The sequence below is a fragment of the Lepidochelys kempii genome, chromosome 6, assembly GCF_965140285.1.
Source record: "Lepidochelys kempii isolate rLepKem1 chromosome 6, rLepKem1.hap1, whole genome shotgun sequence".
Taxonomy (NCBI): domain Eukaryota; kingdom Metazoa; phylum Chordata; order Testudines; family Cheloniidae; genus Lepidochelys; species Lepidochelys kempii.
The window spans coordinates 124,757,577-124,900,525 of record NC_136385.1 but is presented as its reverse complement, the minus strand read 5'-3'; the positions used below and the strand labels follow the sequence as shown (position 1 = coordinate 124,900,525).

General features: G+C 48.5%; 2 protein-coding genes across 11 annotated transcripts; one reads left to right on the top strand and one right to left on the bottom strand.

The window, feature by feature from the left end:
- The first annotated feature begins 47,690 nt into the window (after positions 1-47,690).
- FBXO34 (F-box protein 34) lies at positions 47,691-110,912 on the top strand. Of its 10 annotated transcripts, none has more exons than XM_073350043.2 (7): positions 47,692-47,891; positions 71,407-71,483; positions 72,335-72,659; positions 72,909-73,027; positions 74,239-74,445; positions 101,083-101,282; positions 108,179-110,912. In XM_073350043.2, the coding sequence occupies exons 6-7, from the start codon at positions 101,206-101,208 to the stop codon at positions 110,361-110,363; spliced, it is 2,262 nt and encodes a 753-aa protein (XP_073206144.1). In that variant the 5' UTR covers positions 47,692-47,891; positions 71,407-71,483; positions 72,335-72,659; positions 72,909-73,027; positions 74,239-74,445; positions 101,083-101,205; the 3' UTR covers positions 110,364-110,912. The 10 variants fall into 10 exon arrangements, with proteins under 10 accessions (XP_073206155.1, XP_073206144.1, XP_073206145.1 ...); XM_073350044.2 differs by having other exon boundaries at positions 72,335-72,666; XM_073350046.2 differs by lacking the exons at positions 47,692-47,891; positions 72,909-73,027 and adding exons at positions 60,213-60,478; positions 61,612-61,696.
- Positions 110,913-116,647: 5,735 nt separating this feature from the next.
- Positions 116,648-139,462, bottom strand: ATG14 (autophagy related 14). Its single transcript, XM_073350055.1, has 10 exons — positions 139,217-139,462; positions 129,704-129,766; positions 129,519-129,561; positions 129,029-129,110; positions 123,582-123,819; positions 121,344-121,573; positions 120,666-120,783; positions 119,550-119,640; positions 119,360-119,445; positions 116,648-118,157 (listed from the first exon to the last, which is right to left on the bottom strand). The coding sequence occupies exons 1-10, from the start codon at positions 139,420-139,422 to the stop codon at positions 117,851-117,853; spliced, it is 1,464 nt and encodes a 487-aa protein (XP_073206156.1). The 5' UTR covers positions 139,423-139,462; the 3' UTR covers positions 116,648-117,850.
- Positions 139,463-142,949: the final 3,487 nt, after the last annotated feature.

Sequence of the window (142,949 nt, the reverse complement as noted above, 5' to 3'; positions counted from 1 at the left end):
CTCAGTACATTCACGTATCCGGGCGGAGTTCCTCTGGGCAACGTCCACCGACTCCCTTGACACCTTCGAGGAGCGGTGGGCGCTGTCCGGGGTTCTCTGCTCGGTGACCCCGTCCGGTTCTCTCCGTCTGACCCTCTGATTGAGGGAAAGAGCGAGAGCCGCCAGTCACAGCCGTTAGTTGCTGTGAATACCATCATTATTGTTTTCTAGGAGGGGTCCTATAATACATGGGTGTACCCCCCCTCCCTCCCAACCACCCACCCCGCAGCCGTGCCCATTTTGTTGGGCACTCTCAGGAGAGGGAGGGTCGGTGACCCTGGGCGCGGCACTAGGTAACTCGAGAGGGTGGAAGACCACGAGTGTCGAGGAAGCCCCCCCGCTCTAGGCCACCAGGTAACTCAGGAGGGTGGAAGACCACGAGTGTCGAGGAAGCCCCCCCGCTCTGGGCCTGGGCTAACCTGAACACCTCTCCCTCCTGAAAGCTGTTGTGTTATACCTTTTGATTGCGTTGTTTTGTTGCTAAGTTCTTTTTTTTATCCTTTTGTATTCTCTGTAACTGTTACAAATAAATTGCCTTTCTGTTTCAAAAAAAAAAAAAACCTTCCCTGTTGGGAAACAGGACGTCCCTCGCTTGCTCCTTCGCTATCTGCTTTCTATTCTTTCCTAAAGCCCGCTGGCTTGGATTTTTCTTACTTTTTGAACCTACCTTAGTTCCCCCCCCTTCCCCCCGACCGGGCCAGATGCTTTTCTGTTTTGTTTTGATTTTTTGCCGTTTTTTTTTTTTTTTTTTTTGCTTCCGGGAGTTCTGGCTGGCCTGGCGAGAGCAGTGGCGTGCCTTTCCCTCGGTGCGGCGATGGTGGGATCTCGGGAAGGTGCGCACCCGGCTCTTCTGCCGTGACTACACCCGGGGCACCAGCCGACGGCGAAATGCGGCGATCGAGCAGTTGGAACGGGAGGTCTTAGAGCTGGAGAGGCGCCTGGCCGCCAGCCCCGAGGACCCGTCCCTCTGCGGAGCGTGCCGGGAGAAGCGGGAGGAGCTCCGGGCCCTCGAGGACCACCGGGCCCGAGGTGCCTTCGTTCGGTCCTGCATCCGCCTCCTTCGGGAGATGGACCGCGGCTCCCGCTTCTTCTATGCCCTGGAGAAAACAAGGGGGGCCAAGAAACACGTCACCTGCCTTCTTGCAGAAGACGGCACCCCCGTCACGGATCCGGAGATGTGTGGGAGGGCCCGTGACTTCTACACAAACCTTTTCTCCCCGGATCCAACCAATCCTGGCGCTTGCGAGGTGCTCTGGGAGGAACTCCCCACGGTCAGCGTGGGCGACCGAGACCAACTAGAGCTGCCTCTCACCCTGGCCGAGTTCTCGGAAGCCCTCCGTCGCATGCCCACCAATAAATCTCCAGGCATGGACGGGCTGACCGTGGAGTTTTACCGCGCGTTCTGGGACATTCTCGGCCCAGACCTAGTCACCGTCTGGGCTGAGTCCTTCCAGAGTGGGGTCCTCCCTCTGTCGTGCAGGCGAGCGGTGCTTGCTTTGCTGCCGAAGAAGGGGGACCTCCGCGATCTACGAAACTGGCGTCCCGTCTCACTCCTTAGCACGGATTACAAAATCGTAGCGAAAGCAATCTCGCTGCGGCTGGGGTCCGTGATGGCGGACGTGGTCCACCCAGACCAGACCTATACTGTCCCGGGTCGCAGCATTTTCGACAACCTCTTTCTCGTCCGAGACCTTTTGGAACTCGGGTGGAGAGATGGTCTATCGTTCGCCCTCCTGTCTCTTGATCAGGAGAAGGCGTTTGATAGAGTAGACCATGGGTACCTCCTGAGCACTCTGCAGGCGTTTGGATTTGGACCTCGGTTTGTGAGTTTTCTCCGGGTGCTGTATGCCTCCGCGGAGTGTTTGGTTAGGCTCAACTGGACCCTGACTGAACCGGTCAGCTTCGGGCGAGGAGTGCGGCAGGGGTGCCCCCTCTCGGGCCAGTTGTATGCTCTGGCGATCGAGCCTTTCCTCTGTCTCCTCCGCAGGAGGATGACAGGGTTGGTGCTGCGGGAGCCGGAGCTGCGGCTGGTCCTGTCGGCGTACGCCGATGACGTACTTCTCGTGGTCCAGGACCCGGGCGACTTGGCGCGAGTGGAGGCATGCCAAGCCATCTATTCGGCAGCCTCCTCCGCCCGAGTCAACTGGGTCAAGAGCTCTGGCTTGGCGGTGGGGGACTGGCGGCAGGTGAGCTCCCTCCCACCCGCACTTCAGACCATCCGGTGGAGTGCGGGTCCACTGCTCTATCTCGGCGTTTACCTTTCCGCCACGCATCCTTCCCCGCCGGAGAACTGGCAAAATTTAGAGGGCGGGGTGATAGAGCGGATCCGGAGATGGACGAGGCTTCTTCGATGTCTCTCCCTCCGAGGGAGAGCACTGGTGCTTAACCAACTAGTCCTGTCCACGCTCTGGTACCGGCTCAACACCCTGGCCCCGGCCCCGGGTTTCCTGACCCATCTCCGGAGATTGATTCTGGAGTTCTTTTGGTCAGGATTGCACTGGGCCCCTGTTGGAGTTCTCCACTTGCCCCTGAAGGAAGGAGGGCAGGACCTGAAGTGTCTGTACACTCAGGTCCGCGTTTTCCGCCTCCAGGCCCTGCAGAGGCTCCTTTATAGTGCAGGTAGTTCGACGTGGAGCATATTGGCGCATGCCTTTTTACGCCGCTTCCATGGGCTCCGATATGACCGACAGCTCTTTTATCTTTGTCCGAGAGGTTTTCCGCGAGACCTCTCCGGGCTGCCGGATTTCTACCAGGACCTCCTCCGGGCCTGGAAACTGTTTTCAACGACCAGGTCCGTGGCGGCCATCGTGGGGGCAGATCTCCTCACGGAGCCCCTGCTACACAACCCCCAACTTTGTGTGCAGGCGGCGGAGTCCCGCACGGTGCGCCAGAGGTTGGTCCTGGCGGGAGTTACGAGGGTCGGGGACCTCCTGGACTACGACCGGGGGGACTGGCTGGATCCCCTGACGCTCGCTCGACGCATGGGGCTCTCCAGCCTTCGCACCCCCCGGCGCGTGCTTCAGGAGGTGGAGGCCGCTCTGACCCCCGCCGCTCGGGCTTATGTTAGCCGAGCCTTGTGCGAGGGCGCACCCCGCCCATCCCTTACCCCAGGCCCGCCGGACCTTTCCATCGGGCCCCTACCCTGCCGATCCCAACACACCCCTCATCCTTTCACTGCGAGCCGGCTGCATGAACTGCAACCGGTCGGTTTTCAAGTTGCATCACGGAAATATTTATATACACTCACGCTCCATACCCTTCATGCCCGCACCCTGGTGTCCCGCCCCGATACAAAGTGGCGAGATCTCTTACCACCTTTGGAGGGTGAGCAACCTCGGTGGGCCAGCCTGTACTCCACCTTGGTCCCGAGGCCCGTCGGGGACATCAGTTGGCGGCTCCTTCACGGGGCTGTGAGCACGGGCGTGTTTTTGACACGTTTTACCTCCCTTCCGGAGACTTGCCCTTTTTGCAATGTGAGGGAAACCCTGGCGCACGTCTATTTAGAGTGTGCCAGATTGCAGCCTCTTTTTCGGCTCCTCACAAATATTCTTTTGCGCTTTTGGCTTCATTTCTCCCCCCACCTCTTTATCTATACACTCCCCATCCGTGGCCCCACCAAGTCGCGGGATCTCCTGGTTAGCCTCCTCCTAGCCTTGGCTAAAACAGCCATTTATAAGACCAGAGAGCGGAGGTTGGCTCATGAGGCGTCCTGCGATTGTGAGGCCGTTTTCCGACTCTCAGTACATTCACGTATCCGGGCGGAGTTCCTCTGGGCAGCGTCCACCGACTCCCTTGACACCTTCGAGGAGCGGTGGGCGCTGTCCGGGGTTCTTTGCTCGGTGACCCCGTCCGGTTCCCTCCGTCTGACCCTCTGATTGAGGGAAAGAGCGAGAGCCGCCAGCCACAGCCGTTAGTTGCTGTGAATACCATCATTACTGTTTTCTAGGAGGGGTCCTATAACACATGGGTGTACCCCCCTCCCTCCCAACCACCTACCCCGCAGCCGTGCCCGTCTTGTCGGGCACTCTCAGGAGAGGGAGGGTCGGTGACCCTGGGCGCGGCACTAGGTAACTCGAGAGGGTGGAAGACCACGAGTGTCGAGGAAGCCCCCCCGCTCTAGGCCACCAGGTAACTCAGGAGGGTGGAAGACCACGAGTGTCGAGGAAGCCCCCCCGCTCTGGGCCTGGGCTAACCTGAACACCTCTCCCTCCTGAAAGCTGTTGTGTTATACCTTTTGATTGCGTTGGTTTGTTGCTAAGTTTTTTTTTTATCCTTTTGTATTCTCTGTAACTGTTAGAAATAAATTTCCTTTCTGTTTCAAAAAAAAAAAAAAAAAAAAAAACCTTCCCTGTTGGGAAACAGGACGTCCCTCGCTTGCTCCTTCGCTATCTGCTTTCTATTCTTTCCTAAAGCCCGCTGGCTTGGATTTTTCTTACTTTTTGAACCTACCTTAGTTCCCCCCCCTTCCCCCCGACCGGGCCAGATGCTTTTCTGTTTTGTTTTGATTTTTTGCCGTTTTTTTTTTTTTTTTTTTGCTTCCGGGAGTTCTGGCTGGCCTGGCGAGAGCAGTGGCGTGCCTTTCCCTCGGTGCGGCGATGGTGGGATCTCGGGAAGGTGCGCACCCGGCTCTTCTGCCGTGACTACACCCGGGGCACCAGCCGACGGCGAAATGCGGCGATCGAGCAGTTGGAACGGGAGGTCTTAGAGCTGGAGAGGCGCCTGGCCGCCAGCCCCGAGGACCCGTCCCTCTGCGGAGCGTGCCGGGAGAAGCGGGAGGAGCTCCGGGCCCTCGAGGACCACCGGGCCCGAGGTGCCTTCGTTCGGTCCTGCATCTGCCTCCTTCGGGAGATGGACCGCGGCTCCCGCTTCTTCTATGCCCTGGAGAAAACAAGGGGGGCCAAGAAACACGTCACCTGCCTTCTTGCGGAAGACGGCACCCCCGTCACGGATCCGGAGATGTGTGGGAGGGCCCGTGACTTCTACACAAACCTTTTCTCCCCGGATCCAACCAATCCTGGCGCTTGCGAGGTGCTCTGGGAGGAACTCCCCACGGTCAGCGTGGGCGACCGAGACCAACTAGAGCTGCCTCTCACCCTGGCCGAGTTCTCGGAAGCCCTCCGTCGCATGCCCACCAATAAATCTCCAGGCATGGACGGGCTGACCGTGGAGTTTTACCGCGCGTTCTGGGACATTCTCGGCCCAGACCTAGTCACCGTCTGGGCTGAGTCCTTCCAGAGTGGGGTCCTCCCTCTGTCGTGCAGGCGAGCGGTGCTTGCTTTGCTGCCGAAGAAGGGGGACCTCCGCGATCTACGAAACTGGCGTCCCGTCTCACTCCTTAGCACGGATTACAAAATCGTAGCGAAAGCAATCTCGCTGCGGCTGGGGTCCGTGATGGCGGACGTGGTCCACCCAGACCAGACCTATACTGTCCCGGGTCGCAGCATTTTCGACAACCTCTTTCTCGTCCGAGACCTTTTGGAACTCGGGTGGAGAGATGGTCTATCGTTCGCCCTCCTGTCTCTTGATCAGGAGAAGGCGTTTGATAGAGTAGACCATGGGTACCTCCTGAGCACTCTGCAGGCGTTTGGATTTGGACCTCGGTTTGTGAGTTTTCTCCGGGTGCTGTATGCCTCCGCGGAGTGTTTGGTTAGGCTCAACTGGACCCTGACTGAACCGGTCAGCTTCGGGCGAGGAGTGCGGCAGGGGTGCCCCCTCTCGGGCCAGTTGTATGCTCTGGCGATCGAGCCTTTCCTCTGTCTCCTCCGCAGGAGGATGACAGGGTTGGTGCTGCGGGAGCCGGAGCTGCGGCTGGTCCTGTCGGCGTACGCCGATGACGTACTTCTCGTGGTCCAGGACCCGGGCGACTTGGCGCGAGTGGAGGCATGCCAAGCCATCTATTCGGCAGCCTCCTCCGCCCGAGTCAACTGGGTCAAGAGCTCTGGCTTGGCGGTGGGGGACTGGCGGCAGGTGAGCTCCCTCCCACCCGCACTTCAGACCATCCGGTGGAGTGCGGGTCCACTGCTCTATCTCGGCGTTTACCTTTCCGCCACGCATCCTTCCCCGCCGGAGAACTGGCAAAATTTAGAGGGCGGGGTGATAGAGCGGATCCGGAGATGGACGAGGCTTCTTCGATGTCTCTCCCTCCGAGGGAGAGCACTGGTGCTTAACCAACTAGTCCTGTCCACGCTCTGGTACCGGCTCAACACCCTGGCCCCGGCCCCGGGTTTCCTGACCCATCTCCGGAGATTGATTCTGGAGTTCTTTTGCTCAGGATTGCACTGGGCCCCTGTTGGAGTTCTCCACTTGCCCCTGAAGGAAGGAGGGCAGGACCTGAAGTGTCTGTACACTCAGGTCCGCGTTTTCCGCCTCCAGGCCCTGCAGAGGCTCCTTTATAGTGCAGGTAGTTCGACGTGGAGCATATTGGCGCATGCCTTTTTACGCCGCTTCCATGGGCTCCGATATGACCGACAGCTCTTTTATCTTTGTCCGAGAGGTTTTCCGCGAGACCTCTCCGGGCTGCCGGATTTCTACCAGGACCTCCTCCGGGCCTGGAAACTGTTTTCAACGACCAGGTCCGTGGCGGCCATCGTGGGGGCAGATCTCCTCACGGAGCCCCTGCTACACAACCCCCAACTTTGTGTGCAGGCGGCGGAGTCCCGCACGGTGCGCCAGAGGTTGGTCCTGGCGGGAGTTACGAGGGTCGGGGACCTCCTGGACTACGACCGGGGGGACTGGCTGGATCCCCTGACGCTCGCTCGACGCATGGGGCTCTCCAGCCTTCGCACCCCCCGGCGCGTGCTTCAGGAGGTGGAGGCCGCTCTGACCCCCGCCGCTCGGGCTTATGTTAGCCGAGCCTTGTGCGAGGGCGCACCCCGCCCATCCCTTACCCCAGGCCCGCCGGACCTTTCCATCGGGCCCCTACCCTGCCGATCCCAACACACCCCTCATCCTTTCACTGCGAGCCGGCTGCATGAACTGCAACCGGTCGGTTTTCAAGTTGCATCACGGAAATATTTATATACACTCACGCTCCATACCCTTCATGCCCGCACCCTGGTGTCCCGCCCCGATACAAAGTGGCGAGATCTCTTACCACCTTTGGAGGGTGAGCAACCTCGGTGGGCCAGCCTGTACTCCACCTTGGTCCCGAGGCCCGTCGGGGACATCAGTTGGCGGCTCCTTCACGGGGCTGTGAGCACGGGCGTGTTTTTGACACGTTTTACCTCCCTTCCGGAGACTTGCCCTTTTTGCAATGTGAGGGAAACCCTGGCGCACGTCTATTTAGAGTGTGCCAGATTGCAGCCTCTTTTTCGGCTCCTCACAAATATTCTTTTGCGCTTTTGGCTTCATTTCTCCCCCCACCTCTTTATCTATACACTCCCCATCCGTGGCCCCACCAAGTCGCGGGATCTCCTGGTTAGCCTCCTCCTAGCCTTGGCTAAAACAGCCATTTATAAGACCAGAGAGCGGAGGTTGGCTCATGAGGCGTCCTGCGATTGTGAGGCCGTTTTCCGACTCTCAGTACATTCACGTATCCGGGCGGAGTTCCTCTGGGCAGCGTCCACCGACTCCCTTGACACCTTCGAGGAGCGGTGGGCGCTGTCCGGGGTTCTTTGCTCGGTGACCCCGTCCGGTTCCCTCCGTCTGACCCTCTGATTGAGGGAAAGAGCGAGAGCCGCCAGCCACAGCCGTTAGTTGCTGTGAATACCATCATTACTGTTTTCTAGGAGGGGTCCTATAACACATGGGTGTACCCCCCTCCCTCCCAACCACCTACCCCGCAGCCGTGCCCGTCTTGTCGGGTACTCTCAGGAGAGGGAGGGTCGGTGACCCTGGGCGCGGCACTAGGTAACTCGAGAGGGTGGAAGACCACGAGTGTCGAGGAAGCCCCCCCGCTCTAGGCCACCAGGTAACTCAGGAGGGTGGAAGACCACGAGTGTCGAGGAAGCCCCCCCGCTCTGGGCCTGGGCTAACCTGAACACCTCTCCCTCCTGAAAGCTGTTGTGTTATACCTTTTGATTGCGTTGGTTTGTTGCTAAGTTTTTTTTTTATCCTTTTGTATTCTCTGTAACTGTTAGAAATAAATTTCCTTTCTGTTTCAAAAAAAAAAAAAAAAAAAAAAACCTTCCCTGTTGGGAAACAGGACGTCCCTCGCTTGCTCCTTCGCTATCTGCTTTCTATTCTTTCCTAAAGCCCGCTGGCTTGGATTTTTCTTACTTTTTGAACCTACCTTAGTTCCCCCCCCTTCCCCCCGACCGGGCCAGATGCTTTTCTGTTTTGTTTTGATTTTTTGCCGTTTTTTTTTTTTTTTTTTGCTTCCGGGAGTTCTGGCTGGCCTGGCGAGAGCAGTGGCGTGCCTTTCCCTCGGTGCGGCGATGGTGGGATCTCGGGAAGGTGCGCACCCGGCTCTTCTGCCGTGACTACACCCGGGGCACCAGCCGACGGCGAAATGCGGCGATCGAGCAGTTGGAACGGGAGGTCTTAGAGCTGGAGAGGCGCCTGGCCGCCAGCCCCGAGGACCCGTCCCTCTGCGGAGCGTGCCGGGAGAAGCGGGAGGAGCTCCGGGCCCTCGAGGACCACCGGGCCCGAGGTGCCTTCGTTCGGTCCTGCATCCGCCTCCTTCGGGAGATGGACCGCGGCTCCCGCTTCTTCTATGCCCTGGAGAAAACAAGGGGGGCCAAGAAACACGTCACCTGCCTTCTTGCGGAAGACGGCACCCCCGTCACGGATCCGGAGATGTGTGGGAGGGCCCGTGACTTCTACACAAACCTTTTCTCCCCGGATCCAACCAATCCTGGCGCTTGCGAGGTGCTCTGGGAGGAACTCCCCACGGTCAGCGTGGGCGACCGAGACCAACTAGAGCTGCCTCTCACCCTGGCCGAGTTCTCGGAAGCCCTCCGTCGCATGCCCACCAATAAATCTCCAGGCATGGACGGGCTGACCGTGGAGTTTTACCGCGCGTTCTGGGACATTCTCGGCCCAGACCTAGTCACCGTCTGGGCTGAGTCCTTCCAGAGTGGGGTCCTCCCTCTGTCGTGCAGGCGAGCGGTGCTTGCTTTGCTGCCGAAGAAGGGGGACCTCCGCGATCTACGAAACTGGCGTCCCGTCTCACTCCTTAGCACGGATTACAAAATCGTAGCGAAAGCAATCTCGCTGCGGCTGGGGTCCGTGATGGCGGACGTGGTCCACCCAGACCAGACCTATACTGTCCCGGGTCGCAGCATTTTCGACAACCTCTTTCTCGTCCGAGACCTTTTGGAACTCGGGTGGAGAGATGGTCTATCGTTCGCCCTCCTGTCTCTTGATCAGGAGAAGGCGTTTGATAGAGTAGACCATGGGTACCTCCTGAGCACTCTGCAGGCGTTTGGATTTGGACCTCGGTTTGTGAGTTTTCTCCGGGTGCTGTATGCCTCCGCGGAGTGTTTGGTTAGGCTCAACTGGACCCTGACTGAACCGGTCAGCTTCGGGCGAGGAGTGCGGCAGGGGTGCCCCCTCTCGGGCCAGTTGTATGCTCTGGCGATCGAGCCTTTCCTCTGTCTCCTCCGCAGGAGGATGACAGGGTTGGTGCTGCGGGAGCCGGAGCTGCGGCTGGTCCTGTCGGCGTACGCCGATGACGTACTTCTCGTGGTCCAGGACCCGGGCGACTTGGCGCGAGTGGAGGCATGCCAAGCCATCTATTCGGCAGCCTCCTCCGCCCGAGTCAACTGGGTCAAGAGCTCTGGCTTGGCGGTGGGGGACTGGCGGCAGGTGAGCTCCCTCCCACCCGCACTTCAGACCATCCGGTGGAGTGCGGGTCCACTGCTCTATCTCGGCGTTTACCTTTCCGCCACGCATCCTTCCCCGCCGGAGAACTGGCAAAATTTAGAGGGCGGGGTGATAGAGCGGATCCGGAGATGGACGAGGCTTCTTCGATGTCTCTCCCTCCGAGGGAGAGCACTGGTGCTTAACCAACTAGTCCTGTCCACGCTCTGGTACCGGCTCAACACCCTGGCCCCGGCCCCGGGTTTCCTGACCCATCTCCGGAGATTGATTCTGGAGTTCTTTTGGTCAGGATTGCACTGGGCCCCTGTTGGAGTTCTCCACTTGCCCCTGAAGGAAGGAGGGCAGGACCTGAAGTGTCTGTACACTCAGGTCCGCGTTTTCCGCCTCCAGGCCCTGCAGAGGCTCCTTTATAGTGCAGGTAGTTCGACGTGGAGCATATTGGCGCATGCCTTTTTACGCCGCTTCCATGGGCTCCGATATGACCGACAGCTCTTTTATCTTTGTCCGAGAGGTTTTCCGCGAGACCTCTCCGGGCTGCCGGATTTCTACCAGGACCTCCTCCGGGCCTGGAAACTGTTTTCAACGACCAGGTCCGTGGCGGCCATCGTGGGGGCAGATCTCCTCACGGAGCCCCTGCTACACAACCCCCAACTTTGTGTGCAGGCGGCGGAGTCCCGCACGGTGCGCCAGAGGTTGGTCCTGGCGGGAGTTACGAGGGTCGGGGACCTCCTGGACTACGACCGGGGGGACTGGCTGGATCCCCTGACGCTCGCTCGACGCATGGGGCTCTCCAGCCTTCGCACCCCCCGGCGCGTGCTTCAGGAGGTGGAGGCCGCTCTGACCCCCGCCGCTCGGGCTTATGTTAGCCGAGCCTTGTGCGAGGGCGCACCCCGCCCATCCCTTACCCCAGGCCCGCCGGACCTTTCCATCGGGCCCCTACCCTGCCGATCCCAACACACCCCTCATCCTTTCACTGCGAGCCGGCTGCATGAACTGCAACCGGTCGGTTTTCAAGTTGCATCACGGAAATATTTATATACACTCACGCTCCATACCCTTCATGCCCGCACCCTGGTGTCCCGCCCCGATACAAAGTGGCGAGATCTCTTACCACCTTTGGAGGGTGAGCAACCTCGGTGGGCCAGCCTGTACTCCACCTTGGTCCCGAGGCCCGTCGGGGACATCAGTTGGCGGCTCCTTCACGGGGCTGTGAGCACGGGCGTGTTTTTGACACGTTTTACCTCCCTTCCGGAGACTTGCCCTTTTTGCAATGTGAGGGAAACCCTGGCGCACGTCTATTTAGAGTGTGCCAGATTGCAGCCTCTTTTTCGGCTCCTCACAAATATTCTTTTGCGCTTTTGGCTTCATTTCTCCCCCCACCTCTTTATCTATACACTCCCCATCCGTGGCCCCACCAAGTCGCGGGATCTCCTGGTTAGCCTCCTCCTAGCCTTGGCTAAAACAGCCATTTATAAGACCAGAGAGCGGAGGTTGGCTCATGAGGCGTCCTGCGATTGTGAGGCCGTTTTCCGACTCTCAGTACATTCACGTATCCGGGCGGAGTTCCTCTGGGCAGCGTCCACCGACTCCCTTGACACCTTCGAGGAGCGGTGGGCGCTGTCCGGGGTTCTTTGCTCGGTGACCCCGTCCGGTTCCCTCCGTCTGACCCTCTGATTGAGGGAAAGAGCGAGAGCCGCCAGCCACAGCCGTTAGTTGCTGTGAATACCATCATTACTGTTTTCTAGGAGGGGTCCTATAACACATGGGTGTACCCCCCTCCCTCCCAACCACCTACCCCGCAGCCGTGCCCGTCTTGTCGGGTACTCTCAGGAGAGGGAGGGTCGGTGACCCTGGGCGCGGCACTAGGTAACTCGAGAGGGTGGAAGACCACGAGTGTCGAGGAAGCCCCCCCGCTCTAGGCCACCAGGTAACTCAGGAGGGTGGAAGACCACGAGTGTCGAGGAAGCCCCCCCGCTCTGGGCCTGGGCTAACCTGAACACCTCTCCCTCCTGAAAGCTGTTGTGTTATACCTTTTGATTGCGTTGGTTTGTTGCTAAGTTTTTTTTTTATCCTTTTGTATTCTCTGTAACTGTTAGAAATAAATTTCCTTTCTGTTTCAAAAAAAAAAAAAAAAAAAAAACCTTCCCTGTTGGGAAACAGGACGTCCCTCGCTTGCTCCTTCGCTATCTGCTTTCTATTCTTTCCTAAAGCCCGCTGGCTTGGATTTTTCTTACTTTTTGAACCTACCTTAGTTCCCCCCCCTTCCCCCCGACCGGGCCAGATGCTTTTCTGTTTTGTTTTGATTTTTTGCCGTTTTTTTTTTTTTTTTTTGCTTCCGGGAGTTCTGGCTGGCCTGGCGAGAGCAGTGGCGTGCCTTTCCCTCGGTGCGGCGATGGTGGGATCTCGGGAAGGTGCGCACCCGGCTCTTCTGCCGTGACTACACCCGGGGCACCAGCCGACGGCGAAATGCGGCGATCGAGCAGTTGGAACGGGAGGTCTTAGAGCTGGAGAGGCGCCTGGCCGCCAGCCCCGAGGACCCGTCCCTCTGCGGAGCGTGCCGGGAGAAGCGGGAGGAGCTCCGGGCCCTCGAGGACCACCGGGCCCGAGGTGCCTTCGTTCGGTCCTGCATCCGCCTCCTTCGGGAGATGGACCGCGGCTCCCGCTTCTTCTATGCCCTGGAGAAAACAAGGGGGGCCAAGAAACACGTCACCTGCCTTCTTGCGGAAGACGGCACCCCCGTCACGGATCCGGAGATGTGTGGGAGGGCCCGTGACTTCTACACAAACCTTTTCTCCCCGGATCCAACCAATCCTGGCGCTTGCGAGGTGCTCTGGGAGGAACTCCCCACGGTCAGCGTGGGCGACCGAGACCAACTAGAGCTGCCTCTCACCCTGGCCGAGTTCTCGGAAGCCCTCCGTCGCATGCCCACCAATAAATCTCCAGGCATGGACGGGCTGACCGTGGAGTTTTACCGCGCGTTCTGGGACATTCTCGGCCCAGACCTAGTCACCGTCTGGGCTGAGTCCTTCCAGAGTGGGGTCCTCCCTCTGTCGTGCAGGCGAGCGGTGCTTGCTTTGCTGCCGAAGAAGGGGGACCTCCGCGATCTACGAAACTGGCGTCCCGTCTCACTCCTTAGCACGGATTACAAAATCGTAGCGAAAGCAATCTCGCTGCGGCTGGGGTCCGTGATGGCGGACGTGGTCCACCCAGACCAGACCTATACTGTCCCGGGTCGCAGCATTTTCGACAACCTCTTTCTCGTCCGAGACCTTTTGGAACTCGGGTGGAGAGATGGTCTATCGTTCGCCCTCCTGTCTCTTGATCAGGAGAAGGCGTTTGATAGAGTAGACCATGGGTACCTCCTGAGCACTCTGCAGGCGTTTGGATTTGGACCTCGGTTTGTGAGTTTTCTCCGGGTGCTGTATGCCTCCGCGGAGTGTTTGGTTAGGCTCAACTGGACCCTGACTGAACCGGTCAGCTTCGGGCGAGGAGTGCGGCAGGGGTGCCCCCTCTCGGGCCAGTTGTATGCTCTGGCGATCGAGCCTTTCCTCTGTCTCCTCCGCAGGAGGATGACAGGGTTGGTGCTGCGGGAGCCGGAGCTGCGGCTGGTCCTGTCGGCGTACGCCGATGACGTACTTCTCGTGGTCCAGGACCCGGGCGACTTGGCGCGAGTGGAGGCATGCCAAGCCATCTATTCGGCAGCCTCCTCCGCCCGAGTCAACTGGGTCAAGAGCTCTGGCTTGGCGGTGGGGGACTGGCGGCAGGTGAGCTCCCTCCCACCCGCACTTCAGACCATCCGGTGGAGTGCGGGTCCACTGCTCTATCTCGGCGTTTACCTTTCCGCCACGCATCCTTCCCCGCCGGAGAACTGGCAAAATTTAGAGGGCGGGGTGATAGAGCGGATCCGGAGATGGACGAGGCTTCTTCGATGTCTCTCCCTCCGAGGGAGAGCACTGGTGCTTAACCAACTAGTCCTGTCCACGCTCTGGTACCGGCTCAACACCCTGGCCCCGGCCCCGGGTTTCCTGACCCATCTCCGGAGATTGATTCTGGAGTTCTTTTGGTCAGGATTGCACTGGGCCCCTGTTGGAGTTCTCCACTTGCCCCTGAAGGAAGGAGGGCAGGACCTGAAGTGTCTGTACACTCAGGTCCGCGTTTTCCGCCTCCAGGCCCTGCAGAGGCTCCTTTATAGTGCAGGTAGTTCGACGTGGAGCATATTGGCGCATGCCTTTTTACGCCGCTTCCATGGGCTCCGATATGACCGACAGCTCTTTTATCTTTGTCCGAGAGGTTTTCCGCGAGACCTCTCCGGGCTGCCGGATTTCTACCAGGACCTCCTCCGGGCCTGGAAACTGTTTTCAACGACCAGGTCCGTGGCGGCCATCGTGGGGGCAGATCTCCTCACGGAGCCCCTGCTACACAACCCCCAACTTTGTGTGCAGGCGGCGGAGTCCCGCACGGTGCGCCAGAGGTTGGTCCTGGCGGGAGTTACGAGGGTCGGGGACCTCCTGGACTACGACCGGGGGGACTGGCTGGATCCCCTGACGCTCGCTCGACGCATGGGGCTCTCCAGCCTTCGCACCCCCCGGCGCGTGCTTCAGGAGGTGGAGGCCGCTCTGACCCCCGCCGCTCGGGCTTATGTTAGCCGAGCCTTGTGCGAGGGCGCACCCCGCCCATCCCTTACCCCAGGCCCGCCGGACCTTTCCATCGGGCCCCTACCCTGCCGATCCCAACACACCCCTCATCCTTTCACTGCGAGCCGGCTGCATGAACTGCAACCGGTCGGTTTTCAAGTTGCATCACGGAAATATTTATATACACTCACGCTCCATACCCTTCATGCCCGCACCCTGGTGTCCCGCCCCGATACAAAGTGGCGAGATCTCTTACCACCTTTGGAGGGTGAGCAACCTCGGTGGGCCAGCCTGTACTCCACCTTGGTCCCGAGGCCCGTCGGGGACATCAGTTGGCGGCTCCTTCACGGGGCTGTGAGCACGGGCGTGTTTTTGACACGTTTTACCTCCCTTCCGGAGACTTGCCCTTTTTGCAATGTGAGGGAAACCCTGGCGCACGTCTATTTAGAGTGTGCCAGATTGCAGCCTCTTTTTCGGCTCCTCACAAATATTCTTTTGCGCTTTTGGCTTCATTTCTCCCCCCACCTCTTTATCTATACACTCCCCATCCGTGGCCCCACCAAGTCGCGGGATCTCCTGGTTAGCCTCCTCCTAGCCTTGGCTAAAACAGCCATTTATAAGACCAGAGAGCGGAGGTTGGCTCATGAGGCGTCCTGCGATTGCGAGGCCGTTTTCCGGCTCTCAGTACATTCACGTATCCGGGCGGAGTTCCTCTGGGCAACGTCCACCGACTCCCTTGACACCTTCGAGGAGCGGTGGGCGCTGTCCGGGGTTCTCTGCTCGGTGACCCCGTCCGGTTCTCTCCGTCTGACCCTCTGATTGAGGGAAAGAGCGAGAGCCGCCAGTCACAGCCGTTAGTTGCTGTGAATACCATCATTATTGTTTTCTAGGAGGGGTCCTATAATACATGGGTGTACCCCCCCTCCCTCCCAACCACCCACCCCGCAGCCGTGCCCATTTTGTTGGGCACTCTCAGGAGAGGGAGGGTCGGTGACCCTGGGCGCGGCACTAGGTAACTCGAGAGGGTGGAAGACCACGAGTGTCGAGGAAGCCCCCCCGCTCTAGGCCACCAGGTAACTCAGGAGGGTGGAAGACCACGAGTGTCGAGGAAGCCCCCCCGCTCTGGGCCTGGGCTAACCTGAACACCTCTCCCTCCTGAAAGCTGTTGTGTTATACCTTTTGATTGCGTTGTTTTGTTGCTAAGTTCTTTTTTTTATCCTTTTGTATTCTCTGTAACTGTTACAAATAAATTGCCTTTCTGTTTCAAAAAAAAAAAAAACCTTCCCTGTTGGGAAACAGGACGTCCCTCGCTTGCTCCTTCGCTATCTGCTTTCTATTCTTTCCTAAAGCCCGCTGGCTTGGATTTTTCTTACTTTTTGAACCTACCTTAGTTCCCCCCCCTTCCCCCCGACCGGGCCAGATGCTTTTCTGTTTTGTTTTGATTTTTTGCCGTTTTTTTTTTTTTTTTTTTGCTTCCGGGAGTTCTGGCTGGCCTGGCGAGAGCAGTGGCGTGCCTTTCCCTCGGTGCGGCGATGGTGGGATCTCGGGAAGGTGCGCACCCGGCTCTTCTGCCGTGACTACACCCGGGGCACCAGCCGACGGCGAAATGCGGCGATCGAGCAGTTGGAACGGGAGGTCTTAGAGCTGGAGAGGCGCCTGGCCGCCAGCCCCGAGGACCCGTCCCTCTGCGGAGCGTGCCGGGAGAAGCGGGAGGAGCTCCGGGCCCTCGAGGACCACCGGGCCCGAGGTGCCTTCGTTCGGTCCTGCATCCGCCTCCTTCGGGAGATGGACCGCGGCTCCCGCTTCTTCTATGCCCTGGAGAAAACAAGGGGGGCCAAGAAACACGTCACCTGCCTTCTTGCAGAAGACGGCACCCCCGTCACGGATCCGGAGATGTGTGGGAGGGCCCGTGACTTCTACACAAACCTTTTCTCCCCGGATCCAACCAATCCTGGCGCTTGCGAGGTGCTCTGGGAGGAACTCCCCACGGTCAGCGTGGGCGACCGAGACCAACTAGAGCTGCCTCTCACCCTGGCCGAGTTCTCGGAAGCCCTCCGTCGCATGCCCACCAATAAATCTCCAGGCATGGACGGGCTGACCGTGGAGTTTTACCGCGCGTTCTGGGACATTCTCGGCCCAGACCTAGTCACCGTCTGGGCTGAGTCCTTCCAGAGTGGGGTCCTCCCTCTGTCGTGCAGGCGAGCGGTGCTTGCTTTGCTGCCGAAGAAGGGGGACCTCCGCGATCTACGAAACTGGCGTCCCGTCTCACTCCTTAGCACGGATTACAAAATCGTAGCGAAAGCAATCTCGCTGCGGCTGGGGTCCGTGATGGCGGACGTGGTCCACCCAGACCAGACCTATACTGTCCCGGGTCGCAGCATTTTCGACAACCTCTTTCTCGTCCGAGACCTTTTGGAACTCGGGTGGAGAGATGGTCTATCGTTCGCCCTCCTGTCTCTTGATCAGGAGAAGGCGTTTGATAGAGTAGACCATGGGTACCTCCTGAGCACTCTGCAGGCGTTTGGATTTGGACCTCGGTTTGTGAGTTTTCTCCGGGTGCTGTATGCCTCCGCGGAGTGTTTGGTTAGGCTCAACTGGACCCTGACTGAACCGGTCAGCTTCGGGCGAGGAGTGCGGCAGGGGTGCCCCCTCTCGGGCCAGTTGTATGCTCTGGCGATCGAGCCTTTCCTCTGTCTCCTCCGCAGGAGGATGACAGGGTTGGTGCTGCGGGAGCCGGAGCTGCGGCTGGTCCTGTCGGCGTACGCCGATGACGTACTTCTCGTGGTCCAGGACCCGGGCGACTTGGCGCGAGTGGAGGCATGCCAAGCCATCTATTCGGCAGCCTCCTCCGCCCGAGTCAACTGGGTCAAGAGCTCTGGCTTGGCGGTGGGGGACTGGCGGCAGGTGAGCTCCCTCCCACCCGCACTTCAGACCATCCGGTGGAGTGCGGGTCCACTGCTCTATCTCGGCGTTTACCTTTCCGCCACGCATCCTTCCCCGCCGGAGAACTGGCAAAATTTAGAGGGCGGGGTGATAGAGCGGATCCGGAGATGGACGAGGCTTCTTCGATGTCTCTCCCTCCGAGGGAGAGCACTGGTGCTTAACCAACTAGTCCTGTCCACGCTCTGGTACCGGCTCAACACCCTGGCCCCGGCCCCGGGTTTCCTGACCCATCTCCGGAGATTGATTCTGGAGTTCTTTTGGTCAGGATTGCACTGGGCCCCTGTTGGAGTTCTCCACTTGCCCCTGAAGGAAGGAGGGCAGGACCTGAAGTGTCTGTACACTCAGGTCCGCGTTTTCCGCCTCCAGGCCCTGCAGAGGCTCCTTTATAGTGCAGGTAGTTCGACGTGGAGCATATTGGCGCATGCCTTTTTACGCCGCTTCCATGGGCTCCGATATGACCGACAGCTCTTTTATCTTTGTCCGAGAGGTTTTCCGCGAGACCTCTCCGGGCTGCCGGATTTCTACCAGGACCTCCTCCGGGCCTGGAAACTGTTTTCAACGACCAGGTCCGTGGCGGCCATCGTGGGGGCAGATCTCCTCACGGAGCCCCTGCTACACAACCCCCAACTTTGTGTGCAGGCGGCGGAGTCCCGCACGGTGCGCCAGAGGTTGGTCCTGGCGGGAGTTACGAGGGTCGGGGACCTCCTGGACTACGACCGGGGGGACTGGCTGGATCCCCTGACGCTCGCTCGACGCATGGGGCTCTCCAGCCTTCGCACCCCCCGGCGCGTGCTTCAGGAGGTGGAGGCCGCTCTGACCCCCGCCGCTCGGGCTTATGTTAGCCGAGCCTTGTGCGAGGGCGCACCCCGCCCATCCCTTACCCCAGGCCCGCCGGACCTTTCCATCGGGCCCCTACCCTGCCGATCCCAACACACCCCTCATCCTTTCACTGCGAGCCGGCTGCATGAACTGCAACCGGTCGGTTTTCAAGTTGCATCACGGAAATATTTATATACACTCACGCTCCATACCCTTCATGCCCGCACCCTGGTGTCCCGCCCCGATACAAAGTGGCGAGATCTCTTACCACCTTTGGAGGGTGAGCAACCTCGGTGGGCCAGCCTGTACTCCACCTTGGTCCCGAGGCCCGTCGGGGACATCAGTTGGCGGCTCCTTCACGGGGCTGTGAGCACGGGCGTGTTTTTGACACGTTTTACCTCCCTTCCGGAGACTTGCCCTTTTTGCAATGTGAGGGAAACCCTGGCGCACGTCTATTTAGAGTGTGCCAGATTGCAGCCTCTTTTTCGGCTCCTCACAAATATTCTTTTGCGCTTTTGGCTTCATTTCTCCCCCCACCTCTTTATCTATACACTCCCCATCCGTGGCCCCACCAAGTCGCGGGATCTCCTGGTTAGCCTCCTCCTAGCCTTGGCTAAAACAGCCATTTATAAGACCAGAGAGCGGAGGTTGGCTCATGAGGCGTCCTGCGATTGTGAGGCCGTTTTCCGACTCTCAGTACATTCACGTATCCGGGCGGAGTTCCTCTGGGCAGCGTCCACCGACTCCCTTGACACCTTCGAGGAGCGGTGGGCGCTGTCCGGGGTTCTTTGCTCGGTGACCCCGTCCGGTTCCCTCCGTCTGACCCTCTGATTGAGGGAAAGAGCGAGAGCCGCCAGCCACAGCCGTTAGTTGCTGTGAATACCATCATTACTGTTTTCTAGGAGGGGTCCTATAACACATGGGTGTACCCCCCTCCCTCCCAACCACCTACCCCGCAGCCGTGCCCGTCTTGTCGGGCACTCTCAGGAGAGGGAGGGTCGGTGACCCTGGGCGCGGCACTAGGTAACTCGAGAGGGTGGAAGACCACGAGTGTCGAGGAAGCCCCCCCGCTCTAGGCCACCAGGTAACTCAGGAGGGTGGAAGACCACGAGTGTCGAGGAAGCCCCCCCGCTCTGGGCCTGGGCTAACCTGAACACCTCTCCCTCCTGAAAGCTGTTGTGTTATACCTTTTGATTGCGTTGGTTTGTTGCTAAGTTTTTTTTTTATCCTTTTGTATTCTCTGTAACTGTTAGAAATAAATTTCCTTTCTGTTTCAAAAAAAAAAAAAAAAAAAAAAACCTTCCCTGTTGGGAAACAGGACGTCCCTCGCTTGCTCCTTCGCTATCTGCTTTCTATTCTTTCCTAAAGCCCGCTGGCTTGGATTTTTCTTACTTTTTGAACCTACCTTAGTTCCCCCCCCTTCCCCCCGACCGGGCCAGATGCTTTTCTGTTTTGTTTTGATTTTTTGCCGTTTTTTTTTTTTTTTTTTTGCTTCCGGGAGTTCTGGCTGGCCTGGCGAGAGCAGTGGCGTGCCTTTCCCTCGGTGCGGCGATGGTGGGATCTCGGGAAGGTGCGCACCCGGCTCTTCTGCCGTGACTACACCCGGGGCACCAGCCGACGGCGAAATGCGGCGATCGAGCAGTTGGAACGGGAGGTCTTAGAGCTGGAGAGGCGCCTGGCCGCCAGCCCCGAGGACCCGTCCCTCTGCGGAGCGTGCCGGGAGAAGCGGGAGGAGCTCCGGGCCCTCGAGGACCACCGGGCCCGAGGTGCCTTCGTTCGGTCCTGCATCCGCCTCCTTCGGGAGATGGACCGCGGCTCCCGCTTCTTCTATGCCCTGGAGAAAACAAGGGGGGCCAAGAAACACGTCACCTGCCTTCTTGCGGAAGACGGCACCCCCGTCACGGATCCGGAGATGTGTGGGAGGGCCCGTGACTTCTACACAAACCTTTTCTCCCCGGATCCAACCAATCCTGGCGCTTGCGAGGTGCTCTGGGAGGAACTCCCCACGGTCAGCGTGGGCGACCGAGACCAACTAGAGCTGCCTCTCACCCTGGCCGAGTTCTCGGAAGCCCTCCGTCGCATGCCCACCAATAAATCTCCAGGCATGGACGGGCTGACCGTGGAGTTTTACCGCGCGTTCTGGGACATTCTCGGCCCAGACCTAGTCACCGTCTGGGCTGAGTCCTTCCAGAGTGGGGTCCTCCCTCTGTCGTGCAGGCGAGCGGTGCTTGCTTTGCTGCCGAAGAAGGGGGACCTCCGCGATCTACGAAACTGGCGTCCCGTCTCACTCCTTAGCACGGATTACAAAATCGTAGCGAAAGCAATCTCGCTGCGGCTGGGGTCCGTGATGGCGGACGTGGTCCACCCAGACCAGACCTATACTGTCCCGGGTCGCAGCATTTTCGACAACCTCTTTCTCGTCCGAGACCTTTTGGAACTCGGGTGGAGAGATGGTCTATCGTTCGCCCTCCTGTCTCTTGATCAGGAGAAGGCGTTTGATAGAGTAGACCATGGGTACCTCCTGAGCACTCTGCAGGCGTTTGGATTTGGACCTCGGTTTGTGAGTTTTCTCCGGGTGCTGTATGCCTCCGCGGAGTGTTTGGTTAGGCTCAACTGGACCCTGACTGAACCGGTCAGCTTCGGGCGAGGAGTGCGGCAGGGGTGCCCCCTCTCGGGCCAGTTGTATGCTCTGGCGATCGAGCCTTTCCTCTGTCTCCTCCGCAGGAGGATGACAGGGTTGGTGCTGCGGGAGCCGGAGCTGCGGCTGGTCCTGTCGGCGTACGCCGATGACGTACTTCTCGTGGTCCAGGACCCGGGCGACTTGGCGCGAGTGGAGGCATGCCAAGCCATCTATTCGGCAGCCTCCTCCGCCCGAGTCAACTGGGTCAAGAGCTCTGGCTTGGCGGTGGGGGACTGGCGGCAGGTGAGCTCCCTCCCACCCGCACTTCAGACCATCCGGTGGAGTGCGGGTCCACTGCTCTATCTCGGCGTTTACCTTTCCGCCACGCATCCTTCCCCGCCGGAGAACTGGCAAAATTTAGAGGGCGGGGTGATAGAGCGGATCCGGAGATGGACGAGGCTTCTTCGATGTCTCTCCCTCCGAGGGAGAGCACTGGTGCTTAACCAACTAGTCCTGTCCACGCTCTGGTACCGGCTCAACACCCTGGCCCCGGCCCCGGGTTTCCTGACCCATCTCCGGAGATTGATTCTGGAGTTCTTTTGCTCAGGATTGCACTGGGCCCCTGTTGGAGTTCTCCACTTGCCCCTGAAGGAAGGAGGGCAGGACCTGAAGTGTCTGTACACTCAGGTCCGCGTTTTCCGCCTCCAGGCCCTGCAGAGGCTCCTTTATAGTGCAGGTAGTTCGACGTGGAGCATATTGGCGCATGCCTTTTTACGCCGCTTCCATGGGCTCCGATATGACCGACAGCTCTTTTATCTTTGTCCGAGAGGTTTTCCGCGAGACCTCTCCGGGCTGCCGGATTTCTACCAGGACCTCCTCCGGGCCTGGAAACTGTTTTCAACGACCAGGTCCGTGGCGGCCATCGTGGGGGCAGATCTCCTCACGGAGCCCCTGCTACACAACCCCCAACTTTGTGTGCAGGCGGCGGAGTCCCGCACGGTGCGCCAGAGGTTGGTCCTGGCGGGAGTTACGAGGGTCGGGGACCTCCTGGACTACGACCGGGGGGACTGGCTGGATCCCCTGACGCTCGCTCGACGCATGGGGCTCTCCAGCCTTCGCACCCCCCGGCGCGTGCTTCAGGAGGTGGAGGCCGCTCTGACCCCCGCCGCTCGGGCTTATGTTAGCCGAGCCTTGTGCGAGGGCGCACCCCGCCCATCCCTTACCCCAGGCCCGCCGGACCTTTCCATCGGGCCCCTACCCTGCCGATCCCAACACACCCCTCATCCTTTCACTGCGAGCCGGCTGCATGAACTGCAACCGGTCGGTTTTCAAGTTGCATCACGGAAATATTTATATACACTCACGCTCCATACCCTTCATGCCCGCACCCTGGTGTCCCGCCCCGATACAAAGTGGCGAGATCTCTTACCACCTTTGGAGGGTGAGCAACCTCGGTGGGCCAGCCTGTACTCCACCTTGGTCCCGAGGCCCGTCGGGGACATCAGTTGGCGGCTCCTTCACGGGGCTGTGAGCACGGGCGTGTTTTTGACACGTTTTACCTCCCTTCCGGAGACTTGCCCTTTTTGCAATGTGAGGGAAACCCTGGCGCACGTCTATTTAGAGTGTGCCAGATTGCAGCCTCTTTTTCGGCTCCTCACAAATATTCTTTTGCGCTTTTGGCTTCATTTCTCCCCCCACCTCTTTATCTATACACTCCCCATCCGTGGCCCCACCAAGTCGCGGGATCTCCTGGTTAGCCTCCTCCTAGCCTTGGCTAAAACAGCCATTTATAAGACCAGAGAGCGGAGGTTGGCTCATGAGGCGTCCTGCGATTGTGAGGCCGTTTTCCGACTCTCAGTACATTCACGTATCCGGGCGGAGTTCCTCTGGGCAGCGTCCACCGACTCCCTTGACACCTTCGAGGAGCGGTGGGCGCTGTCCGGGGTTCTCTGCTCGGTGACCCCGTCCGGTTCCCTCCGTCTGACCCTCTGATTGAGGGAAAGAGCGAGAGCCGCCAGCCACAGCCGTTAGTTGCTGTGAATACCATCATTACTGTTTTCTAGGAGGGGTCCTATAACACATGGGTGTACCCCCCTCCCTCCCAACCACCTACCCCGCAGCCGTGCCCGTCTTGTCGGGCACTCTCAGGAGAGGGAGGGTCGGTGACCCTGGGCGCGGCACTAGGTAACTCGAGAGGGTGGAAGACCACGAGTGTCGAGGAAGCCCCCCCGCTCTAGGCCACCAGGTAACTCAGGAGGGTGGAAGACCACGAGTGTCGAGGAAGCCCCCCCGCTCTGGGCCTGGGCTAACCTGAACACCTCTCCCTCCTGAAAGCTGTTGTGTTATACCTTTTGATTGCGTTGGTTTGTTGCTAAGTTTTTTTTTTATCCTTTTGTATTCTCTGTAACTGTTAGAAATAAATTTCCTTTCTGTTTCAAAAAAAAACCTTCCCTGTTGGGAAACAGGACGTCCCTCGCTTGCTCCTTCGCTATCTGCTTTCTATTCTTTCCTAAAGCCCGCTGGCTTGGATTTTTCTTACTTTTTGAACCTACCTTAGTTCCCCCCCCTTCCCCCCGACCGGGCCAGATGCTTTTCTGTTTTGTTTTGATTTTTTGCCGTTTTTTTTTTTTTTTTTTTGCTTCCGGGAGTTCTGGCTGGCCTGGCGAGAGCAGTGGCGTGCCTTTCCCTCGGTGCGGCGATGGTGGGATCTCGGGAAGGTGCGCACCCGGCTCTTCTGCCGTGACTACACCCGGGGCACCAGCCGACGGCGAAATGCGGCGATCGAGCAGTTGGAACGGGAGGTCTTAGAGCTGGAGAGGCGCCTGGCCGCCAGCCCCGAGGACCCGTCCCTCTGTGGAGCGTGCCGGGAGAAGCGGGAGGAGCTCCGGGCCCTCGAGGACCACCGGGCCCGAGGTGCCTTCGTTCGGTCCTGCATCCGCCTCCTTCGGGAGATGGACCGCGGCTCCCGCTTCTTCTATGCCCTGGAGAAAACAAGGGGGGCCAAGAAACACGTCACCTGCCTTCTTGCGGAAGACGGCACCCCCGTCACGGATCCGGAGATGTGTGGGAGGGCCCGTGACTTCTACACAAACCTTTTCTCCCCGGATCCAACCAATCCTGGCGCTTGCGAGGTGCTCTGGGAGGAACTCCCCACGGTCAGCGTGGGCGACCGAGACCAACTAGAGCTGCCTCTCTCCCTGGCCGAGTTCTCGGAAGCCCTCCGTCGCATGCCCACCAATAAATCTCCAGGCATGGACGGGCTGACCGTGGAGTTTTACCGCGCGTTCTGGGACATTCTCGGCCCAGACCTAGTCACCGTCTGGGCTGAGTCCTTCCAGAGTGGGGTCCTCCCTCTGTCGTGCAGGCGAGCGGTGCTTGCTTTGCTGCCGAAGAAGGGGGACCTCCGCGATCTACGAAACTGGCGTCCCGTCTCACTCCTTAGCACGGATTACAAAATCGTAGCGAAAGCAATCTCGCTGCGGCTGGGGTCCGTGATGGCGGACGTGGTCCACCCAGACCAGACCTATACTGTCCCGGGTCGCAGCATTTTCGACAACCTCTTTCTCGTCCGAGACCTTTTGGAACTCGGGTGGAGAGATGGTCTATCGTTCGCCCTCCTGTCTCTTGATCAGGAGAAGGCGTTTGATAGAGTAGACCATGGGTACCTCCTGAGCACTCTGCAGGCGTTTGGATTTGGACCTCGGTTTGTGAGTTTTCTCCGGGTGCTGTATGCCTCCGCGGAGTGTTTGGTTAGGCTCAACTGGACCCTGACTGAACCGGTCAGCTTCGGGCGAGGAGTGCGGCAGGGGTGCCCTCTCTCGGGCCAGTTGTATGCTCTGGCGATCGAGCCTTTCCTCTGTCTCCTCCGCAGGAGGATGACAGGGTTGGTGCTGCGGGAGCCGGAGCTGCGGCTGGTCCTGTCGGCGTACGCCGATGACGTACTTCTCGTGGTCCAGGACCCGGGCGACTTGGCGCGAGTGGAGGCATGCCAAGCCATCTATTCGGCAGCCTCCTCCGCCCGAGTCAACTGGGTCAAGAGCTCTGGCTTGGCGGTGGGGGACTGGCGGCAGGTGAGCTCCCTCCCACCCGCACTTCAGACCATCCGGTGGAGTGCGGGTCCACTGCTCTATCTCGGCGTTTACCTTTCCGCCACGCATCCTTCCCCGCCGGAGAACTGGCAAAATTTAGAGGGCGGGGTGATAGAGCGGATCCGGAGATGGACGAGGCTTCTTCGATGTCTCTCCCTCCGAGGGAGAGCACTGGTGCTTAACCAACTAGTCCTGTCCACGCTCTGGTACCGGCTCAACACCCTGGCCCCGGCCCCGGGTTTCCTGACCCATCTCCGGAGATTGATTCTGGAGTTCTTTTGCTCAGGATTGCACTGGGCCCCTGTTGGAGTTCTCCACTTGCCCCTGAAGGAAGGAGGGCAGGACCTGAAGTGTCTGTACACTCAGGTCCGCGTTTTCCGCCTCCAGGCCCTGCAGAGGCTCCTTTATAGTGCAGGTAGTTCGACGTGGAGCATATTGGCGCATGCCTTTTTACGCCGCTTCCATGGGCTCCGATATGACCGACAGCTCTTTTATCTTTGTCCGAGAGGTTTTCCGCAAGACCTCTCCGGGCTGCCGGATTTCTACCAGGACCTCCTCCGGGCCTGGAAACTGTTTTCAACGACCAGGTCCGTGGCGGCCATCGTGGGGGCAGATCTCCTCACGGAGCCCCTGCTACACAACCCCCAACTTTGTGTGCAGGCGGCGGAGTCCCGCACGGTGCGCCAGAGGTTGGTCCTGGCGGGAGTTACGAGGGTCGGGGACCTCCTGGACTACGACCGGGGGGACTGGCTGGATCCCCTGACGCTCGCTCGACGCATGGGGCTCTCCAGCCTTCGCACCCCCCGGCGCGTGCTTCAGGAGGTGGAGGCCGCTCTGACCCCCGCCGCTCGGGCTTATGTTAGCTGAGCCTTGTGCGAGGGCGCACCCCGCCCATCCCTTACCCCAGGCCCGCCGGACCTTTCCATCGGGCCCCTACCCTGCCGATCCCAACACACCCCTCATCCTTTCACTGCGAGCCGGCTGCATGAACTGCAACCGGTCGGTTTTCAAGTTGCATCACGGAAATATTTATATACACTCACGCTCCATACCCTTCATGCCCGCACCCTGGTGTCCCGCCCCGATACAAAGTGGCGAGATCTCTTACCACCTTTGGAGGGTGAGCAACCTCGGTGGGCCAGCCTGTACTCCACCTTGGTCCCGAGGCCCGTCGGGGACATCAGTTGGCGGCTCCTTCACGGGGCTGTGAGCACGGGCGTGTTTTTGACACGTTTTACCTCCCTTCCGGAGACTTGCCCTTTTTGCAACGTGAGGGAAACCCTGGCGCACGTCTATTTAGAGTGTGCCAGATTGCAGCCTCTTTTTCGGCTCCTCACAAATATTCTTTTGCGCTTTTGGCTTCATTTCTCCCCCCACCTCTTTATCTATACACTCCCCATCCGTGGCCCCACCAAGTCGCGGGATCTCCTGGTTAGCCTCCTCCTAGCCTTGGCTAAAACAGCCATTTATAAGACCAGAGAGCGGAGGTTGGCTCATGAGGCGTCCTGCGATTGTGAGGCCGTTTTCCGACTCTCAGTACATTCACGTATCCGGGCGGAGTTCCTCTGGGCAGCGTCCACCGACTCCCTTGACACCTTCGAGGAGCGGTGGGCGCTGTCCGGGGTTCTCTGCTCGGTGACCCCGTCCGGTTCCCTCCGTCTGACCCTCTGATTGAGGGAAAGAGCGAGAGCCGCCAGCCACAGCCGTTAGTTGCTGTGAATACCATCATTACTGTCTTCTAGGAGGGGTCCTATAATACATGGGTGTACCCCCCTCCCTCCCAACCACCCACCCCGCAGCCGTGCCCATCTTGTCGGGCACTCTCAGGAGAGGGAGGGTCGGTGACCCTGGGCGCGGCACTAGGTAACTCGAGAGGGTGGAAGACCACGAGTGTCGAGGAAGCCCCCCCGCTCTAGGCCACCAGGTAACTCAGGAGGGTGGAAGACCACGAGTGTCGAGGAAGCCCCCCCGCTCTGGGCCTGGGCTAACCTGAACACCTCTCCCTCCTGAAAGCTGTTGTGTTATACCTTTTGATTGCGTTGTTTTGTTGCTAAGTTTTTCTTTATCCTTTTGTATTCTCTGTAACTGTTACAAATAAATTTCCTTTCTGTTTCAAAAAAAAACCTTCCCTGTTGGGAAACAGGACGTCCCTCGCTTGCTCCTTTGCTATCTGCTTTCTATTCTTTCCTAAAGCCCGCTGGCTTGGATTTCTCTTACTTTTTGAACCTACCTTAGTTCCCCCCCCGCCCCCGACCGGGCCAGACGCTTTTCTGTTTTGTTTTGATTTTTTGCCGGTTTTTTTTTTTTTTTTTTTGCTACCGGGAGTTCTGGCTGGCCTGGCGAGAGCAGTGGCGTGCCTTTCCCTTGGTGCGGCGATGGTGGGATCTCGGGAAGGTGCGCGCCCGGCTCTTCTGCCGTGACTACACCCGGGGCACCAGCCGACGGAGAAATGCGGCGATCGAGCAGTTGGAACGGGAGGTCTTAGAGCTGGAGAGGCGCCTGGCCACCAGCCCCAAGGACCTGTCCCTCTGCGGAGCGTGCCGGGAGAAGCGGGAGGAGCTCCGGGCCCTCGAGGACCACCGGGCCCGAGGTGCCTTCGTTCGGTCCCGCATCCGACTCCTTCGGGAGATGGACCGCGGCTCCCGCTTCTTCTATGCCCTGGAGTAAATGAGGGGGGCCAAGAAACACGTCACCTGCCTTCTTGCGGAAGACGGCACCCCCCTCACGGATCCGGAGGAGATGTGTGGGAGGGCCCATGACTTCTACACAAGCCTTTTCTCCCCGGATCCGACCAATCCTGGCGCTTGCAGGGTGCTCTGGGAGGAACTCCCCACGGTCAGCGTGGGCGACCGAGACCAACTAGAGCTGCCTCTCACCCTGGCCTAGTTCTCGGAAGCCCTCCGTCGCATGCCCACCAATAAATCTCCAGGCATGGACGGGCTGACCGTGGAGTTTTACCGCGCGTTCTGGGACATTCTCGGCCCAGACCTAGTCACCGTCTGGGCTGAGTCCTTGCAGAGCGGGGTCCTCCCTCTGTCGTGCAGGCGAGCGGTGCTCGCTTTGCTGCCGAAGAAGGGGGACCTCCGCGATCTACGAAACTGGCGTCCCGTCTCACTCCTTAGCACGGATTACAAAATCGTAGTGAAAGCAATCTCGCTGCGGCTAGGGTCCGTGATGGCGGACGTGGTCCACCCAGACCAGACCTATACTGTCCTGGGTCGCAGCATTTTTGACAACCTCTTTCTAGTCCGAGACCTTTTGGAACTCGGGTGGAGAGATGGTCTGTCGTTCGCCCTCCTGTCTCTTGATCAGGAGAAGGCGTTCGATAGAGTAGACCATGGGTACCTCCTGAGCACTCTGCAGGCGTTTGGATTCGGACCTCAGTTTGTGAGTTTTCTCCGGGTGCTGTATGCCTCCGCGGAGTGTTTGGTTAGGCTCAACTGGACCCTGACTGAACCGGTCAGCTTCGGGCGAGGAGTGCGGCAGGGGTGCCCCCTATCGGGCCAGTTGTACGCTCTGGTGATCGACCCTTTCCTCTGTCTCCTCCGCAGGAGGATGACAGGGTTGGTGCTGCGGGAGCCGGAGCTGCTGCTGGTCCTGTCAGCGTACGCCGATGACGTACTCCTCGTGGTCCAGGACCCGGACGACTTGGCGCGAGTGGAGGCATGCCAAGCCATCTATTCGGCAGCCTCCTCCGCCCGAGTCAACTGGGTCAAGAGCTCTGGCTTGGCGGTGGGGGACTGGCGGCAGGTAAGCTCCCTCCCACCCGCACTTCAGACCATCCGGTGGAGTGCAGGTCCACTGCTCTATCTCAGCGTTTACCTTTCCGCCACGCATCCTTCCCCGCCGGAGAACTGGCAAAATTTAGAGGGCGGGGTGATAGAGCGGATCCGGAGATGGACGAGGCTACTCCGATGTCTCTCCCTCCGAGGGAGAGCACTGGTGCTTAACCAACTAGTCCTGTCCACGCTCTGGTACCAGCTCAACACCCTGGCCCCGGCCCCGGGTTTCCTGACCCACCTCCGGAGATTGATTCTAGAGTTCTGGTCAGAAATGCACTGGGTCCCTGTTGGAGTTCTTCATCTACCCCTGAAGGAAGGAGGGCAGGGCCTGAAGTGTCTGTACACTCAGGTCCGCGTTTTCCGCCTCCAGGCCCTGCAGAGGCGCTTTTATAGTGCACGTAGTTCGGCGTGGAGCATACTGGCGCACGCCTTCCTGCGCCGCTTCCAAGGGCTTCGATATGACCGGCAGCTCTTTTATCTTTCTCCGAGGGGTTTTCCGCAAGACGTCTCCGGGCTACCGGTCTTCTACCAGGACCTCCTCCGGACCTGGAAACTCTTTCTAACAACCAGGTCCGTGGCGGCCACCGTGGGAGCAGATCTACTCACGGAGTCCCTGCTACACAACCCCCAGCTCTGTGTGCAGGTGGCGGAGTCCCGCTTGGTGCGCCAGAGGTTGGTCCTGGCGGAAGTCATGAGGGTCGGAGACCTCCTGGACTACGACCAAACAGACTGGCTGGATCTCCTGACGCTCGCTCGGCGCATGGGGCTCTCCAGCCCCCGTACCCCCGGTGCGTACTTCAGGAGGTGAAGGCCGCCTTGACCCCTGCTGCTCGGGCTTATGTTAGCCGAGCCTTGTGCGAGGGCGCACCCCGCCCATCCTTTACCCCAGGCCCGCCGGACCTTTCCATCGGGCCCCCACCCCGTAGATCCCAACAAACCCCTCACCCTTTCACTGCAAGCCGGCTGCACGAACTGCAGCCGGTTAGTTTTCAAATTGCATCACGGAAATATTTATATATACTTACGCTTCACACCCTTCACGCCCACACCCTGGTGTCCCGCCCCGATACAAAGTGGCGGGACCTCCTGCTACCTTTGGAGGGTGAGCAACCTCAGTGGGCCAGCCTGTATTCCACCCTGGTCCCAAGGCCCGTCGGGGACATCAGTTGGCGGCTCCTTCACGGAGCTGTGAGCACGGGCGTGTTTCTGACATGGTTTACCCTCATTCCGGACACTTGCCCTTTCTGTAATGTGAGGGAAACCCTGGCGCACGTATATTTAGAGTGTGCCAGATTGCAGCCCCTTTTCCGGCTCCTCACAAATATTCTATTACGCTTCTGGCTTCATTTCTCCCCTCACCTTTTTATCTGGTACCGTCTTCCCATCCGTGGCCCCACAAAGTTGCGGGATCTTCTGGTCAACCTCCTCCTAGCCTTGGCTAAAACAGCCATTTATAAAACCAGAAAGAGGAGGTTGGCCCATGAAACGTCCTGCGATTGTGGGGCCTTTTTCCGATCCTCAGTACATTCACGTATCCGGGCGGAGTTCCTCTGGGTGGCGTCCACCGACTCCCTTGACGCTTTCGAGGAGCGGTGGGCACTGTCTGGGGTTCTCTGCTCGGTGACCCCATCCGGTTCCCTCCGTCTGACCCTTTGATTGAGGGGTAGAGCGAGAGACGCCAGCCCCAGCCGTTGCCGCTGTGGATACCATCATTCCCGTCATCTAGGAGGGGTCCTATAATACATGGGTGTCTACCCCCCCCCACCCTTAAACCGCCCACCCCGCAGCCGTGCCCATCTTACCGGGCACTCTCAGGAGAGGGAGGATCGGTGACACTGGGAGCGGCACTAGGTAACTCGAGGGGGTGGAAGACCACGAGTGTCGAGGAAGCCCCCCCGCTCTGGGCCCAGGCTAGCCTGAACACTTCTCCCTTCTGAAGGCTGCTGTGTTATACCTTCTGTTTGCGTTGTTTTGTTGCATAGTTTGTTTTGTTTCCTTTGGTAATTCTTGTAAGTGTTACAAATAAACTTCTTTTCTGTTTAAAAACAAACAAACAAGCAAACAAAACCTTCCCTGTTACCTTACCCAGGGAAAAGGGACCTACTTAGCCTGCTCTCCTACTGCTGCCCTCTGGCCTGGGCTTTCCTTGCTTTTTGCCCCTGCTTTCGGCTTCCCCACCGACTGGGCCAGACGGTCTCCCCCCTTTCTTTTCTTTTTGTTGTTTTTTTTTTCTTTCTCTGCTGTTGCTAGAGTGCCGGCCAGCTGTTAGCCCCCTCCCGCCCGGCCGCTGCTGCCGCTCCAGCTGAACCCCCCCGCCCGAGGGGGGGGCCTGCTGGCCCGCTTCCCCTGTGGGGGGAGTGGAAGGACCCAGCCCCCAGACCCAGCCGCTTGCTGTTTGTCTGCAGACCCATCTCCGGTCAAGAGGACTCTTATCACTGGCTCCGGCATTTCTGGAATGCAAAAAAGAAAGCCCGGAACAGACAGAGAAAAAGCCGTCCACCGGAGGAACACCGCCCGGAGAATCTACAAATCGCCGTGGAGGGGGCGTAAGACTGAGTAACTTTCGAACTGTGCTCTCGTGTGAGGGGAGGCCTTGACTGTGTCTTAACTGTGTTTGTAGGGACACAGAGGGTGTGGCACGGAGCTGCCCCCCAATCCATCTGTGTCCTCCCAATCCCCACACTATGATTTTCACTCCCCCACTCCACCGTCTTTGCTGGCTGGCTAACATCTGCCTCTGGACTCAGCTGCTCGCCCTGATTCCACCGCGTGGGCCAGAAGCACCAGCCAACCAAACAGGACTCTCTGGACAAGCGTACGGTGGTTCATGTGTCCCCCCCCCCCCAAATTGTCCACCCCACAGCTTGTCCCTTTCTACCTGACCCCAACTCCTGTTAATCACCTGCCACCGCCCCCACTGGGGCATTGGCAATGGAGGGCACCGGGGTGACCTCCGCCGCTGCCATGCCCATCGCCTCCCCAGACTCTAGGGAAGCCCCCCCAGCTGGCGGGAAAGGCCAGGGCAAGAAGAAGGGGAAGGGCCCCGCTAAAATCACTGGGCCCTCCATGGCAGGGGCCACCCCCACTGCTGCAGCCCCGCCACCGACCACGGCGTCCTCCCCCGCTTCCCCCTTCACCAGCTCTGCGGATGTCCCTCCCTCAGCCCCCAGGATGTATGCCCAGGCGGCGGCAGTCTCCCCCCCTGCCGCCTCGTCATCTCTCCTGCCCACCGCCTCAGTAACCATCAATAGCGGCCGGGGCCCCTTTCCCACCATGACAAGGAAGCACGGTGTCCGATGCCTCCTGGTGCCCACCTCGCCCCACATGGAGACCTACGTGCGGGCGTTGGCGAGGGTGGTGGGGCCCTCGGCCATTGTGGCAGCCTCCAAAATGTACGGGAAGGTTGTTTTCTTCTTAGCATCGGAGGCTGCTGCCCAGGAACCCGTGGAGAGGGGCCTGGCGGTGGGGGTGGTGTTTGTCCCCCTAGAGCCGGTAGAGGACCGGGGCGCCCGCCTGGTCCTGACCTCTGTCCCTGCTTTTCTCCCCAGTGCTGCCCTGCTACCCGCCCTTTCCACCCTGGGGAAACCTGTTTCTGTTATCAGCCCTCTCCCTTTGGGCTGCAAGGACCCCACCCTCCGTCACATTTTTTCCTTCCGCCGGCTAGTGCAACTTTTACTGCCGTCGGCGGCGCATGACGGAGTGGCACTTGAAGGGTCCTTCCTAGTCCTCCACCAGGGGACCCGTTACCAGGTGTATTTTTCCACGGGGGAAGCCCGGTGCTAACTCTGCCGGGCGTCGGGGCATGTCCGGAGGGACTGGCAAGGAGGGGCACCTGGGATCCCCGAGACCCGGCAGGACATCGACCCCGTCAGTGCCGACGCCCCTGGCCGCCCGGTACCCAAACCTGCCCCCCTTCCTCTTCGGACCACCGCTACTCCTGCTCAGACCCAAGGGGCACCTCCCCTACAATGCCCAGATGAGCGGGACAGCCCCGCCCTCGCTGCTGACAATCTAGTGGGGCCTATGGAGGAGGGTGTGGCAGAGATACCACCAGGCATGGGAGAGAGCCTGCCCCAGGGAGAATCCTCCCTCCCTTATGCTGCCCCACTGTTCCCCCCCAAATCCCTGAGCCATCGCCTTTACCCCCTGACACGACCCCTGCTAACCAGCCCCCAGATGATGCCATGGAGGGCTGGGCCCTAGTCCAGGGGAAGCAAGGCAAGCGGAAGGCTTGAGCTCCGCCTCATCTACCAGAGGTGGAGGCTCCCCGGAAAACCAGGAAGGGGGGCACCGATGCCGAACCTTCTGCTTTGCCCACGAGTGCATCCCATCCACCGGTGTCAGCCGGGAAAGATGTGGTAACACCGGAGGGTAGTGTCTCCCCTCCATGGGAGACCCTCCCCTCCGAGACCCTTGAGAAAGCCCCTTCTCTCCTGACGCTACCTGAAGCCCCCATGAACCCCAAGGCAACCGTTGTGGCGTGTGCCGGCGGGGAGAACCCCGGGGCGGCGGAAAGTGTCCTCTTCTCCATGTTTGAGGAGATCGAGGCCTTAGATCTGACCCCAGTCACTCAGGGGGAGGATGACCTTTTGCTAGCAAATCTCGATCTGGGCGACCTCACTCCACCCGTCTTTTCCCCATGCTCCCTCCCCTTAAGTGCTGCTTCCGCTCCCACCTCCGAGGAGCCCCTGGACTCCACCACCGACCTGGCCACTGATGGCACCCCAGTGACGACCATCGAGCCTGCTCAGGTGACAGCCGGCGCCAAGCAGCCAGGACACGAGTCGCCAGGGGCACCCCCCGTTGGTGCGGAGCAATCGACTTCCTTCCCGGGCGTGGGCCCTACAGAAGATAATCCACCTCCTGATCCTGTGGCCGCTAAATCCACCACAGAGCACGCGCCCAGTGTCACTGAGAGCTCCCTCCCCACCCCCTTAACCCTTGAGCCTGATCAGGAGGCGCCACCATCCAGCTGCTTGCCTCCCGAAACCCAGAACCTCGCCTCTGCCCCTGCCCCTACCCCTATCCAGTTTACCTCCTGCAATGTCATTGCCGCCCCCAGGACTGTCTCCTTCCCTTTCCCAACTGATGACTCCCAGGGAGTGGCCTTTGTGTTCTCCTGCCCCGACCCATTAGGAGCTGCTATTTTCCCTCCACCGCACCCTATCGCCCCAGAGCTTGAGGCAGGCCTAGAAGCTCCAGCCCATCAGGCACCCCGTCGGGGGTCCACACCCTGCTTGTCCGTTTTAGTGGACCACAGGGCTGCACCAAGGGCCCCGCCAGGGAACAACCGGGAAACCGTAACCCCATCCCCCCATGAGCTGTGAGGAGAGCTGCGGAAGTTTTTAGAGGATGTCTGTGGCTCCCGTAACAAGGTACAGCTTGCTCTCCAGCGATGGGGGGACTTTTCTCAAATCCTCCGGGCCACAAGGGCCCTCATGGGGGAAGGTAAAGGGATGGGGAAGCAGGATGCTGTGGCCTACTGGCGGGTCCGCGTCTTCCGTGAACAATTACTCACCTACGGGATGGGTCACGGACTGCTGGGTGGCCCGCTGGGAGATGCAAGCATCCCTGCCAGTGAGGACCCCCCTGACCCTCCCCATGACACCTCTCACCATTGCAACATTGAACACCCGGGGTTGTAGGATGGCTCTCCGCAGGTCCAAGGTACTCTCCTTCCTTCGGGAGGGAGGGTACTCTGTGGTTTTCCTGCAGGAGACCCATACGGACCCGACCGCCAAAGACAGTTGACGGCTGGAGTGAGGGGACAGGGTCTACTTTAGCCATGCCATGGTTCAACAGGCTGGAGTGGCGACCCTGTTCTCCCCTGACCTACGGCCCGAGGTGCTAGGGGTTGCCGAGGCCATGCCGGGTCGCCTGCTGCATCTCTGGGTCCATATGGAGGGGCTCGTGGTTAACCTCGTTAATGTCTATGCCTCGACATTGGGTCCGGAGCGGCTGCAATTCTACCAGTGGGCATCCGCCTTCCTCGGCACCTTAGATTCTCACGAGTGCCTGGTCCTGGGAGGGGACTTTAATACCACCCTCGAGGAACAGGACCAAGAACGAGGGGGGCCAAGAAACACGTCACCTGCCTCCTGGCAGAAGATGGCACCCTCCTCACGGAACCAGTGGAGATGTCTGGGAGGGCCCGAGCCTTCTATGCAAGTCTTTTCTCCCCAGATCTGACCGACCCTGGCGCTTGCAGAGTGCTCTGGGAGGAGCTCCCTACGGTCAGCGCGAGCGACCGAGACCGGCTAGAGTTGCCTCTCACTCTGGCTGAGTTCTCGGAAGCCCTCCGTCACGTGCCCACTAATAAGTCTCCAGGCATGGACGGGCTGACCGTGGAGTTCTACCGCATGTTTTGGGACGTCCTTGGCCCAGACCTAGTCACTGTCTGGGCCGAGTCTCTGCAGAGCGGGGTCCTCCCTCTTTCGTGCAGGCGAACTGTGCTTGCCTTACTGCCGAAGAAGGGGGACCTCCGTGATTTATGAAATTGGCGTCCCGTCTCGCTCCTCAGCGCAGACTACAAAATTGTAGCAAAAGCAATCTCGCTGCGGCTAGGGTCTGTGCTGGCGGATGTGATCCACCCAGACCAGACCTACACCGTCCCGGACCGCAGTATCTTTGATAATCTATTTCTGGTTCGGGACCTTTTGGAACTCGGGCGTAGAGACGGTCTGTCGTTCTCCCTTCTGTCCCTAGATCAGGAGAAGGCTTTCGATAGGGTGGACCATGGGTACCTCATGAGCACTCTGCGGGCGTTTGGCTTCGGACCCCAGTTTGTGGGTTTTCTCCGGGTGCTGTACGCTTCCGCAGAGTGTCTGGTTAAGCTCAACTGGACCCTGACCGAACTGGTCAGCTTCGGCCGAGGAGTACGGCAGGGGTGCCCCCTCTTAGGCCAGGTGTATGCTCTGGCGATCAAGCCCTTCCTCTGTTTCCTCTGCAGGAGGTCGACAGGATTGGTGCTGCGGGAGCCGGAGCTGCGGCTGGTCCAGTCGGCGTACGCCGATGACATGCTCCTTGTGGTCCAGGACCCGGGCGACTTGGTGTGGGTGGAGGCTTGCCAGGCCATCTATTTGGCAGCCTCCTTCACCCAGGTCAACTGGGTCAAGAGCTCTGGCTTGACGGTAGGAGACTGGTGGCAGGCGAGCTCCCTCCCACCCGCGCTTCAGACTGTCCGGTGGAGCGCGAGTCCGCTGCTCTACCTCGGCATTTACCTTTCTGCCACGCATCCCTCTCTGCTGGGGAACTGGGAAAATTTAGAGGGCGGGGTGATAGAGCAGCTCCGGAAATGTACGGGACTACTCCGATGTCTCTCCCTCCGAGGGAGAGCGCTGGTGCTTAATCAACTAGTCCTGTCCATGCTCTGGTACTGGCTCAACACCCTAGCCCCGGCCCCGGGTTTCCTGACCAACCTCCGGACATCGATTCTGGGGTTCTTTTGGTCAGGAATGCACTGGGCCCCTGTAGGGGTTCTTCATCTACCCCTGAAGGAAGGAGGACAGGGCCTGAAGTGTCTGCACACTCAGGTCCGCATCTTCCGCCTCCAGACCTTACAGAGGCTCCTTTATGGTGCAGGCAGTTTGGCGTGGAGCATACTGGCACATGCCATCCTGCGCCGCATCCGAGGGCTCCGATATGACCGGCAGCTCTTCTATCTCTGTCCGGGAGGTCTTCCGCGAGACCTCTCCGGGCTGCCGGTCTTCTACCAGGACCGCCTCCAGACTTGGAAACTGTTTTTAACGACCAGGTCAGTGGCGGCCACTGAGGGGGCAGATCTCCTCACGGAGCCCCTGCTACACAACCCCCAGCTCCGTGTGCAGGTGGCGGAGTCCCGCTCAGTGCGCCAGACCTCGATCCTGGCGGAAGTCACAAGAGTCAGAGACCTCCTGGACTACGACCAGGGAGACTGGCTGGATCCCCTGATGCTCGCTCGGTGCATGGGGCTCTCCAGACCTCGTACCCCCTGGCGCGTACTTCAGGAGGTGAAGGCCGCTTTGCCGCCTGCTGCTTGAGCTTACCTCGATCAGGTCCTGCTCGAGGGCACGCCCCGCCCACCCTCTACCCCAGGCCCGCCGGACCTTTTATTTGGACACCTGCCCCGTAGACCCAATCGACCCCCTCACCCCTTTACGGTGAGCCATTTGCATGAACTGCAGCCTGTATGCTTCCAAACCGCGCCAAGGAAACATCTATACACGCTTGTCCTCCACACCCTCACCCTAGTGTCCCACCCCGACACAAAGTGGCGAGACCTTCTGCCACCTTTGGAGGGTGAGCAGCCCCAGTGGGCCAGCCTATATTCCACCTTGGTTCCGAGGCCCGTTGGGGACATCAGTTGGCGGCTCCTTCACGGAGCTGTGAGCACGGGCAAGTACTTGGCGCGGTTCAACCCCATCCCAGATATTTGTCCCTTTTGTGGTGTGAGGGAAACCCTGGCACACATATATTTGGAGTGTGCCAGGCTGCAGCCCCTGTTCCGGCTCCTCACAAATCTTTTATTACATTTTTGGCTGCATTTTTCCCCGCATCTTTTTATTTATGCACTCCCCATCTGTGGCCTCACAAAGTTGCGGGATCTCCTAGTTAACCTCCTCCTGGCCCTGGCTAAAATGGCCATTTATAAAACCAGAGAGAGAAGGTTGGCCGATGGAGTTTCCTGTGACTGTGGGGCCGTTTTCCGATCCTCAGTCCGTTCACGTATCCGGGCGGAGTTCCTCTGGGCGGAGTCTACCGACTCCCTTGAAGCTTTTGAGGAGCGGTGGGTGCTGTCCGAGGCTCTCTGCTTGGTGTCCCTGTCCAGCTCCCTTTGTTTTGACCCTTTAATTGGGGGAGAGAGTAAGGGACCCCAGCCCCAGCCATTGCTGCTGTGGACACCACCACCTTAGAGGGGTCCTTTCACACATGGGTGCACGTGCCCTCCCCTCCCCCTGGATTGTCCACCCCACAGCCTGCCCCTTTTGTTGGGTGCTTTCAGAGGAGGGAACTGTTGGTGACACTCGGGCGTGGCGCCAAGTAATTCGAGGGGGTGGCAGACCTTGAGAGTCGATGAAGCCCCCTCGCTCTGGACCACCAGCTAACTCGGAAGGGTGGAAGACCATGAGAGTCGAGGAAGCGCCCCGCTCTGGGCCCAGGCAAGCTTGAACACTTCCCTCCCCTGAAGCTAATGAGAAAACAGTTGTGATTGGTTGCTGTGTTACACAGTGCATATACTGTTGTTTTGTTTTGTAAGTGTGTTATGCAAATAAAAAAATACCTTTTTTGCTTAAAAAAAAATTACTCTCCTATAGCCATCTGGCCTGACCCTGTCACAATATATATATATATATTATAATCTTCTTACTATATGTTCCATTCTATGCATCCAATGAAGTGGGCTGTAGCCCATGAAAGCTTATGCTCTAATAAATTTGTTAGTCTTTAAGGTGCCAGAAGTCCTCCTGTTCTTTTGGCAGATACAGACTAACACGGCTGCTACTCTGAAACCTATGTTGATGTAAACTGTGCATCTTTTTGTTCATGCCCGCACTATCCACACTGGGGCAGTTAGAGTGCAACATTTTGGTACGTTCTACAATTCACATCCCCATGATCTGCACTGCAATGCAGCATACGCATAGCCAGAGACAAATCCTCTGTTAGTATGAGGGATGATTTAGGTGATGTCCCCATAGGAGGATACACATACAGCCCCCCGAGCAATAACTAGTATACTGTACCCAGGCCCAACTCTGCCTGCACCCCCCCAGAAAACACCAAACCCTACCAAAACAAGACACTCCACTTGCAAATGCTTCTTCCCTTGGGGAAGGGATGAGAGATTAAACAGTACGTGACATACAGTCACATCACTTAATGCATTCCTGGAAGGTGCTCAGATACTCGGACTGAGAGCTATATAAGAACATACATAGAACAGAAGCTAGTTTAACTTGATTGAAAACCCCACTTCACACCAACCTAGACACAGTTTAATACCAATAGTTCAATTTTAGCTCATCAAGTTATAGCCTAGTTGTTTTCATATGCTCATAGATTACAAGGCCAGAAGGGACAACTGTAGTCATCTAGTCTGACCTCCTGTATAACACAGGCCATAAAACTTCCCCAGAATAATTCCTACAGCAGATCTTTTACAAAAACATCCAGTCTTGATTTAAAAAGTGCCAGTGATGGACAATCCGTCACCACCCTTGATAAATTGTTCCAATGATTAATCACCCTCCCAGTGTTAAAACGCGTCTGTATTGGTACTAAATGGAATTTTCAATAGAGTTAACTTCACTCAGTTGTCTGAAGAAGAAAAAAGCACCTTTTCTCCTAGCCAATGGGCTTGTCTACACTTAAAACACCACAGCGGCACAGCTGTGCTTGTGGAGCACTGCAGTGTAGACGCTACCTCCAGCGGCAGGAGGAATTCTCCCGCCGGCACAGAATGCTGCCTCCCCAGACTGAGCAGGGGGTGGGGAGGCACAATCTAAAGGGAGGACACATAACCACCCTGCGTGTCTCCCCGCCCAGTAACCCCACCACCCTGTGCCCAGCCTGGGGCCGCCACGCTCTCCCCACCCCATGTTATCCGTGGAGGGAGAAGGGTGTTTCTGTCCTTCTCTCCCTGTGCCTCCTCCCTGCACATTTGGCTACCCTCCACAGCAGCAGGGCGGGGAGCAGGACAGAGCCACTTCTGCCTGAGAGATCCTGGCTGGGAGGCAGCGGCGGTCCACTCCCTGCCTGGGCTCGGCTGCTGGGGACAGGGCAGGGCTGAGTGAGCTGAAGCCCCCTTTTCCCCCCGGCATGCTTGGCCTATGTCCCCAGCAGCTGAGCCCGGGGCTGCCTCCCAGCCAGGCTCTCAGGCAGAAGCAGCTCTGTCCTGCTCCCTGCCTGGCTGCCAGGGAGAGGGGCCAAACGTGCCGAGGGAGAGGCTCAAAAATAGAAGGATAGAGCCCCTCTCCCTCCCCACTCCCGGCAGACCAATCGGGAGGGGGGGCACTTGACCCTGTATGTCCCCCCATGCGTCGTCTCTGCCCATCGGCGTAAGTAATCCACCTCACTCACAGGCTGTAGCTAGGTCTTCTTCCATCGACCTAATGCTGTTTATATGGGGACTTCGATCGGCTTAACTATACTGCTCAGGTGGGTGGATTTTTCACACCCCTGACTGACATAGCTAAACTAATTTTCTAGTGTAGACCAGGCCAGAACTTCATGTGTTAAAATTATTCTTCTCCCAATGCAAATGTGGCCTTTATGTATCTATTGCTCGATCAGCAGCACCTCCAGTAGTGAGGCTGGGCAGGATTGCTGCATCCAACTGGAGTACTTGTTGCACCTTGGAGACTAACCAATTTATTTGAGCATAAGTTTTCGTGAGCTACGGCTCACTTCATCGGATGCATACTGTGGAAAATACAGAAGATGTTCTTATACATACAAACCATGAAAAAATGGGTGTTTACCACTACAAAAGGTTTTCTCTCCCCCCACCCCACTCTATTACAGCTATTACCAGCAGGAGAGTGGGGTGGGGGGAGAGAAAAACCTTTTGTAGTGGTAAACACCCATTTTTTCATGGTTTGTATGTATAAGAACATCTTCTGTATTTTCCACAGTATGCATCCGATGAAGTGAGTCGTAGCTCATGAAAGCTTATGCTCAAATAAATTGGTTAGTCTCTAAGGTGCCACAAGTCCTCCTTTTCTTTTTGCGAATACAGACTCACACGGCTGTTACTCTGAAACCTGCATCCAACTGGTTCACAGTGAAAGCAAATTAAAAGGAGATAAGGGACTGCTCTATTTAGCAACATGCAACAAAGAAAAGCTTTGAGGAACATGACCATTAATTAAGATGGAAGCCATACAAGAGCTATAGTGACTTGGTTAATCCTATAAATACAGAGTTAAATTTCTCCAGGTCTCTGATAAGATAGGACTATTTTGTTTTATCTACTGTTCTCTCAGTGTCCAAGGCTACTGAAACGCAAAAGTGCCAGATGGCTGGGGAAGGTAAACAAATTGCAAAATCCTTCTTATATTTATCACTAAATACCCTGAATGCCCCCACTCCTCTCCCACAAAAATTATTCATTAGAAGCCAGTTTGGGACAAGGGGCATTCAGCTGTGTTTATCAGCTTGTAACAAAAAATTGGGGCTATATAGTTGCATTGCATGGCCTTTTTCTATTAGATAGGGAATCTAAATCATCTTTAGGGTAACTATGCTGGTGTGAATTTGGCCTACCGGCTATAGCTGCTATGGAGACTATGACACCAGTACTAGAAATAAGGTTCCTGCTTATGCATTCATAGCATCCATCATGATCCTAGGGCCCAGTGTTTGTTGTTTGTATCCTTTCCCACCTGAATATGTGCACTAGTGGAAAGATCATGGTGCTCTTGCCAGGGTTGCTATTAGCATGCAGATGCTGTGGTCCAAAGGATAGGGCACTGGAGTGGAATTTAAGGGTACGTCTACACTGCAATAAAAAAACCCATGGCACCAAGTCTCAGAGCCCAGATCAAATGACTTGGCCTCACAGGGCTAAAAATGGAAGCATAGATGTTGGGGTTGGGCTGGAATCTGGACTCTGAACGTCCCCCACCCTCTTTGGTGTTTCAGATCCTGGGCTCCAGGCTGAGCCTGAACATCTGTACTACAATTTTTAGCCCTGCAGTCCGAGCCCTGTGAGACTGAATTAGCTGACCTGGGCCAGCCACAGCTGTGCTGCAGGTCTTTTAGTAGCATAGACATACCCCAAAGAGACTCAAGTTCTATTTTCAACTCAGCAGCGACCTGCTCTGTGACCTTGGGCAATACACATCACCTCTCTGTTTCCTCTCCCACTGTTTGTCCATCTCATCTATTTATGTAGACTGTAAGTGTTTCAAGACAGGCACTGCTTCTCACAGAGTTTGTACAATACCTAGCACAAAGGGGCCCTGACCGTATCAAATTAGGACCCTATTTTACTACAAACTCCACTGCATAAAGGATTAGTGCAGTAAAGAATTCAGACTCTGCCTCCCTTTTAAGTTTGTGTCCTTTCTGATAGAATGCATAAGTAAATAATCTGTAATTCTTTGTTATAATGAAACAACAGCTCACTACAGTACATGCAGGGGTGGCCCAACTTGCTGAGCCGCATATGATAAACTTCAGAAGTTTAAGAGCAGGGTGCACCTGGCAGGGCTCAGGGCTTCTGCCCTGTGGCCCGGTGGTGGGGCTCGGAGTTTCAGCCCCATGGGTGGACCTGCCAGGGCTCAGGGCTTCAGCAGGAATAGGGCTGAAGCCCCGAGCCCTGTCAGCTGGCAGGTGCCTCCCAGTAGGCTGAAGCCCCTAAACCCACCACCGGGCAAAAGCCCTGAGCTTTCCCCCCACCCCAGTCTGGTAGGTGGAGAATGGCGGGGTGTGGGGGAGGCTTCACAAGCCATACTTTAACTGTAAAAGAGCCACATGTGGCTTGCAAGGCACGGTTTGGCTACCCCGGTACATAGTATTTTCAATTTACTGTAAATGGTGTTTGTTTTTAAACACATTTGTAGTAAATGCTGCCACGTCCAAATAACTGGAACAGGATAGGGCAGGGGTTCTCAAACTGGGGGTTGGGATCCTTCAGAGGGTCATAAGGTTATTACATGGGGGGTTGTGAGCTGTCAGCCTCCACTCCAAACCCCGCTTTGCCCCCCACATTTATAATGGTGTTAAATATATAAAATAGTGTTTTTAATTTATCAGCTTTAATATCCATAGCCATTGAATCCTTATGATTAACACTAGTTTAACTGGAGCATCTAGTGCCTTGTCCTTGTTAGGATAAGGAGTGTATTTTAACATGTTAACTGATACATATTAAAATCCTAATGTAAGTTGTAGTTTTAACACATTAGCTGGTTGAGGTAAACCCTAACCTCCCTACTAGTCTCCTGCATCTTAAGCATTAAGAGGGTTTTCAATCACATGAAGCTAACATGTTTGAAAAACTACACCTTTTGGCCCCTATAGAAATGACCCAGGGCTTTGTCTCAAATAGGAAAAGTAGCTGAGTTCAGGTTGTGCTTAGTAGCTAAGCAAATTTTTTCTTACAGAAGGTCTTCACTGAAGAAGTAACTTGAGTAGCTACAGTCAAGTTACCTAGCTTGAGTGACAGCAGCCGCACCACAAAACAACATTGGAGATGCTGTGTCCACTCGTACGTGGCACTAAAATTTCTGGAGGAATATTTATGGTTCTTCTTCACCGGGGCAGGGTGAAGAAGCCTGGTTCTGCTGGCTGCTGCTGCAGGGCAGGCAAGGTCTTTCCTCCCCCACCTCTTCCCCTAGCATACTGGGTTCCTGCCCCTCTTCCTCTCCCTCCCTGCCGCCGATCAGCTGATGGCCCTTGTGCGGGAGGGGGAGAAGTGGAGCCGCAAGGCACGCACTGCTCCGGGGAGGAGGTGGAGAAGAGGTGTGGACAGGGCCTTGGGGAAGTGGGGTGGAATCAGGGCATATCCCTTCCAGCCCCCTGCCATAAGCCACTCGGGGCAGGGGGCTGGGAGCAAACCCACGACCCCAGCCCTGACCCCTGCACCCCCCCCACACACTCCCAACTGCCCTGACCCCTGCCCCCCCCACAACCCAGCCTTCTGCCCTGACCCCTGCACCCCCCACAACCCCAGCCCTAACTCCAGCACCCCCCACACATACCAAGCCCCCTCACACCCCATGTCCTGACTCTTGCACCCCCCACATTCCCACCCCCACCCTGAGCACCAAACGGGAGCTCCTGCACCCCCCCCGACCCCTCACATTCCCACCTGCATCCCTTGCACCAAATGGGAGCTGCCCAGGTAAGCACTCCACACCCAAACCCCAACCCTGAGCCTCCTCCCTCATTCTAGCTCCTGGCCAGACCCTACACCCCAACCCCCAGCCTGCTCCTTCACCCCCAGCCCTGTGCTCAGTGCACTCCCATCCTCAGCTCAGTGCAGAGAGAGAGGAAGAGAATGGGCTAGAACCAGGGAGAAGGTAGGTACCCACTCTATGTGGGCAGGGCCAGGAAGCTTAATTTAAAATTAAAATTAAATTTAAAATGCTGATCTTATGCCGCCGGCCCTCTGCTAGCCTGGGGTTCCATTCACCTAGGCTGGCAGCAGGCTGAGCAGGGCCTGTGGTCGGGACTCAGACTGGCAAGGGTCTGTCAGCCGGGACCTTGGCTGGTAGGAGCCGGTGGACTGAACCCCAGATCGGCAGCGGGCTAAGTGACAGTGGGCTGAGCGGCTCAGCCCGCTGCCAGTCTGGGGTCCCAGCTGCCTGCCCCGCTCAGCCCGCTGCCAGTCTGGGGTTCTGGCTGCCAGCCCCTTGCCAGCCTGAGTCCCAGCCACAGGCCCTGCTCACCCTGCTGCCAGCCTAGGTGAACGGAATCCCAGGCTAGCAGCGGGCCGGCGGCGTAAGATCAGCATTTTAAATTTAATTTTAAATGAAGCTTCTTAAACATTTTGAAAGCCTTATTTACTTTACATACGACAATAGTTTAGTTATATAATATATAGACTTATACAGAGAGACCTTCTAAAAAACGTTAAAATGTATGACTGGCACGAGAAACCTTAAATTAAAGTGAATAAATGAAGACTTGACACACCACTTCTGAAGGGTTGCCGACCCCTGGCCTACAAGATCAGGCACCTAAGGTGAGTTTGCACAAAACACCTGAGGAGGAGGAGGAGGACTTCCCCTATAAACTTTAGCCTAACTGCTAAGGTACTCACCAGGATTTTTGAGACCCCAAATGCAAGACCTCTTCTGCCTGATGAGAAGGAACCTGAACACAGTCTGCCATCTCTCAGTTGGGTGCTGTAACCACTCTGTTATAGAATATTTTGATGTGGGTCTCCCTCAATTTCTCCTATTGAAGTTGTTTCACTTTAATTAAATTGATTAGTTAGGGCAGTAAGAGTTAGGATGACCATAGCTTAGTTGTTACAACATTCACCTGAGAGGTGGCAGATCCCTGTTCAACTCCCTTCTTCTCAGGTGGAGGGGAACTTGAAGGGGGAGTCTCCCATGTCCTGTGTGAATACCCTATTCACTAGGTTTCAGAGTAACAGCCGTGTTAGTCTGTATTCGCAAAAAGAAAAGGAGTACTTGTGGCACCTTAGAAACTAACCAATTTATTTGAGCATGAGCTTTCGTGAGCTACAGCTCACTTCATCGGATGCATACCGTGGAAACTGCAGCAGACTTTATATACACACAGAGAATGTTCTACACCCTACATTTTGTTTTAGGCCTCACAGGCACCTTGGTGGCCAAATGCCTATCTTCTTCTAGTTCATAGACTGGAAGCAGAGATTGGCCTGCAGGGAAACTCCTGACTTAAGTGCTAAATGCCATGAGTGGGTAGGGTTAGCACACCCCTGTCATCAGTAACTCCCATTGGCTAGTTTAGGCAGCTCCTCAGCTAACTTTGTGGATTCTAGCCTAAAACATCTCTCTCTCCCCATTCATTTTATAGGAGCTAGGCACCTAACTCAGAGATTGTGGAACACAGCATTGTTCTTGTGATTGTCTAGGCATGTAAAAGTTAGGTGTCACCTTGCCTAAGTCCCCTCACTTATCTGGGACAATACAACAGGCTAAAAAAAAGTCTAGCTAAATTTATAAGAGGGGCTTACCATTGCAGCACTGGACCCTGTTGCTGCCTTAGTTTTCCCCTTCTGGGGTTTCTCAAAAACTGCACCCAGCCATTTGCAAGTCAATTAACTCCCTTTCTTAGGGTCTGGTTCATTAAGACATCATAAGTCAGATGGCAATTTATACCAAAACAAATCTTTCCCCACTCCACAGTTTCTTCACCCCCTTGCCAGACTCAATAGTTCTTTCCAAAGCTTAGATCTTGCTTCCTGGTGTTTCCTCAAGCCTCTGCTCCTGAACCTCACTATAGGTCATTCCAGCCAGGCATTTTCAACTGCCTGGTGTGGAGAACCCATTTCCTTCTCTTCTCTGAGCCTCGATCATCTCTGGATCCCTTATAGAAGTTTTCCTCTCGAGCTCCTTTAAGCAGGGACTATCTACTAAGGTCATTGTAGGAATCAACTACCAGACCTCACCCAAGCTTCCTTTCTCTGAGGGAGTTGGCTCTTATAGGAAGCCCACACCCCCAGGCTACCATCAGGTTATCTTGGTCAACTGACAACTGCAGGCAGAGGCAACTTGGGGGGAGAGGGGGCTTGGGGGGTCACATGCCTCCACAGATTTTCTGCCAGGGTGGGAGTTGGACTGAGCTTGGCTGCTAAGAGGCACCTAGAGCAGGGAAAAGCGTAATTAGTCATCTCAGACTGCAGAACCAAGCCCAAATCCATTACTTAGTGCTAGATAACTAGGCACAGGCATGGCTGTGCCCAACTCCCATAACACTCTTCGCCTACATTCAGAGAAAGGTTGAGTTTAGATTAGTTTTAACTAGAATATGTTAGCTAACCCCAGCCTAAACTAACCACTTTTTCTAGTCTTGACAAAGCCTAGGACTGTAGTTACTTCCAAGAATCATAAAGCAACAAATCTTTCTCTGAGTTACAGCCTAAAGCTATCACAAGCAGTGCAGGAATGATATGAATAGGAGCTAATGAGCAGCATAATCAAACTGGGAAATACCATTTTTAAGGTATTTGTCAGTATCCCCATAGCCCTATCCTTAGGGCCCTCACCTGGGATGTGAGTGTCACAGGTTTGAATCCCCACCCCCTGATTGGGGGCAGAGACTTGAACTCACATGTTCTAGGTTAGTACCCTAACCAGCTGCCTGTGGGGTGGGTTGCTCTCACTCTTTCCTGCTGAAACTGTCCCACTTCGTATAAATAATTCAGTATGTATAGGAGTAAGAAGCTGACTCTCCTCTTACTTAACCACCAAGCTATAGAGCCAACCTCTAGCCCAATGAATATTTAATTATTTATGCAAAGTGCCAGGCAGGGGGGAGGGGAAGTCCCTTGTGTCTCTCAATGCCCAACACTGAAGTGGAGCGAGCTTGTGCCCCGTGTTTTGCTTTGCCGCGGGGGGCAAGCAGGTGTTTCCCAGTGTGTGTAATGGGCTGGGGTCCCTATGGCTGCCAGTGCATGACAATGCGTTTGTGTGGGAAGATTGGTGTCCACTGAGGCTCCCGGTGCCTGGCACTGGGGAGGGGCTAGCAGTTCCCGGTGCCTAGCACGGGGGGAGGAGAGGGTTGATTTCTCCCGGGGCCGGGCATGGGGGTGGTGCTTTCTCCCGGTGCCTGGTACTGGGGAAGGGGGGGCTAGCAGTTCCCGGTGCCTAGCACGGGGGGAGGAGAGGGTTGATTTCTCCCGGGGCCGGGCATGGGGGTGGTGCTTTCTCCCGGTGCCTGGTACTGGGGAAGGGGGGGCTAGCAGTTCCCGGTGCCTAGCACGGGGGAGGAGAGGGTTGATTTCTCCCGGTGCCGGGCATGGGGGTGGTGTTTTCTCCCGGTGCCTGGTACTGGGGAAGGGGGGGCTAGCAGTTCCCGGTGCCTAGCACGGGGGAGGAGAGGGTTGATTTCTCCCGGTGCCGGGCATGGGGGTGGTGCTTTCTCCCGGTGCCTGGTACTGGGGAAGGGGGGGCTAGCAGTTCCCGGTGCCTAGCACGGGGGAGGAGAGGGTTGATTTCTCCCGGTGCCGGGCATGGGGGTGGTGCTTTCTCCCGGTGCCTGGTACTGGGGAAGGGGGGGCTAGCAGTTCCCGGTGCCTAGCACGGGGGGAGGAGAGGGTTGATTTCTCCCGGTGCCGGGCATGGGGGTGGTGTTTTCTCCCGGTGCCTGGTACTGGGGAAGGGGGGGCTAGCAGTTCCTGGTGCCTAGCACGGGGGGACGGGACGCTGGCGGTTCCCGGTGCCTGGCACGGGGGGGGGGTTGCTTCTCCCAGTGCCTGGCGCTGGACCGGGGGCTGGTGTCCCCGCGAGGCTCCGGGCCGGCGCCTGGCGCGGTGGGGGGGGGGGGGCTGGCAGTTCCCGGGGCCTGGCGCGGGGGGGGAGCTGCCTGGGCCCCGCTCTGCAGCGCCGGCTCCGCCCCGGGCCCGGATTGGCGAGGCCGCGGCGGCTCCACCCCGAACAAGTTGGCTCCGCTGTGGGGGGATCCGGCTGTGCCGAGCGACCGGGGTCTGCTGAGCCGCCCGTCCGCCACCGGCTCCGGGCCCCCCGCTGCTCTGCGACCCAGGCGGGCCGGCGCCCTGTACCCGGTAGGGCCGCGGCTCGGGGGAGGGGCCCGGGGCCCGAGCAGCCCCGGGAGCGGGGGCTCGGGGCGGCCGGGCAGGTGGGTCCCGCTCGGGAGGCTGAAGGGGGGATCCCGGCGTGGGGCCCGCCCGGGCGGGCGCTGGAGAGGGCGCCGCGAGCAGGCCCCGGACGCAGCCGCGGTCTTTCCTGCCTGGCCGCGGCGGCGCTGCGGCCGCGAGGGGGCCGCGTCTGGGAGGGCGGTCGGGCCGGAGCCAAGCGCCAGGCAGGGGCAACCGGGCCTGGTTTGCCGGCCGCGGGCAGGGGCGCGGGCCCCGTAGGGTGGGGTCCCCCATGGCTGACTCCCCTCTGCAGCTCCCGGCTCTGCTGCTGGGGACCGGGGGGCCCTTCCTCCCCTCCCTACCACAGCCCCCGTTCGGGCTCTCCCCCTCTGCGGCCCCCCATTAGGCTCCTTTCCCCCCCTTCCCTGCTGCAGCCATGGGCACGGGGTGCTCTTGCATGGTGTTCCATTGCCCCCCACTGCTGCGGGGATATGGATGGGGCTCCCGTGCCCTTCTTTGCATTTAGAAGGTCCTTCACACGTTATCGGTCTACAACACACTCTGTTGTCCCTTCATAGAGGATCCACCCCCCTACAGAAGGCTGGATGTGGCTAGGACACCCGCACCCCTTATGGGGGCTCATTTCCCCTCTCTGTTGCTGGGATGCCCCCTCTGTGGGGCTTCCTGCTGTAGCCTCGTCCTCCTGCGTGCTGCAGTTATAGTGGGGCTGGGAGGACAAGTATATGATGCTTTGGCTTCAGCTGCAGTGAAGTCATAATGTAGGGGGGTAATGCCATCAGCCTGTGGCTGTGACTTCACTACTCTCTGCAGTAGACTAAGATGAGTCTGTGTGCCATGTCCTATAAAACTGGTAAATCTTTAACATACCTATGTGCAACATGAAAGGACTGAATCTTTTCTAAGAACACTGCCAACTGGAAATCTAATCAACTTTTAAAAGAGAGTTAAAGTTTTATACCTGTCTGGAGTTTCCTGGCCAGTTTTTGTGGTTTTACCACCCCACTTTTCTGAGGTTTTTCTCTTTTTCTCCCCTGTTGCTTTGTGAAACCCCCAAAGAAGTTTTTGTGAAGCTGAATCCAAACTGCAGTCCAAAAAATGGAACTCTATTCACTATTAAAAATAGTTTAGATGTTACTTGTAGCAATATGTGCTCAGATGGGCATTGTATAATAACTCAAAAGGTTAAAAATACAGTTCAAGTGGATGTGATATTTTTATCCAGATGATATTGTCCCTTAAAGGTTGCACCCGAAACAATGAGTTGTAGCTTTTTGTTTAACAAAATAAAACCTAGTTTCTTCTTTACACTAAGCCCTGGTTTACATTACAGAGTTAGTTCCACGTAAGGCAGCTTTCGTCGACCTAACTAAGTTTCTACACTAAAATGTCGCTCCTGCCAATGTAACTCACACGCTACATCGACTTAATAACTCCTCCACGAGAGGCAAAGTGCTTAGGTCAATGTGGTGTCAGTGTAGATGCTGTGTTGCTTACAGTGACTGTTGCTAGCTTTCAGAAGCCGGCTCATAATGCCCCACACTGACAGTTAAATTGGTGCAAATGCTCCTGGTGAGGACGTGCACTGTCAACACAAGGAGCAGTGTGGACATGTAAAATGATTTAATTACTGCGTTGGCTGTATGTTGACGTAACTTCGGTCAACATAATTTTGTAGTGTAGACATACCCTAATTGTATGGTTAAATATAGGTGAAACATGCATATATCTGTCTGTATAATGGGGGTAATACCTCTCTCACAGAGTGTGGCAAGGCTTAATGAATATTTGTGGAGCTCTTTTTGGTGCTTGGATGAAAGGTTCTATATAAACCTTTATTGTTATATTTGGGTCCCCTTCTGATATCCTTATAGGAAAACAGTAAACACTGAGGTGGCCACAGTTGTTTTGGAAGTCCAAAGTCTAAACCTCATAAAGGTCTGTGGGTATGCTAATGTTACTGCTAAACACCATGGCAGAAATACTGCTGTACTCTTTCTTTGCTAAGTGTGTACTCGGAGTCTAGGTAGTGTATCTGGATGAATGAAATGATATTGGTAAATTTGAGTAATGTGGTCATTTGTGACCAAATTAATCCAGGGTGTAACAGTTAACTTCACTGAAGTTGCAGTAGGGATATATTTGGCCCTTGGAATCTTTCAGTGTTTTGCTTCCTCCTCAATAAATGGCTAATCCTTTGCTTCAGGGACTGGGAGTGTTTTGAATGTAGTGTGTTCAGTCCTGATGGGAGGGGGAAGGGAGTGCCTTGTGTTGCTTTCCAACTGCTACATGCCTTCTCTATCGCTGAATGAAAGAGCCTCATTGACTGGTTTTGGGAGGTAATGTGTACCGCTCTCTGCTTGAAAGGTAAATTTGTCAGAAACCAGGGCCTTTCTGAGGGAAAGAGAAGGACTATCTTTCAAACAAACGAAAGGTCCCCCCCCCCCGCTGGTAATAGCTCACCTTACCTGATCACTCTTGTTACAGTGTGTATGGTAACACCCATTGTTTCATGTTCTCTGTGTATATAAATCTCCCCACTGTATTTTCCACTTAATGCATCCGATGAAGTGAGCTGTAACTCACGAAAGTTCATGCTCAAATAAATTGGTTAGTCGCTAGGGTGCCACAAGTCTTCCTTTTCTTTTTACTATCCAGAAGGTGATTGATGCCTTATCAAAAGCAGGTGGATAACAAAGACAATGTCTGTTAATTGAGTAACACTTTTGAAATTACCCTTTTTAATGAAAAAAGAAAAGGAGTACTTGTGGCACCTTAGAGACTAATCAATTTATTTGAGCATAAGCTTTCGTGAGCTACAGCTTACTTCATCGGATGCTCAAATAAATTGGTTAGTCTCTAAGGTGCCACAAATACTCCTTTTCTTTTTGCGAATACAGACTAACACGGCTGTTACTCTGAAACCTTTTTAATGGCATGCACTTAATAACTAGAAGTTGCATTTTAATATGGCTGATAAATTGAGAGCTTCTGATTCGATTTAATACCGGGGCTAGTCTTCAAATATGTTTGCATGCTCTGTGACTGAGTTGGTTCTTTCTTATGTGACTAGAGAATTATTAAAAATACTTCAAATGCACAGACTTTGTATTGTTAAAGGTAGATGAAACATTAAGACTTACTTTTGCATCAGTTCAGATATGAAAGGGATTGTGAACATATGGAGACAACTTGTCAAGCATTGAGATGCAATAGCATGTTTTATTTTCTCAGGAGTATAAAATTATTTTTGCATATTTTGTGATTCAGGAAGCCTATTGCAATGAGCTGCTAACATGTACCATAGTGTTCCGCTGGATAGAATGAGAATGGCATAATTAACTGTTTGTGATAAAACCTTATGTTATGATATTCACCTCTAGTTCAAGTGCTAGGAAGTGCTGTGCATCTGGAGCAAGAAGAACAGAGTTTTCTATCTTTGTTGTTGCTGTGAGTTTTGAGTGGCTGTGTATTGTAGCAATAGCCATGAAGTTCTGGGTGGCAACAGCTTTGTTACAAAGTACAGGCTTTAGTTTCTTTTTGCATTCCTTTGTGGCTGACATGTTAGTAGTATTCTCAATCTAGCACAATTATTGTAATAGTTGACAAGTAGCACAGAGTGTTCTACTGGTTCCCATTTCTCTCCCCCACCCCCTCTCCAAAAACCAACATTGTTGTGTGGATGTAAATATGTTCAAACTGCAGATTAGGTAGCTGGTTCCAATCAAAATATCATTGTTGGTTTTTTTGGTAAGGAGTCTTGCAAAGGTTGCTATTAAAAAGCAAGCATCAATAAGACAAATTTATAGCTGAGTCTGTTACCAAAGCCTATGATTCAATGCTGCTCTATCGTTGAAAACTTGCATATCTCCAGTTAGTAATTAAATTTGTATCTTTTCCCAAAATGTCTTCTATACAAATACAGAAGACCATTTTGTTCGTGTCTAAGACAATTTAGGGCTTTTCTGGTCACTGGATTTAATGTTCAAGTCTTTAGAAACTGATTTTGGGTTACAAAACGAGGAAGTTTGTCTGTAACCTGCAAGGTACCTTTCACTAACATTATGTGCTGCACAGAAAACTGTTGATTTATTTTTGCTGTATATAATAGTGAAATTTAAACTTGTTTTAAAACACCATTTTGAGCCTTTTTGCTCAGCTTTAATGTTCAAAGGTCAGTGCAGCTGAGACTTGCTCATTTCTGTGAATATTGCTCTTGTTAAAACATGATTAATGAGATTAGGAGAATTGCCACAAGTAGCAGAATCTGGCTGCAGTTCTGGAATTAGCATATGTTTCTTTTCTTCCTCCCTCTGTCATTTCCACCAAAGAATCTTACCTCTTTCTGTTGTGGTAGGGGAAAAATCTGCTGTACCATTTGCTATTCCTACTGTCTATGTGATTATAAAATTAATCCTCACACACACTCACTTTTCTCTGAAGTTCAACCATGTCTTTCAGTGGGCATTCTAGTGACTATTAAATACTCTTGAAGAGTGAAAACATACTAGTCTTATCTTACACAGAAATGTTTGAGCTGATTGGAACCAGAAAACTTGGGGAAAACTAAAATATTGAATGTAATATGCTTTTTATGTCAGGAGGATTAAAAAAAATCAACAAATGCAGGGGGTGCGGTTAGTTGTAAAATAATGGGTTTAGGTGATCTTGAAATTGAATTTCTGCCAGGGAAAATCTTACTGTTCTAATTTATTACTCTATACTCCTGTTTGTAGGGCTTGGAAGCTAATGTATGCTTGCTTTGCTGCAAGCCAGGAGAACATTAGTGATTAAAAATTTAGCAGGTGCTGTGGTTCACTTAACTACTTGTTCTTTCATCATTTAGGTCATACCACACACTTATGTTTCTAAGAGTCTGTCTAGCTTTTTCATTCTTAAAAGTCAAATTCTCTTGCGCAAACTACCATAGTGTCTATATAACTGATTTGTTAAGAACTGGGTTATGCAGAGTAAATTACTCAGTATTATTCTCAAGCTTCCCCTAACCTTTGGGAATCTCCTTTTTTATTTCTCAGCTACTGTTCCCCTTTCTCCCCCCGCCCTGCCCTGGTAGGCAGATCCTCATTCCTGTAGCTTCTCTGACTTTGGAAATCCAGTGCTTTCTGTTGGTTGAACTGAGATAAATGCACCCCACTGTCCAGCAATTAAGTATGAGACATACATAGTCTCAAGGATCCTCACTTGATTTCGTTGTGTCTGAAGCAGCATTTTATGTGCAAATGCTCTTATTGTTTCAGGCAGGATTTTAAAGTCTGAAGATAAAGCCACCCAGAAAAATTCTGTCAGTATTGTTTTATCCAGTATGCCATTTAACTGGTCTGTTAATAGTCATGATTCTAGTTTTGCTCAGTATGTCTTTTTTTAAAAAATTTATAACTTCTGTCTTGGGGGTCTTTTTACTAGAAGACTTTATTTAAAATATGGAATCCTCTTCTGGACTACATGAAGTCACTTAACCCATCTTGAAATGTGTAGACTGTGTTGCAGTTTGTTTCCACTTCCTTTAACACCTCCCCTTCTATTTCTTGTTTCATGTGTATTGGTAAAAGGTGAAAAAAAAAACATGTTTTGTAGTAGATGCCTCATCTTCTCTCAGAGGGGGTTGGATTCTGAAACTGTAGCTTACTAACTTCATTTTGCTGCATCTGTTGCTATCTTGTAACTGGAAAAAATAAAACCAAATCAAAATAAGTCTGCCTTAAGCTAGGCTGTCCATTAAGGAGGGTCTGCCTTCACTGCATAAGTAATGCTCAAGATGTTGTAGAATTGTTAGCAATAGCAATACAAGAGAGTGACTAACTGGGTTTTATGCAAGATGGGTGGAGTACAAAAGTGCATCCAGGTGACATTATATATTCAGATCTTTTCCTGCATGAAATATGCATTTTTATCAATTAACATTTCACAATCTCTTATTTCATATATAATGTTGGTAAGAGGAATACTGCTTGTCATACATAGATAACAGATGCAGAGTTTGTTCTTTGAGTCAACGTGGATTGTTTCATCTAACTATCCTCTTTAAAAGGTGGGTGAGAGAATGTATTTTATTGAGCCAACTTCTGTTGATAAGAGAGAGGAGCTTTTGAGCTTACACAGTTCTCTTCTTCAGGTGACCTTCAGCTCTGTGTGAACTCGAAAGTTTGTCTCAGAGAAATTAAATTCAGGATGTAGAATGTAGAGCAAATATCTTGATTGAGGTCGCAAAGAAAGTTGCAGTCAGCATCCAAAGCAGTGCCACAGAAGGGCTGCTGCGGGGCTTTTGGCTTAAAAGAAGGCTGTATAATGTAAGGTTGTGAGGCATCAGTGACAGATCAGTAGTGAGACTGAAGACTCCAAGTTGAAAAACATAGTAAGAGGACCAAAAAAGTGCCACCATGGCAAAACAACAAAGTAAAAGAAGCAGCTAGAGGCAAAAAGGCATCCCTGAAAAACCGGAAGCTAAATCCTATTGAAGAAAATAGAAAGGAGCATAAACTCTGGTAAGTCAAGTGCAAAAGTATAATTAGGCAAGCCAAAAAATAATTTGAAGAACAACTAGTCAAAGACTCAAAAAATAGCATTTTTTTTTTAAGTACATGAGAAGGAGGAAGCCTGCTAAACAATCAATGGGGCCACTGGATGATCGAGGTGCTAAAGGAGCACGCAAGGACAATAAGGCCATTGCGGAGAAACTAAATGAATTCTTTGCATCAGTCTTCACTGCAGAGGATGTGAGGGAGATTCCCACACCAGAGCCATTCTTTTTAGGTGATGAATCTGAGGCACTGTTCCAGATTGAGGTGGTGTTAGAGGAGGTTTTGGAACAAATTGTTTAATTAAACAGTAATAAGTCGTCAGGACCAGATGGTATTCACCCAAGAGTTCTGAAAGAACTCAAATGTGAAATTGCAGAGCTACCTATCATTTAAATCAGCTTCTGTACCACATGACTGGATGATAGCTAATGTGACACCAATTTTAAAAAAAGCTCCAGAAGTGATCCTGGTAATTACAGGCTGGTAAACCTAACTTCAGTAGGAGGCAAATTGGTTGAAACTACAGTGAAGAACAGAATTATCAGACACATAGATGAACACTATTTGTTGGGGAAGAGTCAACATGGCTTTTGTAAAGGGAAATCATGCCTCACGAATCTATTAAAATTCTTTGAGGAGGGTCAACAAACATGTGGACAAGGGAGATCCAGTGGATATAGTGTACTTAGACTTTCAAAAAGCCTTTGACAAGGTCCCTCACCAGAGGCTCTTAATCTAAGTAAGCAATCATGGGAAGGTCCTCTCATGGATCAGTAACTGGTCAAAAGATAAGAAACAAAAAGTAGGAATAAAGGGTGAGTTTTCAGAATGCAGAGAAGTAGTGTTCCCCTGGAGTCTGTGCTGGTACAGGTGCTGTTCAACATATTCATAAATTATCTGAAAAAAGGGGTAAACAGGTGGCAAAATTTGCAGATGATACAAAACTAGTCAAAATAGTTATGTCCAAAACAGATTGCAAAGAGTTACAAAGGGGTCTTGCAAATCTGGATGACTGGGCAACAAAATGGCAGATGAAATTCAATGCTGATAAATGCAAAGTAATGCACATTAGCAGACATCATCCCAACTATGCATATAAAATGATGGGATCTAAATTAGCTGTTACTACTCATGAAAGAGCTCTTGGAGTCATTGTGAATAGTTCTCTGAAAACATCCGCTCAATGCACAAGAGCAGTCAAGCTAACAATGTTAGGAACCATTAAGAAAGGGATAGATAAGACAGAAAATATCATCATAGTGCCTTTTTATAAATCCACGGTATGCCCACATCTTGAATACTGCTTGCAGATCTGTTCACCCCATCTCAAAAAAAGATATATTTGAATTGGAAAAGGTACAGAGAAGGGCAACAAGAATGATTAAGGGTATGGAACAGCTTCCGTATGAGGAGAGATTAAAAAGACTGGGACTTTTCATCTTGGAAAAGAGACAGCTAAGGGTGGAGATGATACCAGTCTATAAAATCTTGACTGGTGTGGAGAAAGTGAATAAGGAAATGTTATGTGAAAGAGTACATAACACAGGAATTAGGGGTCACCCGATGAAATTAATAGGCAGCAGGTTTAAAACAAACAAAAGGAAGTACTTCACACAACACACAATCAACCTGTGGAACTCCTTGCCAGGGATGGTGTGAAGGCCAAAGCTCTAACAGGGTTAAAAAAAACCAAAATAAGATAAGTTATTGGAGGATAGGTCCATCAATGGCTATTAGCCAGGATGGGCAGAGATGCAACACCATGCTCTGAGTGTCCCTAGCCTCCGTTTGCCAGAATGGGAGAGTGGACAACAGGGGATGGATCACTAGATGACTGCCTGTCTTGTTCATTCCCTGTGAAGCATCTGGCATTGGCCACTGTCGGAGGAGAGGATGCTGGGCTAGATTGACCATTGGCCTGACCCAGTATAGCTGTTCTTATGTTCTTAGACTCTGAAGATTCTTAAAAACTGAATGTGCACTGAATCTACCATACACAACAGAGACCTCTCTGTAAACCAGTTTTGGAAGAGTAATGGAGACTTTTAGCTTCAGGGTTTTAGCTATCTGGATTTCTCTTCAGATGTATTGTTTATATACTCTGTCCTAATCAGCAGTGTGAGAGGATGAGTTTCTAATCAGGGCATCCATATTTCTTTGAAGAAGCCTGTTTGACAAAGTTAACATTTTATTTAATACTCATTCATGACAGCACTTGTTCCAGTTAACCTGTCCATAGATAAATAGAGTAGGCGGATATCTCGGGTACATCTGAAAATCTTCCTTTTCACCTTTCTAAACATCTCTTACAGATTACATTTGGCTCGCCCATATTAGCATGTTCAAGTTATTGTATACGATACTCTGGAAAACTGACATTCAGGGTCTGATTACAGTGTATGAAATTAACAAATTTGCATATTTTTGGCAAGCCTAAGCAATAGGCATGTAATTGAGGATTTTGTTACCTTCAAACATTCCTAGCAGCTCTGAACTATTTTTGGCTTGTCTTGTGATTTGTGCTTAGAATTTTACTAGCTTTTAATTAGGGAAGTGCTCTAAGATGCCTTTTTTCTCTCAGCAACTATTACTGTACAGTGAAGACCAATATAAATACAAAGTCTCTCTCTAGAAGTAAGTGTCCAATAGTTAAAATACAAAAATGAATAATTCCAAACATAATATACAATTTAAAGTGTGTGGTGTGAAGTTAGGTCTTTTTAGAGGTGAACTTCAAAATGTTTTAAAAAAACAGAGTTGTGCTCTTTTTGAAGTACTGTGTGAAGAAGGCCTGAAATATTTTTATAAAAAGTGGTTTTGATTTGCTGCTCATCTATTTAACCTTGGGAATATGGAGCGTGTCAAGTGTGGTTTTACTGGTTTTCCTTGGTTTTACTGGAGGACCTCTAGGGCATCTCTGATCATGTGTATTGTGAGCTTTTGCAGTAGAAAGTGTTTAGTTTATTGGATCCCTATTAAAGATATCCTTTCTCCAAAACATTCAATTAGGGCTTGTCTACACAGAGACACTCAGGAAAGTTAAGGTGAATTAAATTTTAAGTTATGCACATTGACTTCACACCTTTAGCCTTAACTTTCCTGAAGATATGTCTACACTAGAAACACTATGGCTGCAGTACTGTAGTGTAAATGCTTATTACGGTGATGAAAGAGGTTCTTCCCGCTGTAGTAAATCCACCTCTCTGCGGGCTTGTCTCCACTTATTGTGGATCGGCACTGTGACGATCGATCCACCGGGGGTCGATTTAGCTGGTCTAGTGAAGAAGACCCACTAAATCAACTGCTGATCGCTCTCCTGTCGACTCCGGTACTTCACCGGAATGAGAAGCATAAGGTAAATTTCTGCCGTCGACCCAGCGTGGTGTGGTCACTGCAATAAGTCGACCTAAGGTATGTCAGCTCCAGCTATGTTGTTCACATAGTGTAGACCTGCCCTAAGAGACGATAGCTAGGTTGATGGAAGAATTCTTCCATTGGACCTAGTGGTGTCTACTCTGGGGTTTAGTTTGGCTTAACTAAATCTCTCCGAGGAGTGAATTTTCACACCCTGAGCAACTTAGCTAGCTCGACCTAACTTTATAGCGTATACCAGCCCTTAGTGTCTTCTGTAGACATAGCAACGATGACCAAGGCCAACATTTACTCAACTTCAGGGTTTTTTTTGTTTTTCAAGAAGCCTGCTGAAAATTCCTTCCCATTTCAATTGCTCAGCTTTTGGTTTTGTGATGTGCTTATCTCACTTATTCTCTGGTGCTTATGGATTCTTCCAGGCTGGACAGAGCCGTGATGCAGGAAAAAATGCAGAAAAAAGCTTGTTTTTCAGTGTGGGAAGGGATGAAAAACAACTACTTTATTGGTAATGCTTTTATATTAACTAGTCTTCTCTTTGACACCAGGGTCTCAAAATAATTAAAATATAAAGTATATTTTTTCTGTGTTATGTTTTTAGCCTTGCTCTTTTCTTAGTAACCTGGGAGCAAGCCTTCTTCCTTACTCTTAATCACCAGGTCAAGAATTTTGTTCAACTAACTTCTGCTTTACAAAATTTCAGTGGTTTTTTTTCTTTTTCTTTTTTGTTTTCCTCTTGATATTTTTATCTTAACCACTTAAAATTTCTGCCATGGGATGAAGTTAGTTGTGCTGCTCGACTATTTCATTTCACTGTTAGCTTGGGAGAATGCCAAATGTGAAATCTTGTTCATAGTGATTTCTTTATTGTTTGATATTTTTTCCCTATGTCTGCATGTTAACATATTTCAAAAGAAAATAGCAGTTCATTTTTAAATTTAGATTTTACATTTCCCTGCTGCTTATCTGTTGAGGATGGGAGTTTGCTCAGCAAATTAGCGTTTGGGAGTCCTTTTTGGTCTGCTGCCACTTCCAGAATTTAGGTAGCACTGGAAATCAGGAGCACCACCTTCCATCTGCATCTATCTAGGCATAGTGAGTGCTTTTGTTGGATCTAGACCTCACCACTGTAACCCATGTCTCTTTGTGCCTCTGGAAGTGGAGGATGTAACCCTTCCAATTCAATGGGTGCACACACTGTCTGTTACCTCTTCCTTGCCTTGCCAAGGAGGCAGGGCTGTCCTTAGGATTTATGGGGCCCTATGCACTATTATTAATCTGGTGCACCATGCCTAATGGCAACCCGGGCTTGCATGTGTATTTTAGATAAGGGCGGTCTTTTGAAGGATTTATTTAAAAAACGATATGTCTGAAGATCCAGGCATTTAAGGCTAAGATGAATACTCGGATTGTGTATCTAAAAATCTATGCAAGGATTTTTTAAAGATGTGATTTTATAATCTTTAGTAATGAAATATTTTAAAGCAAATGTTAAACTAAGGTTCTGTGGACTAACATGTTCTGAGTAAATATTACAGTAATGCACAACTGTTTTTTGTCAGTAAATTCAGAAACTGACAGTATATACCTGAGGGTTGGCAAATGCCTGTTAAATGGCTTCATTACCACTTGAAGAAAAGGAGTACTTGTGGCACCTTAGAGACTAACCAATTTATTTGAGAGTAAACTTTCGTGAGCTACAGCTCCGATGAAGTGAGCTGTAGCTCACGAAAGCTTATGCTCAAATAAATTGGTTAGTCTCTAAGGTGCCACAAGTATTCCTTTTCTTTTTGCAGATACAGACTAACACGACCGCTACTCTGAAACCTGTCATTACCACTTGAATGGTTCTTTAACAGCTTCAGTGTTGTGCTAATAAGTCTGGCAGGCTGGAAGGCTTTTTCACTTTTAAGTACTAGATCCCCTCTCACCAGGCTGCTGCAGCCAGTTGTGGTGGGAGTGTGGAAGAAAGGGATTGGAAGAGGAGGGAGGGTGGACACTAAGACCCAGGGGTGCCCCAAATTTTTGGGTGCCCTATGCAGCCGCATATGCCTAAGAATGGCCCTGCAAGAAGGCACCGACCACCCACAGCGGCACCCTTGTACCCCAGTACTGCAACCCTAATGCTGGCTTGGTGTAGATGGGTGGCCAGGGTTGGGGGGCGGAGGGCTCCCCACTCTGGGCATTGCAACTTGGTGCAGGGGGTCGCCAGTGCCATTTAGGTTTGGAAGTTCTGAAGTTTATTAGTAGATAACTTCATTTCTAGTATACAGGGTAGGCAACAGTCAAGCTAACCTTATAGTTAAAGTCCTGATAAATTGGAGATTACCGTTCTGTCATTCTGTCTCTGTCGCTGTCATGGACTCTGCCTTTATTCCAGCATCCCAGTGGCTGAGGACATAACTATCAGTGAGACTATTCCAGTCCCCTCCTCTAAGGGTCTGCCATTTCTACTCTCGCTTCCTTTGAAGTCTAGGTATGAACACTTTTACCTGGTGACTGCTAATCCTGCAGAGATGATATGATGGACTTTGAAGCTGACACCCTCTCCAGTTTATGTCCCCATTTTATTTAGTGCTGAGGACTCTGCTTTCGTGAGAAAGAGTTTTTCATTTGCCCTTATTTAAGGTACATCACAAAGTAACTCTGGAACTTTGTACTTACCACCTGATTGTAATGACGTGTAGCTTGACATGTATCTACTGTAATGTTAAGTCTATTTTTGTAATGAAGAATAATGTGGGAGGGGATTGAGGTGTTGGAGAGGACCTAGGACTATGGGGTTGCTGCCCTCCCCTCAGGGTTTCGGGGTGAGGGTGTGGATGGGGCATCAGAGAGGGCCACTGAGTATTTAACTATGATTATATATTTCATATATTTCTACCAAGTATTTCACTGTAGTTAAAGCATCTGTGAAATCTTTACTATGTAGTCAGGTAGAGACATAATACAATAAGAATCATAATTCAGTAGTCTTATGCCGAACTAACTTGCTGCTGTGTTGCTACAACTGTATTTGTGCACTGTACAAGAGACTGACTATGCTAAACTTTGTAGGGTGCATGTATACAATTGTAGCAAGAGACTGATTGTGCCAGACTTTGTACAGTGCATGTGTACGGTTGTAGCAACGCGGGCAAGCTATTTCAGTGTAAGAAGACTTAATTATGATTATTACAACGGTTAGAAACCAAGGCTAGCAGGGCAGGGGCCATCTTTTAATACTGGGTTTGTATGGTGCCTAGCACAGTTGGTTCCTGGTCCATGACTGGGACTTATAGGGTCTATGGCAATACTACTGCTAATAAACTGAGGTTCTCAAGATAGCATTACACAGAGACAAACAGGGTTGGTGTAGGACTTTCTCCATGGAAGGTCTTCAGCTTTGGAAGTGGCTTCCTTACCTGCTCTGAGGTAGCCAGAGTTTGATTTTTTAGGGTGCAGTGCAAGGTTCATCTTTCAGGCATTTGCATTAGGGAATGAGGTAAAGAGAGTGGATAAGTGATTTTTATTTTTTAAGGGAGGAACGTTTTTCCTTTATTTGCTTTTAGATAGATGTATATACATCTGGAGGTACACAGACAGATACATTTTTATGAACCTTAAATTTAATTAAACCTGGTCTTTCCCTTGAAATCTCAGAAGTTTGAGGATTATGGGTGGCAACTGCCAATTTTTTAAGATTGTATTTAGAAAGACCTTGTTTTTGTTCTGCAAAGAATGCTCAAGAATTTTGCCTGGTGTCCCCTTGTCTGTTTCAGAGGAGGCTATAGTAACTTTCCTTGATGACCCACAGCCTTGGCAAAGGACAATGCAAACATGGTCTTTGGTGCAGGGAACGCTCAGGTGCGGTATGGGTTCCAGGAGGACAAAAAATTAGCAGATCAAATGAGCCAGAGGTTAGAGTGGTTCAGGGTGTGGTATGTTCTCCAGCTCTGTCCGCTTATGATGCCAAAATGAGATTGTGCAATAATGTGATTCTCTTTTCTGTTGCATGTGTTGATTACTAGTGCAATAGTTAAGAATAATCCAGTATACATGTCAACAAAGCACTCCTTTAAAAAGGAGAGCAGTTCATCCTTTTCAGCAATTGTTTTGGACTCGGGTAACACTTTACATCATCGGATGCATGCGTCCGATGAAGTGAGCTGTAGCTCATGAAAGCTTATGCTCAAATAAATTTTAGTCTCTAAGGTGCCACAAGTCCTCCTTTTCTTTTTGCGAATACAGACTAACATGGCTGCTACTCTGAAACTTTACATCAGGTGCTCTGTTGGAAGGACTGCTGGGAAAGGGGGACATACTTGCACATGTGGTGGAATTAGATGGTTTGGGGAAGAAATTATTAAAGAGATTCACTTTATTAGAAAATTCAGCCTTCCTAGATATCCTCTCATCTGCTTACTCAGTGCACCAGAAAAGGATCTACATTTTTCTTTATTGTTAGCAGCAAGTCTTTGTATTGCACGTTATTGGAAAAATATGACTTCTCCAATGGAATTGTGATATAGTAAAATATGGACTGTCCTTGTAATGGAAAATCCTTTACATCAAGTATGAACACAAGAGAAGCACCAAAACGAGGATAGGTATTCAGAAATGTGGTCACCCTTTCTAGTGTACTCGGAGGAGTGCTCCCCACCCAGCAAGCGGGAATTTTTAGTCAGGTTCTTTGAATATTAACATGAGCCTGAATAAATAAGTAGTAATGTATGATATAATATTAATATTTTATTGCAACTTTGCTTTAATAAAAAGCTTCAGAAGTACAAATGTTGCTGATTACATCAATAAAGGTCCTAAGATTTTAAAAATATATGTAGCGCATACCAGAATGAACTAGTGTTCATTACAGATGATTCTCATCAATCTTCCAGGATAGGGAATTGGGGATAGGGACATATTAGATTTAAAAAAACAAAAAAACCCAACAAAACTTTAAAGAGTAGGATGATAAATCTGAGTGGGCTTTTAGCATGCTTATTATTGATATTCCCGATGAGAATTGCACTTGGAGGGAGCGATCTGATTCTGGGTATGCCAGGCTTCTGGTCCTTTATGCCCAGCACTCAACTATCTATGTAATCCACATGGGCCATTTTACAACATATGCAGTGTTTCTTTTTGGGATGAAGTGCATTTCAGTTCTTTGTGCGTATGGGCCAAAACTCAGGTGTCCAAAGTTAGGCTGAATGCCAGTGTGCTGGACACTTTGGCCAACACTGGGAATTGAACTGGGGACCTCCATATCTGTAAGCACAAGTTTCTACAGCTGAAACTAAAGGACCAGGTTCTGTAGTGTGAGGCTGTAACACTTCATCCTGTGTGGACTGGGCACAGGGGAGATGTAATGTGCACTTAGCAGTGATTTAGACCAGTAACTGCCCATGGAAGTTAATAGGAATAGTGCATTTTTGAAAATCAGGCCTCTTTTATTTAAATACCTAAAGTTAGGCACTCAAGTCTGAAATTGTTGGCCTTGTTGTGTGCCAGGGCTGATTCTGAGAACGGGAAGTGATCAGGTCAAATAAACCAGCAATCTTCCTCTGTCTTGGCAGTTAGACCAAAGCAGGTGTTCTGAAAATCAGTTTTCCAGACCAGACTTCTTTGCATCTTGTAAGCAACACCCTCAAATTTCTTCAAAGTAAATTTGGCGTGGGCAGGAAGAACCAAAGAACAAGATGAGATATTGTGTACTTTAAAAAAAAAAAAAAAGGGCTTATTTATCTTCCAACTCCAGTGACTTCCATTACTAAATAGATTAGCACTGTAATGACATGACAATGGATTCTGATAGCCCTCCAGCAGCTGAGGTGTGGCTTGTGACACTTCATCTGAACAAAACTTGAACACACTTTCCCCCCAGTGATAAACTGTAATCTCATCCTATGAATGTCAGCTAAAGAACAAAGCTGCTTGCAGCTGTCATGACTCATATCTGGGCTGCACGCTGAAAAATGGAGATGTACCTCCAACATATGTGGAAAAGCTTTAAAACACTGTACCAATTTATCTGGAAACTCTCTTTGAAAGTTCTCTAAAGCTAGTGCCGCTTTTTGGCATTGAGTAGACTGAAGAAATTGTACCATGTTAAGAATGTCTTGGCCTGGGCATGCTTGTTAAACACCCTGAATCCATGGTTGCAAGTGTTCCAAATGGCTTGCACCTAAGCCAATACAGTTTGGGTTAGATTTGATTTCTGCAAGGCTAAATACCAGTTCAGTGTCCATGCGGGAGGCATTAAAATGGTTGAGTAAATCAGTTCAAATAGGACTTACTACTGTAACCACTGTGCTGTGAACTGTGGGATGGGTACCCAGAAGGGATTGCAATTGAAACAGCTTAGAATGTCACTAGTTTAGAAGCAGGGTGAAACCTCCAGTGGTTCAAATTCACATGACTGGTATGGTTGCATTGAATGTTTTGTGTTTAAACTGGTTCTACCCTATTACTTCAATTCTGTGGTGTAGACATGGCCCTGGACACAAGAGGTGAGGTCAAAAAGGAATTACTGGGTAAAGTTTTAGAGGAGGCTTTTGTCTCTTTTGAAATGGAATAAAAGTGCATTTGTTCAGGGGCTCACTTCACAGACTTACATCACTCTGTGAACTCCTGATAAAATACTTCTCTGGAACTGGTAATTATTGCCCCATGGGCCAGTTCTTGTTACCTCAAAGAAACACTAAAAAAAAATGTCTGGTTCCTGCATACTCCCATAAAAGGCACTAATTCCCCAAACATGTCAGGAGACCATTTTCTGCTGTGATATGACTGTTGAATTTCTCAGACACCATCCTAGACAAGAGGTCCGCTTGACTTTTTACATAATAAATCATGAAAGCATTGCACAAGTGTTTGTCTCACTCTGACTGGCTTTGACTTGAATGGGAATCTTGTGGTCAGGACTTTCAGATCACTATGGAAAACTTAGCTTATATTCCATGTGTTTTTCCAATTCAGTCCCCAGCATAACTTAGAGCAGCCTCAGAGCTCTATTCCATCAGCTTATAACTACCTTTTTCACTTCATAAACTGCCTGTCAGAGTCTCTTGGCAAGAGGAGCCTGCCTCAGACTCAGTGGAGGGTGCTGTTGGCTCTGATCTCCATTAGCTGGAGGTGTGGGGTATGAGGATGCGCTAAGATCAGGTAGTAGGAGCACAATAATATGCTGCCATCAGGCATCTTTATTTTAAAGTTTGACTTTACTCTCGAAGTGAAAGAAAATGAGGGATGTGTCTGACGCAAATGGCTATGCTGGCAACGTTTGTTACGGTGATTTAGTGTCATTGCAGATCTTCAGACTATGTCTACGCTGGCACTTTCATTGGTCAGGGGTGTGAAAAAACCACAACCCTGAATGACATAAGTTTCACCAACAAAAGCGATGGTGTGGACAGCGCTGTGTTGGCGGGAGATGCTCTCCAGCCATGCTACCACCATTTGTTGGGGTGGTTTAATTATGCTGACGGGAGAGGTGTCTCCTTACAGTGGTGCAGCTGCAGCGGTGCAGCTGTGCCGCTGTAAGGTCTGTAGTGTAGACATAGCCACAGTCTCACTGTGCTGGCACTAGAATTCTGTGTAGGTTCAACTACAGCGTCAAACTTCTTCAGTAATTGCAGATGATACAATACCAGGTTTCAGAGTGCTAGCCGTGTTAGTCTGTATCAGCAAAACCAATGAGGAGTCCATGTGGCACCTTAGAGACTAACAAATTTATTTGGGCCTAAGCTTTCGTGGGCTAAAACCCACTTCATCAGATGCATAGAGTGAAAAATACAGTAAGCAGAATATATATGATAGCACATGAAAAGATGGGAGTTGCCTTACCAAGAGGGGGGGTCAATACTAACGAGCCAATTCAATCAAGGTAGAATTGGCCTATTCTCAACAGTTGGCAAGAAGAGGTGAATACCGAGGGAGGGAAAATTACTTCTGTAGTGTTAACGAAGCCAATGCAATCAAGGTGGCCCATTTCCAACAGTTAACAAGAAGGTGAGAGTATCAGCAGAGGGAAAATTACTTTTTGTAGTTACCTATCCACTCCCAGTCTTTATTTAGGCCTAATTTGATGGTGTCCAGTTTGCAAATTAATTCCAAAGTTCTGCAGTTTCTCGTTGGAGTATGGGAATTTCAAAACCAAAATGCTCCACCAAGTTAGGACTAGCATTTGTATGATGGCTTTCATCTAGAAGGATCTGAAAGCACTTTACAAACTGACTTAAAGACACAGCGTGTTGGGGCTAATGCACACAGTTGCAAAAATTGCCTTGGGATCTTTAAAAACCATGTTATTGGGGCTATGCTTAGTCTCATTATGCAGCCGAGTTAATTGAGAGCCTTTCTCTTATGAACTGTGGAGCGTCTTTTGCACTGAAAAAACCCTACCCCCTGAAAATCAGTATGCAAGTGAACACAAACTTTGTGGTCATGTTTAGGTACTGATTTTCAAAGAGGTTAGGATGTCTTTAGTGCAGTGGACTAGGAAGGAGCCTTGAGCAGTGAAAGTGCAATTCTCCAAATGCTGTAGTCTAGAGGGTCAGCTTGGTATCTTGCAGGGTGAGGAATGTTATACGGCTCTTGTCTGGTAGTGATGGCCTTTCCTCTACATGGTGCCAAAGATGCCATAAAACCTGGTTCTGTTCCATCAGCCAGGTAACAGGTGGTTGAGGAATGATTATATCACCTTTCCTTGGTTATATTAGATACTTGCAGGGGCTAACCCATTTTTACCAAGTAGTGTGTGTGTTCCCATCATGGTATTTGTATCTACTATTTTGAATTTGTCCTTTTATGCCCACGTAAGCTGATAGGTGATCTGCTGGCCAGGGATGGTGAAATCACGCTTCAACCAGTGGCACAGCTCCATTTCTTTTCTTGGGGCTTCGGACCAAAACTGCACAACCTGAAACAGTTTCACCACTCTTCAGGGTCTTTTCTGGCTTTTGTCTCCAGGGCTTCACATCTCCCCCGCCAGTTCTTATTCCCTGCATAGAATGCCCTTTGGATCTTCTTTGCCTGCCCCTCTGTGTAAGAGGCAGCAAGCCCTATATGAGACTTTCTGCAGAGCATATGCTAGGAGCAAATACGGGACCTGCAACTGCAGCTTCCAGTGTAAAAGGCCAAGGGCCATAATGGATGCATTACGACAAGCTCATGTGCCCCAAGGTCCAGTGCCCTGTTTCAGTCCTTGCCTTCAGTGTGTCTTCCACAAAGCATCCTGTCCCTCTTATTCTCAGGGGGCAAAACTTACAATGCTGACCTGGAGGGCCAAGAACCCAAGACACACATTTCAGGTATAGTGCCATGTAGACATGAAATGACTTTCTCCTTGTGGGGCCTGGATGCAATTCTCTATGTATTTTATCGTGCGTGGGGTATGTTTAAAAAAAAATCACTTTTCCTTCTCTCTCCCCATCCTCTTCCCCCGCTCCCCCAACCATCTCAGTTATTAGTTATAAACAAGGCCCTGTGTCCTGTGTAGGGCTCATTCAGCCTGCATTATGCAGGAGAGGCTCCAGTTATGCAGCAGGGCCTTGGATTCATTTTGATATTAAATTCGGTTTACTTAATGCTGCCTCAGAGTTTCAGCTCTCACTGTGCTACAGATTCCTGTGCTGAAAACCAGGTGACTGCTGTTGTAACAGCTGTCAGAAGGGCTGGGAAAAGGCTGAAGCCTTGGACAGTTGGTTTTCTTGGCAGCAGGAATGTGTGTTTGGGTTTGGAAATTGGGAGACAATTGAGGCTTTGTGCTGGAGAGGATGCATTTCTTCTTTCTCTCATCCTTCTGGGTATGGGTGGAGGTGATGTTACATTTAGAGGTGGAGAGATTTGACTTTTGTTTTCTTCCCAAGCGCTCCTCGGCAACAATTCGCTGTCCTAATATTTGCCACTACATCCAGTGATGCTAGATAATCACTCAAACTAGGTGTTTCCACTAAAGCGATGGGCAGTGAATTAGTTAATAGTGGCACTTGGACCGTTCAGTTATTCAGAAGCTGGTGTAAACCAGAGCTGAACCAAGCTCAGATTCTTTAGGCTTGAACAGGCTGTGGAATTTATTTATTACCGCACCATAAGTGTGTGTGGCAATAAACTGTGGGTCCCCGCCCTGTGGTTTGTTTTAAATTTGATAACCCAGTGTGGGAGGATGCTGATAAACAAGAAGTGGGTGGAGGGGTTAGCAGAGGGTGAGCTGAGATCGTGAGATGCTGCTTGTTGGTTCCTCTTTTAAAAACTGGGGGTGGGTCCAGGATTATAGCAAAGAAGGTCAGTGTTGGAAGAGGAAGTGTTGAGAGTGAGTCAGGGAGGATTGTGATGCTTCTCTTGTGGCACCTAGAACTGTGAGCAACTGTCACCCCTCTCAGCCTCAGCAAGTGAGAGCTTTGCTGCTGCTAAGCTGGGTGTCAGCTCCCTGCCACACCAGCCTATCTGCCTTGCCAGCAAACTCTTCAGGACTCTGTCAGGCCAAACCTTGACTTGCAGGTGCTAACCAGGAAAGCCCAATTCCCAAGTTCCCCAGAGATGTGTCTTTGCAGTGTCCAGTCCCTCTCACTCAGAAGTTACATTCTCTGCCTCCAAAGAGACTCTGTGCTCATCAGCCTGTTAGGTTAGTTGAGGACTCACTCTCCAGTTTAATACAATAGCTTCTCAGTGCTGTGTAATAAAAGAAGAGTAAGTTTATTTAGGAAGAATAGAGATCTAAGTGCTAATTGGCCAGGATGAAAGGGACAGATATGATACAAGTAAAACGAGACAAAACATGCTTTCTAGTGACTAAAACTTAATTTCAGCAAGTTACAATATTTGTCTGAGCAGGTTTCTCACCTATAATCAGTTTCCAGCTACTGTTGCTTCCCAGGTCAACAGGATCCACTTTTTATGAACTAAAGGCTGTTCCCCTTTGGCCCTTAGGTGATGGGTAACTCAAAAGTCTCTGCCCTCGTTCTATTACCTCAACGTTCACTGTCTCTGTTTCAAGAGCCTGGAAGGCTTCCTCGGGGTGCAGACTCCATCCCCCGATGTGATTGTTAAGAGGTCATCTCCCCTGCTTGCTAGCTCCATGGCTTTGTTCATCTGGTAGCTCAGTGTACTTTTCCTTGGCCTCTGTGATCAAGCTGCTCAGACAGGTAAATACACATTCCTTTTGTCGGGGGCAGGCTGGACTTTATGCACTGCCTGCCAAATGCATTTTAAGAACATATTTCCAGCATGCAATTGTATGTTGCTGTACATACATCACACAATGAATTTCAGGACCAGCATGTTAGCAGTTTGCTTATGATACTTTGCACAACTTTTTTTAGATACAGATTATGACAACGGTGGTTTGTGCGCAATGAATGTGTCAGGCCTGATGTGAGTGATGGTATAGTGTGCCCTCTGCCAGTTGGCACTGAGGGGCTCCCAGGACGTAAGGATGTTCAAGGGCTAGGGGCAGTAGGTGATGGGTGTGGCAGAAGGCAGGGGAGCCAAAAAGTGAGCTGAAACTTCTAAAGTGTAAGAGGTAAGCAGGGTTTTGAGGCTGGGTGACCATAGATACTATAAGGCAGGAGCAGCACTGTGCAGGGCCTTTGCTGTGAGGATGAAGAGTCTGATTGTGGTAGAGAGGTGTTTGGAAGCCAGTGCCTGGCCCCAAGAAGGGCACGTGTTTGGTGCAAACAGAGGAACAGGCAAGGAAAAGGATGGGCATCTTTAAAAATGGATGCTCTGCAGTCTACCACGGAGACATTTATCCCGTCCACAGACTGACGGATGGATGCCCCTAGATGCCCACACCTCTTGCACTTTCCCTGGAGGGGCAGCACTTGTTTTGAAAGCAATGATGACACTGTTCCCCAAGTTCATGGCTGACCAATGGAACTTTCCCTGGTGGCAGGGTAGCCACCCTTTCACGGTGGTAACTTGGCACTCTTGAGCCAGGTGTTTGGCAGCCCTCAGTGAACGCATACGTTTGTCCGTGAGCAATTGTAGCAGTCCTTGGTCTTTTAAGGGAGCAAGACGTTGTGTCACTCTTTCTGGAGCTGCAGCATGCAGAAGTGCAGCCAGAGGGAGGGAAAAGCAGAGGTGGCTTTTAAGCCCCCTTTGCACTTCCAATCAGCCTAGAATCCTAGTGATCAAAACTGTTTGTGGTGTAATTTAGGGAACTGTCTGTGATGTCCAGAGTGGCTTGTAGCAGCGTGTTGATAGCTGTGCCCCACCCCCTATGCTGGTACTTGCAAGGGGCATGCACAAGTCCAGCACACCATCTGTGCTGGGGAAATTCTCCTCTGACTGGCTGTGAAGCTCTTACGGAGCAGTGAACGTGGATTGTAGCAGAGGAGAGAATCCCTCCTGTTGTGCCTTTGTGGGTGTCTTTGAAAAGTGTTAAACTTATGACAAAGGTAATATAGCCATTTTCCGTCAGATAGGGTATGGTTCCACCTCTAGCCTAAGGCTAGACAGTTGCTACAATGTCTTGCTGGTGGGTTTAGATCACATTTCAGTAAAGTCACAACTCTTTCCTCTCCTTTGAGCTGACCTTGACTGTCATTCATGTATGGACAATACCAAGCTGGGAAGGGTTGCAAGTGCTTTGGAGGATAGGATTAAAATTCAAAATGATCTGGACAAACTGGAGAAATGGTCTGAAGTAAATAGGATGAAATTCAATAAGGACAAATGCAAAGTATTCCACTTAAGAAAGAACAATCAGTGGTACACATACAAAGTGGGAAATGGCTGCCTAGGAAGTAGTACTGCTGAAAGGGGCCTGAGGGTCATAGTGGACCACAAGCTAAATATGAGTCAACAATGTAACGCTATCGCAAAAGAAGCGATCATTCTGGGATGTATTAGCAGGAGTGTTGTAAGCAGGACACAAGAAGTAATTCTTCCGCTCTATTCCGCGCTGATTAGGCCTCAACTGGAATAGTGTCTCCAATTCTGGGTGCCACATTTCAGGAAAGATGTGGACAAATTGGAGAAAGTCCAGAGAAGAGCAGCAAAAATGATTAAAGGTCTAGAAAACATGACCTATGAGGGAAGATTGGAAAAAATGGGTTTGTTTAGTCTGGAAAAGAAATGACTGAGAGGGGACATAACCTTTTATGTACTTGAAAACTGTTACAAGGAGGAGGGAGAAAAATTGTGCTTCTTATAGGACAAGAAGCAATGGGCTTAAATTGCAGCAAGGGCAGTTTGGGTTGGATGTTAGGAAAATCTTCCTAACTGTCAGGGGGGTTAAGCACTGGAATAAATTACCTAGGGAGGTTGTGGAATCTCCATCCTTGGGGATTTTTAAGAGCAGGTTGGACAAACACCTGTCAGGGATGGTTTAGATAATACTTAGTCCTGCCATGAGTGCAAGGGACTGGACTAGATGACCTCTCGAGGTCCCTTCTGGTCCTATGATTCATATGGTCCCTTCACAGTGGAACCCTCCAGATCTGTTTCCTGGTCAGTGTGTTCTCTGCTGTGCATTTGTTGATGTTTCTGGTGGCTCTTTTTAGTTTAAAGAGTGTGTTTGTTACATATTAATTTTTTGTGTTTCTAACCTCCCTCTTTCTTTTGCTCTTCAGAAATGTCATTCCTGGGACTGTGCAAGAAATCCTAGAGAACTGTAATGTCTAAGCCTATACGGAGTGACAACGCTAAGGTACTTTTTAAATTGTTGCACAATTTATTATGGGAATTGTTTACTGGTGCACAGATCATTGCTCTCTGATTTCCTCTCCTCAGTGCAAACTCTTGGCATCCAACTCAAGGCCTCTTGTGATTTTTGGAGGGCCTGCCATGTGGAGCATCACCTTTTCCATAACAATGACCTTATCTCATGACCGCCTGAAACTCTGAGGCCAAAAGAAGTGTCATTCCACAATAACAGGCCAGCAGGAGCCATCCCTTGTAGATAAATTACAGCTGCAGGATAGGTCTGGGTTTCTGTGGGAACATGAGTGACCCATGTAGTGTCATCTACCCAAAGATATATCTGCTGTTCCAAGCTGTCACTCATCACTCTGGCTGCCCTAGCAGACACGTTCTCCCTTCTGTTTGTATGGGCACACTGCGTCCCCTATAGTTGTCTTAGTAAGACCACATTTTGGGCCGGTACTTGCTGTCAGCCTTGATGGTGTTCCCAGGTCAGGGTTTTTTGCCTTCCTCTGCAGCGTGGGGCACGGGTCACTTGCTGGAGGATTCTCTGCACTGTGAAGTCTTTAAACCATGATTTGAGGACTTCAGTAGCTCAGACATAAGTTAGGGGTTTGTTATAGGCGTTGGTGGGTGAGATTCCGTGGCCTGCGTTGTGCAGCAGGTCAGGCTAGACGATCATAATGGTCCCTTCTGACCTTAAAGTCTATGATTCTATGAACTCCTGGACATCTGTGTAACAGAAGGCTTTTAAAAGATACTTTTCAGAATGCAGCTATCTCTTGGGGCTAACATATTGCTAAAATTTAAATGAAAGGCCTTTTAATAATTGTTCCTGCCACACTTGTTAACTTTCAGATGCTAGCTTTCTCTGCTGCTTGATCCTGCAGTGATGCCATAATGCTGAATTTTGGACAGCCCTCATCATTACCATGGCAACAGACTGATGTCACAGACTCAAGGACATGACTTCAATGCATGATCATGCAGAGGCAGAACCTGATTTGTGAAGGAGAAAGCTGACTAACAGACACCTGAAAAGCAAGCAAGGGGAAGGAAGGTGTTTCAGTTTGAAAATCGCCCTTTTTAAAAGGCAAATATGAATCTGGTCACATCTTAGAGACGGGAATGTTCTGCATGGATGGATGGACGTTTTTAGAATCGATATGCTGACATTTCACAGGTATCCTGTATCTTTTAATCTGAGTGTTCCTTCTCGGCTGAGAAACTTACCTTTCAGTTTAAGACCTTTTAGTGCACCATTTTAAGACTCTTTGTATCTCGTGAACATAGTGAGAAAAATTCTGCTTAGTTAATATATTCAAATAATTAAATTTATTTCCTGAAGCTTTTATTTCACCCGTAACGTTTGAAAGTGAAAGGGAACGCTGCATCTGCATTATGGTCACATTTTCCTATATCCTATTCACAGATTCCAAGATTGTTTAATGTGGTCTCCACCCATTTCATTTGGCTGCAACCTTTGCTCCCATGAAAGCAAGGCTGATTGTTCTGAATTGCTGTGTATATGTGCTTTGGCACGGCATAAAGGTACCTACAATAGCACATCCATTGTCTAAAAAAAAAAGAAGCTTGCACTAATAACTACAAATAAAAGGGTGCAGTGCTGGGGCAAGACAGATAATGGTGTTTTTCCCACCCATTATGTACAGCAAACTCGTAATGCTCTTGTCTTTTGTGTGAGCTCTTAATAACAGTGATCTAGGGTTTAGTTTCATTAATAGAGTAATGGTGGACTAAAGTGTTTGCATAGTTCATTGCTGTGCTTCTAAGTCAGTGGCTCTTAAACTTTCCAGATGACTGTACCCCTTTCAGGAGTCTGATTTCTCTTGCATACCCCCAAGTTTTACCTCACTTAAAAACTACTTGCTTACAAAATCAGCCATAAAAATACAAAAGGGTCCCACACACTAGTACAGCAAAATGGCATACTTTCTCATTTTTACCATATAATTATAAAGTAAATCAATTGGAATATAAATATTGTACTTACATTTCAGTGCATAGTATATAGAACAGGAGAAACAAGTCATTGTATAAAATTTTAGTTTGTGCTGATGTTGCTAGTGCTTTTTATGTAGCTTGTTCTAAACTAGACAAGTATCTAGATGGATTGATGTACCTGCTGGAAGAACTCTGCATACCCCTGGCCGAGAACCACTGCTCTAAGTCACTATCTCCTGAATGTGGACTGTTCGGCTCCTCACATCTGAGGATGGGAGACCTAAAAGCTCTTGATTGCACAATGAAGTGTTGTGCTTTTACTTGCATGCGTTGGACAGGTTTTTACCAAATGGACTTGCTGATTTAAGTAAAGCATTTGCACTTGCAGTTAGCAGCCTGTGCATCTCCCTGAAAAAAAAATAGTGCTTTCGTGTGTGGCTAAAATAGTTTTGAGTAGTGTCATTCCATTCTGAACGACTGAATGGATGGCCCAGTGTGTCACACTGCTACAGGATCTGATACAGGTGACTGAGAGTTGTTCATATTGAAGAGCTCCATAAAATGACTGGGGCACACTTTAAGCACGTGTGCAGCCCACCAGTGTTTCCTAGTGCTGAAGTCCTTTTGCAGGAACTCTCTGAATAGTTTCTGCTTAATATAGTTAGAACTACTGTAGGCAACCTTTGGAAAGTACCAGTTGTTTTTAAATGTTTCATTGTACAGTATTTGACAGGGCAAAAAAATTTCAAGCTGATCACTTTGAGTTTAGAAAAATGAGCAGAGACTTCTTATTGCAGCACAATCTCCTCCAAGAGCAGGAATCCATAGAATAGTAATAAGCAAGGAGAATTATCGGCTCAATCGGGAGGCTTGGACTGAGGACCTCATCTCCAGCTTCAGGGGACAGGAAGTACCACGAGACCTGGGGCTTCACATTGCTCTGCAATGACCAATCCAAGAGTAACATTCGTGGGCTATGAAGAGTCCTGTCAGCCTTCATCCAGGTGAGAAGGTCATTGTGATATGACCCTTTAAGGGGGAAAGTTTGAGGAACCCAGAAAAGTGTTTGGGGAGGTGGGGAAACTCAATATGTACAGAAGTCCAATCTTGCAGTGGAGCCTGTTGAAGGAGCTGTATGCACCAGACAAATGTAGCGACACCCAGCTTTTAAGTGAAGGGACCTTGGAAAGCTGCTATCTGGTCCCGTGAGTGTTTGGAGGAGTGAGTAGTTGGTTTGGCCTGTGGATATTTTTCTAATGGAAGGTGTATTATGTGATGACTTTGTACTTTGGCAAAAATGCATGTTCTGTAAGTGCTTAAGAAATGTCTCTTGGATTGTTTGTATGAAGAACCATGTAAAATAGGTTGGAAATATTTATTTGTCTCTTGTTTTTGAGGTCTGTGTAAAATTATACAATTAATGCAAAGAGCAGGGGATGCCTCTTCCTAAAAAGAAGGAGAGACCTGACAGTGGGAAAAGAAAAGGGGTGAAAAAGGCAGAAGTGAAGAGGGATGGTTCACTGGGTGTTCATCCAATAAAGACCTCATCAGGTGGGAGTGAGACAGATTTACAATGTGTAACAATAGATTACTGATCTACATCTCCAGGAATAAAAGCCCCAGATTTTCAAATTGTTGAAACTCGTGTTTTAAAAAAAAGACTTGTGTGTAGTTGTTCTTAGCAATCTAGTAATCCTTAATGAACATATGAAGTAAACTTTGGGGAATTCTTCTCCTGTCTCTGTGCTATACAGTATTTTCTTTGGTATCTGGTAGCTGCACCTGAAATTATTAAAACTGAAAGCTTTCTGTAAAGCCAGTTCACTTTTGCCATTGGTTTACTTTTTTCATCCTGTCACTTGGAGCAGTCGATTTCACTTCTTTGTTCTCCTACTGTGGCTGAATGCTGCAATGGTAGGGTGGTGTAGACTTCTGGTGAATAATAATGCTCTAAAAGTAAAGTGTATGCAAAGAAATTTTGAAAATACATTTTTTCACTTGACCAAAAGTTGTTTTTTACATACCCTAAATTTTGAGCCTACCCTGACCCAACAGTGTGGCTTTAAAATATTTCCCCCTTTCCCCTACCTTTAAAACCAAGTAATTTGTTACTGCCATTATGCATTGGCCTGTCTACTTAGGATGTGGTTGTACTTCCCCAGGAATTGCATGAGCAGTGTTTCAGCACAGGGATTCCTCTTGCTCCAGCAAGTAGTTTCATTTCTCTGTAGTGTTTTGAGAGGCTGTAGGGTGGGATGCAGCTACAGTGAGTTTCCAGATTCCTATCACTGTGAGTGAGGAGGGGCTGTTTATAGTAGTGATGATAAAAAGAGTTATTTGGAGGTTAGTCAGTGGTACAATTATCAGAGCTATGAAACAGTGGAGGAATAGCTCAAATTGAAAAATTAAAAAGACTTAAAAAACCCCTGTTTTTTTTTCTTGCGGGAGAGGTTTGAAATTTTTTCCTGCAAGCGTGTAGAACACTAATGAGACATGTTAAATGTTGAGAGATTAAGTTGATACAACTTGATTATTGCTCTAGCAATGTTCTTTCATGCTAGTAAAATTCAGTTGGCTTTCAGAAGAGGGATTTAGTTGTGATTTGTTGCCTAAATCCCAACGCTAGAAGCAAGCACTCTGAAGTTGCATTTTTATTCTGTCTCTAGTGTTATGTTATTACATCATGCAGTAAATCTCTTACAGAGCATTATGTACAGAGAGCCCTAAAAGTGTGTTGAATAATTTCATGGTGATCCCATTGCCCCTATCAACTTAAATCAGGTCCATTTAAACAAGCCTGTTAGAAGTAGTTTCAGGTACTTTATCTGCTTCTGAATCCCCTTACGAGTTTGTTTGTGTGTTCATTCACTTTTCCTCCTCTTAAAAATTCTTTTGATCTCCTCTGTTCTGTGGGTTTCTCCTACATAGAAGATATTGACTGACCCTACAGGGAAAACAGGGAAATTGACTATACACAGAGTTCTATTTTCTCAGTTTGCTTACATTTGATATCTTTTTATTTAATCTTTCAATTAGTCCTTCTAGAGTCTACTTGGAATAACAGTAGGGACAACATTTTCAGGCAGATACTTTTTAGAAAAGCGTGTGTCTCTTTAAATTAGTAGTTTGCATCAACAGAGCCCACAGCAAATGGGTAGACTTTTATAGTACGCTAAAGTCCGGCAGTGGGACTGGGATCCCATGGGTCCTGCAGGACCCACTGCCATAATAGTGGGAGTGGGTAAAATGTTCTTTGATGCGGGTGGGATTGGGTGGGTAAAAAAAACAAACTGCGATAATTTGTGGAAAAACACTAAATCTCTCGTCAGTTTGTCATAAATAGAATTTCAGCGATGTAAAGCAAGTTTTTCTTTTTTTAAATAAAGGTTTTAATAGTTAAATTTAGGCGAGGGATAGAAGCAGATTTGCTGTCTAACAGGAGTTCAAGTTTTGGTTTTTTTACATGGTTTAAGCAAGATTTGTTAAATTGTTTTAGTGGTAAAAATTGTCGGAATTGTGTGTGTGTAAAAAATTAACAAACTTTTTTTTTTTTTTTTTTTAGTAAGATGGGGGTATCTCTCTTGCAGGATTTGTGGGATCTCAGGTTTTTGCAGGTGGGAGCAGGATAAAAATGCAACAATGCAGGAGCGGGTGAGAGTGGGTATTGTGGGGCTGAGTGGGATTAACAAATAGTCCAGTGCAGGGTTTCTGATATATGCTGCAAATTTTTTTTTTTTAAAGTATGAAGGGAGGGACACTGAATGAGATTCCTCTTAATTCATCTATTATCAGAATTCCAGTGCAAACTAGAAAACCTCTTTTGTTGAAATTTGGATATTATTTTTTCAGCCTTTTTTTTTTCTTTCCAAATAATTAATGAAATTGCAATTCATGCTGTTTGTATGGTAGTTGCTAGTGCTTGGAACAGTTAAAAGTTTAATCATCTAAGTAGTTGCTAGTCATGATCTTGTGGTTCCTAGCTCTAGGTTTTGTGGCTCCTGTTTCCTTTTTTTTAAGAGCCATGAAGTTTATAGGTCTTGAAATTGACTGTTGCAAAGGGCAGTTGTAAAATCTGAACCAGTAATGTCAGAAGATACAGTAGTGAACTTTGGTCTTTGCTGTTGACTTGCTCCTCAGAAAGGCTTATACACAGTTGAACTTGTTTGCAAAGGACATCTATCATGTTTTCTCCATTGAAAGGTTTATAGAGAATCTGACTGGTAATTGAGTAAGGTATGACTTTTAACGGAGGTTATCACATGCCTCTGTTTTTATCCAACATGCAACATCTTTAAGATGAATTTAAGCTTGTGGGCACATATCCGTGCTTTTGAATGCATGTTACACTGCCTAGTCCTTGTCTATATGGCAGCCCCTCTGTCTCGGGTGGTTGTGGCAAGTAGCTTTGCACTGGTGGGGTTGTCAAGTTGTGCTTAGTACAGTTGGGGATCCCATCCGTGTGATAACCCTACTGGAAGAATCAAGCCCCGTGTTTTCTGCTTTGACACCTCACTAACCTGTTCCCTTTTTCATGCATGTGCTCTGACTTCATAAGCTGATCCTGTGAAGTTTGTATTCAGGCATCCTCGGTCTGTGTCTAATGGTACTTAGAGAATGTGGTGCCACATGGAAATCACAGAGCCTGATCATGTGAGGTACTGAGTCCCGCCCCCCCCCCCCCCGGCACTGTGGAGTTTTGAACCCTTAACGAGTGGGTTTTGACTGCCTTGAGTGTGAAATCTGTCTGATTGGGAATCCGTTAAATTCTTGTACGTGTGCTCTGAATGTAAAACTGCACCAGCACCGTATGACTGAGAGTCTGGGGCATTCTAGTTCTTCTTTGAGTGATTGCTCATGTCAATTCCAATTAGGTTTGCGCATGCCGTGTGCATGGCAGCCGGAAGGTTTTTCCCCTAGCAGCACCTGTCGGGTCGGTCCAGGTGCCCCCTGGAATTGTGCCTCCATGGCACTGAATATATGGCCCTGCTGGCCTGCCGCCACCTTAGTTCCTTCTTTCTTTTGATGATTAGCAGGAACCCTTGTTATCACTTGCTTTGCAAGAGTACCTTCTCTAGCAGTCTTGAACTTTTTTCCTGTAAATAGGTTATAGTAGTAGTTAGTCTAGTATAGTTGAAACAAGTTTCATTTCGGGGTATCTCCCCTCCTTTTCTCCCAGTACCGGGGCATGCCCTGTGCAGCGTCTGGCAAGTCTATGCCAAGAAGTGATCCCCACACTTTCTGCTTGAAGTGTTTGGGGGAAAGCCACCAGAATGAATGCTGCAAAATCTGCAGGGAATTTTGTCTGAGGACTCAGAAGGAGAGGGATCAGCGCCTCAAGATCCTTCTGATGGAGGCTGCTCTCATAGGGTTATGTTGACTCCTGCCCCTGCATAGTCCAGGTCCCCAGCACTCCCCTATCAGGGAAGGCCCGTGATCTGCAGTTGCCTTCCACACTGAAGACATTTGAGGCTGCCAAGGACCTCATTGCCTTCACGGCACCTCTCCGAGGCGAGACAGGACACCAAGCTCAGTGTCAGTGGCACCCGTGAAACCCTCAGTGCTGTCCAGAGGCAAGCTGGCGATGGTACCGTGCCAGTTGTCATCTCCTCGGCACCGGTCTCCAGTACCGTCCACCAGTGGGCGGATAGGGGAGCCACATCGGTCCCCGAGTTTCAGTCTCCGCTCTTGGGCATCAGTGCACAGTTGATTCTCTTATAGCGAGACCTTGGAGTTGGAAGCAGAATCCTGTAGATCCAGGAGAAGCAGATGATCCAGGACGGACAGATGTGGACATCAGTAGCTTCTTCCGGGGCCCTGACTTGGTCAGTGGCAGGCTCCTGCCCAGTGGCCTTTCTGGACTCCCTGGGCGTTCCATCAGGGTCAGGACCAGAGTCAGAGATCCTACTCCAGGTTGGTGTCTGTGGCCTCAGTATTATATGTGCCTTCAGTACCTCACATGGAACAGGACCAAATGTTTGCTGTGCCAGCACCAACTGCACTGGAAGACTGGGTGCTGCGAGATCCCCTCAGTGCTGAGGGCAGGGAACAGCTAAGGCCTTGTCCTTGCCTGATGAGGTGGTGGCGGGAATGTCAATGGTCCCTGTCCTGCAGGACAGCAGGGTTCTCCAGCAGCTGTTGTGGAGGGTGGTGCAGAACCTGGGGATCCAGGCCGAGCAAGTCGTTGAAACATCAGACCCCATGGTGGACATTCTCACCCCTTCTGTTTCCTCCCGTATTGCCTTGCCACTCATTAAAACAATACAGGACACGCCAAGGCCCTGTGGGAGACCCCCCGCCTCCTTATCACCAACGGCACCTATACACTCATCCCTCGCCAGACTCCCTAGTGATGGGGGTGGCTAATGAGCAGGAGCGCAAAGGTTACCAGGGATCCTCCCTGAAAAACTGGGAGGCGAAAAAGCTGGACCTCTTTGGGAGGAACATTTATTCCACCAGGGGGCTCCAGCTCTGACTTTCTAATCACCAGGCTGTCTTCAGTAGGTAGAGCTACAACTCCAGTGGAGCGATAGCAAAATTTACAGAGCTGTTGCCACAGGACTCCAGGGCAGAGCCCTCCTTGATAGAGGAGGGTAAGCTTATTGCCTGGGCTTTGCTGCAGGCAGCCCTTGATGTGGCTGATTTGGCCACCCGCACCATGGCCTCCGGAGTAGCCATGAGGGGGAGCTCTTGGCTCCAAGTCTCAGGGCTCCCAGATGAGGTCCAACAAACTATCCAGGACTAAGGAGGTAAATTGTGTTTTAAAAAAAGCAAACATTTAAACTATTAAAATTGTACCAGTTAAACGTTTAACCGTTAGGCTCCACTGCTGGCCTGCACCCCCGGGATCCCAGCTGCCAGCCCCAGGGACTCCGCTTGCTGCTGGCCCCATGAGCAGCCCTGAGCGCAGGGCTGGCAGCAGAGTCCCGTAGCAGAGTTTAAACGTTAACCGGAATACCTTACCTTATCGGTTAATGTTTTACATCCCTATCCAGGACCACCTCTTTGAGGGCTCGATCCTCTTTTCAGAAAAGATGGACTCACGGCTTCATAGCCTCAAGGACTCGAGGGCCAGTGTCAAGTCTCTTGGCTTGTACACTTCGGCCACACAATGTAGGCATTTTAAGCTACAACCTCTGCGTCATTTTTACCACCCTCAAAACATGCAGGACTTTTCTCGGAGGCAGAATAGGAACAACAGGAAGAGGTCTCACTCTTTTGAAGGCGCACCCAGGAAGCGACACACCAGTCCAGACTCTGGATCCATTGCTCCTTACTTCTCGTGATAACTGTCCCATTTCTATCCTTTGTGGGCCCGAATTAATTGGATCGCTGGGTACTCTGCATGGTAGAAAGGGGATACTCCCTCCAATTCTCTTCCCTCTCTCCCTTCCACCCGTCTTCCCCGTCCCTCTTTAGGGACCCTTCTCATGAACAATTCCTCACGCAGGAGGTGCACTCGCTCCTTTCGCTGGGGGGCAGTGGAAGAGGTTCCTCAGGAGCTGAAAGGCAAGGGGTTCTATTCCTGGTATTTGTAATACCAAAAGCCAAAGGAGGCCTCAGGCGTATCCTAGACCTTCAAGACCTCAACAAGTTAATGAAGAAACTGAAGTTCCGCATGGTCTCTTTGGCCTCCTTATCCCTTCCTTGGATCCAGGGGACAGGTATGCCATCCTCAACTTGAAAGACGCTTACTTTCGTATTTCAGTAACGCCTCCCACAGAAGGTACCCCAGCTTCATGGTAAACCACAATCATTATCAGTTCACAGTCCTTCTGTTCTGCCTGTCAACGTGTGTTTACCAAGTGCATGGCAGTCATGGCTGTATTCTTACACAAGCGTCGGGTGCAAGTATTTCCGTACCTTGATGACTGGCTAATCAAGGGCTGAGTTAATCAAGGAGGAGTGTGTATGTGGCGGGGAAAGAGTTATGGTTGCTTGGATACCTTCATTGTGAAATACAATAATTCTGCATTTCCTGGTTTCTAACCCTTTCTTTGTTTTTAAACTCTTCCATTCTTTCGTTAATTCTAAATTTTTTTTCTACTGGAAAACCTGTCTGTCATCTATTTCTGCAGTATCACTTGCATGCATACATATATTCGTGTATATATATATAATATATATGTGTGTGTGTGTGTATTCCATGTTCAAAAAGTAACGCAGTACTCCAGACTTCATTAAAATTGGACAGTTGGGAAACACATAAGCCAAGGCTTCCACAGCAATGTTATTGTAGTGGGTACCTTCTAACCTTTATAGCATATGTTTAACAACATATAAAAACAAAGTATCACACTACACAATGAACGATTTTAAACAGGAGTGAAAATATTGTGCTGGAATATAGTGGCTGCGTTGGCTTTTCTGGTGCAATATTTTTTAAACTGTGACCATAGCAATGCACTAACTTTTTTGCATTTAATTTCCGTTTTTTAAAATTAAATACTAGTTGAAAGAAGGAAATTTAATCTGAAGCTTTGTCTTGCAGAACTTTTCAAAGTCCTTGCTCTGGAGCTACTCTGCTTGCAAAGCTAGCAGGCTGGTTGTTACTTGGCCAAAGCTTTAAAAGCCAAATAAATTACATTAAACTACTCTAAGAACTTCTTAGTTTTTAAAATGAATTAACCAACTGCAACAAGATGCACACTGCAATACAAACTGATAGTTTTATATTATGGAACATGGTCTTGAATTTGAAAATATCCGTAACTTAAGACAAATTTTCTTTCAAACCTAGCAAAGTATAAGCAGGTGGAGAACTGCTTATGTACCAAGTTTGAAGTTTCAGAGGTCAGCTGTTTTGAGATACCTTTGCAAAATAAAAAAAATAAGATTTCCATTAAAGCATTGGGTGGGAGCATTATCTTTCATAACTTAAATCCTTTCAAACTTTCATTCAGATCTTCCCAGAACAGACTCTAAGAATGGCAAATTCCAGCACAACCTTGTTTGAGAAACCTGTTAGCATGTGAAAATGGGGAGGGAGATTATAATAGAAAGACTATGCAATTTAAACTAAAGTAGTAATGTAACTGTTTGCACAAGTACTGTAAAAGTTTTGTCTGACCATTGCATAGTTGTTGGTATTTTGTAATCTGGTATCCACGTTGATGTATCCGAGACTTACAGGAGGCCCCTGGGAAAATTTGGATGTTTGGCTGTGATGGGCAACACAATCTGACATCTCCATGTTGGGATGGTTGAATGAGTCTGTGTGGATGAAAAGATGTATTATCCTTTTGGCATAACAAATGGTGTTAAACAGGGTTGGGTTTCCCCTCCCCTGGCCCCCCATTTGCTGATTGGACGCTTCTTCACAGCAATGTGAGATGGGACAACTCATGACATAACCTACTGGGGAGATACATAAGATTCCACTCATAGTCTGTGTACAACAGCAAAGGTGTCAGAAGGATATGTTCTTCTTCAAGTAGCGTCCCTAAGAGTGCTCTGTTTCCTTTGATTGGAGATCTTCCTTTAGCAATGTCCGTTGGGTCTATGCATGTGCTTCATCTAGCTCCATGCCACACACTGAGGATATATAGGGCTGTGCGGGTGAACCACCCTCAGTTCCTTCGCTAACACCTTCGCCCGAGGTGGAGCTCTAGTGAGTCTGCCTTCTGCATGTCTCGGCATGTTTTGCAGTTGTTCTGTATTTAGTTTACTGTTTCTCCTTGGCATGTTGTTGTCAGTATTGGATTTAGTTAGATAGCAGTGAGAGGTTTGGATTTTTTCCTCTCCTTTTTTTTTCTGGGAAGCTTATTTGCCCTGGCTGGGTATGCCAGGCTCTGCAGGTGGTTCTCTGAGTAGATGCAGCTGTGTATTCCACTTAGGTGTGTGCACGCCTAGCACACTGGGGCTGGAGAATTTGCCTAGAAGTACCCTTAGAGGGGTGGTGCTCACACCTCGTGGCTGTAGCTCCTCCCCTGGCTGTCTGAAGCGTCACTGCGCTGACCCCCCAACCCCCCAGTTCGTTCTTGCTGCTGGTGGCTGGACACCAAGCTCTGTGTTGTTTTCAACCTCACAATCTGCTATTCGGTGACTTTTTTTCTGGTTGTACGTAGTTCTAGTACAGTGTTAGACCTGTTATTAGTTGGTTGTAGTTTGTGTTACCTGGTGATGCCCTCACCAGGGTTTAAACATTGTCCGTCGTGTGGGGGAGATCTTAACAATAATCCTCACGTATGGTGCTTGTTGTGCCTAGGCAAAGCCCATGTCAAGAAGTGGTGTTCAACTTGCAGATCGTTCGTGAAAGAGACTCAAGTGGTGAGGGATCTTTGTCTTAAGTAGCACTGGCTCGAACAGGCCACGTGGCTTTTTTGGCACTGAGGCCCTTGTCAGATCGGAGGTTGCCGTCGTGGTCTGAGTGTGCTGTTGCTTTGTGTCCTGGAGCTGGCACCTCTCCAAAGAGATGGAATCTTTCCTTGTCGAGGAAAAGGTCGCAAAATACTGACTGAGGTCGCTCCAGCTCCTGTGGGGACTCATCTCCTTCCTCCAGAAGGAGCATGGATCGGTATGTGGTGAACGCTGGTGCTTGGGATGACAGCGATCGACAAGACCTGCTCCCAGCACTGTGCAGGGAGATCAGAGACCCCATACGGTTGACTCCAGTTTTGGCCCCTGGATGTCCGTCGAGTCTGATACTGACGAGGGTGATGCTGACGCCAGCTGCTGCTGTGCTGGCGGCATGTCAGGCAGCAGTGGACTTCTCTGTCCTGACCTCTCCCTCGGTCCAGGACTTTGTCAGGGCTGCATCCTTTATAATCCTATTGGCTGGGTGGGCTGCTCAACCCTGTGGATCTGTTGGCCTCACACGCTGATGTTTCCCTTCCATGGTCAGGGGAAATGGGCCGGTACTGGACTTGGCACAAGGGACCTCCTTGGCACAAGGAACCTCTTCAGTACTCCTGTGGCTGGTGCTGCCAATGTTACCATGGAGCAGTCACCACTCTTCACCTCAGCAATGTTACTTCAGTATCAATGCTGACTTCAGGGTTGACACTGCTCTTGGCAGTGGAAACATCAGCAGTACCATTTCCACCTTCAGCACCAGCCCCTTCCTCATTCTGGGCTATGGGCATGTCGGACTGGCTGCTCGCAGCCTCAGGGCTTGTCCCAGGTTTTGGGGGAAAGCAATGGGGCTGCTTGGCATCCGAGTTAGGATCTTACTCCTCCTGCTCTCCACTGCTTGAGCAAGGACTATTTGTGAAATGTAATGGGAACCAGGATTGGTGCTTGTCTTGCGATTGGGACGGGGGGCCCTGGCCTGAAGCAAACTGGCCACCAAGACCCTATCCATATCAGTGGCCTAGATGAAAATGAAATCTGTAGGCTGCCCGTTGGTCGCAGAGGTCTGACTCCTTGTCTCGCTTGCAGCCGAGATTGCTGGTGTCAGTTCATTACACAGTCCTCAATGTGGAGAAGACATGCGCTAGCCTTTGCAACCTGAGCTGAAACTTCCCAAACACTTCAAGCAAAATACAGGTAAAATGAGGTAAAATATAAAACAGGTTAATTAACTACAGAAAGATATATTTTAAGTGATTTTTAAGTAGTCGACATATCGCAAGAGAGAGTCGTCCCGTCCCCCTCCCCCCCCCGAAAAAAAAAAAGAAAAAGGATAAGCACACAGTCTAAATCTTATTATAATCGGCAGTATTTAGATCAAGCAATTTTCTCATACCACTGGATGTTACAATTTTTACACAGCCTTCTCTCTCTTGAGCCTGGGACCAGTCTCGTCAGTTGAAGTCTTTGTCTTTCCCATGTTCTTGATGCTCCAGTGTAGGTGGGGGAGGAGAAAGGCAAAAGCATTATGCCACTCTCCCCTATTTTATGTCCTTAGTCCATGTGCCTGGAAGACGCTTGCTCAGATGTATCCTTGTGGGCTTTGCTGAGTCTCCGGGTTGAGCAATTCCCCTGATGTGATCTTGTGCAACTTGAGTCAGAGTTGAGCAGTCGCCTTTGTGTGGTACTTGTGCAATTGTCATTGAATTGCAAACCCTTTGATTACAACTCCCCTGTTGATGGTCATTTAACACCCTCCTGGGAATGGGTCATCACTTAGCAGTAAAGGCTCTCAAACTTACAACCTATTTCAGTAGCAACCATACAGCAAAATCTCATAACTTCATATGCACTAATGATATACGTATTTGAACAGAACAGCGGGTTTCAGCAGATCATGACCTTTCATATGTCCTCTTACATGGCATGTTTTTTATGAAATATCACTATCGGATATGAATGATGAATATAGGGGTTACAGGGTGCTATTTTGAGGTACAGTGTGTCACACAAGCGTCCTTATATATGTCACATACACTGCCACTAGATCCATCTTCACAGCAGTTGTTATGCGCAGGGTATCATGGCTTCAGCTGTCAAGGTTCCTGAGAGGGGTTCAGAATACTGTTGAGTACCTCATATTCGATGGTCTGAAGCCCTTCTCAGGGTCCCTGCACACACTGAAGGATTCCAGGGCCATGTTGAGTTCTCTGGGTATGTACACTCCTGTGAGCAAGAAGAGATTTAGTAGGTCTCAAACTGTCCAGAGGTTGCACCTGGCTCAGTTATCTGGATTTCACAGAATCACTGAATCCGCTAGAAAGAGACAAAAATTCCAGAGGAAAAGAGCTTCTCGCCCTCTTTCAGCAAGTACTTAATAATCATTGAAACAATAATTTTGGTGGTTGGTCAAGAATTCAATTGTCCCCTCACATCTAGTTTGCAAACTGCAACCTTTCACTCACCATCCCACTTTTGAAGACTACCTTTCCCATTTCCAGCAGGCCTGGCGGCATATTACAACAGACAAGTGGGTTATAGAGATTATAACATCTGGCTACGCCATGCACTTTATGTCCCTCCCTCCCATCCCCCTCCCCATTCATAGTCAGGGACCCCTTTCACAAAACTATACTGAGCCAAGAAGTACGCTCTCTCCTTTGTTTAGGAGTGGTAGAACCAGTCCCATTCCCTCACAGGGGGAAAAGGTTTTACTCAAAGTATTGTGCCAAAGAAGGACAGAGAGTAGCAATACATCCCACACACAGGGAATACCTACATTTCTCTGTGGGCCAGGATCATTTTCAATATAGAGTACTTCCCTTCAGCTTCTCTTTGGTCCCGGGGGTATTCTTAAAAATTCTCATGGTAATAGAGCCATCCTGTCCATAGGATGGACCGGGGCAACCGCCCCAGGCCCCACGCTTTGGAGGGCCCTGTGCTTTGGTCACGCGGGGTCCAGGGCAACCTTCAGGGCTAGCGGGGGGCCTGGAGCCGGCAGCCGCAAGCGACCTGTCCCCACCTCACCGGCTCCTGGTACTCGGGGGACGGGGTGGAAGCCAGAAAGAGGTGGGGCAGGGCCTTGGGGGAAGGGGTGGAGTGGTGGCGGGGTCTGGGGCCCCGCACTCCTCAGGGATGGCCCTGGTAGTAGTGGGTTACCTTTGCTGAGAAGCAATTTTAGTCTTCCCATATCTCAACGGCAGGCTATTCAGGGGCCAATCTTACCAAATGGCACTAATTTCTACCCAGACAGCTCTTTCCCTCTTCCAGGAATTTAGGTCTTCAGCTAAATGTAAAAAAAAAAAAAAAAAAACATGTTAGCTCCTGTACAGAGACTATAATTCACTGGGGTATATTTGGATTTGTTGGCAGCCAGGGCCTTCCCTCCCACAGACAGATTCGTAATTTTGGCAAACCTGGTGGGGACAGATTCCCACATCCCAGGTGAGTACCCTAACCACTGGGCTAAAAGTTATGAGAGAGGTCCTACTCCCCCTCGTCCCCACCCTAGCCGTTTTGGGTAAGTTTGTCTACAGGGGCTCAATCCGGTAGGTGAGCTCGGAGCATACTCACAGGATCAGGCCTCGCTGGTGAGTTAGCCAGAGGTACACCTGTCTTCCCCCGATTTGTGCCTGACTCTGGCATCCAGATGCTGGGAATGGGGCTGCATGCCCAGAGGCAGGGCCGGCTCTACAGGTTTTGCTGCCCCAAGCAGTGGGGGAAAAAAAACTGCTGCCGTGGACAGCAAAAGGGAGAAGCTGCTGCCAATTTGCTGCCGTGGCCGGCAAAAGGGAGACGCTGGCGCTGGATTGCCGCAGCTGGAGAAACTGCCGCCCCCCTTCTACCTGCCGCCCCACGCACCCCCTTGGAATGCTGGTGCCCGGAGCCGGCCCTACCCAGAGGCAAAAACTTAAGCACCTAGTGAGCTTTTCACAGCAAGAGTTTGGCGCCTACAGGCTTTGGCGGCCAAGGGGCCTGATTCTGGAATTGAGGCGCCTAAAGTGGCAGTTAGGCACCCAAGATCTTTTGTGAATCTAGCCCTTGGTGTATGTCTTTGAACAGTTAACTGTTACTGTCCACTATCTACCATGGTGCTGAGATGGACTTTTTATCAGTGTGATGTCAGTTTCAACTTGCATGAGTCATGTTTTGGTCACCTATTTTGTATAGTGGCAAGATAAAATGGCCAACACTGTACTGGCGTGCATAGAGGCAATGGAGCTGAAGATACAATTGTAGATGAACAAGTTTTGTTATGCACCTGGATAAGCGTTCTCCAAAGCAGTTGAAAACTGGCTAACCGAAATTGCCACAGGCAAAGGAAACCTGTTTTTAAAGATATTCAGAGACCGGACATGTGACGCTGCATGAAATATGGGTGACTATTTATAATCTTACTGATACCAATATTATGAATCTTACAAGATATGCCGTATAAGGTATCAGTGCAAAAGTTCATATTTTCTAAATATGATAAGCTTATTTATATGTATGTATGATCTTTGTATCGTGAGTTATAAATATGTGATATATCTGCATCTCAGACCTATTCTGTGTTTCTTGGTGAAACCCTCAAACAGATTGGCATCAGCACTATTCTAGCCTGTTTGATGGCACATCAAGGGCAATCAGCTGTACAATGAACCTATGGAGAGACACTAGGGGCTATGCTTATGAGTCAGCAGGACATGTGGACAAGGGACTCCAAGTGCTTTTCTATGCTCATGTGTTATGAGCCTGTGTTTGAGACAGAGGATGTACAAGCTACATGGCAAGGGATATAAAAAGGCAGCTGCATCTTCTCCATTGGTCTTCAGTCGTTCTTTTCACCCCAGGAGTAACTTTTCTACAAACTGAAGCTTTGAATAAAGGACTGAGAGACCCATCCAAACTTTGGATGTGTTCCAGAGGGACTTTACAAGCCAGCAAACTCATCGGATATGTGGACTGTGAAGTAACATATATGTATCTGATTGCTTTGATCATTTGACATCTCTCTTCTTGTTCTTTTCTTTTCTTTTCTAATAAACTTTCGGTTTTAGATATTAAAGGATTGGCTGGCAGCGTAATATTTTGGGTAAGATCCAAATTGATCTGGTAATGTGGCTGGCCCTTTGGGGATCAGAAGAACATTTTGTATAGTGAATAGAGTTTGAAATAAGTTCTTACTTTACTGGACCTATTTGCTGATTGAGAGCCAGAGACTGGAATGCATAAAGGGGGCAGCGTGATTTTTTTTTTTCCAGCTTCTTGGTAAGTAGTGTGGGGGATCAGGAGCACAGTTTGACTGGTTGGTGAATCTGACTACCATATTAACCACCAGTTTTGGGGGAATTGACTCTCCTTTTTGCAGCCTGCCCTGCCCATGGCATTTTCAGTGTGGGATGGTACCTTGGGTCACAGGCACCTCTACAGAATTTACCAGGATGAGCCAAATTGGTCTCTTGAGCCGTAAATGCTTCTTAAAGCAAGGGCTGTCACTGAAAGCCTGCAGTGCATGGTTATGAAATGATTGACCATTGTAATCAATCACATCATTAATTTACAGGAAAAGCTGTTTAGAATTAACGTTGCTGTTCTGAGGAGAATCATGGAATATCAGGGTTGGAAGGGACCTCAGGAGGTCATCTAGTCCGATCCCCAATTAAATCATCCCAGCCAGGGCTTTGTCAAGCCTGACCTTAAAAACTTCTAAGGAAGGAGATTCCACCACCTCCCTAGGTAACGCATTCCAGTGTTTCACCACCCTCCTAGTGAAAAAGTTTTTCCTAATATCCAACCTAAATCTCTCCCACTGCAACTTGAGACCATTACTCCTCGTTCTGTCATCTGCTACCATTGAGAACAGTCTAGAGCCATCCTCTTTGGAACCCCCTTTCAGGTAGTTGAAAGCAGCTATCAAATCCCCCCTCATTCTTCTCTTCCGTAGACTAAACATCCCCAGTTCCCTCAGCCTCTCCTCATAACTCATGTGTTCCAGTCCCCTAATCATTTTTGTTGCCCTCCGCTGGACTCTTTCCAATTTTTCCACATCTTTCTTGTAGTGTGGGGCCCAAAACTGTACACAGTACTACAGATGAGGCCTCACCAGTGTTGAATAGAGGGGAATGATCACATCCCTCGATCTGCTGGCAATGCCCCTACTTATACATCCCAAAATGCCATTGGCCTTCTTGGCAACAAGGGCACACTGTTGACTCATATCCAGTTTCTCGTCCACTGTAACCCATAGGTCCTTTTCTGCAGAACTGCTGCCTGGCCATTCGGTCCCAAGTCTGTAGCAGTGCATTGAATTCTTCCGGCCTAAGTGCAGGACTCTGCACTTGTCCTTGTTGAACCTCATCAGATTTCTTTTGGCCCAATCCTCCAATTTGTCTGTATCCTATCTCTACCCTCCTGCGTATCTACCTCTCCTCCTAGTTTAATGTCATCTGCAAACTTGCTGAGGGTGCAATCCATTCCATCCTCCAGATCATTTATGAAGATATTGAAAAAAACTGGCCCCAGGACCGACCCTCGGGGCACTCCACTTGATACCAGCTGCCAACTAGACATGGAGCCATTGATCACTACCCATTGAGCCCGACAATCTAGCCGGCTTTCTATCCATCTTATAGTCCATTCATCCAGCCCATACTTCTTTAACTTGCTGGCAAGAATACTGTGGGAGACCGTGTCAAAAGCTTTGCTAAAGTCAAGGAACAACACGTCCACTGCTTTCCCTTCATCCACAGAACCAATTATCTCTTCATAGAAGGCAATTAGATTAGTCAGGCATGACTTGCCCTTGGTGAATCCATGCTGACTGTTCCTGATCACTTTCCTCTTCTCTAAGTGCTTTAGAATTGATTCCTTGAGGACCTGCTCCATGATTTTTTCAAAAGCTGTTTAATTTTGTTTTTGTGTGTGGGGATTTTTTTGATTTTTGTTTTTATTAAAAACCAACCCCAACAACCCTGCCACTAAATCTGGGGTCCGTTAGGTTGGAGATCCAGAGTGGTCCCAACAGTGCCTTAATTTCCCCCCCTCCACATACAGACTGTCAGGATTGAGAGCCTGTAGGCTTTGTCCTGCAATTGAAGCTTGCTGTCACTTCCAGCATCTTTCATGTGTGGATGAATAACCCAGAAAATCTTATAAAGGAAAAGCTAAAGGTAGCTCTAAAATGAGAGCATGAAGTCTCCAGAGCTCAGAGAGAACATGTCTATTTCTAGAGCACATTCTGTTGCTCTATATTGGGAAGGATTCAGAGATATCTCCCATCCCCATGCCCACAAAAGTAGTGGCAGCTCAGCTGAAAAGTTAACTTAGAAATTTCCACAGTTAACAAATTGTGGGCTTTACATGTCATATAATTTAGATGTAGCTCATAAATTGTGGCCTTGAACACTAAGCATTGTAGCCACAATTTTTACCTGTATCTAGTAACCCGAGCACACAGCAGCTCTGAAACAACTAAGTAGAGTGTAGAACTACCTCTCTGTTCTGGGCTTGCTATAGATTATAAAGCATCTTGTGCCAAAGGAGAAGACTGGCCCAGCACCAACTAGAAAGTGGAGTAATGCGAGGTCCATGTGACACAATTTTTGCCGCCAGCACAATAATGGCATTGGCAATTACTGGGTTGTTTTCGCTTTGTTTCCTCTAGGAAGAAGCAGAACAAGTCTAGTGAGCTGGTTCTTGTTATTCATCCTAAGGGAAATTAACAGGTGGCGTCTGTAGCCAAATCTTAATTCTGCTACTTATTATTCGGAAGTGGTAGGATTAGTAAAAAGTAGTGCTGAAACTGATCACAGGAGCTTGAAAATACTTTGTTAGCGGTAGGTGGCAGGTGATCTGCTCTAGACTTCCTCTGTCCTTTATTCGAAGTTTTCTGGCCACCTTGAAGTGTGGCATGTGTTGGAATGATGGAGGAAATACTTAGCTGCAGGTTTGAGACATCCTAAAGTGACACGATCTAGGAAAGGAAGACAGATTCTTCCTTTAGTGTTCTATTAGAATAAGTGCTTTATTAGAACAAGAGCACTAAAGTTACTTGTGTGGTTTTGTCTTTCCCATGCTTTTGGGACAGACGTCTCAGTGCATATTCTCTGTCACTTACTTTGCCTCCTGGGCTCTTTTTTTTTTTTGGTCTTCTCTCTTATAATCCATTCAAAGAGCTCAAACTTTTTCATCTGGTTTGTGGCCTATCAATGTCTAGAGTGTTCAAAACTATTCTAGGTGCAGTGCTGAGTTTCCTGGAATAAGACTTGTTCCACAAATATCACATTTAAAAAAAATAAATAATGAAATCTTCACTCTCTAATTTTGAATCAGCAATATTTTTGAACTGTATTTGATATAATCCACAAACGCTTGAGATTTAATTTTAAACTTCCCCTTTTTTCTTGTAGTGTGTAACTTTGATTAAATTTCCCACTGTTCAGGTGCATGAGGAAGAGACTGGGGTGGCCCTTTCGTCATGCTTAATGAAGGAGGACAAGCAAAAGTTTGTGTTGCCTGTATAGATGCACCTGGGATAAACCCGCTTTGGCTGGTATTACTCCCCAGGGTGTTAATCCCTGTCTTGTAGACTCAGTGAAGACTAAAGCAGTCAGTGACTGTACTCTGTGTCCGAGCGAGATCTGGGTATGGATGAGAACTAGCTGACAAAAGCTTAACGTATTCAAGACTGAAGTGATGATGGATAACTGGGGAAAGCAACTGGAGGGTAGGGTAAGAATAGTAGGAGCCACTTCAATTAAGTATGTCCATCATTACTTGATCAGGTTTGACTCCCAGTGGCTACTAGAAGACGAAGTAGCAGCAATGACCAGTCAGCTTTTTATCACTTACATACATGCAGAAGGTTGTGACCTTTCCTTTCAGATATGTACCTTGTGACTGTCACTCATGTCTGTCACCATGAGATTAGATAATTTAGTGTGCTCTGTGTGAGGCTATGCCTTAAAATAATTCCAAAACCGAAGGTGGCACGGAATGTGGTGGTCTGCTTGATAAGTTGCTTTCCCCAGTCATCCATCATCACTTCAGTCTGCTTGATAAGTGGAGTATCTCTCTGTGAGCATATGCAACCAGCTCCATCATCTGCTCTGGCTGCTTGTGGTTTTCTGGGTGAAGTTGAAGGTGTTGGTTGGACCTATAAAGATTTCAACAGCTTCACTGCCTACCTGAGACTGCCACTCTCCCTGTGCCATGCCCTACTACCGCAATGATCAGGAGAAGCACTTGAGCTGAAATCCTGTTAGTATATGAGAAGGGGCTACTGGCTAGATGTACTCTGAGAGCCCCACAACTTTGGAATATGCTCTTTCCCCTGGATAACAACAGTCTGAATCTGGGGACCTTCAGGGGATGCTGCAAAGCTCATCCTTTTTCCAGGTACCTGGAGATGTGGGATGTGTGAATTGTAAGGGTGGGATAATACTGGAGAAAGGCTAAAGGTTCTGAGTTTCCTGGTTTTCTGTTGGTAGATGTTATGTTACATTGTCTTGCCACGTTCAGCCAGGTATGTGGGTATCAATTTTGTTGCATTCTTCAGTAATGTCCAGGGTGCCTGGAGAGCATACAGATCAGTATCCCTTCTAACATTCTATATTGGTCTGAAGTGTGTGTGTGTGTGTGTGTGTGTCACGTTTCTGGGGTGAGCAGTACTATTGACCCCTCACTCGACCTCTCCACGGGCACCCCCTTCCAAGTTATAGGCCCATGCCTGCATTTCTCTCAGGTTGGAATCTGCATTTTGCCCCATTCCTAGATTGGGTTCCCAGATCACAGCACCTGTGTGTCTTAAGCAGGTCCAGCTGGGTTTTGTCCACTGGTATAGACCTCCCTCCAAGAGCTGTGGACAGTGAGAGAATGCAGACAGGACAGCATCTGTGGATGTTATCTTACCTAAACCTTAGTCTTCCCATGCTAGGTGCCCCTCTGCGCCCCCCCTCCCCCTCCAGCATTGGGGCTGGGCGAGACAGACTGCACCTCTGAGGCTTATGACTTTATTTCAGGTTGTCCCCCAGTAAGTCTCTCTCCCTCTGAGTTCACAGGCAGTCTTGTTCAAAGCTTCTTTGTCTGTCCTGGGAACCCTGGACCTAGCCAGTCTGGTTTATGCACCTCACCAGGCATCTGAGGTAGGCTTCCAGCAGCAGATTCACTGTATTGTTCATTAAGCACCAGCATTTGAGTTAGTCATTGTCTGCCCTCCTGGAGATGTGTAAAAACCACTTAGGATGGAGTTAACTCTGCCCCCCTGCAGCAGGCAACATGATAGTAATTGTACAGAGGTACAAACTATTTATAAGAAATACAGATATCTCCCACATTCTTCATGAAACAATACAATGAAAATAGTTGCTAGGACTTGGGGGTTGGACTAGATGACCTCCTGAGGTCCCTTCCAACCCTGATATTCTATGATTCTATGACTATCAGGGCTGCAATCAAACAACGAACCTTCTGAATGCATTCAATGAAGTGAGCTGTAGCCCATGAAAGCTTATGCTCAAATAAATTTGTTAGTCTCTAAGGTGCCACATGTCCTCCTTTTCTTTTTGTGAATACAGACTAATACGGCTGCTACTTTGAAACTTGGGCAGAAAGAGGCTGGTGGAGGTAGGAGCAGCTTTGAAAGAGCTAAAAGCTCAAGGAGAAACTTCATCAAAAGATTGTGCTTGTAGAACTTCTTCCCTGCTTGGAGGCCTTCCAGCGGGGGGCTTGATCACAGAAACATTCAGTTGAGGAAGACGGGGGGGGGGAGTGGAGGGGGGGAAGAAGGCGGGTGACATTGGAAATGGATGAGGGTTAGCCTTCATACTTGTCCGTCTTGTCACTTTTAAATAGCATGGTTACCTTGAAGCCAGTCTTTGGAGACCTTGCCACAGGTCTGTTATGTGGAGAGCAGGAGTACTCGCCATTTTATTAGCCTAGACCCCGTGAACCGAAATGTGTTAGAAAAGTTAGAATGCTCTGCACAGCACACAACCTCCTCCTCCTCCACCCTTTCGTTTGGTAACTGACCATTAGTCTGAGGACCTGGGTATCTAGGTATCTGGGTATCTACCCCTCTAGTTGCTCTTAGCTTAAAAAAAAAAAAACTTCTTCAGGTCTGTGAAGACTTGTGAATTTCCCTGCAGGAGGTTAACTACCCTGCCTTTAGGTAGAGAAACTCCTGCTCACAAAAGACACGTCCCTTTTGTTATGCTTGTGGCTTTGTCCCCTTCTACAAAACCCTTTAAAATCTTTTAAAATCCTTCTGTGCTTCTGGTTAAAAAAAAAAAAATCTCAAAATGATTTCAAATTAATCCCACTGCTACCACCATGTCAGGTTCCTTCCCCACTCTGAACTCTAAGTTACAGATGTGGGGACCTGCGTGAAAGACCCCCTAAGCTGATTCTTACCAGCTTAGGTTAAACGCTGCCACCACCAAAGTGTCTAACAATAATAACAGGGGAAGTGCCCACTTGGAAACGTCTCTCCCCCCCCCAATCCCCCCAAGCACTATACCCCCTTTCCTGGGGAAGGCTTGATAAAAATCCTCACCAATTTGCATAGGTGAACACAGACCCAAACCCTTGGATCTTAAGAACAATGAAAAAGCAATCAGGTTCTTAAAAGAGAATTTTAATGAAAGAAAAAGTAAAAGAATCACCTCTGTAGAATCAGGATGGTAAATACCTTACAGGGTGATCCGATTCAAAACATAGAGAATCCCTCTAGGCAAAACCTGAAGTTACAAATGGACACACAAACAGGAATATACATTCCATTGAGCACAGCTTATTTTATCAGCCATTTAAACAAAACCGAATCTAACGCATATCTAACTAGATAGCTTATTAACTCCTTACAGGAGTTCTGACCTGCATTCCTGCTCTGGTCCTGGGAAAAGCATCACACAGACAGAGAGAACCCTTTGTTTCCCCCCTCCAGCTTTGAAAGTATCTTGTCTCCTCATTGGTCATTTTGGTCAGGGTTATCGTAGCTTCTTAACCATTTACAGGTGAAAGGGTTTTTCCTCTGGCCAGGAGGGATTTAAAGGTGTTTATCCTTCCCTTTATATTTATGACAACTTCACTCTTGGCTTTAATTCCTCCTGCGCTTTGGCCCTTGAACCTCTGCTGTTCTTGCAAGATCAGGGTTAGATGCATAGCATCCTCAACTCTCCTTGATATCCACTTACTGTAGCTCCCACTGAAGGGCTTGGTCTCAAATGTTCTCTACATCACCTCCCCTCTGCCCCCTTTGTATCTTCTTGGCCATTGAGCCTTATTCTTGTTGGCCCATCAATGTCTTTGGTCAGTGGTGTTTCATAAGCCAAGAGGCTGTGGGTGTTTGGCTCTGACGTACAATATCTCACCACCATACTTGGCCTACACACTATTGCCAGTTTCTGTGAATAGCTTTGTGCCATCCAGAGACCTGTGAATGTTGAGACTAAATGAAGTGTAAGCAATGATTTTGCATTTCTCTAGGATTCTCTCAGATCACGGAAGCTACAGAGCATTTTTCATAAATTCCACGCTCTTTGTAAGTAACAGACGGGGCTGGAAAGTGAAAGAAATATATATCTCTTAAAATATTCTAACTAAAACAGTAGGGAGAACTTGATATAGGTGGAGTGCTATGACCCAAAATGGAATTTGAACAAATGCTCTTGTTTTGTGAATTTGCTGTGGGATCTCTAATGACAAGGGGTCAGGATTTGACTTCATCTCTTGGAAGATTGGGCACTTCCCCCAGCAGTCTTTTAACACCATGTTCAACATTTACTCATCTATGGCATAGTTAGCATCACTTCTACAGCGTCCTGAGAATGACTTGGTGGTCTTTCATCCAACTAGTGTAGTGACAAAACCTTATTTAGCTTGACAGCACCCTGAGCTTACCTAGCTGACCAAAAGGTCAAGGTGATAGAAGCTTAAGTGAGCCTTATTTTCACAATTTTGAATTTTCTTAGGTCTAGCCCATTATACTTCCTCAGTGGATCAGGCACATTCAAACAATTTTGAATGAAAATGGAATGGGCAAGGAGTGTATTTTGTTTGACCAGGAACAGTACAACATTTGTTTCTGCTGAAGAACTGTAGGTCACTGCCTTGTTGCTATTTCCAGCTAGAAGGTGCATTTCTGCCCCGAGTGACTGGCCTGGCCTAATTTTTTGAATCCTTTCATTTGTAAGTTAGTGTTGCTACGGTGTAAAGCTGAGACTTCCTTTAAAGTCCATGCCAGAAAAGGCCTAGCTACTGTGATACCTCCGGAGCTCAAATAGTACTGTATCTCATTGCCCAAATTAAGGGACTTGGCTCTGCATTTGCCCTCATCTGAGTTAGGATATCAGTTTTCACAAACTGTGGCAGCAATACAGAAATCTGATAATAGGATACTGAAGTTTGCAGTACAGGTTGAGCTGCCTGCCAGCCATTGCCTTAAAGGAGAAATGTGCCTATTCATACAGTGAGGGGCTGAATTCCTTCCCAGTGCTTATCTGGAAGGGGAATGCAAAGAAGAAGAACTGGATGAGGCTGCTGGTTCTCTTTTCTGTTTTCCGTACAGCTTGGTATTCCGTTAATTATCAAAAAGTAATCAAGGGTGAAAACTGGAATACTTCCTGGTGGGAATGTCTTCTCCAAGAGTAGCATTCTAGAGCCGTGATAGAGTTGTGGTGAGCATATCTGGGACTGAATCCTGGACATCTGGATCTAAAACATAAACCTCTACTGCTTGAGCTGAAGAAGTGGGTCTATGAAGTTGGAGACATTAGCAATCTAATGAACCCCTTTATGTGGACCAGCCACTAGAGGGGGACTAAGGGACACCATCATAGGACCTAACCACATCAGCCACACCATCAGGAGCTCGTTCACCTGCACATCTACCAATGTCATATATGCCATCATGTGCCAGCAATGCCCCTCTGCCATGTACATTGGCCAAACCGGACAGTCTCTATGCAAAAGAATAAATGGACACAGATCTGACATCAGGAATTATAACATTCAAAAACCAGTAGGAGAACACTTCAACCTCCCTGGTCACTCAATAACAGACCTAAAAGTGGCAATTCTTCAACAAAAAAAACTTCAAAAACGGACTCCAACATGAAACTGCGGAACTGGAATTAATTTGCAAACTGGACACCATCAAATTAGGCCTGAATAAAGACTGGGAGTGGTTGGGTCATTACAAAACCTAAACCTAATTTCCCCCATACTCATTTCCCCCTACTGTTACTCACACCTTCTTGTCAACTGTTTGAAATGGGCCACTCTCATTACCACTACAAAAGTTATTTTTCCTCTCTTAGTATCCTGCTGTTAATTGAATTGTCTAGTTAGACTGACCTCACACTTGGTAAGGCAACTCCCATCTTTTCATGTATTTATACGTGCTCCTGTATTTTCTACAACATGCATCTGATGAAGTGGGTTCTAACTCACGAAAGCTTAGGCCCAAATAAATGTTAGTCTCTAAGGTGCCACAAAGATTCCTCGTTTTTGCTGATACAGACTAACACAGCTACCACTGTGAAACCTGTGGGATCATGGTTGCATGCCACATAGGATATCCTTAACTGTCTTATACTGGGTGCAATAGCTATCCATATAGTAACATTTAATAACACCTTTCTCTGACGAATTACTGATGACAAGTCTCTCAGCTCTGTTTTTCTTGCCCCTCCCCTAACACACTTCTCTCTTTGGTGTACCTCCACTTTTAGCCTGTTCCAAAATGCCATGTGAATTTGCCCTTGACTATTTTAATGCAATTCTGGGTGCAGTTAAATTTTTTCCTCCTTTCTGCAGTATTCTGAATGAGCTATTTTAACTTACCCCCAGGGAGCTTGTGTTTGGCCTCACTCGCCAGTTAGAGCGCTTTGGTTTGTTAGGTTTTTTGGTGTGACTTTGTACCGTATGGGTATGGTTACAGGTAGGATTTGGAGATGGTATCTGTGCATGCTAGTTTATGAATATTAGCTTGCTCAGAAGCATTTAAAATATTTTTATTGGAGTTACCCTAGCACAATGGACTTAAATAACATGCACAATGCTTACAGAAATGTTTTTCAGTATGTTACTTTAACCCATGCACAAGGTATCTGGCATTTTTAAAATGCCACAATTGCCATTATATGCACACCAATGTAGTACTTCATGTCTACACGTGACAGCTCCTACTGGGTCTGAAATCCCAGTGTGGATGAGCCCAAAAAGGGAAGCGACACCAAAGCCTGGGTGAAAATTAGGACCTAAGTGCTCCCATTGGGCGCTGGTGAGGCAGAATATAAGTAAAGACCTTTATGTAACTTTTTTGGTTTAACTCCCTGTTAAGATTCCAGGTGTAAATTCTTGATAGAAACTCACAAGTTACTCACACATTTGCATATGCATTTATCATGGCCAGAAATTTTTCTTTTTTAAAATACCATTTATTGGGAGTGGTTTATAGTACAGATTATATTCTGTGCTGCAATTTTACGTTTGCAAATAGGTCTTTGTCACACACAGATTAGGTTGTGACTGTGCTAATGAACTTGTGTTCTAGTAAGAAGCTTTCATTCTTGTTGTGTGAGTTCAAAGCCACCTAAATGCTTGTTCTGTGTTCTATAGAGTCAGTCAGAAATTCTCTAATTCCCCCCACCAGCTCTATCATTCAATGTGTTTTTTTGTTCTCCAATTTGTCAAGGAACTTGTGTGTGCCAGGAATATGCAGCATTGATTTTTTTTTTTCCCGCTGTGAAGACTGCAAGATTACAGAGTGAACTTTTTTATTTTTAGGCTCCTGCTTAGTCATATATGGGCAGTTGATTGACCTGCCTTCCCACCTCCAAAGGGTGTGTGAAATAGCTAAAAGAAAAGGAGTACTTGTGGCACCTTAGAGACTAACCAGTTTATTACTCTAAAACCTGTGAAATAGCTGCCACTCTTAATCTCCACCATAGACTTGTATCCGAATGCAGCTTGCCTTCTCTTTGCAGGAAAGTTGACCTTAATTAGTTTTTCAATGAGTCATGGTCAGATTTACTCTCCCCCTCAAGGAAAACTGTGTTAGTGAGGCTGTGGGTGGAGTTGCTGAGAAGGTGTAATCAACATCAGCAAAGTATTGATTAGGGGAGCCATTCATAGACCTATGAAGAGAGAGTTGCTTTTTGATGGGCAAGGCTTTCTTTTTGGCAGGCAGGCACCTGCTAACAGATTGTGCTATGCTCCCTGGCTGCAGAATTTTTGATTTCAGTAAACACTTGGCTTTAGCAAGTTCCTCCTCCTGCCAGGAGATTCTGCTTGTCTATGTTACCAAGATTTCGTTGTAAGAAAGGGGAAGCAGGAAGAGTGCTGTGCAAAGCTGTTGTCACGGATAGAACAACCTGCTACAATAAATGACAGGTTTCAGAGTAACAGCCGTGTTCGTCTGTATTCGCAAAAAGAAAAGGAGTACTTGTGGCACCTTAGAGACTAATCAATTTATTTGAGCATAAGCTTTCGCTGTAGCTTACGAAAGCTTATGCTCAAATAAATTGGTTAGTCTCTAAGGTGCCACAAGTACTCCTTTTCTTTCTACAATAAATGGTAAATCTTCTGGGTCACGGAGTTACAGTTAGCTTGGAAAAATGGCATTCCTTCACTATGGCGTCACTGCACATTGTCCTCTAGAGAGGAAGCAAACAATGCGCTGTAGAACAAGCTGTTGGCAGCTCACATTTTAATGCATGAGTTTTTCCAGGTCTCATGTGCTGGTTCACTTTTTCCTTTTAGGTTTCAGTTTTAAAGGTGGCTGTTGTTACTATCCAAATGTTAATGCAGTGCTAATAGTGTCTGCTGCAAGAACAACAAAGTACAGATTGGAGATACTCCATAGCAGCCTTGTTCTGGCTAATTTGCTCTCTTATCTGTATGTGGTGTTAACAGAGGACAATTTCCACTAAGTTCTGAGGCAGCCTGGCAGTATGTGTTTGTACTTTTTGAAATCCAGTATGTCACTCAGCTTGGAAAGCTAGCATCATTTTCTGGCAGTCTTGATGATTTTACTGCTTCAACATTTTAATTTCAGCCTTGAAAACCATACCTCTATGCAGTGCCATTAGGCAGAAAGCATAACGGAGCATGTGTGGTGTTTGCAAAGGTCTTTGAAGATGTAAAGCATGCTTAGTGTTGTTGCAGCCACAGGTAGAATCAAACCTTGGGTTTTCAAGCAGGTGGATGGTTGGTGGAGGTGATATATCCTAGCAGTGCCCAGAGACCCTGATCAGGATCATAGCGCCATTGTATTGAGTCCTGTTTCTACACCTAAAATAGGAAGAGTCCCTGCCCTGACTAGGCTGTGTTCTAACAGTATCGTTTGTATATCTGTTTTGTTTCCCCAGTTTCTAGGTGGCAGAGAGATAGTGAAACGCTGTGTGGGGCAAGAAAAGCAGTTGCGGGAGCCCTGCGTGTAAACAAAGATGGATTGGCTGTGACAGTGTGCCTTAGGTGGGGAGATCGTTATTATGAAGACTTCCTACAGAGCTGGCCTCCACAGGGAACCACTGAATTCCACATCTTCGACATTCCATCAAGTCAAACGGTACAAACAGACCCCAGTTGGGCCATGAATGGTTAACACATGTAGGCCTACCGCTTAATTCCCTGCTTTGTGTGCCAGTCAAACTCTTAGATAAAACCCTTGCTTTGGAGAACCTTTGCCTTTAAGTGAAATATTAACAGTAGTTCTAATCACTGTGGGGCACAATTGTCCCTTAATATTTTTTTAATTAGATAACAGCAGCTACATTGTTACTGCTGCTCATGTCCTCGGAGAAGCCTTTGGGTTTTTGTTTTTTTTTTGTAGCAACAGCTGTAACTTTATGGGGATATGGCTTCAAAATAAAAATATAATTGGAGAGTGGATTGCTGTAGTAGGATTTGAAATATGCAGTGAGCTTAAAAAAGCTAGCAGAAATACCAGTAATCAGTAGGGTGGTCTGTCTGCCTAGAGAGTAAATAATTAGATTAGTACAAACTTAAATTTTGCTTCAAGTGGACACCTGTTTCTCTGACTAAGTTCAGTTGTGCCCTTATTTTTCAAACATTACTGCTTACAAGGCAATTGAGAGCATCTGTGTTGCTATTGCAAGACTGAGAACAACTCCTACTGATGCAGTAAAGAAAATGCAAATGACAAAATAGAGCGCCGAATTCAAGCTTAATAATATAAAAAGCATTTCTCCTTTTTAAAGATGTTGAAATCTTGTAACCTTCCTGGCCCTGGGGGCAAATAGCCAGCTTTCAGCTTCTCATACCTGTGTGTGAAACATAAACAAATTCTGTGTCCTATCTTTCTTGACTGAGTGGGGGGGGACGGACGCTCCATCAGTCTGTTATTGACCTACAGCCAAATCTTGTAGTCTAAGTTGGGCAGAACTCCCACTGACTCCCCGGGGGGTGGGGGTGGGGGGGGGAAGGCTGTTGTCTCTGTGGTGATCGGTAAGAATGCATTGTATCCAGCCCTGCTTGCTCCCACCCCATGTCACACGGGGGGAAGGGTAGTGGGTGTATAGAGCCAAATATGCTGACTTTATGCCACCCAGAGGTTGCTCTATGGCACAGGGTTCTTTGAAATGCCATGTAGAGCAGCTTTTAGGCTGCTTTGCCCTGCCTGAGCCGTGCAAAGGTGACAGACTCTGGGCTGAGAATCGGGGCCAAAAGATTTTGGGGGCTACCAACGCTTACAAGTGGTTGTCCAGAACCAAAATGTATTTTAATAATAACTAGCTCTTGCACTGCATTCTTCATCTGTAACTTTCCAAGTGCTTTACAAAGGAGCTCTGGATCATTATCCCCATTTTGCCGATGAAGAAACTGAGGCACAGGAAGGCGAAGTTACTTTGCCCATGGTCATGTTTAGTAGTTGGTCCAGGCAATTCATTTAGACTCTGTCCTTTTGTAGTCTACAGCCTTGGCCATGGAACTTGTTGCAGACTAGAGCGGGTCAACAAACATTTTCTTTTCCTGTGGAAAATGTCAGCGTTTGGGCAGAAATGTGAATATTGAAATGTTTTGGTATTCAGCCAAGGTTTTTTTGATTTGGAAGTGCTGCTTTGGTGCCTCATGGGCTTGTTCTTCTCTATAGGCCAGATGGAATTTCCCATCATGTGCTGTGGCCTCCTCTCTTGAATCCTGAGAGTCCCTGGCCATGGTGCATTCTGGATGTAGTCTGACTGGGGAGCCTGGCCCATAGAGCAGAAAAACAGTTTAGATTGACGACTTCTAACCAGCCGTACTACAGACTTCTGCTCCTGTATCTAAGCTTTCATGGAAAGTGAACAATTTCTTTGGTTTCTGAGCCTTCATCATTGTAAAGATGATCTTCCAAATATAAACTGATGCAGTAACATCTACCTGAGTCTGCAGGCAGCTTGAAACAGTAGCTCTTGGGTCTTCTCTTCACTAGGAATAAAGGTGTGTTCTTAACTTGTGTTAACTAACACATGTTAAATAATTTGGTAAAATCCTAGTGAAGACAAGGCAGTTTATAGTTTTAATATGAGTCAACACCTCTTTTCCTAGTGAGGATGCACCCTTATAGGTGCGTGAACTGCCCCATTATCTCAGTGGTTTAAAGATAAAATGATACTTTAAATAACATAGCTAATTATTTTACTGCTGATCCTTTTTAGAAGAAACATCCAGGTAACGTTCTTCCCGGGGGCCCCAAAGCCCTAACTGTTCATTAACCAGGTGCCAAAGCTTCCAGTTCCCACCTGATAACTTCTACAATGTCATTGTCTATACATAAAACATCTGAGGCACCATGGTAGAGGCAAACAAATTGACTTTAATACCACAAAGGGTAAGACCCCGATCTTGTGAATCACTCTTGTATTTAACTCACTTTAAAATGCTCAGTTTAAAAAAACTTACCTGCAGCTCCCGCAGTAACTAGCCTGTAGCACTGGAGTGCAGCAGGAATTGAGTTAAAGGGTGTCTAGGCTATGGTTCATATTGTGAGCGAGTTCTGATGAGAAGACTCTTGTTTCTTTTATAGCTTCTAGAATTTGAACATGTGCTGTTACTCTGGGGGTGGGGAAAATGCTTGCTGGTTCATCTAAAACTAGCTCTTTTTTCTAATCTTCACATTGCAGTGGATGAGAACTTTTCCCCAATAAACTTTTTGCTGTAAAGTCTGTGAAATTCTTTTAAAATGCAGCTTGCTGTCTCCCCAATGGCTGAAAAGTTTGATAAACTGATGGCACCCCCAGTCTGTTGGTCAGATGGAATTAGCAGTGCTTCCTTATCACTGCCTAAAGCTATTAGGATTTTCAGCAATTCTAGAGAGAGACACTGTAATTGAACTCTGAATTCAAATGCGGCAATTGTTCTGGCAATAAAACTTAAGTAAACTATGACTTTCTGATATATGATATAATCTGTTCAGCCTTCAGTAGTAGTCTCCACCTGGCCCACCAGTAACTTAAATACTGGCAGAAATGTGAGAACTTAAATGAAGAATCCATAATAGATGATCTGTGATTCTACTCTTTCTCTTGCCATAAACCAGAAATAGCCTTGAGCAGCTGTACCAATTCTGCTGGCTAAGCATGTTGGAGTAATTAGTTCAGTTCTATTTTATTAATTTAATACCTTGCCTTATGTTCAGCGGCAGTCTCCTTAATGAAGGATGCTTTGCTGATTGCCCTGCTTAGTGCATGTCAGAAAATATGTGAAAAAGGAGAAATGAGGCTCTGTTCGATCTTACAAATTTTCCTGGCACTAGAAATTCCATCTGGGAGTTTTATTTTGTACTTCCAAATTACTGGAGTCCAAAAGGCAAAAATGTCTATGTAACTGCAGCGCTCGCTCGCTCTCTGCAAGGGACCTGCAGTTCTAAGGGGCCAGAAGTTGTTTTATTTCTAGTAAAAATTAGTCTCTAAGGTGCTGCGAGTCCTCCTTTTCTTTTTGCGAATGCAGACTGACGGGGCTGCTGCTCTGAAACCTGCCTTTGTTTCTAGTGGGGAAGGGGGCACTTCGGCGGCGCAGTTCCAGCATGAAGAGGAAAGAGGGCCACCGACTGTACCACAAGCGCCACTTTCTGCACGCAGCAGCCTGGATTTTTCTGGGAGGCCTCTCTTCCGGGGAGTGTAGAGACCTCGCCCTCATTACTTCCTGAGCGCAGCCTGAGAGGACGCAGCTGATCAGAAAGTTGGGCGAGGGAAGCAGATCTGAGGGTTGTGTCGTTCAGAAACCAACCTGGAAGGAAAACAGAGGGCCACGGTCACAACTGTTGGAATACCGAGGAAGAGGTGGTCTCGATCCAAGAGAGGAGTCAAAGTGAATGCCTTGAATTGCGCCCAGAAGAGACTTAGCAGCCACGTCCTGCACAAGCTGGAGCTTCCAAAGGGCCTCGGGTATAATGCCCAGTGGCGCCTATTGCACTAACCCAGTCGGCGACAAGCACAGAGATGACCATGGCACAGTCTGCATGTGATGAGAGGTTGCAATCTCCCTACCACGCACAGGCTGGGAGCAGTGGGATGATGGGAAGGTGGTATTGGATCTCTAGATTGTGAATCTTCTGGGAAGGTAGACTAGCCAATGATCAAGACCTCCTGTCCATCAGTTCCCAGTGTACACAGCATAGATCTCAGGTTCGGTGGGTACCGCATACTCTTCTTTCCCTTCTGCCATGAAGGTCAAGGTGGTGAGCGAACTGGAAAGGGAGAACAAAGGCAGAGCCACCCTCTCAGCACTGTGAAAGGAGTTCCCTGGCTTTGGGCAATCTGCTGCAGTGACTCAGTCTAGAACTGTTGTCCCCAAGCTCCAATGCATTTGACGCTGGCAACTGGAGTTGAGGAATCTTAGCTTCTAGCAAACACTCTTTGCTGAATGTTCTACTTTTCTCCTCAGAGGCTGGGTTCCTACCTTAGGCCGAGTTGAAAAACCAGCTTGGGATGGCCCAAGTGTAACTGAGGGTATCATACAGAGCCTCTGCTGTGGTGTGTGAGAAGGAGAGAGCCCAACTAGCCTGCTGGGCCCCAGGTTGGAGTCAGTAGGCGGACAATTAGAAAAACCTCTTGTCTATTGACTGGGGACATTTGATCTGTAAATCATTCCACGACAGCCACCATGGAGCTCCATGATGCTTTGAAGAGACTTTTCCGAGCAGAAAGGCAAAGGTAGAGATGCTTGTTTTGGAGTAGCTGTCAGCTCTTGCTAGTCAGTGGTTTTGGTCACTTGTTGCAAGCTGTCCCAATAAATTTGATGGCATTTAATTCCCATTTAAATGAACAGGAAGAGAGATTATCCTAGTTTCAAAACAGGCTTTACAATGTAAAAATGTTAATCCGTTGCCATGGAAACGTACCCTATAGCTCTTCCTGTAATATGCTTGTGTGACAGTCCAATGAGACCAGAGATGGAAGGCTGCTGGTAATTAGTCCTGCCTCTCCCCCATGGCAGTCTGGGTGCTCCCCCTAGGCCTTCCTGCAGCTTTAGGTTTTTACCGGAGTAGAATTACAAATGTATAAATGTCCATGGGGAAAGGAGGCTCTGAGAGTGTGATCCTGCTGCAATAGAAATGCCATTTCTGTTTCAGTTTGTGTCTCATTTATAGCTGTTAGATTCTCAGTATAAAAACTTCAGCTTCATACTTGCTCAGTTCATAACAATGCAAAATATAGAAAAGTCTTAATTTGATATCTACACCTCTACCCCGATGTAATGCGGTCCTCGGGGGTCAAAAAATCTTACTGCGTTATAGGTGAAACCGCATTATATTGAACTTGCTTTGGACTCAAGCATTTCCGTTAATAGTCACTTCCCGCCCCCTGACTGATCCCTCAGAACCCCTGACCCATCCAACCCCCCCCGCTCCTTGTTCCCTGACTACCCCCTCCAGAGACCCCCTGCCCCAACCAGCCCTCCAAGACCCCACCCCCTAACTAAGCCCCCCTGCTACTTGTCCCCTGTCTGACCCCACTCCCTACTAAACCCCCGCACTCCCTGTCCCCTGACTGCCCCGACCCCTATCCACACCCCCGCCCCCTGATGGGCCCCTGGGACTCCCACGCCTTATCCAACACCCCTGTCCCCTGACTGCCTTGCCCCCAGAATCTCCAAACCATCCAATCCCTCGGCCCCGGCCCGGCACCCTTAACATGCCGCTCAAAGCAGCGTGTCAGAGCGCGCAGCCCCGCCCCCCACCCCGAGCGCTGTTTTACCACATTCTATCCAAATTTGTGTTATATCGGGTCGAGTTGTATCGGGGGAGAGGTGTAGGGTTTTTTTTTCTGTAAGTTGTTTTCAGGCTTATCCTGCACAGAACATTGATCTCTCCATAGGCAAATGCATTTAACTGGTTGTTAACAACATATTAAGAAAAGAAAAGGAGGACTTGTGGCACCTTAGAGACTAACCAATTTATTTGAGCATGAGCTTTCGTGAGCCACAGCTCACTTCATCGGATGCATACCGTGGAAACTGCAGCAGACTTTATATATACACAGAGAATATGAAACAATACCTCCTCCCACCCCACTGTCCTGCTGGTAATAGCTTATCTAAAGTGATCATCAGGTGGGCCATTTCCAGCACAAATCCAGGTTTTCTCACCCTCCACCCCCCCACACAAATTCACTCTCCTGCTGGTGATAGCCCATCCAAAGTGTGTGAGGGGGTGGAGGGTGAGAAAACCTGGATTTGTGCTGGAAATGGCCCACCTGATGATCACTTTAGATAAGCTATTACCAGCAGGACAGTGGGGTGGGAGGAGGTATTGTTTCATATTCTCTGTGTATATATAAAGTCTGCTGCAGTTTCCACGGTATGCATCTGATGAAGTGAGCTGTGGCTCACGAAAGCTCATGCTCAAATAAATTGGTTAGTCTCTAAGGTGCCACAAGTCCTCCTTTTCTTTCTTTGTATAATGGTATAATTACAATTGCTAATTTCTCTACTCAGCTTGAATCATTTTTTATAAAACCCCTTTTCAGTAGATAAGGATATCTACTTGACTGGATATCAAGTTTGGGGGGTTGGGAGGGTGAGAGAGGGAGAGAGAGAAGGGGCTTACAGTTTGGTTAAACCATGAATGCATCAAGGATCTAGACTAAATCAATAGTTATAACAACTGAACCCTGGGTGGAACCTAAAACGCTTTGGGGAGAATATTTACATTTCAAATCTGTTGCCATGACATTTTAGAGAAATTATAATGGAACCTTTCTGTGGTCGTTGGGGCTTATCAAAGCATTAACAGGGTGCTAACGGAAGTTCTCCAAGGGTGAACTGCAGTGACATCACAGGCTGGGAACACTGCAATCGTTGCTGCCCCTGTAGCCATTCTGGCTCTCTCTCTCTCCTGGCTCTGGCCCCCTCCTGTGGCTCCTGTCCCCAGTTGTGGGCCTTATTCTTATGACACTCACATTCAGGGGGAAGTGAGCCCTGGGCAGCTTTTACAATAATTCCTTTTATTTTGTTTTCTAGGGCTTCTGGCATGCACTTAAAGCCATACCTCAAGTTACAGAAGAAAGAGCGATCTCTAGATATAAGCCAAGATTCCCTGAGGGGCCTGCATATGAACCATCAAAGGTCAGCACAGGAGGAAAAGTATAAGAACAACTGCACCAAACTGAGCATTTTACCTACGTCCCCGGTCGTGACTCCATCTCGAAAGCCTTTGGGAATTATTTATCCTAATACTATGTGCAATATGAGTGGGAAAGCTCCAGCAGAAGGCCCAAGTGTTGAGAAGAAGAAGAATGCCCCAACTGCAACAATCCACCAGGGGGATGAGGGGGAAGGACCGTTAGATATCTGGGCTGTCGTGAAACCTGGGAATACCAAGGAAAAGATTGCCTTCTTTGCAGCCCAGCAGTGCAACAACAATAGGATGGGCTCAATGAAACTTAAAAGCACCTGGGATATAGATGGAAGATCAGCTAAACGAAGGAAGAAATCCATGGATCTTATAAAAGCAAAGATTCAATTAGAAAGGATGAGAGAGGCAAACAGGAGATGCACCCAGCCTGAGCCTTTTGCTTGCGGCATTGAGCACTGTTCTGTACATTACGTTAATGACAACGGTGAAGGGATATTTCCAGGTCGATCCTTATCTGTAATCGAGATGGTAGCTTTTCTAGAACACAGAGCAAGTGCTTTGCTGGCCGACTGCACCAAAAACTGCACGAACGCTTCTACTACAAGACTGAGTGGGCAATCCAAAGGTGCACTTCCTGCTTCTGACCCTTTCTCTGCCCCTGGGGCCTGCGAGGTACATTCTGAAAAAGGGACCTGTGGGAGTGGTGAGCAGCAGAACGAGCCTGTGCGTGTGTTGGACATGGTTGCAAAGCTTGAATCTGAGTGCTTGAGGCGCCAGAGCGAACGTGAAGCAGGGAGCCTATCCAGGAACAACAGCTTCCGGAGAAACATAGGGCGGATGTTACTGGCGAATGGCACGCAGTCTGAGTGTGACACTGGGAAGGTATCTTCCAAAGTCCTTGGCCAGGAGGTAAGTTTAAAAGATCCCGTTACAGTGGATGATGCTGGACAGAGAACAAAGCGTGGCCCTTCGGCTGCTGATGAATTATGGGAAGGAGCTGCTTCTGGTCAGCAGTCCTTGGGGGCAGTAGCAGCTGTGGATATCCACATGGTGAACATCAGTGTTAAGCATGATCAAGAACCCTCAGTGAGACCCAGCAGCAGAGGTGATTCTGAAATGATCGTGGAACCTCTGGGATCTGTCCCTTCTGCATGTCCAGTAGCTGTTGGGCTGTCCTCGGATGCCATGCAGAGCGAGAGTACGACTGTTGATTGTTCAGCTAGAGAACCTGTATCTATTCCTAATCTGAATTTGCATCCGACAAGGAGAGAGTCTTTATCCATCAGTATATCGGTCACCAAGACAGAGAAGGGGTGCAGGAAAGAGCAGCCTTCTAATTTTAGCTTTGGTGAAGATCCACTTCCAGGGAGGCTGTTCTTTCTGTATCCTGGTCACCAAAACAAGCAAGAGCACACAGGGTTAGGGAAAAGTACTAAAGAAAAGCCAGGAGAAGTGGGCCAAACTGGGGATGCTGCTGATGATAAAATGTATGAGAGAAATAGTGCTTCCATAGAGCCGTTTGCCCTTTCAGTATCTCCCATGGAAAGTGCTTTGCAGGTACTTGACACTTCTTGTTTGAAAAGGCAGGTGTCTCATGACTTTTTGGAGACTCGGTTTAAAATTCAGCAGCTTTTGGAGCCTCAGCAGTATATGGCCTTCCTGCCCCACCACATCATGGTTAAGATCTTCAGATTGCTCCCCACTAGGAGTCTAGTCGCTCTGAAATGTACTTGTTGTTACTTCAAATTTATCATTGAATACTACAACATAAGGCCAGCTGATTCCCGCTGGGTCCGTGATCCACGTTACAAAGAAGATCCGTGCAAGCAGTGCAAGAAGAAGTATGTGAAAGGGGATGTGTCACTGTGCCGGTGGCATCCCAAACCCTACTGTCAAGCTTTACCATATGGCCCAGGGTATTGGATGTGCTGTCACAAGTCTCAAAAAGGCATCCCTGGGTGTAAATTAGGTCTTCATGACAATCATTGGGTCCCTGCATGCCACAGCTTTAACCGCACTCTTCACAAGAAAACCAGAGGAGGAGGAGCAGATGCGGAAGAGGAATATTAGTGCACATACACTTTCTCTTGGGAGGAGGAAATTTTCATGCTCTGTGCTGTTTACAGTGTATATAATTGTGTTTTCACAGGGCTATGAAACTGCACATACTTAAACACAAGAGCCTTTGCCTTTTAGATGACAGACAGCTTTTAGCCCATCTTTGTAAATAACACTCTTAAAAACTAATTGTACATATAGAGTCTACAGCTGGCTGAACAACTTAATCACTACAATGCAGCTATGATAGTGTTGCGGCTATAGTCGTGTGTTTTTAAGTGTCTTGTTTCAAAATCTGTATATCCTGTATAATATATGAATGTTTCTGAAAAGAAACTCTAAATAGGTAAAGGTTAACTTGGTTAAAGGATCTTCAAATGATTTAACTGGACAACCTTAACATTAGACTAGAACAGATATTTGTTACAGTAGAGTAGCCATGAACAAAAGAGAGGATTATTATTGGATAGGCAGAGTATAAAAAGGTTCTTGTCTCCCTTACCCATGTTGTCTGGTTATTTTTTTTTTTTTTTTTTACTTTAATAAAATGTGCATTCTAGATCTGCCTTATCCGACTTTCTCTTCTTGTACAATTTGCCCTGAAATAAAGTGATGTAAAACTTCAGGCAATAGTTCACACTGTGGTGTAGTTCAGAGGGAGAGAAAAAGTGGGTTCTTATTTCAAATTAGTGCAGTATTTGAAAATCAGTTTTAATGAATGAATTCCTCACCCCACCCTTCAGAAGAACCCTTAGCTTGTGCTCTTTCACCGCTCCCTACACTGGAATGAATGTGGACACAGCCATACCCACTGCAAAACTTAGTTGGGTAGAACTATGCTCAAATGGTACTGGCTGGCTAATTTTAGAACATCAGATTCCGGTCCCCCTCAAGTCTGGCTTGGTTCCTGCCAGAAGCCAGGCTCAACCAAGGGTTGTGCTCAAGATGCTGGGTTGATCACGCTTTCTGCAGGGGGTGTTTAAATGCTGTTTGACTATGTCCAATGGTGTGGGAGCCGAATTAACTGGGCTGCATGACTGCCCCAGGAGGTCTCATGAGGCTGGGTACATAGCTACTCTTGTCTGAACAGCAGTTCCATGCACCAGTCCATCCTCCTGAGGCCTGACTGCTCACAGTTGTACTTCATAAAGTCTGTGACCTGTTACATTTTTAATCTGTGTAATTAATTGCCTTTTCATGGGGATTTTGCACACTTATCCAGAGGGTGTACTAGCCTGTGTGGATTACAATGAAGGCCTGAGAGAACAGTTTCCATAAGAATCCTGTTTTCGCATCACACACACTTTCAAAACAAATTCCCTTTGTGACGTTGTCCAGTTCCGTGCCATGGGGGAAGCAAGGAAGAACTGCAGCTGTCCACCCGTGCGTCCCTCCTGCCAATGGGAATGGAACGAACATGTGACGCGAGCACTTTTCCAGAGAGAGTTTTGCCAGGCAGAGCGATGTAGCAGTCACTTTATTTTGAATGCAAGCCTCAGTCACAGCGAATAAAAACATTCAAAAGGACCAAAGAAAGGAGGGTCTAGCTTCTTTCTAAAAGATACACGCTCTACAAGTAACGCCTCCGGCAAGGGGCAGGGCAGGGGAACAGCTAGTTGCCACAAAACAAAGCATATGTGTGGGTGCTTCTTTCATATGCCCACACGAGGCTGAGGATGTGACTGACCAGGATCGCTGTGAATCACCGGCTCCAATTCAACTGGATCAAAACACATCGTGTGGGAGAGGGGCCCCACTGCACCGTTACCAGACCTGCTGGTGTAGGGATATTCTACCCAGCCTCTGGCAGCAGACAGTTGCCGGTAGGAAAAGTAAGCAGCAGTCCAGTTTGGAATCACTGAAGGCCCTGCCTCCTGCAATGCAGCCTGGAACTGTTCTGCAGCAATGGTTTTTGTTGAGTGGAGGTATCTGCATCTCAACCACTCCCTTCATTTCCAACCTGAGCCTCAGGACTAGCAGCTGAAGGGGAGAGGAGAAATCAGGCTCCCCCTGGGGCCAGTCAAAAAGTATCTCTGTGCTATTGACATTTGTTCCAGCTAGGAAAGGTGGCTGGCTTGGGTTTATGTCAGGGCATGTCTGTGCTGCAGTTAAGACACCCACAGTGGCTCTGGGGCTGTTTAATGGTGGTTTGTGCCCAGGCTGCAGCCTGGGCTCTGGGACCCTTCCACTTCACAGTGTCCTAGAGCCTGGGCCTACACTGCCATAAAACAGCCCCTTAGCGTGAGCCTGGGTCAGCTGGCATGGGCCAACTGCGGGTGTCTAATTGCAGTGCAGACATATCCTAAAACACTTTCCCCTTACTCACATGGATGCAAAGGGAGGGTGCTGGCCCCCTGCTGAAGGGGTTGAGCAATTTTCTCTCTCAAAAACAGCAAGTAGCAGCCCTTATGAGTACGTGTTTCCGTCCCGCACAGCTCTCGTCCTCGGACCATGCAGGACAATGTGTTTTAAAAAGTAAAATGATAATTTAACTAATCCATTACCACCAACCTTTCCTCAGGGCAGCAGTGGGTCTCAACTCTTCGGGGCTGCTGCTCTTCTGGGGCCACCTCCCAGGAGCTGAGCCCAGCAAAGGCTCTGGCACGTTGAAGGAAATCTGAAAGAAGAGACAGGGTCCCTGACACTTATATTCAAGCGAACAGCACCAAGTGGATCCTGTGAGGAGGAAGTGGAAGAGTGGGGTGGGGTCTTGTTCATCTGTGCTGTGATTTCACCTGCAGATGGGCCTGGCTCCTCCAGTCATGGTAGCACCAGCCCAACGAAACAGAGACACAAGGTGGGCGTAGGGATATCGTTTATTGGACCAACTTCTGTTGGGTGACAGGGATGAGTTTTCCAAGAGCTCTTCAGGTCTGGGAAAGGAAATAAATCCCAGCAGCTCAGCTAAATGTGAGATGGAACAGATTGTTTAGCATAAGTAGTGAGCACATATAGTAAAGGACCATTCAAAGTCCTTATGCTAAACAGTCTGTTCTGTCTTGAATTTAGCTGTGATGCTAAGATTTCCTTTCCCAGACCCTAAGAAGAGCTGTGTGGCTCTAGAGCTGCTCTCTCACCCGCAGAAGTTGGTCCAATAAATGATATCCCCTCCCCAACCTCCTCTCTCTTGTAGCCCGGGACCACCACAGCTACACCTACATTGCAAACTAAACATTAGGCAGGTGCAAGTGCTGCTCTCCTTTCTATTCCTAGGGGAAAGAGCAGCAAAACCACCCTAGAAAGGATGGGGTGTGATTTGGCTTTGAGCTTTAGTTAAAGTAAGGAAGAAGGAGACTTCCCCCCCCACCCCACAAAGATAAGATCAAATGCTGTCGCTTCACAGCAGCCAGGCCCAGCTCAGCAAGGTACAAATAGCAGCTGTTGGAGGAAAATATTTTGTAACTAGATAGGGGTTAGTGTGATCACCTTTGGGGTGATGGGTGGGACCCTGGTCACCCTGTTAGGACAAGACAGGCATGAGCATGAGACGGTCTGAAACCTCCAAGCGAAACTTCCCTTGAGTCTTGGAGGAGAAAAAAAAATGTACATACCGAAGGGGAAAGAAGACAACTGCTGCAGCTGCCTGAGCGAGCAGGAGTGATGAGGGCCAGCTGCCATCCAACCAGCCTAACCTGTGCTTTAAGTAGCTGGGTGCATAGAGCATGACTTGCATATTCTTGTCCAGTAGGCTGTCTTGGTGATTATATTGATATTGCACATACGTAGACTCCTTTATCAAACCACCTCAGCCTCCCAGAGGAAGGCAAGTCTCAGTCTGAGCACAAGGGAGCAGAACTGAGCCCCAGAATTTGCTAAATAAAGGGTAAATTCTAATTCAGGGTCTGAGATGTCTTTTCCCCTCCCCCCACTTTAGGCAGAGCCTGGTCTACACTCCAGGCCTCTCTTGATAGAAGTATGTTGCTCAGAGGTATGAAAAATTCACCCCCCTGCATGCTGTGGTTCTACTGACCTCACCCCATCTGTAGATCGCTGTCAATAGGCAAGCTTCTCTCTACATCAGTCCCACCTCCTGGGGGGATGGATTAACTCCCACGCTGGGAGCGCAGCCTTACAGCAGCATCAGCTGCAGCACCCTACAGGAGGAGAAGCCCTGAGAACATGCAGGTCCTGTTACATGTGAGGGATGGAGTCAAAGCCCCCAATGCAGATGTGTTCAAAACCAGGACTGGGGTTAGCCACATCTGTAACGAAGCCAGGCCTACCTGAGAAACTTCCCCATATTGTAATGTCAACTAGGGAGTTTTTTTCTTGGCAACATGTTTATATCAGAAAGAGCCCCAGCGTAGACAAAATTAAATGGGCAAAGAAGTGCTTCTGGCAGTATAGCGCATGTTGCTCATCAGTAGGCCATACCCATAAACGCACTTTTTGGCCAATATAACTGCCTACACTAGGAGGGGTTTGCCAGGGTAGCTATACCAGCAAACCCTTTCTAAGGTAGACTTGACTCAAGTGCATAAGGTACATTTCAATTCTCTAAACACTGATGCTCTTTCCCCATATTTATGAACAAAACACACATGATCATTTTTTTTCTTTAAAAATACACCTTTGGAAAATTACCATTAAAGATTTATTGCAGTAATATAATAAAATTTAGATAAAACATTTGTGTTTCGTTACACCAGTTTGGAAGCTGCAGAGGAAGGCACAGCTTTTCAAAAATGACTAGTGATTTTTAGATGCCCAGTTTGAGACACCTGAAAGGGGCCTGTTTTTCAGCTGATGGGTTCTCAGCCCTGTCCCTGAAAATCTTGGGTTGGGCACTTAAGATCACTAGTTGCTTTCAAAAATCATGGCCTAAGTGGAAATTCCTGCATTCATGGTACCATAAATCATTTAATAAATTCTCCATTGGCTGCCTTCAAATAGAATATGCATAATTGAAGGGGGTTTTCCCCCTCACAACCCCTGGGAAAAACAAACAAAATCTATAAACTAATCCAGTCAAGTGCACTCAAGGTTTGGACACAAACCATCCCACTCCCGTCACTACACACGTGCAAACCACTTTTTTTTCTTTTTTTTTTTTTAAGAAAAAAATTCTGTATTCTGTTACAAAAGCATTTCTTGAAAAGATATTATGTCCCATCTCATTGCAACAATCTTTTGGTGCCTCTGCGCACGTTGAGTGAAATGACATGTTTGCAAAGAAATTATTTCAAAATACGGAAAACATGATGTTTATGATGGTCTATGGCTTAAAGATTTTTTGTGAAGTACCTAATTAATTTTAGTGTATAAAACTAAATGATGGTTCTTGCGTTTATATGAAAAAAGTTGTAATAAGTAGCACATAAAACAGGGGTAGAAATGTGTACGTAAAAGGATATTTACATGGTAGGGTCCAGTGCAAAATAAATGGAGAACCGAGTAATATCAGAGGTGACACGAAGAGCCCAAAATACAGTACTTGTGAGCACGTGCTGGTTGCTCACACACACCAAGGGATCTGATCAGCTGCAACTAGTAAAGTGCCTTTACTTAACACAGTAACGGAATCCTAGCTTCCCCCAGCCTTGGACAGAGTTCCAGTCTTATCCTCAGTAGGAGTCTCTAGGGACCTGGCAGTCTTAATTCAGACTATATTAGACCAGGATTCTTGACGATTCTCCTATTAACTCAACCGTTCCCTTTCCCAGAATGAACCCCAGTCTTGGGTTTCAACTAAAGCAGTTGTATGGATAGAGGGAAATCCCATCTAAAAGTTTACGTTCCAACATTACAGATTTAAGGGTCTTTGGTTTAAAAAAAAAAAAAATCCCCCAAAGTCAGAAAATAAGAAAAAATTAAAGGAAATCCCTATCTCCGAAGGCTTCCTTGTCACAGCCTCACTCCTGAGGCCACGTAGAAAAAGCTGCCATACAAAAGAGGGAAAAGGGAGAGAGAAGAGCTTGTGATTGGTGCGCTTCACTAAAAAAAGCCCGTCACTGTGTGTAAATCTGCCTGGACTCGGGGGCAGAGAAGTATTACAAGTTGCCCTTCTTCCAGCACTCCTTGCTGAAGTTATGTGAGCCAGCACTCAGGAAGTCATACGCCTCATTCTTCTAGTTAGAAGAAAAATCACTACAGAGGGAAAGGAAGAGTGAGGTGAGCAAGCCCCAGAGCCAATATCTGACAAGTGCACACGCACCCAGAGATGACGAAGTAATCCCACATAAGCATTAGCTCATTGCAATCTACCACCACCTGTTTGTACAGGAACAGACGTGTCACCATAAGAGAACAATAAGGTAGAATGGCTGAGATCTTCTATTTGAGGGGAGTGGGAGGGGGACATGTGTTTATGCCATTTACCCCATGATGAAGTAAAATCAGCTCAGCTGGATAAAATGTAAATCACGTGTTTCTGAAGCCTCACTGAGAAAAACATTTGTAAGCAAAGTAATACGCATCTGCAAGGCAGGAGGCTGCAGGGGGGCGCTTGCTAATGAAAGCGTCTGCCCGCACCACATCTTCCGGGGTTTTTCAGACAGGCTGACTGCGCCATGAGCATTTCTGCAGTGAAATGGACTTCTCAGTATTTAGTGAGCAAGAAACCCTCCCCCCCACTATAAACACAAAATAAAACAGCTTTTCAAATGCATGTAGTGTGGAGAACACACAACTTCATTAAACTCGCTTGAAGTGAAAACGGAGACCATAGAGATGTAATGGATGGATATTATTGCAGCAATGTCATCCTTCTGTATTGGCGAATGTGGGTCCAGTTAAGAGAACGTCCAGTGTTTCTTTGGTGCGGGGGTGTTAATAGTAAAAACCCAGGGTGCTTTGAACAGGACAACATGAAACTTTTAGGCAACCTGCTCATGAAAACAGCATGAAATGAACCAGTTTTCTACCCCAAGAGCGTAACCCAGAACCCCATTTTTAAAAAAGCAATCAGCGTCGTAAGTCACCATCCATGCTGCTTTCTCTTAAAAATATGGCAACAAAGATGAAAAACCACATTAAAAATGTTCATATCCTGAATGAACAAACAATGATTTCGAAATGTACAGTTGTGCTGTAAGTTTTCTATGCATTATGTGACCCAGAGCTAAACACACACGAACAAAACTCTGTAGGGAGTTTAACCAAATGTGAATCGTGTGTGTTTGCACCACTGTCCAGTCTGAATTATTAGCAGCTTTCTCCCCATCCTTGCCCCTGATCCGAGTATTCCAAACTTCCTCCTCCAGGAAGTAAAAATCTGGACACTACTGCAGGGCCCTTTTTCTTCACTATTCAACAATGCAGACAGAATTCAGAGACAGCAAGTGCCCTTATGGAATAAGTCAGAAGCGTAGGTCTAGCTAATTTACAAAACGTCACCGTCACAGTCATCTTGAGTAAATAAAAAGGTTCTTCCGGTTTACAAAATTAAAGTCTGACCTCTTGCATTCCAGGCACTACTTAACTCAACATGTAAGGGTTACTACAGCATTGGCGGGGGAGGGATTCCTTCCGCAAGGCCTATGATCCTTCCCACGTGCTCATTAACGGTGTCCAGTGTATGCCTTGAACCAGGACGTCACGGAGGCTGCAGCAGAAGAGATCATTCCACCTGCACTGCTGCTGGCGATCGGCGGGGAGGCCTGCGTGCTCTGACTCTGTAACATCTCTACCGGCTGAGAGGGGATGTCGCAAAATCTAGGGCTTGGCAGATTCTCCCAGTCCGTCCCTAGGTCAGTCTCTTCATCGCTGACGTGCTCGTCTCCACTCTCATCCGTTTCACCAGCAGCACCGGGATCCACAAACTCCATGGAGTCTTCGAGATCAGCACTTATTTCAAATGGCCCAGACCTGTGAACACATCGACACAATCCCATCAGCCCCCACAGTGGAAAACAGCAGAGAAACTACACCTTGGGTACATTGGGAAGCAGATGAAGGCCAAGTAAGAGTGTAAATCAGCTATATTACGTGGTTACCATGTCTCTATTAGTTGGCTGAGAGAAATACTCAGTGATGACAGCATATGCTGAGGAAATGGTGAGTGATATTGAAGTTTTGGTCTACAGAGCAACGAAGAGGGAGGAATTTCTAACAGTGCTCTGCTTTGGACTTTGAAATATTAAAAAAGCCGCAGAGAAATTATTCACTGACAGCCATGATGGTGGAAATCTCTGACTGCTACAGAACTGCTGGTTTTTTAATTTTTAAAGCTAGCTCAGTATAAAATTCAATATACTAGGATGTGTCCAATATGAAATTACCCACTGTAGATCTCCACCATGTACAAGATCCAGGACAAACACATAGGTGGAACTCAGGAGCCCGTACTTGTAAATGTATTTGCTCAGTCTGATTGTATTGTTCCGTGATGCCACGCAAGATGCATGGGTTGATTTTCTGCCCCCATCTTGACCTGAGAAGACCAGGAATGGCCCTCTAACTCCTATCTCCTTCCTGGTGTGCACAGGGCATCGAACAGCACAGGTACCCTTAACCCTGGCATTTCCAAATTTTAAGTCTTCACAACCTTAATGTTCTTTTAATGTAGTTTCTTTTAAATATAAATTTCCTGGATTTTTAGAAACCCAAACTGAAAAAAAAAAAAATACAAATTCCATCATCATGTGGAAGCATGTTGACTCCCACATGGCTCATCAGCAAGGTTACACCTCTTGATCTTTTTTTTTTTGATAAGCTAAACAGATTGATCTCTTTATGTCTCTCATTGTAAGGCATTTTCTAAAGCCTTCAGATAATTTTTTCGCTCTTTTCTGCACTCTCTCCAATTCTACAACATCTTTTTTAAAAGATGGACAGAATTCTCTGACATACAGGTCCCCAAATGCTATCCTCCCCCATTTCCACACTGGAACCATCTTGATTGCCACAAAGGAACCCCTCTGGTTTGCTGGGTCAGCACCTTCCACAGCTGCAGTGAAGCAGGATCAGCCCCTCATAGCGATACTAACCATGACGATAAGTTAAACCTTTAGAATTTAAAAATAAATTCTACATTATGGAGACAAGACACAAACGTTCCATCTATTTACCTGCCCAAGTTTTCAGTGTCTGGACTGACCAGGTACATCAGGTTCCTGAGTGTATGTAGTGGATGCAATAAATCTAAATTTACATGCTAGAAAAATGGAGAAAGAGGAAAAATAGTAGTTACTGGAGGATCCTTATAACTTCAGTTATTTTAAAATATGTTCAAAGAATCTAAATATGTATTCACCAGACCTGAGAAAAACAAAGATAAAGGATATTGGCATTCAGCTTCTTCACTGCCCGAGTAAACTTCCGCCTGCTGAGGTTCTCGCTACAGAACTCGCTGTTAAAAAAAGAAACACAAACACACACACACACACACAGAGAAAAGCTGTTGATACTGTCTTGAGCCAGTAACTTGATCTTTATTTCAGAGCACTCTGTTGGCTTATCACCATATGCTTACAGATAAACACCCCCATGTTAAACATTTGTTTAAATCCATCATAGCACCAGTGTCTAGAGCATTTGTGAGAACACATATCCTCACCTTGCAAGCTCACTAATTTTTACCAGACAACACCCATTTGGGGCCAGATTCTGCCCATCTTATTCCCATGAATAATGCCATTAGCTTCAATAGAAGTAAGTTAGGAGCACAGAAAGGCCATTAGGGCCAGAGAGTTTCTCTTAGCAGTCTAAACTTCTAGCTTTAAATACTGAAAAAGTCTCTGTAGCTTTTGGTTCAGACCTCTGCAGGGTTGACAGAGCCATCCCCAACCTAGGTAGATAAACTGAGCTCCATACAGCCTGGTGGATATGGAGCCCATCTGCTCTGCACAGACGTTAAAGACTCAATGGCACTTCTGAAAAAATTTGGAGTTTGCACAGTGCTTCCCACTGGTTTGGCTCCTCACCCCAGAGATGGCTGCACTGTAGTGGCCCAGTGCGTATTATAGAGCTCCACACTTCAGCCCTTTCTCAACATGACTAGTACTGTGTCACATGACTAAGTTGTCGAACTGGGCCACAGAACTGAAGCTCTGTGGGTTCCTTTAGGATGAGAGGCGCTCTATTAATCCTAGGTCATACTGCGTTCCTAAATTGAGGTCACTGAATGTTTGCAGTGAAAAACAACAAATCTGACCTATGCTGAAAACTCTGGGCTCTCAAAAACATATTAACTGGACTTCAAGCCCCTATTTGCCCTCCCAAAGACAAGTAAGTTGCACAAAAACGTAAAGCCATTACAAACCAGCCAGCCCAGGTAACAGCTTCTTGTAGGTTATGCTCACAGAACAAGAGCGAACTAAAGTCAGCTCAAAATTGGTCTGTCATTCAGCTTCTTAAAAATGTGGAACCACTTGCCTGTTACACAACTTCTTGGGAAGATTTACATCAAGTATATGAGACAAAATGTTAACGAGTTGAGTTGCATAGCACAATGCAGCACTGATGGTATAGGCAGGATTATTATGCTCCATATCTAAAAGAAATAAAGAAATCATTCCATTATGGCTTTAATCATATCCAGGTTGATCTGTTAATGAAACAGACCCAAGACAGCATCATTTATCAATATTCAGAACCTTGGGAATCCAATACTCAGTCACAACAAGGCTGGGAGAAGTGAGCTGTAGCTCACGAAAGCTCATGCTCAAATAAATTGGTTAGTCTCTAAGGTGCCACAAGTACTCCTTTTCTTTTTAGTAGAAAACAGTAATTCTTGGAATATTTGTTACATTTGCTTTACAGCATGTAAACCATGTTAACAACAACTGACATTGTTTTTCTTCTACTACACTTCTGTATTATATATCTCACTAGCGTCTCCCCACCAGAAGAGAATTACAAAGATTTGATCCCTTGATGAGCAATCCTTCATCTCCTTAGGACTATGGTGAAATGGCTCATTTGCAGCTACAAAGCTGCACAAAACCATCTGGGGAGGTCTCAGTCCTGAAGTGCCTTCTGCTGGCCGCACAACTTACAGTTCTACAGACTGAGCCAGATCACGGAGAAAGTCAATAAAACTTTGCTTCTTACCTGGTCCTTGTGTAGTTTTTTTCTCTTCCACCCAGTTGTAATAAGCTGAATAGTCTCCATTATTAGGAAGACTTATCCAAGGCCCTGCAATGCTGATGCTGGTGTCCCCATTGTGGTCATCACACACCCATCTCCCAGAGAGATACGTAGTTCTCCTGGCTTCTGCAAGCTTGCTCACAGTGCTAGAGGTCATGGCATTGTCACTCTCAGAAGAAACATCTGCAGGGTCTCTGAAAAAAACACATTGTTACCCAGGGTTTTTTAGAGCTCTTTAATACAGGCAATGGGTTTGGCAGCCATTTAATCACATATAAAGGACAGCAAAATTCCTGAAACAATAACCTGCAAAAATCTCTGCTCCCAGGATAACTGTTCTTTGCATCTTCTGATCAACAGTCCCAGTTTTTTGTTTATTTAAATCTTCCAGTATATGTTTTATTTGATGGGTCTATAAAGTTTCCTTTTACATAGTTTCAACTTTCCGTATTTTGTTCAATGTATCCACTGTAACAAACGCAGTCAAACTCTTTGGGTGAATATGTGAACTTGAAGCGGCTAGCTTTGCAAAGGCTGTACAGGGGATTCCCCAGCCCAGCCCACGACTCTAGTTCAGCATGTCACTTAAATACATGCCGGACCAACTACATGAGTCCTCTCACTGATTTCAGTGGAACTATTCATGTCCTTTGGGCACATGCTTAAATACCTTGCTGAATTGGGGCCTACATGATGACTTCTTACTAAGGGGCAAAAGGTTCATAACTGGACAAGTACTGAAATATATAATAAGTTGTTTTGGAAAAGAAAGGTTTAGAATGTAATGTTAGAAAACAGTGTTAAAATTAAGTGTACAATCCACTTACTATTTATGTCCCTGTGACGCATGGCTAGAAAGGGTTAAACATCCTGCAAAATAAATAACCCTCAAAAGACATGTGGGGAGATAATGTTTGTGTTTTTGTATATTTACATATGTATGAGTAGGATGGACAATGTAATCAACAGTCCCCAGTCTATGCTGTATTCTGATAATTCAGAGGTCAAAAGAACATCCTATCATGTAAATGAATTGTAAACACGGGATATCTCAGTATTCATCTCTCTTTGAAATGTACTGTGAATGGTGGAGGAACGAGCAAATGGTCTTATGTTAATTCGTATAGCTAAGTACCGGTGACGGACCTAATTAACTTTTGTTCCCTGAGGAATTCCAACTTGTCAAAAAAGACTTGAAATTGTATAAAAGATCCTTGGGTCCTGATTCTGTCATCTCAGATCTGCTTAGACTTCATCGGGGGAAGTTTGAGTCGCAAGACTGAGGTCCCAGTTGTGCTGATACGCCCTGAATATGAGATTTGGACATTGGACTATGACCTATGAACTGAATGCTAAAGGAACTTTTTGCAACTACGAAGCTCACCATCTCTGCTATGAATCTGCACCTCAGTGAACTGAACTCATGTCTGTCTGTATATTGATCTTTTAACCAGATTCTCTCTCTTTTGTTTTTTAATAAATTTTAGTTTAGTTAATAGGAATTGGCAGTAGCGTGTATTTGGGTAAGATCTGAAACATTCATTAACCGGGGAGGTGACGTGTCCGATCCTTTGGGATTGGTGGAACCTTTTCTTTTATATGATGAAATAAGATTTACAGAAATTTTCATCAAATTTGACATGGGTACCTGGATGGAGGCCTGAGGCTGGATCACTTTAAGGGAACTGGTTTCAGAGTAACAGCCGTGTTAGTCTGTATTCGCAAAAAGAAAAGGAGTACTTGTGGCACCTTAGAGACTAACCAATTTATTTGAGCATGAGCTTTCGTGAGCTACAGCTCACTTCATCGGATGCATCCGATGAAGTGAGCTGTAGCTCACGAAAGCTCATGCTCAAATAAATTGGTTAGTCTCTAAGGTGCCACAAGTACTCCTTTTCTTTTTAAGGGAACTGTGTTGTCTGGACTTCTGAGTAGCCAGTGAGGTAATGAAGCTGTTTTATGCTGGCTTGGTAAATCTAGGTATCGGAATATTCACTAGCTTTATGGGGATTGTCTACCCCATTTCTCTGCAGTTCACCCTAATTGAGTGACCACAGCTGGCTCCCCCCTAGGACCCCGGTCACAGTCCCCAGTATGCCAGTTTGCTTGATTATGCCACAAGATACAGACAAATACTTAGAAAGCAAATCTATCAACTCGTGTTCAGTTTTCTGTCCCAAAAAAAATTTCTGTATTCCATACCTCATGCCAGTCTTCACTTCCTCAATGGGAAAAATGACAGACGTTAGCTCCAGGATATGTGACCGTCGAAGATTTGCCAAGTGTTCGTGTTGGCTTCTCAAATCGTAATTCTTTTTCTCCACCAGGTCTCCGAGCTTGCGGTTATGTCTCTGGATCTTCTCTTTCTTCTCCTGATGCCTCTGAGCCCTGCGGTAAAGCTTCTGGTTCTCATCTTTAATTCTGAGAAGCCCCTCTGAGCCTATGAGAATAACAGCAGGTGTTATCCTTGGAAAATGAATGATGTAATGTAGCTCACATGGAGGGCGAGTCATAGAGTTTAAGGCCAGAAGGTGCCACCCAATCATCTTGTCTGACTTCCTGTAGATCACAGGCCACCAACACCACCCAGCAACAGTACACTAACCGAAATTACACCAAAATATTATAGCCCTTCCGAGACTGAACTATTATTTGTCACAGGCAAAGAATAGGAGGGACTGAGGTGCACCAGTGTCTGCAGATCCTGCAAGGAATTAAGTGAGATACACCCAGATAATCCCAGCAAGTGACCCATGCTCCATGCTGCAGAGGAAGGAGAAAAATTCCTAAAGTCACTGCCAATCTCAGCTGGGGGGAAAATTCCTTCCTGGGCCTACATATGATGATCAGTTAGACCTTGGGCATGTGAGCAAGAACCAGCCAGCCAAGCACATGAGAATGTGTGTGCTTGGTGTTACCTTAGAGCACTGGTCTACACCATCCAATGTCCCAAAACCCCCCAGAATACACAGGGACAAGGGGATCCTGTGACGGTGCCCCCCATAAGGCTTTATGGAAATATGCTTATGAATATATATGACATAACTGGAATATGTTCTATGCTACATATGCCATGTAACATATTTATGTAAAGGTTATGATCTACTGAATCTATTAATCCTATTTGTACGCACGTATCATTTTTGTATTCGAAGTTATGAATATTGGCCGTGTACTGCCTTGATTTCTAAATAACCTTAGTAGAGCATTTGGTCAGTTCCTGGAGAAAGGAATTCACAAAGTTAAGTGCCCAATCAAGAAGCACTTAAGGAACAATGTATCTTGAAATACTCCATTCCACATAAGAAGTCTTTCTGGAGACATTCAAGATACCATGTGGGCAATGGCTTCTGCCTGTAAAAACCGTGAGTCATGCATGGACATATGACTTGCCCAGGTGACTCCAGAACTCCATCCTGGAGCTGGACTTTGCATAGGAGAGCAGAGGGGGTCTCCACCCACAAGACAAAGTTTATTTAAGCACGGGGGGGGGGACCCCCTCCATTTTGTCTTCAGCTGGCTAAGGAGATAGCCTCTCCACCCCCAAGGATACCTGAAAGAAACTGGAACAAAGGACAGTAACTACAGGGGGTGTGAGTGCTTGCTGGACCCAGACTAGAAGGAGATCAGTCTGTAAAAGAGAGCTTACTGGAACTGGTGAGGTTTTTATCTGTATTCAGTTTGATTAGACATAGACTTGCATGTTTTATTTTATTTTGCTTGGTAATTCACTTTGCTTTGTCGGTTACTACTTGGAACCACTTAAATCCTACTTTCTGTATTTAATAAAATCACTTTTTACTTATTAATTAACCCAGAGTATGTATTAATACCTGGGGGGGACGGGGGGACAGGGACACAAACAGCTGTGCATCTCTCTCTATCAGTGTTATAGAGGGCGAACAATTTATGAGTGTACCCTGTATAAGGTTCATACAGGGTAAAACGGATTTATTCAGGGTTTGGATCCCATTGGGAGTTGGGCACCTGAGTGTCAAGGACAGGAACACTTCTGTAAGCTGCTTTCAGTTAAGCCTAGAGTTGTTTGGGGACGTGGTTCAGACCTGGGTCTGGGTTTGCAGCAGGCTAGCGGGTCTGGCTCAAACCAGGCAGGGCACCGAAGTCTTAAGCTGCCAGGGCAGGAACTCAGGGGCAGACGTAGACTTGGCACATCAGGTGGCAGTTCCCAGGGGGTTTCTGTGATCCAACCCGTCATCCCTTCCTGATATTTATAGAAAACCAGATACTGACAGCTTATTTTTCAAATTCTTTAACAGTTCCCCCCTGCTAAGTGGTACAACCTGTCAGTGGTACAACTTTTCTGAATGTCTATAAACAACAGATTGAAATTGACACTGAGCTTCTTCTATACCTTCTGTCCAAATATTTTCTGGACTTTGAGCAGGAATGTCATGCTCTCCCAATTTAACTAACTAGCTGGTATAAACACTTCTACTTATGTAGATTAAATGTAGAAATTAGCATGACGCAGTCTCTATGCAAAAGAATAAATGGACACAAATCTGACATCAGGAATCATAACATTCAAAAACCGGAAGGAGAACACTTCAGCCACTCTGGCCACTCAGTAAAAGATTTAAGGGTGGCAATTTTGCAACAGAAAAGCTTCAAAAATAGACACCAACGAGAAACTGCTGAGCTTGAATTAATATGCAAACTAGATACCATTAACTTGGGTTTGAATAGAGACTGGGAGTGGCTGGGTCATTACACATATTTAATCTATTTCCCTAAGTTAAGTATCCTCACACCTTCTTGTCAACTGTCTATATGGGCCATCTTGATTATCACTACAAAAGTTTTTTTTCTCCTGCTTATAATAGCTCATCTTAACTAATTAGCCTCTCACAGTTTGTATGGTAACTTCCAACTTATCTGTATGTGTGTGTGTGTATATATATCTTACTATATGTTCCATTCTATGCATCCGATGAAGTGGGCTGTAGCTCACGAAAGCTTATGCTCTAATAAATTTGTTAGTCTGTAAGGTGCCACAAGCACTCCTGTTCTTTTTGCAAAATGAGTGTGAATCACATCTTTGTTTAGAGTTTGTGCCATCCATCTTTGCATTGGTACCTATTCTTTGACTTGTCACAGGGCGTATGCTCGCTCAGGGCATGTGGATCCCAACACAACAAGCCTTTTATTACCGCAAAGGATAGCACTGAACAATACCTTATACTGTCAAACAAACTATAACATGCTAGCATCCTCAATTACTATAGCTGCCTGTATTCAGCGTGTGAATCAGACACACCAAGCCTCAGAAACTTGGTTTCATGAACACCTGTTAACAAAATAATTCACTGCAGAAAAGAGCTTTCACAAACATATGGTGATGGAGACTTAGTGATGATTATCAAGATCTTTAAAGAAGAGGCTTCTCAGACATGTCTTAAATATTAAAGGCTTTTCCTTTAGCAAGCTAATTTAAACAATAGCCCTCAGATGACAATGAATTTCATTGTCTATGGTCTCATTAGCAACATCATCAACCAGGTTTCATTTTTTAGTAATTTGAATAATTTTGGAGACATTTCTTAGGTTTCTTGGGGAATGCTATCCTGGCGCAAGATAGTTGTTTGGTCAGGACTGAGTCCTGACATTTTATTATCATTTATGTTGCTTGTGAAGCACAGAAGATCCTGGAGTGATAATTCTGTGTGAAAAGGGACAGACTCCCTATGGTGTTTATTACTGAAATTAGCTGCCTCGTATTATTTAAAAAACTCTGTGTGTTAGAAAGATCATCAAGAAAATATCGGAACAGACCATTCGAACGGCTGACCTACAGAAAATCAGAGCACAAAACAAGCAATGAGTCCAATTTGTGGAAACTATGGAATTAATCTTCACTTTCACATCCAGCCTGGAGTGCTTTCAGCTTTACAAAATGGTGAAAAATGGACTTTTGACTGAACTGTGGGAAAACGGACTTTTTGCTCCAGCAGCGCAGAAAATCTGGATTCACCACCAATCAGACAGTTCCCTCCAAACATTCTCATGCCATCAACACAACCTCTAATAACAATTTAGACCCGACCTCTCAAACATACCTTTTAAATAATTAAAGAAAACCACACAGATGGAGAAAAAATTCCACTTTTACATACGTGCACTGCATTTTGAGAGCTATTTGCCTGTTACAGGTTCTGCCTTTGTCTTGCACCACTAGAGCCAATAGTGGCATGTGAAAGAGAGAAGGAGGGGGATGTACCATTCCAACGTTGAAACAAGTTCAAAAGTTGTTAAAATTACCAGCAATAATGACTTAAGGGGAGTATCTGACTGAGCTTGATAAGTTTATGGAGCAGATGGTGTGATGAGATTACCCACAATGACACACGGCCTATCCACAACGGCTATTAGCAAATATCGGACACCTCCTGAGCCAGGTTTATACAATCATTAAAAAGTGTCCCCCAGATTATGTCAGACTAGCATGACGTCCCATGTTTACCCTGCCTGACCAATGTAAACACAGTCACACTAGTAACTGTCCCATAGAACACGTGTCAGGTATTTGAGCCTCCCAGGACACTTGCCATCCTGACCTCCGGTCCCCGCAGATATTTTAAAAGCTTAGGGCCTGATTTTCAGAGGGGCTGATCACCCCAGTCTATCACTGTCAACGGGAGAGACAGATGCTCAGCATCTCTGAAAATTAATGTTCATTTCTGAAAACTTGAAGAATTTCATGTTCCAAGGTCAAAACTACTTCAAATTCCTAAAGAGGCTGTGAGGACTCTCTTCCATCTGGGAGGGATTCCAAGATAGGTGCTAGATTTCATTAATAGCCCCCTGAATGAGATCCTCTGGGATCTGCGTGCAAGAATAGGTTTCAAGTTACTAACGTAGGGGTGACTATGCAAATGAGAGTATGTTAGTACAGCAGTGACTATGTGAATACGTTTTTTTAATTCTGAGCACAATCTCTGAGCTAGACATTTAGAGAAGCCTCGAGCAGACTAAAACTGAGCTGAGCACTCAAATGTAAACAGCGTTTCACGCTGTCTCCTGAAACACTGCAAATCTCCCATCTATGTAAAATCATTAAAATGAAAGACACAGAAGGCTAAAGCACAGCTTTTACTCTGGCAAAATCCCCTTTGACTCCAGTGAGAGGCGTGCCACCCAAGTAAGAACTTCAGGATTTGCCTCCAAATCAGGCACCTGATGTGGGCTAACGTTCACTGAGAACTACATGAAATTTAGAGCAGCTCATGAGCTGTTTGATACTCTTTATCAAAGTGGCAATCGTCAGGAGTACCAAGCTCTGGAATCAGTCATTCTTGGAGATACAGCTGAAAGACGGAATAGGTTGCTAAACATTTACTCCATTCAAGCTGTCCCAGAAGGATTTTAACATCTACTCAGCTGAATAATACATATCTACTTTAATTAAAACCCAAACTTAAAAGTGATTAACAAAGATCACTCACTATCTCCACTTCCAATAGACCTTCCTGTATTTATCTCCCAAATAAGATCATACATCAGGTTTAAGAGGGGAGGGTTTGGCAATGCACTTTTTTCTTTTAAGCTAAAACTCAATATTACATGGGTTGATGCTCTCTCTTCAAAGCAATACAGGTATTACAATTGGCAGATACAGAGACACTACTTACTTCTTGTCATTTCATCATTCTCTTTGCAAATGGTTTGTTTCAGCTGCTCAATCCTCATCTTGCAAGACATTATTTTCCATCTCTGAAAAAGAACATGCAGTGATTGCATGACAAAAACGAAATTTAATCCATCAACTCGAAATTAACAACACCGACAGCTATAACTCAGAAGTACTGGGATATTTTTAACAAAGTCAGATCCCAAGAATTTCAAATAGTCTCATCTCTATACAGAAGAACGCCGTAAGCAAACAGAAGCTTCCTACAGTGAAGTCAGGCAAAATCAAAGGGATACTGACTAAATACATAACCAGAAATGATGAATACTGGTAGCTTTGAAAATTCTGTGCCTCCAAAATCAATTTAAGTTTTGCTGGGATCATGTTTTTCAGGCAGACAGTACACCATCTCCAAGTTAAAATGAAACAATAATCTGAAAGATCTAGGAATACAAAGAGTTTGAAAACTATGAAGACTTCAAATAACTCACCAGCTGATCAGTTATCCTTTTCCCTTCCATAGCCTTTAAAACACTACGGGAAAAAGATCATAACTGAAGATTAGCTGACAATCAGGATTACATGTGACAAATACAAGAGGTTAGAGAGAATGTTTTATCTAAAATTGTTGTAATCAACCAATGACAACACTACCAAGAACTAAAGTATAACTTACTGGTTTTGGAATTCACTCTGTTTGGTTTTGAGATGCTTTAACCTCTCTTTCTTGTCTAAAAACCTGCAAGAGAATAGATTATATGTTTATTGATGTTACGAACAAAGTATTTTATACAATGAGATAATGCAAAGTATCTGAAACATTAATAAAAGAGCCCTGAAGTTTAAAAGCATCTAAATCCCCATTGTTTGTCTTAATCTCAGGAAGTCATGGCTCATGTGAAACCTTACAGAATTCGAAGAGTAGGTCTACTCTGCAATCATGAGATGCAACTGCAGCTTGTGTAGACATACCGGAGCTAGGTTTAATCTGACTAGCCAGGGTACTGCAGCAGCGAAGCTGCAGCAGCATGTGCTTCAGCATGGATTGTACTAGCTCGCCTGGAACTCTGGGTAATTTCTTGCAGGGCTAGCCCACATTATTACCCAGGTTTCCGGACAGGATTTTACAACCCGCTCTGAAGCAAGTGCTTCAGTATGCCAGCTAGCTAGGTTAAAGCTTGCTTGGGTAGGTCTACACGAGCTGCAGTCACACCCAGTGATTGCAGTGTAGACATATCTACATATCCTAGGACACACTGTAATATAACAGAACCCATACACTGCAGAAACATCTGCTAGTTTTCCATCAAGCCCTGTCAGCATTATCCTTAATTACAACTATTCTCAAAGGTTTACAACTCAGCAATGTTTTGTTTAAAAACAAAACAAAACAAAAACAAAAAAGGCATACAAATTTCAAAAACTCTCCAGTCATTTAAGATATAAATGGAACTCAAAAAGTCTTTCTGAAATTCTGAACTTAAAGCGTACCATTTCATACAGCTTTAGTGAATTAGTTAAGCAAGTCTATTCTGATATTAAAAGGCTATATTTGAAAAGCAAATGTTCATACCTTATGCCTACAACAACCGTGAAGACACAGAACCAACAGTTAACAGGGGAGTAGCAAGAGAAATAACTAGGAGGGTTACTCTCTAGTATTCTGTCCGTGTGCAGATACTGGACTTATTCCCAGGTATCTGCTTTGGCATTGTACCCATCCTGCCCCACATCTCAACTGGGCGCCATACGCTAACATTCCAATCCAAAGATAATTCCATAGAGGATCAAAAGTTTTCATCAGGAAGGTGCAGAACTGCAATTTTTCCACCTTATTCAAAGTCCCACATTCCCCTCCCTCCCCACTCATTTATTTTAGGGAGTCAAACTTTTGCACTGCAAGGACATCCTCTTAATAGATATATGTGGCCCAGGCCCCCGCTCCTTCCCTCCCACTCATGATGGTATTACATTCCTCTGGCAACTTCAGCTAACACATGCAGGGAAAAGTAATATTACTAAACTCTTGGTGTAGTTTATTGTCTTTAAAGCAAGCTTATCACTTGCCTCGGCCTCCTCTCCTTCTCTCACCCCGTCACTTAGCTCCTTTCTCCTCTGGACGCCATGTCCAGCCTCCTCCTGATATACTATACCTGATTGCCTCATTCCTTTCTCCCTTAGATATTCTTCTCCTGCTGGTGGCTGGCACTTTCATTCTTACTGAAGTATCAAGATCTGAGGGAGGTTCCTTGTTTCCCCTCCTGCCCCTCCATAGCCCTATCCCCAATCAGAAGACTAAGATGCCACCCTCTCACAGCCAGCTGGCTCGAGAGGCCTTCTTGCTCGTCTTTACACTGAAGAATCTGGACACCTGCAGAGGATTCTTGGAACAAATGGAGGAGCCAGTACCATGCATCCAGCCAGCTTTCTGTGGCCCACAGACCACAGTTTGGGAGCCATGGATTTATAGTAGAAAAGCAGTGGTCTCCTTACCAGCAACTTTTTATTAGTTTGAGAGTTGAAAAAAAAAATCATGGTTACTGTTTCCAGTATTGTAGTCAGGTTTCCAAGCCTGTGACAAACCTCAACTACGCTTCACAGTGCTGCCCTGATCTAAATGTAGGCTAAGCACCCAAAGGATCAAAGACCAAGGGCAAGTTAATCCTTCACAGGTTCGAATGTTCGGATGTCTCTTTGCCTGACGACGTGGATTTGATTTGAGACAATGGAACGGTGTAAGGCTTTCTTTAAAATGCTGAGAGTTGAGAGCTCACGGATATAGTGTAACTGTGGGTTTAGACAGAGTTTATTCAGCATTCCTGCTGACAGACTCACACAGTAAAATGGCACCAGAAATATTTTTAGTCAAACAAATATGTGTTATTCTCTAAGAAAAATACAGGAGTGCTACGGAAGCTAGAGGCAGATCATGAGTTTGAGGAATGTGGTATAACTGGCATTCAACCTGCAAAACTCAGCACATTCATCCTTTCGGAACATTCCCAATCTACTAGAGATCATGAAAAATTACACAAGGGGCATTGGACTAGATTTATGTTTACCCTGGAGAAATATACAGGCTTACTGTAACTCTGACTTTTGGCTATAACCAAATGTAACTTTGCCCAAGGACACACTGCCCAGCAATCATGCATAGAGGGCTTATGGCAATTCTGTATTTTTATAACTAAATTAACAGGTGATGGAAAAAAGGAAAACAGTGCTGGAAATCTGACAAAACTAATTGCAAGCATCATGTGTTTCACTTTCAGGAAAATGAAGACAAATTGTTATGTATTTGGAACTTACTTCAGAGGGGAACTAAAAATAGGAGGGGAATGAACAAAATGTAAGGCAGCAAAAATTGTAGACTACCACACACACTCCATCAGTAGTGTCAAGGAGCTCACACAGATTTATTTAGCAGGTTTCTTCAAAACACAAAGTCCCTAATTTTAATATATATTAAAATATATAACACACACACCATTTTAGTTTAAAAGGAAACAAGTGTAACTTTGAATGAACAGTTATAGATATTCCTATTACATATAACTGAGACGATGTAGAATATATAAAGTTGTACACCAAATCTATAAGCAAATGAAGGTTTCTCTAGCTTCAAGTACCAACAGACACGTCTCTCTAAGTATAAGTTCCTCTGAATTATTTCTCTAGCGTCAGCAATCATTAGAAAGAAACAACTGGAAAAGATCACTGACCTCACACTTGGTAAGGCAACTCACATCTTTTCATGTATTTATACCTGCTCCTGTATTTTCCACTCCACGCATCTGATGAAGTGGGTTCTAGCCCACGAAAGCATAGGCCCAAATAAATTTGTTAGTCTCTAAGGTGCCACAAGGACTCTTTGTTGTTTTTACTTATTAATTGGTAAGTGCTCAACAGCAATGACAAAAGTGGGAATTGATAGAGATAGCTGTCATTGTATCCATTTGTTATACTAAAAACCTACACATTTTATGAATATTGTGTACATCTGATTGTATCCCTCTTCATGTCACTTTTCTTCAGGGCAAGGAAGATATTTTTGTTTGTATTTGTATGGTGCCTAGCACAATAACACTCTGACCCTGATTGGCACCCACAGCTATGACAGGCCCTGATCCTATATGCACACACATATATACTTAACTTTGTGTGTGCAAGTAGTCCCACTGAAATGTGTAAAGTTAAGGATGTGCAGGTTTACAGGATTGGGGCCTAAAGTATTAAATAAATAATTAATATACTTTTTACACTTACTGAATTCCTTAATTATACCACTAACTTCTGAGGTGGACAAAATTTAGTTCTTTACCTTTACCTCAACTCCTGGGAAATGTACTCTCCTCTTGTTGCATGCATCCTGGAGGAAGACTATACCTACCAAGTCCATATTTAATGTGAGAAAAGGAAAAAGCTTTTTTTGTCCCAGTCAAAAATGTAATTGCAAATTTTCATTACATTTCAGTTTTTGTATTTTCGACCAGAGCCTGTAAGTTTCCAGGAAATAGCAAATGAATACCTGCAGCATCACTCTCATAAGAGAATTTTTTTTAAAAAAACAAACAAACATTGCCCTTATTCTTTCCAAGTCAGGTAAAGATAGATTATTTGACAAACTGGCAAACAAGCATTCTAGGCTGGCAAATAGTAATGGTGTCAAATAGTGTAAAATGAAAGGTCTCTTTTGCCAGAAAGCAATGATCATTCAGTTTCCAAAACAACAGTCAGTTGCTTGACTTGTCAACTGATGCAAGGAACAGTATTTTGAATACAAGTCCAGTATGAATATTGACTGCCAGACCAGGATGGAAGAATTGCCCATCTACTTGAGTTTCCTCCTTCTAACCATGGAACAGAGCGCGTGCGTCCGGACCAGGCACTGCTACGCAAGATCTCCGAACAACGGCGCTGGGACACACCGTCACCTGGAGTGGAGCACCCACAGGGACAGCACTTGACAAACACTCATTAATTCCAAACATGCACTGTATGTCACCATAAATAAGGCAGTGAGTTTGTCACGGAGGTCATGGATTCTGAGACTTCCCAGGACCTCCGTGATTTCTGCAGCGGCCGGTGCGGCTGGCCAGGGGGCTGCCTGAGGAGCTTGAGCAGCCCCTGGGCCAGTCGCACTGGCCCCTGCTGGGGCAGTCTCGGGCCACCCCAGCAGGAATTTGGGGGCGTGTGGGAGGGGGCTCAGGGCTAGGGGTTTGGGCGAGGGTGTGAGGGTGTGGGCTCTGATTGGCGCTTACCTTGGGAGGCTCCCCGAAAGCAGTGACATGTCCCTCCCTCTCAGCTCTGGTGCTGCCTCCACCTGCAGGCGTACTTGTATATAGTAGAGGTGATGGACAGGTCACAGGCCGTGAATTTTTGTTTACTGTCTGTGATCTGTCCAGGACTTTTACTAAACATACCCGTGACTAAAACATAGCCTTTACCATAAACCAGGACTTACAGAAAGTGTACTTGCTTAAGACACCCAAGTTAATGCTTGGCTGTGGCGTTTGTCATGTGGAAACAGCATTGCAAAGTTTTCTGATTGACAGGTCTGGTTAACTTCCAGAAAAATTAATCATCCATGCTCAAATGTAAGGATGTTGGCATGGATTTCAAACATGCCAAGATGCCCTATATGAATAATGGAAAGAAGGATGTTGGTGTTTATATTACTGGAGGACTTCCGGACACATCAGTCTTAATTATAATTGCACTTTAGTAATTAACCTAAACAGAGCTTTAGTCTCACACTCAAAATTAGGTATGACAGTTCCTATCAAGGATAAGCATTATCTTCCAGTGTGAGCTACCATTATATGTAATTTTTGCCAGACATATGAACAACTTCAATCCTATTATAGTTTAAACAATTAGTGTATAATATTCTCCAGCACTAAGCAGTCTAAAAATGATATGAAGCTCAGTGCTGGAATATGAAAAGTGACTAATAGCTTATAATGCTAAATACTCTAGAGTACAAGAAAACTAATAATAAAAATTCCAGTCTGGAATGAATAGTGATACATTTATTTTTAACTTCTACCCCTCCAGCCCTTCCCCCCCCCAAAATCCCGCACTGATGTGTTTAATCAGTACAAACAGTGGGACCAATCCTACTCCAGTTGAAAAGAATAAGTGTCACCAACTTCACTAAAAGCAGGTCTGGATCTCGTATGAGGTACACTTCTCCTCTCTCTCTCTCTCTCTCTCTCTCGTTACATGGGTAATCTTGAAGTTGAATTACCCAGGTCATGCATAGGACTGATAGGAGGATCAAGGCAAGGGCCAGCTGTGTGTCTTGTATGGCAGTGAACAAATTGCTGGCACTAAACTAATCTAGGCACTACTGCCATACAGATAAATTAATAACTAATAATAATAAAGGCTATGGTGACCAGATAGCAAGTGTGAAAGATCAGAACAGGAGGTGGGGGGCAACAGGCGCCTATAGAAAAAAAGCTCCAAGTATTGGGACTGTCATGATAAAATTGGGACATCTGGTCACGCTAAAAAAGGGACACAACTTGAAATCTAGTCAATTAAAAAAAACCAAGTTAAAAGTACTTCCAATGACTGCACTGCTCCGGAGTGTATCTGCCAATTTATGGTGATCACATTTTTAGAAATCCTTCTCTCCTCATCCCATTGCTGTGTGAAAGACTCACACAAACAGCAAAAACTGAAAAGAGGAAACAATGAAAGAAACGATCCACAAAATGCTCTCAATTTCGGAAACTAAAATAAAGACTACTTTTCTAGAAGATTTCAGTTAGTCACCTTAGGTGTTACTTGTAACAACAGTAGGTACAACTTTTCAGACAGAAAAGTGATTTTTTGCAGTTGATGGTGTCCTGCTAATCTTACAATAAAAAAGAATGACAAGAAACACAAGAATTATTAAGTTACGTTCATACTATTCAGTCTCCTGCTACAGAGATGAATTCACATTAATTCTAGGTAGTGGATTAAAAAGAAGCTGTTGTATTGTGGCCTATGGCTACACAATACTGGATTGTGAACTCAGTGTTTGTGTAAACAGACTGGATTTATCTAAAGGACAGCTGCCACTCAGAACCTTGTGCACAGCAGTGAAACTCAAGAGTCATGCTGGTGCCTGGTAAAGCTACAAGCAGCCACAGACACAGAAACTGGGGGTATTCAGAGGGGAAGACAGCCCCCAAAACAGAGGCTGCTAGAGGAGTAGAGGAGTGGAGACCTCTCTACTGATGCAAACAGAAGGCAGCGAGAGAGGAGACAAAACTCCTCCTCACTTCCAGCAGTTGGAAGGACATAGCTCAAATTTATAAGCCTCTTTCTCACCAAAGATGAATAAGGAAGATGGAACTTCCAAGTAAGATCCAGAGAGAGCATTATGACAGAAATCTCAGCACCCATCATATCACATGGGAATGGAAAGGACAGCTGGGCTTTTCATCAAAGCATTGGCTCTGGAACATCCAAAAGGGCGCCCACACCTTTGTTTTTTCATAGCCACTTCCAAAGAGACTGGTATCCGATAAACCTCTCAAGCCGTAGCAATTATGGAAGGACAGCAATCACTCTGTACTAAAGGCTGCAGCTGAGTTTCCTGGTCTTGGTCAAACTCTTGATGCTAGAAAAAGGACAGAAGCCCCCAAATGCCCATTTAAGTTCCAGACTATCAAAATGAGATGATCACAGAAGCTGTGGGTAACCCCTAACACAGCCTTAAGCAAATGTTAGTTTCCATTTATTTTGGGAAGGCTAAAATATAGTCAATTTGTAGTTCTATGACACTAATAAGAGCAGAGATCAGACTAAAGCCCCAGTCCTGCAATATGGTTAACATGGGGCTTCCTGTACCCACACATACCCCACAGAATTCATTATGACTATAATATAGTGGCATATAGGTTCCATTAAGTGGATCAGTTTGCAGACCAGGCCATAAATGGACTTTCTACATTTAAGTTATATTGGAGAAATGGTCACTTTTAGCTACAAGAAAGGTCCAGCATATGATTATGCACTAGTACAAATCTGCGTGAGTCAATATCTACAGAACATTTTTTATACTTAAAAAGTCAGTAAAACATCCTGAGTGAAGTGGCAAGCGGTGACATGAATGTGATTTCAAGATCAGTTGGCTAAGAAGAGATGCTAATTTCCTTGACCAGTCTTAAACCAAATGTACTTGGTATCTTTCAGCCAAAAGTAAAGACCCAAGCATACAAACCTGTTCCTGACCTTCCCAAAATAGTTCAAGAAATCACACACAGCAGCTGCTAATGATGCCTCAGCTAAAGGACTATAAATATGGTAAGAACATATAAGCCAAAAATTGGGACAATTGTGGCCAAAGATGAATGAGGAAGATGGCACTTCAAAGTAAGGTCCAGAGACAGACAGTGCTGTGCAGACTATTTATCGGGAATCTCAGATGGTCATCTTGCAGCAGGTAAGATGCCTCAATAGTTGAAAATATATTATGGAAGTGCATAGTTAAACCAGAACATTGTTTGCAGCCTTAATACTTATTCAAATAACCTTCCCATCCATCCAGCTCTTAGCAGGAAAGAACTATTGGGTCTGAATTTTTTATTAAGTGAACAATATAATATTCGGACAATTTTAAAACATGTAAGGTCAGAACTGTTTCTATGGAAAGGAATAAATATAAGGTTTTCAATCAAAACAAGGTGTCTGATTTTAGGAGTTTACTGTAGAATTTTGAAAATCCATACATATGTGCATTTTAAATAGGCCACTACACTTTTGTTTCCCCCTCTGAATATTTTAAAATATATTTCCATTTGTCTTAGTTATGCAGTGGTATGTCATGTCATTTGTTATCGGATGCATGTGTTGACACACCTTTCACAATCTCCCCAGCAGGCGGAAGAAGGGAACGCAAGACCCCTGACACAGCCCCATCTCCTGGCAATCCCTCCCACTACACCCCCCCCCCCCAATCTCCTGGTTGGGGGAAGGAAGCTCAAGATCCCAGCTGGCGTGGAAGCTGAAGAGCCCCCAGACCCCCCAATCTTTCCAGCTGGGTGAGGAGCAGCTCAATGCCGTCCAACCCTGTCTATTGACCAGGAGGGAGATCAGACCCCCCGCCTGCCCATCGTCCCTGGCTGGGAAGGGAGACTCAGGACCCCCCCCCCCGCCTGCCCATCTCCCGGGCCCGGAGGGGGGGGTGGGAGCTCAGGACCGCCCCCCCGCCTCCCCATCTCCCGGGCCTGGAGGGGGGGTTGGGAGCTCAGGACCCCCCCCCCCGCCTGCCCATCTCCCGGGCCCGAAGGGGGGGTTGGGAGCTCAGGACCCCCCCCCCCCATCTCCCGGGCCCGGAGGGGGGGTTGGGAGCTCAGGACCCCCCCCCCGCCTGCCCATCTCCCGGGCCCGGAGGGGGGGTGGGAGCTCAGGACCCCCCCCCCATCTCCCGGGCCCGGAGGGGGGGTTGGGAGCTCAGGACCCCCCCCCCCCATCTCCCGGGCCCGGAGGGGGGGTGGGAGCTCAGGACCCCCCCCCCCATCTCCTGGGCCCGGAGGGGGGGTGGGAGCTCAGGACACCCCCCCCCATCTCCTGGGCCCGGAGGGGGGGTGGGAGCTCAGGACCCCCCCCCCCATCTCCTGGGCCCGGAGGGGGGGTGGGAGCTCAGGACCCCCCCCCATCTCCTGGGCCCGGAGGGGGGGTGGGAGCTCAGGACCCCCCCTATCTCCCGGGCCCGGAGGGGGGGTGGGAGCTCAGGACCCCCCCTATCTCCCGGGCCCGGAGGGGGGGTGGGAGCTCAGGAGACCCCCCCCCCCCATCTCCCGGGCCCGGAGGGGGAGTGGGAGCTCAGGAGACCCCCCCCCATCTCCCGGGCCCGGAGGGGGAGTGGGAGCTCAGGAGACCCCCCCCCCCCCCCATCTCCCGGGCCCGGAGGGGGGGTGGGAGCTCAGGACCCGCCCCCGCCTGCCCATCTCCCGGGCCCGGAGGGGGGGTGGGAGCTCAGGAGACCCCCCCCCATCTCCCGGGCCCGGAGGGGGGGTGGGAGCTCAGGACCCCCCCCCCCCATCTCCCGGGCCCGGAGGGGGGGTGGGAGCTCAGGAGACCCCCCCCCATCTCCCGGGCCCGGAGGGGGGGTGGGAGCTCAGGACCCCTCCCCGTCCATCGCCCCGGCGAGAGCTCAGGACCCCCGGCCCCCCGATCCCGCCGCTACCTCTCGGAGTCGCGCCCGTCGAAGAAGACGAAGTCCCCGCCGCGGACGCACTTGGCGCAGGTGAGGCGGCGGCGGGTGGTGTTGCACAGCGGGCACCGCTCCACCGCCACGTAGAGCCCCTCGGCGTCCTCCTCGCCCAGCGCCCCCGCCGCGGCCCCGGGCCCCCGCCAGCCCGGCTGCGGCCAGCAGCCGCTGGGAGACGCCATGACGGGCCCGCCGCGCCGCCGCTCACGTGGGACTTTGTTTTCAACCGCGGGCATGCTGGGAAAAGGGGGCGGGGCCGGAGGCGGGGCGAGGGGAGGGGGAGGGAGTGAGAGGGGGAGGGAGAGTGAGAGGGGTGAGTAGGGCGAGCAGGCGGGGGGGGGTGAGTGGGACAAGCAGTGGGGGTGGGAGACAGGGAGGGGAGAGTAGGGCAAGCAGGCAGCGGGAGTGGGGCAAGCAGTGGGGGGAGGGGGGGAGTAGGGCAGGGAGGGGAGAGTAGGGCAAGCAGGCAGCGGGAGTGGGGCAAGCAGTGGGGGTGGGAGACAGGGAGGGGAGAGTAGGGCAAGCAGGCAGCGGGAGTGGGGCAAGCAGTGGGGGAGGGGGGGAGTAGGGCAGGGAGGGGAGAGTAGGGCAAGCAGTGGGGGAGGGGGAGTGAGAGGGGGAGGGAGGCAGGCAGGGGGAGAGTGGGGCAGGGAGGGGAGAGTAGGACAAGCAGGCAGCGGGAGTGGGGCAAGCAGTGGGGGAGGGGGGGAGTAGGGCGGGGAGGGGGGGGAGGGGGAGTGAGAGGGGGAGGGAGGCAGAGAGGGGGGGAGTAGGGCAAGCAGTGGGGGAGGGGGAGTGAGAGGGGGAGGGAGGCAGGCAGGCAGGGGGGGAGTAGGGCAAGCAGGCAGGGGGAGAGTGGGGCAGGGAGGGGAGAGTAGGACAAGCAGTGGGGGAGGGGGAGGGAGGGGAGAGTGGGGCAAGCAGGCGGGGGGGTGAGTGGGGCAAGCAAGTGGGGGAGGGGGAGTGAGTGAGAGGGGAGAGTAGGGCAAGCAGTCGGGGAGGAGGAGTGAGAGTGGGGCAAGCAGGTGGGGGGAACAGGGAGAAGGAATCAGGCAGGCAGAGGGAACGGAGAGGGGAAGTGGGCAAGCAGTGGGGGAGGGGGAGTGAGAGTGGGGCAAGCAGTGGGGGAGGGGGAGTGAGAGTGGGGCAAGCAGTGGGGGAGGGGTGAGTGGGGCAGGCAGGGCGAGGGGTGGGTGCGGCAAGCTTGAGGGAGGAATAAATTGAGGGCAGAGAGCCTGTGGGGCAGGATTGTTGGAGCAGAGGGGCCCCATAAGGGAAGGGAGGGGGGATGGAGAAAGGGGGCTGTAGGGCACATGGGTTAGGACTCAGGCTTGGCTGACTAGGGGCAGCTTAGGCAACAACATGCCTAAGCCAAGCCAGATCCCTGCATGGAGACAAAGCCCTGTTGGGTATGGCCACCTCTGGTGATCGCTGCCCCAGCTCCTGCCAGCCTCTGATTACACAGAGAATCTGTTTCCTTCAGAAACAGAACAGGTTAGCCATGCTGGTTGTGGGAGACTTGCTTGAAAACATGAACACCCACAGCTGTGCCAGTGGTAGACAAAGAGAAACTAATTTGTTTTTTTGAAATGTCCTGGTTGTTGAATGGTGGGACTCACTGAAAGACAGTGGGGTTGGCAACAGTGGTGTAAGATATCTGTATCCACACCAACTGGAGAATGCCCTCACCTCCTCCATGAAAACAGAAGCCCTGTGTTTACTGTTCTGCAAGTTAGGTAGCCTCCCATCCTTTCCTGTAACAGACTTCTCTTGTTTTATACCCAGGAGTTTAGTATATGACTGTGTAGCTTAAGGCAGTGTAGGGGAGAGTCCTTAAATAAACTTTTATGATTTTCATACTCCATTCTCTTTGAAGTGGAGTAGCAGAGGCACCCTTGCTGCGTTGCACACACTCACCTCCTTATTAAAAATAAGATGACCAGTTACAAAGGTTGGGGGTGGGAAAACTAAGAGGACCACTCTATCTGCCCTAGGCCTCTGGAACTGCCCCTTTAATAAAGGTAGAACCCACAGGAGTGCTGCTTACAAGTTGGTCTTTATTTCTTAACCCTACTCACAACATAGCTCAGGCTTACAAAAAGTTATTTCTCTGGCCCCTGACAGATCAATACCACCACATTTACAAGTACAACAGGATCCCCTTTTTATTTGAAAAATATAGTGTAAATAAACCTATCCTTCCTAACTTTCTGATCACACAGCTGCTTGTCAAAAGAGCTCCTTCAAAAATAGCCTTTTTTGGCCCCTAGGATTCCCCACAAGAAGGCCTGCATTTGCTGGAAAATAAGAGACAGAGTGAGTTTGCATAACTTGCACCGGGAACGGCTTTCTGGATAGCCCAAGAAAACACAGCCAATGTCTTTAGTTTTGTTGATATGGCTTCTGTCCCTGCTGTATGTACTTGATGCAGACAGTTTATCATCAAGCGTACCAGCCATTGGATTGAAATCTAACTCGTGCACTTACAACTGGGTTAACTATTAGGCACTTTTGTCCTCTATTCCAGTTAGGATGACCAGATGAGTGTGAAAAATCGGGACCAGAGGTGTGTGTGGGGGTAATTGGTGCCTATACAAGACAAAGCCACAAATATCAGGACTGTCCCTATAAAATTGGGACATCTGGTCATCCCAATTCCAGTTTCCTAGTTTATAGATCTTTTGCAATGATTGCAGGGTTACATGTCTTTAGTGCAAGATACCCATTGGAAATTGGCAAAAGTATTTTCCTCTTAGGTCAAAGCCACTAAAAACTGCTGACCCTAATAGACTATTGCTACACTGCAAAATGTCTTAGTGCTCAGCATGGATCTCTTATATCCAACAGTTCTATTGTTTCAAGCTGTTGGAAATATGTACTACTTTTCTAGTAACACATTTGACCGTACATAGTAAAGTCTTGATGTGGTGTACTTGTACCGATATAATAAAATTGCCAAAATAAGTCAGTCATTAATTATGGACCAGCTCATCTAAAATCCCATGACAAGCAAGCAATCTACTGTTTATGATGCGGTATTCATTTTTTTTTTTAAATAAATGGAACCACCTTTGTCTTGTCCACTAACTGGACTTTCCCCATTTAGTTCAAGCAGATTTGCATTTGCACCAGCATTGGATCAGGAATCCCATTTGGTTTCAGTTGTGGTTCTCCATTCTGTTCTTCAGTTGATTGCAGAATTCACACTAATACTTTATCTTCAGCATCATTCATGCCTGGCCAGAATAGGACACCGTGAGCTCTGTTGTATACACTTCTCAATGCAGAGCATGTCTGGGCACTAGGCTTATTTCTGATCTAGTACTGTATGGTATCATGACAGCATCCAGAACATCCTCATGCTTTTTTCATGCTTTGTGTGTATAAAAAGATCTTCTATGCTTTCCACAGTATGCATCTGATGAAGTGAGCTGTAGCTCACGAAAGCTTATGCTCAAATAAATTGGTTAGTCTCTAAGGTGCCACAAGTCCTCCTTTTCTTTTTGCGAATACAGACTAACACAGCTGTTACTCTGAAACCTGTCAATTTCATCTCTACATCCCTGTATGTTTTGAGGTACCAGGGCTTCCCCATTCCAAACCAGCCATTCATCTAGAATCACTCTAAAGTTCTTTAACTCAATCTTTCCAGTTAAGTGACTCAGTACTACCCAAACACAAGTGACCTTTCCAAAACAAAGTCTGACAG

Bases quoted from the DNA above. Each gene is read 5' to 3' on its own strand.
- FBXO34 (XM_073350052.2), top strand. From the start codon at position 101,206: ATGAAGACTTCCTACAGAGCTGGCCTCCACAGGGAACCACTGAATTCC. The intron at 101,283-108,178 runs GTACAAACAGAC...TTTGTTTTCTAG, and splicing joins ACATTCCATCAAGTCAAACG to GGCTTCTGGCATGCACTTAA.
- ATG14 (XM_073350055.1), bottom strand. From the start codon at position 139,422: ATGGCGTCTCCCAGCGGCTGCTGGCCGCAGCCGGGCTGGCGGGGGCCC. The intron at 129,562-129,703 runs GTAAGTTATACT...TTTTTCCCGTAG, and splicing joins CAGAGTGAATTCCAAAACCA to TGTTTTAAAGGCTATGGAAG. The intron at 120,784-121,343 runs GTAAGAAGCAAA...TATTTCTTTTAG, and splicing joins AAAAACTACACAAGGACCAG to ATATGGAGCATAATAATCCT.